The sequence below is a fragment of the Stenella coeruleoalba genome (genome assembly GCF_951394435.1).
Source record: "Stenella coeruleoalba genome assembly, chromosome: 5".
NCBI lineage: Eukaryota > Metazoa > Chordata > Mammalia > Artiodactyla > Delphinidae > Stenella > Stenella coeruleoalba.
This window is the reverse complement of record NC_137150.1, coordinates 32,300,433-32,444,611: the sequence shown is the minus strand read 5'-3', so window position 1 is coordinate 32,444,611 and position 144,179 is coordinate 32,300,433. Positions and strand designations below refer to the sequence as shown.

Genomic DNA, 144,179 nt, shown 5'->3' with positions numbered 1-144,179 from the left:
ATGGCATTTTACATTTGTCAAAACCCATAGAATACACACCAAGAGTGAACCCTAATGTAAACTATGGACTTTGGTGACAATGATGTGTCAATGTAGGTGCATCAGTTGTAGCAATCGTAGCAAACGCAGCACTCTGGTACCAGTTGCTGATAGTAGGGAGGCTGTGTGTAGGGGCCCTGGGGGAATATGGAAACTCTCTGTACTTTCCACTCAGATTTGCTGTGAACCTAAAACTGCTCTAAAATATAACTATCCATCTATCTTGGATTAAAAAGATCAAAGTTATATAACAAACTGTCTAAAAAGCAATGGAAAACTGAAAAATAAAGAAACTGAGAATTCATCTTACAAATGAGAAAAGCAAATAAACCAGAAAAAGTCAGATACTAGATTCTAGTTTAAAAAATAAAAGAAAGGAATCAAGAAAAGGGAATCTAAAAAGATAAAAACTGAAATTAATGACATAGAAACAACAACAAATATGTCAAAGGAAAAATAAACCTCAGAATAGTTTTTTTGAAAAGATGAATGAAATAGATAAACTCTCCACCCACTTGATCTTAATCCTTAGTCCAAAGGGAGAGAAAGGGCAAAAACAAACATGATTAAGAATGAGAAAGGAGACATAGTTACAAATGAGATTAAAAATAATTATAAAGAATACTACATGCAAGTCTTTTAACAACAAATTTGAAAACTTACAGAAAATGGCTGTTTCTCTGGAAACATAAATTTCCAAAATTAGCCCTATAGAAGAAGTAGAAAATATGAAAAGGCCAATTACCATACATGATGGGAAATGTGATAAAAGACTTACTACTGAAAAACACTCTAGTAGCAGATAGGTTGATGCCTGAGTTTTTTCTTACCTTTAAGGAAAACCAGGCCATAGAAAAAGTTGGAATGTTTCTAATTCATTTAATGAAGTAAGTTGTATTAGTCAGATTCTACTGCAATAATGCTGCATAACAATTTAAAAAAAATCTCAGTGGCTTCCAACACAGGCTAAGGTCTGTGGGTCAGCTATGGGTTGGCTGGGCTTGGTTAGGCTTGGCTTCAGGCTACAGTCTGGGTTTAGTTCTGGTCCATACGTTTTCTGATTCTGGGATGAATGATTCCCAGGGAAACGTTTTTCTCAAGGAGGAGGATAGCATGGGAAGGAGGCAAGTCAAACCAGGGATGAATGTGGCATATGCTGTGTTTGCTCACATTTCACTTGTCAAAGCCACTCACATGGCTAACGGCAATGGGGTGACCATGTTTACTCCATCCTCACTGAAGCCTTGGCAAAGGTGGTGGGGGAGGTGGAAGGGGAGAACTGTGTACAAATAGTACTATTTACTTGCCAGTATAAGTTGAATACCAAACTTTACTATTTTATTTTATTTTATTTTGGCCACGCAGCATGCCATGTGGTATCTTAGTTCCAAGACGAGGGATCTAACCCACAGTCCCTGCAGTGGAAGTGCGGTGTCTTAACCACTGGACCTCCAGGGAAGTCCCCCAAACTCTACTTTTTAATATAAATGCAAAAGCTCTAAATAAAATATTAGCAAATAATAGAAATATCTCTACATTGACCTGAGTGGTGGGTATGTAATTATTTGAGCTATTCACTTAGGATTTGTGCTCTTTTTTTTTTTTTTTTTTTTTGCAGTACGCGGGCCTCTCACTGCTGTGGCCTCTGCCGTTGCAGAGCACAGGCTCCGGACACGCAGGCCCAGCGGCCATGGCCCACGGGCCCAGCCGCTCCGCGGCATGTGGGATCTTCCCGGACAGGAGCACGAACCCGTGTCCCCTGCATCGGCAGGCGGACTCTCAACCACTGCGCCACCAGGGAAGCCCTGTGCTCTTTTTTGTAAGTGTGATATTCTTCAATAAAAAACCTGAGTGTATACTAGAAAATTAGACACAAGACCAGGCAACCGACAGACCTATGAGCAAAGAATAAATGGTTTGTTATTGAAGGTCATTGAATTTTTTAAACAGCTTCCTAAAAGGTAAAGCTTCATGAGGTCAGAGATTTTGTGTTTTGTTTGTTGCCGTGGATCTAAACAATGCCCTTGACATGGTAAGCTATCCATAAGTATTTGCTACGGATAATGAAATAAAGTAACAAATAGATTCCACCAAAATATCAAAAGAATAATGTATTTTGACCAAGTAGATTTTTTTTCTAGGAATAAATATCAGGAATTCCATTCAACATAATTTATTATATCAGCAGGTTAAAGGGGAAAAATTGTAGGCTCATATTAATAGATACTGCAAAGGTCTGGTAAAATTCAACAACCATTCTAAAAAATTTTCATAATAAACTTGAAATAGAAAGAAACTGCTTAAATATTTCAACAGACTATTCACCAAAATCCAATAGGAAATGCTATTCTAAGTAGTGAAACACTGAGATAATTTCAATTAAAATGAGAAACTTAGCAGGGGTGCCTACTATCATCATTGCTATCCAACATTGCTTTGGAGATTCTAACAAATGCAATAATACAAGAATATGAAATAATTGCTATAAACAATTAGAAAAGGAGAATTAAAACTATCTTTTTTTCTTTCTGTTTATGTTATAGTTCACCCAGAAAATCCAAAGACTAGGAAAAAACCTGCTGGAATTAATAGGATAATTTGGAAAGTGTTTTAGTAGGTGATATATATGTCAGAATAGCCTTTCTTTATTTTGGCAATAAAAACATAGATATAAAAGTAGAAAAAAAATTTCAGTACAAGGGTGGCAAAAGATATATGGTGCCTAGAATAAATTTAGCATGACAAGCACAAGGTCTATTTATAGGAAAATCTGAAATCTTATTTAAAGACACTCTTAGTTGAGAAGGCAATATTATAAACTATCAATTCTTCCAAAATTAATATATAAATTAAAAACTTTAAATTTCCATAGTAATTTTTGAATTGGATAAAATTATTGTAATGATTATGAAGAATAGTATAATGCCTGAGAATTGGCCAAAAGGTTAATATCTATAATATGATAACAGCTCTTACAAATTGATAAGTAAAAGATGACCTAATTTTTTTAAACAAGAGCAAAGGTTATGAAAAGGAAGTTTAGAATGTCCAAGAAGCAAAAAGAACATACTCAAAATACCAGCCATCAAGGGACTGCAAATTAAACTAAAAATGAAATAATACTTTTCGTTTATTTGACAAGAAAAATTTTAAAGGTACAGCATTGATTGCTGGAGGAGATTCAGGAAAGAGGTACTATCATACAGCCCTGGTGGAAATGTGAGTTTTGGGGAATACAACATCTACTAAAATAAAAATATAGCTCCTCTTTGACCAGCAACCTCACTCCTGAGGGTCTTCTCCTTAGTTATTAAACCATGGATGTATAAAGACACATATACAAAGATGTTTATAGCAGCGTTGTTTACGAAGGGCAAGAATCAGAATCAGTGTGAATGTTCATCAGTGGGCGAATGGTTGAAAGAATTGGGACACATCCATGACATAGAATATACATGGTACATACAGCTTCTAAAAGAATGGATTAGGTCTATAGCAGTGGACTTGGAGGAATTTCCAAGAGGTAGTTTTTTTTTTTTTTTTTTTTGCGGTACGCGGGCCTCTCACTGTTGTGGCCTCTCGCGTTGCAGAGCACAGGCTCAGGACGTGCAGGCTCAGCGGCCATGGTTCACGGGCCCAGCCGCTCCGTGGCATGTGGGATCTTCCCGGACTGGGGCACGAACCCGTGTCCCCTGCATCGGCAGGAGGACTCTCAACCACTGCGCCACCAGGGAAGCCCCTAAGAGGTAGTTTTAAATAAGTAAAGCAAAATGCAGGACAGCATATACAACATGATTATATTTTTGTGGAGCAAACAGTGCCAAAGTCCTTTAATGGATGAAATAAATAAAAAAAAAGAAAACTAGCATGATTTTTCAAATAAAAAAGTAAAACGGGAAAGAAAGAAAAAGGCTTTTGTCCCTGCTAATAGTCAGATGTGTTTATCTACACCTAGTTTATTTCTGCTGAGTATCTGGATAGATAACAAAGCAGTGTAAGTCAGAGTTGTCATTTGCAGGGTATATGCTTGAATTGATCATCTTTAATTCAATTTGCTAATGCCTTAGATTTTCCTTGGTCCATTCTAATATTTAGAAAGGTTAATCCCAACAGGTTTACTTAAAGCACACTCCCTAGCCCAACCCCTGCTTTCCTCCCTACAATGTAAAATGCAAAGCCCTTTTTAATGGAAAAAAAAAACCTGAAAAGGAGTCTATATTTTCACCATAAGTAGAAAACTAGATACAGTTAAAATAAGTAGAAGGTAGCATAAAAAATTAAAATAGTAAAATCAAAATGAAGTTATATAACTCCAGCTGCTACTGCCAGCAGATGGCTTGGACCCAAGACTCAAGCTCAACCTGTAATAAAGGAAGATTAAAGTCATTAGAGAGGTGTTAAAGGCCCACCAGCACCAAACTGAGACTTTCTATGTTCCGGTATTAAAGAACCGAAAGATAACTGCAAAGAATTCTTTCAGTGCCTGCTTAAGTCTCATCTGATGCTCTGGTCTTGTGCCACCTAAATTCCCTCGTGTCACAGCTCCAGCACTTGGGCAAATGCTGATTTAGTCTAATCTTCATTTCTCCAGCTGGAAAATCAACCCCAGGAAAGATGGGTGTCTCATGCAAGGTCAAACACCTGGACGGTAGCATGTCCTTCTGCCTACCAGGCTGGCTCTTCCTGAAGAAGCAAAAAAAGAGATGCATTCAGTTCTATTCTTTGCTGGTTGTGGAAAATAACTCCTTACTCCTTTCCTTTCAGTCATTTAGAAAAATAATCTTATTGCCAATGAAAATAAAAACAGACGTTCAAAGGATAGCATGGAATATGTAAAGGTTCTCAGAGGAGAAAAATGTTCATCAAGAAACCATTTAAAGTGCTTTGTCTTGTTTCTCAGGGCGGAGGAGGGATTTAAGAATAGAACTCAGGGAAGCAAGGGTTCCAAACGGAAGAGAGCAGGCAGGGTAATTACAATGTGATAGGTAATTACCAGCGGCTGGGTAATTACAATGTGATAGGTAATTACGGCTTTCCAGGAAGTGCCTAAATTACAGGGCAAGTGTCAGGTCCATGCTGCTTCCTCCTGAGAAGAATAATACAGGCCAGAAAAATCAGGTCTGGCTGGTAGGCATTTGAAACCTGGGCACATCTGGTCCAAGGCAAGACAGTTTTGTGTCAGGGGCTCACTACTGCCCTCTCCCTTCCTTCCGCCCCTTGTCTGGGGGGTTGAAGGGGCACTGTCACTTACACCCTGCTCCCTTCCCTGACCAATCTCCATAGTAGGGTGGTGCCCTTCACCAGTCTTCTCCCGGCCTTCTCCTTAGCTCCAAGAGAGATGAAATGGTGAGAAAGCCAACACTATGAGGTCATGGAGAACAGGCGGCCATGAAATAGCAGATTCTCGTTCCCCGCTCCTCTGTACAATGGCAACCTTTCATTCTCTTGGAAAAGTCCACCACGGGCCCTGGTGAAGAAATGGTCTTCCCCAGGACTTCTGTTTACCCAGCTCTTGCCTGGGAGGCCAGCCCTGGCTGACACAAATGCCATCCTTTTAAGCCATACTGACCTTAAATTGGCAGGGTGGAAAAATAAGAGTTTGTGTGAGGGGATCCCACAGGGAAGGTCCATGGAATTTTCCTGCAGCCATTTTGACTGCAACTGCAGCAGCTGTTAAACACACGTTGTTTTGATGAGGGGCTGTTTTGACTCAGCCTAAAACCCAACCATTAATCTTTAGGCTTAAAAAAAATAGGCCAAGTACACAGACGTCCCTATCCAGCTCTTGAGCCTCACTCCTTGGGTGGGGTGAGTCAGGAATGGAGTAAGAGTTATAAGAGTCTGTTTTACACATTGATTAATGATTTTAAGAAAGTGTTTTACACTTGTACATAACCTATCAAAGTGTCAAGAAAGTAGCATCAGAATGGCCACATCAAAACACCTTGCTTCTCATCCAGCCTCACTCTTGCCCTTCCACAGGGCACCCCCTTTCTCATAGAGCCTCCTCTGTTGGTTTGTGTCCCCGCCCCAGCATAAACTCCTCAGGGGCAGGCACCACTTCTTCTGAATAGCAAACAGTAACAGCTGCTTAGTGCATGCTTATTTGACTAACAGAATAAAATATACTTACATTCAGCTAGGACTTTACCCACGTCTCCAGAAGAAAAGATAATAAGTGAAGATCTCTAGACCAGTGGTTTGTTCAAACTCTTTGATCACTATCTAAAACAAAAAAAAAGTTAAGCATTCTATACTACAACCCAGTATAGTATAACCTCTCTCTCTCTCACACACACTCACACTTGATACAAAAGTTTGGTAAAATAAAACTTACATTTACTATGTGCAGTGCACGTTGCTATTTTCTATTCTATGCTATTTTGTTCTCCTTGATTTCATTTTCAAAAATGCTTGAACATTCTGCATTCAGTTGATTTACCCAATGGATGTTGACCCACGATATGAAAACACCACACTTGACTTTTGCTGGACCCATTCCTGACAATGCTCAGCAGGGCATCCGCCTTGTGGGTCATTGCTCAGGGCTCACTCACCTCCCTGAAGGTACCTAAGCAGGAGCTGCACTGTGTGCTTCTGAACTTGGGCCCATGATGGGTCCCATCCTCACTGGCCAGGTAGCTGGCACTCAGTTGACTCTATGGGATAGGTGGATAGGCTGAGTGTTTTGTGTCAATGTAGAGCTCAGGCCTGGTATGCCAGTATGCCTGGTATGCCAGTCAGGGTGCAGTTGGGAAAAGGGAAACCACACTGGTATTTCAACAGAGGAGAATTAATATAGGGAATTGCTAACACAGCTGTTGAAGGGCTGACAAAACAAAAAGGCATCATGAGGTAACTCAGAGGTAAAGGCAAGCAGTCAAGTGGTTCCTAATCTGGCTGATGTGCTGCACATCCATAGATTTGCCTGGTAAAGGGACAATGAGATTTAGACAAGTGGATTTAGACAGTTTATTTCTCACAGCACAACAGGTCTCATGAGCTTCCTGTTTGCATCCATTTCCCTTGCCCTGTATTCCACATTCTGCCCAGTGCAGTGGAGTGATAAAGAGAGAGTGACAGAAAAAGAGGAAGGGGAGAGCTCCCTGCAGGGACATAGAGAGGGCCTGAGAGAGGGCAGGAGGCCACGCTCGGCCACCCAGGGCCCCGTCTGTGGCCTCTTCCTTCCTGCTACAATCCCTACCTGCCCTCACCTCAGGGCTCATCCTTGCCCTCTCTGTGCTCCCACTTCTCAGTCCCTGATTTATTTTTAAACCACTCTATTGAGGTATGATTGACATGGAAAAGGCTGTACATATTTCATGTATATACCTCAATGAGTGGTAAGTATACACCCATGAAACCATCACCACCAACAGGCAATAGACATATCCATCACCTCCCAAAATTTCCTCCTGACACCTTTATTATTATTGCTATTGTTATTATTATTGTTACTGTTATGTGTGTGGTGAGAACACTTAGCATATACTGCATTGTATACTTACAAAATTCTAAGTATACAATGCAGTATTGTTAGCTATGGGCACTATGCTGTCTAGTAGATCTCCAGAACTTATTTATCTTGCATACTTGAAACTTTATACCCTTTGACCATCACCTCCCCATTACTCCCTCCCCCACAACCCCTGGCAACTACCATTTTACTCTCTGCTTCTATAAATTTGACTATTTAGATCCTACCTATAAGTGAGATCATATAGTATTTATCTTTCTGTATTCAGCTTATTTCACTTAACTTGATGACTTCAAGGTCCATTTTATTAGTCAGGGTTCTCCAGAGAAACAGAACCAACAGGAAATATATAGATACATATAAGAGGACATTTATTATGGGAATTGGCTCATGTAGTTATGGAGGCTGAGAAGTCCCACAATTTGTCATCTGCAAGGTAGAGAACTAGGAAAGCCGGTGGCGTAATTCAGTCCAAGTCTGAAAGACTGAGAACCCAGGGGCCACTGGTGTAAGTTCTAGAGTCCAAAGGCCCAAGAACCAGGAGCTTTGATGTGCGAGGGCAGGAAAAGCTGAATGATGTCTCAGCTTAAGAAGAGAGCATATTAGCCCTTCCTTCACCTTTTTGTTCCAATTGGACCTTCAATGGATTGGATGCCCACATTGCTGAGGGTGGATCTCTTTACTCAGTCTACTCAATCAAATGCTGATTCCTTCTGGAAACACCCTCACAGATACATCCAGAAATAATGTTTTACTAGATATCTGGACATCCCTTAGCCTAGTCAAGTTGACACATAAAATTAACCATCACATCCACCTATGTTGTTGTGAATGGCAGGGTTCCCTTAATTTTTAAGGCTAAATAATATTCCATTGTATGGATATACCACATTTTCTCTATCCATTCATCTGTCAGTTGATATTTAGGTTGTTTCCATATCTTGCCTATGGGGAATCTCAGCGTACCCACCATGATGTTCCCAGGACCTGGACTTTGGCCACTACCTGTGGACAATGGAGGAAGAGAGAATTTGGTACCCAAGACTCTGGATAAGGTCCAAGGGTCACAAAGGGGACATTGTTTAGCACCTCAGAGCTAGAAGCGATTTTAATCACCACCTAATTGAAGACTTCATTTCACAGAGAAGAAGGCTGGGCTCAGGGGCTCAGGGACACCCACAGGTCTTCAGGTTCCTCTGGCATGGTCTTGCCCACCATTGCAGAGATCTCCCACCCAATCTGGGCTGGCCAGGCCTCTAGTACCACGCCCTGTCTAGAGCAATTTTACCACTGGATGTCATCTGTCTTTGTTTCTTTCAGTGTGTCCTTGTACTGTGTTCTCTCTCCTTGAGGAAAAGGATGGGAACAAGTCCTGGGTTCAAATCTGGACTCTGACAGTTACTTGCTGAGCACCTTTGCGCATCATTTCACTTCTCTGAGACCAAATCTCCTCTCTCTGAGAATGAGGATCTATTTTTTTAAAGGTGTGGTACAGACTAGATGAAATAATGTTTACGCATAAGGCAGCTATGGCATCATGGAAAGAAATCAGAAAAATTGGGTTCAGTTTCCTGACTTGCTAGTTGTCCGAACTTGGGCAAAGTTGTAGCTTCCCTGACCTGAGCATACTGATCTGAAAAATGGGGATAACAATCCCTCTCAAAAATGGTTGTTATGATGATGATTTTATTCATCCATTCATTGAACAAATATTTATTAAACTATAAACTACTATGTGCCAGGCTCCATTCTAGATGTTAGGAAAGCAGCAGTGAATAAGACCTACAGAATCTGTCATCATGGAATTTATATTCTATTGGGAGAGACAATTAATAAGCAAATGAATAGATGCACATACAATCTAATATTCTGAAGTGAAAAGGACTATGAAAGATGAGAGAGAGAGAGAGGCAGAGAAAGAGGGAAAAGAGAGAGAGAGAGAGAGGGAGAGAGAGAGAAAGAAGAGAGATTGATTGTAGGAAGGCACTTGGTAAATTACAGAGCACTAAATAATTGCCTGGCATTTAGTAGGTGCTCAACAAATGCTAATTTCCTTCTTGTCTACATTTCTTATTTCCACTTTCCTCAGGCAATTCCATGCCCACTGTTATTCTCAGGATGCCCATAACGCGACTTTGAGCATCCTCACCATTTCCATCCACCATCCACCCAGTATGTTCCTTCCCACACCCCATCTCTTGCAGCCCCTGGGCCAGGCACTGGGCGTTCAGCGATAGCACGGCATCAATGACAGTAGGAAGTTTTGTGCAAAGCAGTGGAAAGGCAAGGAAACAGAGGCACATAATATAGCCGGGAGCATTCCCCTTGGTGCTGTGCAGCTGCTTATGCACTGGGGCCTTGCCCTTTTAGGACTGGGAGCTCATCCTGGCCAGAACTTTCAATTTAGTAATGAAGAGATTTTTCTGAAAATATCACACTGATTATCAAGGATCAAGCCTCTCTCTCCCAAACTTATTCGTATTAATGAAGTTTAACATCGTTGATTTATCTTATTCACCAAAGAGTATAAAAAGCAATTCCAAAATATAGAGCAAAAACAAGGAAAACAAATTTTTAATGAAAAAAGGCAAGGAAAGGAAATTTAAGAAGTCCATCATACTTTTTTTCCATTTGTAAATACATACCCTGTCCCCTTGTACTCTCTCCCTTAGTTATGAATGACTCCAGGTGTGAGGTGCTTGCCTATTCTGCTCAGAGTTCAAGGTCAGGAATACCCTTGATTAGTTCTGTTTGGGGTGTCAGAGGGACAGCTTACCTCTATTCGGGAGAGAAAGAGTCTAAAACAACCTTCCTTCCATTGCAAAGCCTCCCTTTTGCTCTTTTCTTTCTTCTAGGGCCCCCATCTCAAGCTCCCTCTCTGGAGCAGGCACCTACAATTCATCTCTGAGCGAGGCTGGATGCTGGTCCTGGGGGGCACTCAGGGGTGAGGACACAGAGGCCCCCTCAGAGAGAGAAGTTACTTTCAGTTCCAACTCAACCTTTCACCATCCAGGCCTGTTTCCCCACGTGTAAAACGAGCGGGCAGGCATAGATCAGTTATCCACGTACCGCCCACCCTGGTGGGACACACAGCCCTTTCCTGCCAGGTGCCTGCAGGCAGGTTTCTGGGAAGAGCCCGCTGTGGGTTTCTGGAGGCCTTTCCTAGTCAGAGCACAGGGCTGTGAGGCTCTGGGCACCCTCTATGACGTATGGCCTGTGGTCACATCCCGCCTCCGTGGAGCTGCTCCAGCTGCAGTGGGGCCTGATGCTCTTCAGGCTGGTGGTTAAGGGGGCAGGACCCAGCCAGGTGCACAGCAGCAGCCATGGGCAATCGGGGCTTCGCTGCCTGCAGCCCCAGACAGCCTGCCTCATCCTGCCCCTCCTCACACCCTCCCCCAACCCCCTCCATCTTTTCAGAGATTCCCTGGGGCAAGAGCAACTCAAGCTGAAGCTCGGAATATACTGTGGAGGGGCAGGTCGGCCTTGCCTGGCGGGGACCCCTGTCAGAGTCACCAGCAGGGACATTGCCCAGCTTCTAGAAGTGCAAGAGGGGCAGTACCATCAGAGCAGCCGAGTTAGTTTGATTCCAGAAGGAGGTGACAAATGAACCACCCTTGGTGAAGGGAAGGATGGACGGTGTACAAAGCCCCCGGTTACTGAGACCGTGGTGGCAAAGCTCAGTGAGAGGGAGATGGTGACCTCAGCCTCTGTGAGGTCGGCCAGGAGCCCAGCTGGTACAGCTGCAGGAGCCAGCAGGAGGTCTGGCTTGAGTGTAGACTGAGGCATCCCGGGACGGCGGAGTCCAGGGTAGTCACCCCTGTGAGTGATGAGCGCATTGAGGGAGGTCAACGTCACGAACGTGTCTGGAAGGTGAGTCAGGGACCCACAGAACAGAGGTCTCGGCAATCCTGGGAACGGCTTCCTCTACTGCTTTTTTCTTATGTGTTTTCTCCCCTGAGTGACCTCAAAGGAATGAGAGCCTCACAAATGACATTTCTACAGCAAAATTAGCCAGTGTGCATCAGCGCTCCAAAGGTTGGAAACTGTGGGGATTCGGAGGCTGATAACTCTTCTCTTCTTCCCTCCCTCCCTCCCTCCCTCCTTACTTCCATCATGTCTATATGCATCTTTCAAATATTTACTAAACAACTACTGAGTGCAGGCAGTGTGGCTGGGGACGGAGAGATGAGCGAGACATGGATGGTCCCTGCTCCCACACGCCCTGTGGTCTACTGCAGGAGAAGGACACTAAACAACCACAAATAATCAAGTGCAATTTGAACCTAGTCCTGGGGGCTCTGAATGCCTCTAAGTGGACTTGGCAGGACCTGGGGGGCCAAGGAGGGCTTCCTCAAGGGCAGTACACTTAGGATGAGACAGGCAGGGCGGAAAGTTCACAGGGAAGAGTGTTCCAAGCAGAGGAGACAGAGGAAGCGCAGGCTTTGAGAAACAGTGTGGTCAGTGTGGCCTGAGAGAGGGGAGTGACGGGGAGGGACAGGAGTCAGGCCAGGCAGGGCCTGTGGGGGCTGCACTGAGGATGCTGGGATTTATCTTAAGAACAATTCTCAGGCAGGGGAGGGTGGAGGACAGGGTCTCCGGTGGCGCTGCAGTTGTGAATCCTGCTGGTTAGGTGTTCTGATCCCCCATCATCAGTCACACCTGTGTAAGGGTGCAAGCCCACAGCCAGGGAGAGAGAGGCTCCGGACCAGATGTTCTGCCCCAGGAGGCTGGCTTCCAGGTGTCATGCTGCCCAGACCCACAGTGGCTGACTGGGCAGATGCTTCAGTCCCCCTTACTGTAAAATGAGTTGAGTAAGACTTGGATCAGCATGTCGAATTTCTAAGGGGAAACGATTGCAGTGGCTGGAGGGGAGCACTGTGCTCTTCTAATGGACAATCTAGGCCTAGATAGCGGCTGCTGATTGCCCCGCTCCAAGCCAGCAAACCCTGGGGTCATGGACCATAGCAGTCTCTTCATCGTGAGGTGGTACCTTACTCTAGGAATTGGAGAAATCCCAAGGAAGAACCAAGTAGTTCACAGATACTTTGATATAGTAGAAGGAGTCCAGGCTTTGGAGCCAGAAAGACTTGGACTTGCATTCTGGATCTGCCACTAGATGTGTGGCCTTGAGCAGTTCACTTAACCTCTCTGAGCCGCATGTCCTCATCTGTGACTCAGGAACAGTTGCAACAAGCTACGCTTATCCAGCTGTTTCAAGGATTACAGATGGTGTTTGTAAGTAGTGGAGGCAGGGAAATGTTCACACCATCTGAGAGAGGTGGCTTTTCACCTGTGTTCTGAGAAAGGAGAAACTTCCTCTGCCATTAGGGCCCTGTGACAGTCCTTTATCCATCAACCATCACTGCCAGGAAGTCCTGCCCTACGTCTCTCTGCGCGGCAGCTGGAGCCCATCTTCCTTGATCTGTCCCAAGTCGAGACTGGCAGCGTCTGGGCACCATCACCAGTGAGAGGTGCCTGGACCCCTGGCCACTTACAGGACTCCTCCCCTAGTTCCCACCTCAGAGCTTACAGATGCAGGGAACACTGGTCCCGCTGAAATAGCAGGAAGGCTGCCTGGATTAAACCCAACGCAGGCACAGACACCCCCTCCCCATCACTGTCTTTGAGCCACACACCAACACCTATCACTGCAGCACTAAACCTTCCCAGGACCAAAGCAGGAGAGGCCCACCCTGAAGTGAGCAGGGGGCCAGGATGAGGATACAGGGTTCTGGGGCTGCAAACACACACATACATACACATACAAGGACACACATGGGAACACATAATTATGTAACACACACAAGGAGAGACGTGTCAGGGGACCCAAAACCTAGAGACCCCCGGACACTTCAGTCCATTAAAATGTTATTTAACTTTTCCAGGCCTCAGGTCTCCTGTCTGTGAACAGGGAGGATAATAAGAGGGTAATGTGGTTAAGGTTACACAGAAGGTACGTGGAACACTGCAGAGCCCAGAGTGGACGCTCAGTTTTCATTAGCTGTGATTCATTACAGTTGGAAACCTTCATAGGACACAGGCAGACATGGGAACACCAGTACACCAGGCCCTCAGGATCAGATCACAGGCACACATACCCCAGGTCTGACCACAGATGCGGGTGCAGGGGCCCATCTGAGAGAAGCCTGCTGGTGGCCAGTGTGGTAGGGCCCACATGGTTTGGCCTTGGCCCAATTAGGCCTGGTCTGTTTCAGCCAGACTGCAGAAAAAGAAAAAAGAATGAAAAAAGAAATTGCCTGGTAAATTCTAATGAGCAGAATTTTGAGGAGTGTGGAGGGAGACCAGGGAGAGAAGGAGGGTGTGAGGAGAGTAGCGGGGCTGGGCCTGAGAGTCAGAGCTTCTCTCCAGAGTTCAGATAGTCTGGTTTTAGCTGTCTAATGGCTGGGCCTGTAGAGTTGCCCCCTCCCCAGCCCCTGCCTCTTCAGTGGAAGGTGTATTGCTAGCAGCACCTGACATAACAGGTGTTTGGAGATGACACAAGAAAGGGGATTGTGTCCCCATCTGAGTTACTGCAGCACTGGCCACACTTAGAGGCAATGCCTAAGAGATGATGGATTCAGTGGGAGCAGGAAATTAGAGTCTGCTGACCAGGACAAAGGGAAGGGGCCTGAGGCCACTCGAAGACGGGGATTGGAGCCATTTGTATGGCTGGACGGCCATCTGGGTGGCCAACTTCTGAATTATAAACAGAGCTGAAATATGAGCACATCTGTCCAGCTCTCGCTAAAACAATATCCCCACCTGCTCAGGGAGGCTGGAGGGAGGGTGTGGGAATTGTGTGGGTTTCGTAAGAGGAAGCTCTGTGAAAGGTGAGTGTGGAACCGAAAAGACGCTACATTGCGGTTGACCTGAAAGCAGTGCGTGTTAGATGGTGAGGGGCTCCTCCAGGAACTTTCTCTCCATTCACTAAGAGATTTCCCCTGCTCCCACACTGCGTAGATTTAAGATGAGTCTGTGAGTGGCCCTCGGATAATTAGTCCCTATCGTCTTTCTTTCAAAGATGAAGCCTCCCCCCACCCCACCCCCCCGCCCCCCCACCCCCACCCCCTCCCCCTCCCACCCCCCCACCCCCCCACCCCCACCAAATCTGTGATTAACACACACCGGCTCTGGATGTCACCGGGGATTAAAGGAGGGGGTGAGGTGCTTTTGAAGAAAAGGTGGCCATCTGGAAAGTTCAGGTGCAAGGGCTGGGCTGGAAGGTGGCAGATGGTTTGGTTTTCTGAAGACAAATTAGGGAACACGGAAGATGACAGACAGGCAGGTGTTGTGAAAGGGTTTTGCCCAGGTGAAACAAAGATTTTTTTCTATTTAAATTTGGGATGAGCACAAAGATTTCATCACTATTTATTAACTGCCTTTCAAACTTTGCCCACAAACACAGGAGGAATCTCTTTATGGCAAATTAATTTGGGAAATAACTCAAGCAATAAAAAGAAGAGAAAGGAGAAGACAGGCAGGCCTAGCATCCCTTACCTGCAATTCCAACAGGTCAAGACAGCTCTGAAAACTGCAAGTTGTAAAAAAACTCATTTGGCAGCACGACCTGACCTGAACTGACCTGCAGCTCTTTGTCATCTTTATCCCACATAGTGCAGAAATACTGATGCATTTGACTATTGAGTCCTGCCCCAGGCCCCACTGGGGTTTTACATAATCCAAGTAATATGCACTATAGTAACTTTCCAAAATCCCAAAAGTTCTGGATTCTGAAACACATTTGGCCCCTGGGGTTTGTGGACGGGCCCCGCCCACCTTCAGGGACAGCTGAGAATGAATGCTGGGTGGGCTGCCTGGTGGTGGGTCTCAGTGTGGGATGCTCAGGTGAAAGAGAGTGGAAGAGGCTCCAAGGAAAGGCTGCAGCTCTTTGTATGGGTACATTTGGGGAGGGGTGGGGTACACTTGGGGAGGGGATGGAGGTACCCTTGGGGAGAGGGGATCAGGGGTACACTTGGGTTAGGAGGACCAGGGATATGGTACGTGCCCAGGCTGGTTCTACTGACTCCAGGTTGTGAAATAAAGAGAAAGAAGAAGCCCTTAGGAAGCCACCCTCCCGGATGAAATGATAATTCACTTTGACATAGTGCTAACGATTAAAATATTTTTCATGGCAGTTTTCTTTTTAACAGACTCGTTTGGTTAAGTCCACCTGCCAAGCCACTCCCACTCCTTTTACAACACATTTCAGAAGTCTGGGGTGTGATTTTGCTGTCCCCTGACTTGCCTTTTTGTCTCCATCAGGTGGGTCCCTGTTCTTGGCCCCTCAGTGTCCCTTCCTTGGCAGTGAGGAGGAAGGCGGAGGTGGGAGGGATCGGGGCCAGGGGATCATAAATAGATTTCGCCTTCCCCGTTCTTCTCACTGAGGCCTCCTGAGCTTCCCCAAACAGCTGCAGCATCTGCAGCCGTGGCCACAGGAGTGTTGGTATCACCCAGGACACAGCATCAGGTAAGAGGGGTCCTGCTGGCTGGGAGCTCCAGAGCAGCTGATGAGAAAGGCTCAACAAGTTAACAAATAAACACCCAGAGAGCTCTCATAATAAAGGAGGAAACTTACCAATTTCTTGGACAATTTTTAAAACCTAGAGCGTAATTCAAGAAGAAATATCCTGTGTGGTGTTTCTGCAGAGAACCTTGAGTGACCTGCATCTGTAACAGTGGTTTTGCCATTGACGCAAATGTAAATTTTTAATGATTTTTTTGTTGATGTGACCAACAATGGAAGACTTCAAAAGAGGCTCCAGACCAGTGATTCTTTGGGGGCCACCTCGAGCATTTAGCACAAGCACTCCTGTTACAAAGGATGTGGTGCAGGCTGTGCTAGGTCCCCTGCACAGGGTGCAGGAAGAGATGCTCTCGGGCAGAGCTTATTAGGCAGGAGAGGCTAAGGCTCTTGGTGGGAACCCAGAGTCCTCTTCACAAATTAAAGGACTTTCAAAAGATGGAGAAATCAGGGAACCAAGACCAAGGGGAGGAGTCTCTATAGTCACCTTCTGTCTGACTCCGTCGAAAGAATGCATCCCAAATGACGGAATGGGCTGTAGGGGGAAGCAAGGAGCTTCTCATCACTGGAGGTGTTGAAGCAGAGGCTGGCAACTCATTGACAGATGAGTTGCAGAGGGGATTCATGTATCAGGTGGGAGATTAAAATTGACAAGTTATTCTAGCAGGAAAGACAGTGGAGAGAGGGTTTCTGAATCCATGGGTGGAGGGGATTAGAGTTTACAGTTGTCTTTGGAGCCACTGATCTGCTGCTCCCCAAATCTCACATCATGAATTGCTGAAGCCGGTGGGCAGGTATCGTGTCCTTTAAGCTGTTGGGGAGGAGAGGTTGAGGACCTCTGGACTGATGCTCTCGCCTGAGGTGCTTGGAGAAAGAAATACCTGGGTAGCTAATGGACAATACTGAGTAAGAGCTTCCTAGGAGTATTTCAGCCCAGGAAGGGAAGCTGAGCTCACGTTTGACAAAAAGCAGACTTCCCAGGGGTTGGCTTCTTCCCCAGGTAAGCAGGACCCCGAAACCCCACTGCATTCCCTGGCCTGGCTAGGGGCTGCTTCTGGTCTGTAGGCGATTGAACATAAAAGACTGTGGTGTCGGCAAGTATTTAAAACCAGGAGAAATGTGGATCTATCTAATTTATGTCTCTCTCCCACTGCCTATCCCCAGGCCAAGCACTATCCAATAGAATTCTCCGCCATGTGAAAATATCCTCTGATCCAATATGACAGCCACTAGCCGCAGGTGGCTTCTGAGCACTTGCAATGTGGCTAGTGACAACGAGGAACTGAAATTTTTAGTTTCATTTAATTTTCATTGATGCAATTTAAATAGCCACATGCCGCTTAAGTCTACTCTATCAGATGGCACAGGACTAGACTCTTTTGTTCGTGGGTTCTGCATCCATGGATTCAACTAAGCTCAGATCGAAAATATTCAGAAAAAAAAATTCCAGAAAGTTTCAAAAAGCAAAACTTGAATTTACAACTATTTACATAGCATTAACATTGTATTAGGCATTAAGATGATTTAAAGTATACGGGAGGATGCGCATAGGTTACAAGCAAATAGTATGCCATTTTATATAAGGGACTTGAGCAGCCTTGGATTTTGGTATCCCAGGGGTCCTGGAAAAAAATCTCCCATGGATATTGAGGGACAACTGTATTTATTCTTTGAGAGCAGACATTGCTTTTTAAAAAATCTTTGTGGGACTTTCCTGGTGGTCCAGTGGTTAAGACTCCGGGCTTCTACTGCAGGGGCTGCGGGTTTGATCCCTGGTAGGGGAACTAAGATCCCGCATGCTGTGCAGCACGGCCAAAAATAAAAAAAAAAAAAACTTTTTGTCTCCAACTCCTTGGATAATGCCAGTAAGTAGATATGCGATAAACAGATAATAAATGAAAATGAGGACTTTCTGGGAGGTTCCTGGAGAGAGCATGGCTGAAATCTGAAGGCTAAAGGATTGCTTTTAATAGATTAATGTAGAAAGCAAGTCACTGGAGATTGTTGGCTGGTTTGTCTGCAGTTTTGTTCCCAGTGGTTTTGGTAATTTCTACCATTTGCATTTTGACAAATGTACACAAACATGTCACCACCACCAAAATCAAATATAGAGCATTTCACCCCTACTAAAAGTCCCCTTGTACCCAGGGTCGGTTTCATGGGTGTGCGACCTGTGCCCTCACACGGGGTCGGGGAGTCAGGCTCAGAAGGGCCCCTCGCTTGGTTTAATGCTCTGCTGTCCCTGCCTTGAAATTCTTAACGTCTGAACAGGGTGCCCCACATTCTCATTTTACACTGGGCCCCACAGATTATGTAGCCAGTACTGTTAGTACCTCTTCACAGCTTATCCCCTCCGACAACCCCAGTCTCAAGCAACCACTGATCTGCTTTTGTCAATATAGGTCAAATTTGTCTTTTTTTGGAATTTTGCTACTGAACCAAACTTGGGTTCGCTCGCCTGGTTTGCAGCAAAGGCAATGTACTGACTGACACCAGGTTGCGATGAAGGAAAATACAGGGTTTATTGTAGGGCCAGGTAAGGAGAATGGGCAGCTCATGTTCAAAAGACCAGAACTCCCCAATGGCTTTTAAGGAAAGGTTTTTAAAGACAGCGTGAGGGAGAGTGTCACAGGGTGCACAATCAGCTTGTATGTAATTTTCTGATTGGTGGGTGGTGAGGTAACAGGGAAGGTCACAGGGGTCAGCATTATCAGTCTTCAGGCTCCAGCCCGTCTGGGGACACATGGTCACCATGCAGTTAACTTCTTCCACCTGGTGGGGTTTTAGTATCTGCAGAACAGCTCAAGGATATGGCTCAGGATATTATCTAGCCCTTGAGGAAGAACTAAATGTCCTCGATTTTGTTCTATGGCTAACCTATTTTTATTTTGTCTCACTTGACTCTTTTTCTGTGTCTCTGCATTTTCTCACTTCTCTAATTAAATTTGCTCTTTGGAACTCAGGGAAGGCCTAGGAGGCTAAAGCTTTTACATAAACAAGAGGCATGGGACATGCAGGTGTGTACCTGGGAAGGCCCCATGGTCCCACTCAGTTTCAGTTTCATATAAATGGACTCATAAATATGCACTTCTTTGTGTCTGGTTTCTTTTACTCAAAACAATGCTCTTGAGATTCATCCTGTTTATGTGATTATCAGTAGTTTGTTCCCTTTTTATTGTTGACTAGTGTCCATTGTGTGGATATGCCACAATGAGTCTATCCATTCATTTGTCGATGAACATTTAGGTTGTTTACAGTATTTATATATTATGAATAAAGCCTTTGTGTGGACATAGGTTTTCATTTCTCCTGGGCAAAAACCTGGGGATGGGGTTGCTGACTTGTAGTTTAAGTGTATGGCTAACTTTTCAGAAACTGCTAAACTGTCAAATCGCCAAAGTGTTTGTAGCATTTAGTATGCTCACCAGCAATGTGTGAGAGTTCCAGTTGCTCCACATTTTCGCCAGTTCTCTGTATGTCCATCTTTTAAATTTTAGCCATTCTAATGGATGGGTCATATCTCTTATTGTGATTTTACTTTGTATCTGCTTGGTAATTAATCATGTTGAGCATCATTTCACATGCTTTTGATTATTTGTGTATCTCCTTTTGTGGTTCCTGTCCAAATCTTTTGTCCATATTTGTTTGTTTGTTTTCTGATTATTGAGTTCTTTATATATTTTAGATATACATTCTTTGTCAAATGTGTGTGCATTTATCAGATATATTTTCTGCCATTTTGTGGATTGCCTTGTCTTTTCTTAATAGTGTCTTTTAAAAGTAGAAGTATTTAGGACTTGCGTGGTGGTCCAGTGGTTAAGACTGCACTTCCACTTCAGGGGACACAGTTTCAATCCCTGGTCAGGGAAGCCCCATGCCCTGTGGTACAGCCAAAAGAAAGAAGTAGTTTTAACTTTGAGGAAGTCCTTTCTATTTAATAATCTTATCTTTAATGATTTGTGCTTTTTGGTATCCTAAGAAATTTTGCCTACCCTAAGATTACAAAAATCTGCTCTTAAGTTTTCTTTTAGAAGTTTTATAGTTTATTCTTTATCTTTAGGTCTATGATGCCTTTTGAGTACATTTTTGTGTATGGTATGAGATAAGAGAAAAGATTCTTGTCCTTCTTTTTTTTTAAACATACTACATCCAGTTGTTCTGGCACCACTTTTCCAAAAATTTCTCTTCCGACATTAAATTACCTTTGCACTTGTGTCAAAAAACAATGGCCACATATGTGAGGGTCCATTTCTGGATTCTCTGTTTCGTCCCATTGATTGATATGTGTATCCTTATGCTAATGCCACATTATCTTCTTTTTTTTAGCATCTTTATTGGAGTATAATTGCTTTACAATGGTGTGTTAGTTTCTGCTTTATAACAAAGTGAATCAGCTATACATATACATATATCCCCATATCTCCTCTCTTTTGCATCTCCCTCCCACCCTCCCTATTCCACCCCTCTAGGTGGTCACAAAACACTGAGCCACTCTCCCTGTGCTATGCTGTTGCTTCCCACTAGCTCTCTACCTTACATTTGGTAGTATATATAAGTCCATACCACTCTCTCACTTCGTCCCAGCTTACCCTTCCCCCTCCCTGTGTCCTCAAGTCCATTCTCTACGTCTGTGTCTTTAAAGGATTTTTTTTCTTTTTTTTTTTTTCGTTATGCGGGCCTCTCACAGTTGTGGCCTCTCCCATTGCGGAGCACAGGCTCCGGACGCGCAGGCTCAGCGGCCCAGCCGCTCCACGGCATGCGGGATCCTCCCGGACCGGGGCACAAACCCGTGTCCCCTGCATCGGCAGGCGGACTCTCAACCACTGCGCCACCAGGGAAGCCCCACGTCTGTGTCTTTATTCCTGTCCTGCCCCTAGGTTCAGCACCATTTTTTTTTTTTTAGATTCCATATATATATCTGTTAGCATACGGTGTTTGTTTTTCTCTTTCTGACTTATTTCACTCTGTATGACAGACTCTAGGTCCATCCACCTCACTACAAATAACTCAATTTCATTTCTTTTTATGGCTGAGTAATATTCCATTGTATGTATGTGCCACATCTTCTTTATCCATTCATCTGTCGATGGACACTTAGGTTGCTTCCATGTCCTGGCTATTGTAAATACAGCTGCAATGAACATTGTGGTACATGACTCTTTTTGAATTATGGTTTTCTCAGGGTATACGCCCAGTGGTGGGATTGCTGGGTCGTATGGTAGTTCTATTTTTAGTTTTTTAAGGAACCTCCATACTGTTCACCATAGTAGCTGTATCAATTTACATTCTCACCAACAGTACAAGAGGGTTCCCTTTTCTCCACACCCTCTCCAGCATTTATTGTTTGTAGATTTTTGATGATGGCCATTCTGACTGGTGTGAGGTGATACCTCACTGTAGTTTTAATTTGCATTTCTCTAATGATTAGTAATGTTGAGCATTCTTTCATGTGTTTGTTGGCAATCTGTATATCTTCTTTGGAGAAATGTCTATTTAAGTCTTCTGCCCATTTTTGGATTGGGTTGTTTGTTTATTTGATATTGAGCTGCATGAGCTGCTTGTAACTTTTGGAGATTAATCTTTTGTCAGTTGCTTCATTTGCAAATATTTTCTCCCATTCTGAGGGTTGTCTATTCGTCTTGTTTATGGTTTCCTTTGCTGTGCAAAAGCTTTTAAATTTCATTAGGTCCCATTTGTTTATTTTTGATTTTATTTCCATTTCTCTAGGAGTGGGTCGAAAAGGATCTTGCTGTGATTTATGTCATAGAGTGTTCTGCCTATGCTTTCCTCTAAGAGTTTTATAGTGTCTGGCCTTACATTTAGGTCTTTAATCCATTTTGAGTTTATTTTTGTGTATGGTGTTAGGTTGTGTTCTAATTTCATTCTTTTACAGGTAGCTGTCCAGTTTTCCCAGCACCACTTATTGAAGAGGTTGTCTTTTCTCCATTGTATATTCTTTTTTTAAAAAAATTAATTAATTTATTTATTTATTTTTGGCTGTTTTGGATCTTTGTTGTTGTGTGAGGGCTCTCTCTAGTTGCGGCAAGAAGGAGCCACTCTTTAGTCGTGGTGCGCAGGCTTCTCATTGGGTGGCTTCTCCTGTTGCGGAGCTCAGGCTTAGGCATGAGGGCCTCAGCAGTTGCAACTCGTGGGCTCCAGAGCACAGGCTCAGCAGCTGTGGCGCACAGGATTAGCTGCTCGCAGCATGCGGGATCCTCCCAGACCAGGGCTCGAACCCATGTCTCCTGCATTGGCAGGCAGATTCCCAACCACTGTGCCACCAGGGAAGCCCTCCATTTTATATTCTTGACTCCTTTATCAAAAACAAGGTGACCATATGAGCGTGGGTTTATCTCTGGGCTTTCTATCCTCTTCCATTGATCTATATTTCTGTTTTTGTGCCAGTACCATACTGCCTTTTTACTGTAGCTTTGTAGTATAGTCTGAAGCCAGGGAACCTGATTCCTCCAGCTCCATTTTTCTTTCTCAAGATTGCTTTGGCTATTCAGCGTCTTTTGTGTTTCCATACAACTTGTGAAATTTTTTGTTCTAGTTCTGTGAAAAATGCCATTGGTAGTTTTATAGTGATTGCATTGAATCTGTAGATTGCTTTGGGTAGTATAGTCATTTTCACAATACTGATTCTTCCAATCCAAGAACATGGTATATCTCTCCATCTGTTGGTATCATCTTTAATTTCTTTCATCAGTGCCTTATAGTTTTCTGTATACAGGTCTTTTGTCTCCTTAGGTAGGTTTATTCCTAGGTATTTTATTCTTTTTGTTGCAGTGGTAAATGGGAGTGTTTCCTTAATTTCTCTTTCAGATTTTTCACCATTAGTGTATAGGAATGCAAGAGATTTCTGTGCATTAATTTTGTATCCTGCTACTTTACCAAGTTCATTGATTAGCTCTAGTAGTTTTCTGGTAGCATCTTTAGGATTCTCTATGTATGTAGTATCATGTCATCTGCAAACCATGACAGCTTTATTTCTTCTTTTCTGACTAGGATTCCTTTTATTTCTTTTTCTTCTCTGATTGCTGTGGCTAAAACTTCCAAAACTATGTTGAATAAGAGTGGTGAGAGGGGGCAACCTTGTCTTGTTCCTGATCTTAGTGGAAATGGTTTCAGTTTTCACCACTGAGAACGATGTTAGCTGGGGGTTTGTCATATATGGTCTTTATTATGTTGAGGTAAGTTCCCTCTATGCCTACTTTCTGGAGGGTGTTTTTCATAAATGGGTGTTGAATTTTGTCAAAAGCTTTTTCTGCGTCTATTGAGATGATCATATGGTTTTTCTTCTTCAATTTGTTAATATGGTTTATCACATTGATTGATTTGCATATATTGAAGAATGCTTGCATTCCTGGGATAAACTCCACCTGATCATGGTGTATGATCCTTTTAATGTGCTGCTGGATTCTGTTTGCTGGTATTTTGTTGAGGATGTTTGCATCTATGTTCGTCAGTGATATTGGCCTGTAGTCTTCTTTCTTTGTGACATCTTTGGTCTGGTTTTGGTATCAGGGTGATGGTGCCCTCTTAGAATGAGTTTGGGAGTTTTCTTCCCTCTGCTATATTTTGGAAGAGTTTGAGAAGGATAGGTGTTAGCTCTTCTCTAAATGTTTGATAGAATTCGCCTGTAAGGCCAACTGGTCCTGGCCTTTTGCTTGTTGGAAGATTTTTAATCACAGTTTCAATTTCAGTACTTGTGATTGGTCTGTTTATATTTTCTATTTCTTCCTGATTCAGTCTTAGAAGGTTGTGCTTTTCTAAGAATTTGTCCATTTCTTCTAGGTTGTCCATTTTATTGGCATATTGTTGCTTGTAGTAATCTCTCATGATCCTTTGTATTTCTGCAGTGTCAGTTGTTACATCTCCTTTTTCATTTCTAATTCTATTGATTTGAGTCTTCTCCCTTGTTTTCTTGATGAGTCTGGTTAATGTTTTATCAATTTTGTTTATCTTCTCAAATCACCAGCTTTTAGTTTTATTGATCTTTGCTATTGTTTCCTTCATTTCTTATTCATTTATTTCAGATCTTATCTTTATGATTTCTTTCCTTTTGCTACCTTTGGTTTTTTTTTGTTCTTCTTTCTCTAATTGCTTTAGGTGTAAGGTTAGGTTGTTTATTTGAGGTGTTTCTTTTTTCTAGAGGTAGGATTGTATTGCCATAAACTTCCCTCTTAGAACTGCTTTTGCTGCATCCCATAGGTTTTGGGTCATCGTGTTTTCATTGTCATTTGTTTCTAGGTATTTTTTTATTTCCTCTTTGATTTCTGCAGTGATCTCTTGATTATTAAGTAGTGTATTGTTTAGCCTCCATGTGTTTGTATTTTTTACAGATTTTTTCATGCAATTGATGTCTAGTCTCATAACGTTGTAGTAGAAAAAGATACTTGATACGATTTCAATTTTCTTAAATTTACTGAGGCTTGATTTGTGACCTAAGATATGATCCATCCTGGAGAATATTCCATGAGAACCTGAGAAGAAAGTATATTCTGTTTTTTTGGATGGAATGTCCTATAAACATCAATTTAGTCCATCTTGTTTAATGTGTCATTTAAAGCTTGTGTTTCCTTATTTATTTTCATCTTGGATGATCTGTCCATTGGTGAAAGTGGGAAGTTAATGTCCTCTACTATTTTTGTGTTATGTTGATTTCCCCTTTTATGTCTGTTAGCGTTTGCCTTATGTATTGAGGTGCTCCTCTGTTGGGAGCATAAATATTTACAATTGTTATATCTTCTTCTTGGATTGATCCCTTGATCATTATGTAGTGTCCTTCCTTGTCTCTTGTAATAGTGTTTATTTTAAAGTCTATTTTGTCTGATATGAGAATTGCTACTCCAGCTTTCTTTTGGTTTCCATTTGCATGGAATATCTTTTTCCGTCCCCTCACTTTCAGTCTGTATGTGTCTATAGGTCTGAAGTGGATCTCTTGTAGACAGCATATATACGGGTCTTGTTTTTGTATCCATCCAGCCAGTCTATGTCTTTTGGTGGGAGCATTTAATCCATTTACATTTAAGGTAATTATTGATATGTATTTTCCTATTACCATTTTCTTAATTGTTTTGGGTTTGTTATTGCACGTCTTTGCCTTCTCTTGTGTTTCTTGCCTAGTGAAGTTCCTTTAGCATTTGTTGTAAGCTGGTTCAGTGGTGCTGAATTCTCTCAGCTTTTGCTTGTCTGTAAAGGTTTTAATTTCTCTAACGAATGTGCATGAGATCCTCACTGGGTAGAGTAATCTTGGTTGTAGGTTTTTCCATTTCATCACTTTAAATATGTCCTGCCACTCCCTTCTGGCTTGCAGAGTTTCTGCTGAAAGATCAACTTTTAAGCTTATGGCGATTCTCTTGTATGTTATTTGTTGTTTTTCCCTTGCTGATTTTAATATTTTTTCTTTGTATTTAATTTTTGATATTTTGATTAATATGTGTCTTGGCATGTTCCTCCTTGGATTTATCCTGTATAGGACTCTCTGAGCTTCCTGGACTTGATTAACTATTTCCTTTCCCATATTAGGGAAGTTTTCAACTATAATCTCTTCAAATATTTTCTCAGTCCCTTCCTTTTTCTATTCTTCTGTGACCCATATAATTCAAATGTTGGTGCATTTAATGTTGTCCCAGAAGTCTCTGAGACTGTTCTCAATTCTTTTCATTCTTTTTTCTTTATTCTGCTCTGCAGTAGTTATTTCCACTATTTTATCTTCCAGGTCACCTATCCATTCTTCTGCCTCAGTTATTCTGCTATTGATTCCTTCTAGGGAATTTTTATTTTCATTTATTGTGTTGTTCATGATGGTTTGTTTGCTCTTTAGTTCTTCTAGGTCCTTGTTAAATGTTTCTTGCATTTTCTCCATTCTATTTCCAAGATTTGGATCATCTTTACTATCATTTACTCTGAATTCTTTTTCAGGTAGACTGCTTATTTCCTCTTCATTTGTTTGGTTTGGTGGGTTTTTACTTTGCTTCTTCATCTGCTGTGTATTCCTCTGCCTTCTCATTTTGCTTAGCTTACTGTGTTTGGGGTCTCCTTTCTGCAGGCTGCAGGTTTCGTAGTTCCCATTGTTTTTGGTGTGTGCCCCCAGTGGGTAAGATTGGTTCAGTGGGCTGTATAAACTTCCTGGTGTAGGGGACTAGTGTCTGTGTTCTGGTGGATGAGGCTGGATCTTGTCTTTCTGGTGGGCAGGACTGCATCCAGTGGTGTATTTTGGGGTGTCTGTGACCTTATTATGATTTTAGGCAGCCTCTCTGCTAATGGGTGGGGTTGTGTTCCTGTCTTGCTAGTTGTTTGGCATAGGGTGTCAAGCACTGTAGCTTGCTGGTCATTGAGTGGAGCTGGGTCTTAGCGTTGAGATTGAGATCTCTTGGAGAGCTTTTGCCATTTGATATTACATGGAGCCAGGAGGTCTCTGATGGACAAATGTCCTGAACTCGTCTCTCCCACCTCCGAGGCACAGGCCTGACACCTGGATGGAGCACCAAGACACTGTCAGCCACACAGTCAGAAGAAAAGGGAGAAAATAAATAAATAAAATAAAATAAAATAAAAAATAATTATTAAAAATTTTAAAATTAGAAAGTAATAAAAAAAAGAAAGAAGAGAGCAACCAAATCAAAAAACAAATCCACCAATGATAACAAGTACTAAAAACTATACTAAAAAGAAAAACAACAAAACGGACAGACAGAACCCTAGAACAAATGGTAAAAGCAAAGCTATACAGACAAAATCACACAAAGAAGCATACACATACATACTCTCAAAAAGAGAAAAGGACATACACACTCTCAAAAGGAGAAAAAGGAAAAATATATATTTAAAAAAAAAAAGAAGGAAGAGATTAACCAAATCAATAAACAAATCTACCAATGATAATAAACTCTAAATACTAAACTAAGATAAACATAAAACCAGAAACAAATTCGATGCAGAAAGCAAACCCCAAGTCTACAGTTGTTCCGAAAGTCCACCACCTCAATTTTGGGATGATTTGTTGTCTATTCAGGTATTCCACAGATGCAGGGTACATCAAGTTGATTGTGGAGATTTAATCCGTTGCTCCTGAGGCTGCTGGGAGGAATTTCCCTTTCTCTTCTTTGTTCTCACAGCTCCTGGGGTTCAGCTTTGGATTTGGCCCTGCCTCTGCGTGTAGGTTGCCTGAGGGCATCTGTTCCCCGCCTAGACAGGATGGGGTTAAATTAGCAGCTGATTAGGGGGCTCTGGCTCACTCAGGCCGGGAGGAGGGCGGGGTACAGAATGCGTGGCAGGCCTGTGGAGGCAGAGGCATGACGTTACAACAGCCTGAGGCTCTCTGTCATTCTCCCGGGGAAGTTGTCTCTGGATCACAGGAACCTGGCAGTGGCGGGCTGCACAGGCTCCCAGGAGGGGAGGTGTGCATAGTGACCTGTGCTTTCACACAGGCTTCTTGGTGGCTGCAGCAGCAGCGTTAGCGTTTCACTCCTGTCTCTGGTGTCCGTGCTGATAGCTGCGGCTCGCACCCGCCTCTTGAACTCCTTTAGGTGGTGCTCTGAATCCCCTCTCCTCATGCACCCAAGGTTCGTGGAGAGTTTCTTGCCTTTTGGGAAGTGTGAGGTCTTCTGCAAGCATTCAGTAGGTGTCTTGTAGAAGTTGTTCCACATGTAGATGTATTTCTGATGTATTTGTGGAGAGGAAGGTGATCTCCACGTCTTACTTCTCCACCATCTTGAAGGTCCCCTGCCACATTGTCTTGATAGTTATAGTACTTAGTAAGTCTTGAAATCAGGTAGGTAAGAACTCCAAATTTGTTGTTTATAAAAATATTCTTAACTATTCTAGATCCTTTGTACTCCTTTATAAATTTTAGATTCAACTCATAAACATCACATTGAATCTATAGATCAATTTGGGGGGATTTGATTTCTTAATGATATTGAGTCTTCCAATTCATGTACTCTGTCTCCATTTATTTAGTTCATCTTTAACTTCCTTTAGTGATGTTTTGTAGTTTTGAGTACATGTCTGCACATTTTTTGTTAAATTTATTCTTAAATATATCATGTTTTTTCAATGGTATTGTAAATGGAATTATAAAATTTCTGTTAGAATTGTTCATTGCTACTATATAGAAATACTTCTGTTTGATTTTTGTATATTGACTTTGTATTCTGAGATCTAGAACTTATTACTTCTAGTAGCATTTTGTAGCCTCATTAAATTTTCTATGTATACAATTGTGTTATCTGAAAATACAATTTTACTTTTTAAAGGTTTATTAATTTGTATTGTGGTAAAATATATATAACATAAGATTTATCATTTTAACCATTTTAAAATGTAAAGTTCTGTGACATTAAGTACATTCACAATGTTGTGCAACAATTACCACCATCCATCTCCAGAACTTTTTCATCTTCTTCAGCTGAAACTCTGTACACAGTAAACAGTGTAGTTTTACTTCTTACTTTCCAATCTGAATGCCCTTTATTTCCTGTGCTTGTCTCTTACACCGACTAAGACCTCCTGTACAGTGTTGGATAGAAATGATGATAGCAAACATTCTTTCCTTCTCCCTGATCTCAGGGAAAAAGCATTCCATCTTTTACTATTAGGTATGAAGTTAGCTGTAGGGTTTTCATTGATTCTGTTTATAGGTTGAGGAAATTCTCCTCTGTTTCTGATTGGTTGAGACTTTTTACCATGAATACATGTGGAATTACGTCAAATGTCTTTTCTTTATTTTTTCTTGAGACAATCATGTTGTTTTTCTCTTTTATTCTGTCAATATGGTGGATTATGTTGATTGATTTTCAAATGTTGTCAACTTTGCATTCCTGGGATAAACCCTACTTGTTCATAATACTTTACCCCTTTTAAATATTGCTAAACTTTCTGTGCTAATATCTTGTTAGATATTTTTGTGTTTGTATTCATGAGGGATATTGGTCTATAGTTTTCTTTTCTTGTAACATCTTTGCTTGATTTTAGTAACAAGGTAATGTTGCCCTCATAAACCAAGTTGGGAAATGTTCCTTCCTCTCTTTTATAAAGAATTTATGTAGTACTAGTGTTAATTCTTTCTGAAATGTTCAAAAGAATCCATCAGTGATACCATCTAGGACTGCAGTTTTCCTTATGGAAAGAAATTTATTTATAAATTCAATTTCTTTAGTAAGCATATGATTATCCAGACTTTTTATTTCTCCTTTTCCAGTTTTGTTATTGTATTTTTCAAATGATTTGTTCATTTAAGTTGTCAAATTTATTGGCATAGAGTTGTTCCTAATATTCTCTTGCATCGTTTTAATGTCTATAGCATCTGTAATGATGTGCCCTCTTTCATTCCTGATATTAGCAATTTGTGTCTTCTCTGTTTTCTTCTTGTCAATCTACCTAACAGTTTATCAATTTTACTAATCTTTTTAAAAAAAACTAGAGGTTAAAAATTGATGTTCTTATCATTTGTCCATTTTCATTGATTTTCACTCTCTCTACTTTGGGTTTAATTTGATCTTCATTTTTTAGCTTCTTAAAGTGGAAGCTTATATACTTGATTTTAGACCTTTTCAAATATAAACATATAAAGCTATTAATTTTTATCCAAGTACTGCTCTAGCTACATTGTTCTAATTTTGATATGTTGTGTATTCATTTTCATCCACTTCAAAATATTTTCATGATTTCTTCTTTGGCCCATAGGTTATTAGGAAGCTTGTTTTTTAATTTCCAAATATTTGGGGAATTTTTCCCCTAGATATATTTGTTACCAATTTCTAATTTAATTCTGAGTGGGCAGAGAACATATACTTCAATATTTTTATATTTATTGAGACTTTTTTTATGGTCCAGAATATGGTCTATACTGGTGAATGTTCCATGTGTACTTAAAAAGAATGTATGTTCTGCTGTTTTTGGTGGAGTGTTCCATAAATGTTATGAAATCAAGTTGGCTAATTACTGTTCAAATCTCCTATATACTAACCAGTTTTTCTGTCTACTTGTTCTATAAATTAATAGAGAAATGTTGAAATATCTAACTGTAATTATGGATAAAGTCTATTTCTCTTTTCAGTTCTGTTAGTTTTTGCTTCGTGTGGTGTGAAGTTTTACTTTTGGGTACATAAATGTCTAGGATTGTTATGTCCTCTTGGGGAATTGACACTTTTATCATTATGAAATGTCCATCTTTACCTTTGATAATATTCTTTGAGCTAAAGCCTACTTAATTAATATTAATATAGCATTGTTAGCTTTCTTATAGTTAGTATTTGCATTTTATATCCTTTTCTACAAAAGATATTTTTACCTTTAACTTTTATGAGTCTTTATGATTAAAGTAGGATTCTTATAGACAGCATATAGTTGGGGCTGTTTTCTTTTTTTTTAATCCAGTTGGTATTTCACTTCATCTCTACTTTTAGTTTTTAGCTATATGTCTTGTTTTATTTTTTAATGGTTGCAATAAGATTTACAATGTATATCTTTAACTTACCACAGTCTACATTTAAATAATATTATATCACTTCAGGTGTAATATAGAAATTTACAACAATATATTTAAGCCCCTAATCCTTTGTCCTATTGTTATCATACATATTACTTCTGTTATAAGTCCTACAATATATTGTTATTATTTTTTTCTTTGAACAGCGTTATCTCCTAAATAAATTTTTAAATGAGGAAAAGATATTTTATATTTACCCACTTATTTACTATTTCTGACACTTTTCATTCCTTTGTGTAGGTACAAGATTCCATCAGAGTCATTTTTCTCCAGCCTGAAAAAGTTCTATTTATATTTATAAAAATTTTATATTTATAAAAAATATTATTTTGTAAAGTAGGTCTGTTGACAAAGAATTCTCTCAACTTTTGTTTGTCTGAAAATATCTTTATTTCACTTTTAGTTTTGAAGCATATTTGCATTTCTTATAGAATTCTGGATTGATTTGTGTTTTTTCTTTCAGCATTTAAAAAATGCCATTTCATTGTCTTCTGGCTTGCATTTTTTCTGACGATAAATTTATGGGAACTATCATTTTGTTTTATTTATGTTGTATGTCTTTTTTTTTTTCTCTGTCTGCCTTTAAGATTTTCTCCTTATCTTTAGTTTTAGCAATATGCCTTCATGTTGTTTTATTTGTGTACGTCCTTCTTGGAGGTTAGTAGAGCTAATTAGATCTGTGATTCAAAGAAAAATTTACCAAATTTGGAAATACTTCAGACATCATTTCTATATGTACACATGTTCAACCATTTGACTTGTTTTCATGGTTCACAGGTTCTATTAATTTTTTCAGCTTTTTTGTTTTCCTCTCCGTGTGTCAGTTTGAGAATGTCTATTGTTCCATCTTCAAATTCACTTGCATTTTCTTCTGCAGTATTTTATCTGATGGTAATTCCATTCACTAAACTTTTCATTTCAGATATTGTATTTTTTATCCCCAGAATTTTTATTTGTTCTTTCTTAACCCTTCTATTTCTTCCCTCATTATGTCTATTTATGTTAACATATATATAATAGCTGTTTTAATATAATTGTTTGCTTATTCCAAAATCTCTGTCATTTCTAGGTATGTTTCTGTTGCTGATTTTTTTCCTAGTTATGGGTCACATTTTCCTGCATCTTTGTATGTCTAGTAAATTTTTGTTGGGTGTTAGGCATTGTCACAGTAGCCTTTTTGAGTGGATTTTTTTGTTGTTGTTTTTTTGTTTTTCTCTTTAAAGAATATTGAATTTTGTTTCAGCATACACTGAATCAATTAAATTTCTTGAAGGTTTGCTTTTAAGTTTGTTAAGGCAGGTCTAGAGTAGCCTTTACTTTAGGTCTATTTTAGCTCTACTATTAAGATGTAACCCTCTAGGGTCTCTACTAAGTGCCCTTGGTGTCCAGTGACTCTTCCTTGGCTGGATCTATACTATCTCATATCCCTGAGTAAGCTCTGGGATTGTTTAGCACAGATTCCCAGTACTTCTTTGCATAGCCTCTTGGAGTTTCACCCTAAGCATTCACAGCTTGGTTTTCAGCAATAATCTCAAGGAGACCACTATGTAGATCCAGGGGAACTCCTTCTTCCCATAGTTCTTTCCTCTCTAGTACTCAGCTCCGTAAATTCCAGCCATTTCTGCCTCTCTGAACTCTGATCTCTGTCTGCTTAACTTGACAAGACTGTAATGCTATTCTGCACCACTGTCTGGAAAAGTGGCTCCTGACAGAAAGCCAGGGCAATTGTAGGGCTCACTGTGTTTCCTAACTCTCCTCGACCAGTGTCCTGCACTGCCTGTTGTCCTGTACTTGGAAACAGCAGTTTCATACATTTTGTCCAATTTTATCATTTTTTTAATAGTAGGAGGACAAACCTGGTACCAGTTACTCAACTATGCCTAGAAAGGAAAGATGGATTTTTTAGAAGATCACATTCATAGCAGTGGTGATTCTAAACGTTTTTTATAGAGCCACATACCAAGGGACTTTGGGAACTGGAAAGGACTTTGGAGAATCTGAGGTATGGAGATTTGACAATTGTAGCAGAGGCCCAGGATGCCAGGAAAAGGATCTCAGCAGAAAATCTGACAGTTTAATCTAGAACAATTGTAATTCCTGGTGTGCAGGCTGAGAACAGGATAGGAAAAGGATTTGAGTATTTTCTATCTAAACATTATTTGCTTCTTCTTGAAGTAGAGAACCCAATATAAGATGGACCAGGGACTTTTCTTCTAAAAACTGCGTCTCAACCCCGGGTACATATTAGAATAATCAAGGGAGTTTTTACAAATCCTGATGCTCAGAAGTATTGAAAAAAAAATGTCAGTCTCTGGGTGGGTCCAGGCATCTGTATTTTTTCAAAGCTATTTAGGTAATTCCATTGTGTTGCCAATGTTGAGGTAACTGACCTAAGAAGCTCCACAGTCAGCATGAGGGCTGTAGTTCTTTCTCCTTGGGGAGCTGTATCAAATGCTCTCTCTGTATCAGATGTGTATCTCACCTACTTAATACCCTCTTCCTTTACTTTCCTGAGCATCTTCTCACCTTGCTGTTGTTCTGCTCAGAAGGAAGCACAGGTGATGAGACAGTGGGGAAGGCCAGGCAGGATGCCTTGCAGTGGGAAGGAGGAGTGTGGATCCGGGAACGGTGAGGGAAGTGGGGGAAGAAAGCAGAGGATGCAGAGACAGAGGGGGTCCCCACTGCCCCTTCTCCTTCTCCTGCTCTCACACTTTCTTCTTATGCTCCAGGCCCATATGAGTTTGGAGCTGGGCAGCGGTTGGCGACTGCCCAAGAACTTCTGCCCACAGTTCCTGGCCACAATTCTCCTTTCAGGGTGGTGAAAGGGCCCTGGAAGTCCCTTCCTATTTACCGAAGAAGTGTGGGCTTGTTTCTTGGGAATAGAATCCACAGCCTTTCTGTGATGAGAAGCACCCCGGGTCAGAGCTCCTGCCCCACAGCTGACTCCAGAGTGATCTGGCCCAGTTGCTTCCCCTCCGTGTCCCTCCGTTTCCCCACCTGTAAAATTAGGGGACCACGCTGCATGGCTTTCCTGGTCTTCCATCTCTGACAGTTTGGACACATGAAGGAGGCCTTGTGTTCCACTGGGAAGGCTCCAGAACTAGACTCCAGAACTTCTCCGGAGATGTGTGGTGTCTGGTGGGTGTTGTCTCTGATCTCCCCTCCTGAGTGTGCCTAGCTCTGAGAAACAGGTTGGAAATGGAAATCTTCGGCAGCTGAGAAGCTGTCAGGTGGATCATTTGATGTGTAACAAAGAATACAGTGGAACTGGATTGTAGCATGGCCTTTTCTTTCTTTTTCTTTAAAACTGAGAAAAATGACTACTTTGAAAGGGTCATGCTGGGGACAGACTAAATGTCTATTTTTATTTTTTTATTATTATTTTAAAAAATATTTATTTATTTACTTTATTTATTTGACTGCGCCGGGTCTTAGTTGTGGCACGCAAGATCTTCAGTCTTCGTTGTGGCATGTGGGATCTTTAGTTGCGGCATGTGGGATCTAGTTCCCTGACAGGGGATCGAACCCGAGCCCCTGGCATTGGGAGCGTGAAGTCTTAGCCTCTGGACCACCAGGGAAGTCCCTAACTGTCTATTTTTAAAGGAACCATGCAGTACTACCACATGGTCTGGGGAGGGAGAGACCTGCTCTCTCAGGGCTGAGCGAGTGCCATGGAGTTACCTGGGGATTAGGTGGGGTGAGGGTGGAGAGCCATATGGCAGGTGCCACAAGAGGTCCTCGGAGGACGTCTGGGAGCTGGGAGAAGCCAGCCAGCCAGACAAGGGACTCGGCAGAAGGAGCCAGGCACTGTCTGAGAAGATGCGTGGAGCAGCAGTGGAGGAGGGATTTCCGTTCATGGGTGAGGGGCCAAAGGGAGAGTTAGGTCTCTAGGCCGGGCCCTGCAGCAAGGCTCTGGTGGGGCTCAGCCCAGCCACCCACAGAGACATGCCTTCACGTGGACCTTAGGCAGAGGGGCAGAAGTGCTGGGGCAGAGGATGAGTGAGGAGGCTATCTGGAAGCATGTCTCCAGAGCCCACCAGGGAGCAGATTTCAGAGAGCCCGGATTCCCTGACTGGGAGGACGAGGGCTGAGGTAGAACAAGAAGTGGTCCTTCCTTTACAAGCTGGGGTGTGAGGGATGCTCCTTACAGCAGTACACAGAGATACCACACAGAACAGGGCAAAGAGCTAATTACGAGAGCAGACTGTGTAAGACCCAGTGCCTTTGGGTGTGTTTACAGAACTGCTGCTGTGATTATCACCATTGCTAACGATCCATCATGGGAATATTTTCATGAACTGTGGCCCAATTTTATGGATCCTTTTGTTGACTTTTTCTGGGTAACAGGGATACCACGGTCCAGGCCTGATCCTCAGATTTGAGGGGCCCCGGCCAAGAGTGCAAAGGGAGGCGTATGTACTGAAACATTTCAGATTCAGCTGACAACCAAATTGAATAGCAATGGGAATGATGTAATAAAATTGCAGAAGTTTCCTTAGCCTCATATATACACAACTGCCGTGAATGCAGCACTAATTGAGAACATCTAGAAGCACACACTAGAACAGGAAGAGAACAGGAAAGTAGATGCTCAGTACGACTGGGAAATTATATCCCGTTATGTAAGAATCTATTGCATTCATACTTTCTGAGAGGAAGGATCAGGCAGGTTAATTTGTCTTTCTTGATCTGAGCACCCCATGTCCACCTAAGCACACTGCACTTCTCAGAGGCTGCCCCTTCACAGCAATCAATAGTCACTTTGTTTTGAGGATTTGGGACAAAAGCTCTGGGGATAGGTTTTCCCAGGCTCTCAGTGGTGCTCATCACGAGGGTGGACGCTTGGATTTTGTGTTTGTAACATGTGGGGTGCTCAAAAGTATGGGGCCCCTCTCGCTGGGTTAGCATTGCTTTATTTCATTTTATTTTCTCTTTGGACCTTAGCTACAGAGATGTCAGTTCAGTGTACTCCTCATCTCACGATACAATATAATCCTTGGTGTGTCCAGGGGCCTCTTAACATTGGATGTAATATTCAGGATGAGTTTTTCAAAGAACTATTAAATTAGACTAAATGTACTGCTAAGATGTTCTATTCTATTTTGAGAAATATGACTTAAACTTAGTTTAAGATAGATTCAGCTTAATTCTTGAATTTTTTATCAAAACAATTTTCAGGTGTTTTCTTTGATACCAGTTACTAAGCTCCTGAGGATAAGAAGGATTGACACCCCTGGGTGTAGACGGGTGTTTATAGAGGCGGGTGTCTACATTTGCCCCAAGGAGAATATAGGGAACCAAGGAAGAGTAACTAAACTTGCGGGCTGGGCTGCCTGCCTGTGAGGGTCATGTCATCACTGGCCTGTCCACATGACGACTCCTGGCGGTCAGCCACTTCCGGTCACCCTGGTCAGCACTGGCTGGACTTTCCACCACTGATTCCCCCCCCCCCCCAGTTGTCATTCAGCCATCACACCTGGCACCTCTTGAGCCTTGGCAAAGTTTCTGGTGTCTCCTCAAACCCCAGGAGCCCGCCTGTGCCCTCTGTGCCCACTGCCCCCATCTCATCCCTACTGTCTTCCCCAGAGGCCAAAGGCTCTGCTTACGGAAAGCCTCCCTTGGTGTCCATCATGGCAGTGGAGACTGGAACCGCAAGTGAGGCCACCAGCATGGCTGACCCTGTGGGCAGCCACTGGAGTGAGCCACACAGCTCTCCCTTCAAGAGGGAACCTGTCCAGAGGAGCTAATAGGCTCCGGCTGCACCACCCCCAGGATCCGTTGCTGTGTTACAGCCGAGGCCACACTCTTCTGGGCAGCAACAGGCAATGACCACGTACATGACTGTCTCTGTCCAGTGCAGGGCTCCTCTCATGGGCAATCCTTGTTCCGGAGCTCCCAGGGGGGGCTGGCTGAGATTTTCTGGGGCTTGTACTGCTCTGAGGCTCTTGCTGCTTATTTCTCCTTCCTTCCTTCTGTCTTTCATGGGGTCAGAACGGCACTGTGGTCTGAAGGCTCTCCCTGCCTCCCCGCCTTCTTCTCAGTCATCTCCAGGAAATCCCTTGCCCTCCTAACTCCATCTTGGTGTCTGCTTCCTGGAGAACATGAACTGATTTAACATCTGAGGAAGTCTGTGTGAGAAATACCACATGTGGCTTTTCAGCTGTCAGCAGAGAGGGCAAAAACGGTTTGAGGGCGGGGCGAGTCAGCAGTGGCCTGCCCAGAGCCACTTGCCTGTGAGAGCATGGCTTGAGCAGGAAGTGAAATGGGGAAAGTTTTGCGCCTCTGGTTTCTGTGCCTCCCGAGATCTCCCCTTTTCTGGGCGGAGTGTAGGGACCCTGGGATCCAGGGCTGCTGCTCACCTTCTGCCTCTGGCTATTATTGGCCCCCATCCCACTCCCAACTCCTTGCAGGGTTTTTTAACAGGTGGAGTGTAAAAGGGAAGAAACTGGCCTCATGACCCTCTTTTCATTTGGCCAACTTACCTACATATAACGTCATATCTGTATTAATTCCTGGTGCAAATATCTCTTAAATGTCCATCTTCACCTCTACAATGTCATCTCCATGTGCAAAGGGGCCCTGTCTGTACTGTTCAGAGCCGATTCCTTGGAACCAAAAATGGTATCTGAAACATAACAGCAACTCAGTAATGTTGGCTGATGAATAAATGAGTGAGTGAATGCAGGATGGACCATATTCTTATACTTCCAGCAGCTATAAAAGTGAGTGGAGAAATAAAAGCCTTCCCAATAGTTCAGTATTCTAGCCAAAAAATACACCCCTCCCGTGGCTACCTTTCTAATGGGCATGATCCCTGTGCTGGGTCTGGTTACCCTCTCTCGCCATCACTGAGCAATCCTTCCCTCCTGAATATCTGTCCCTGCCCTAGAGATGCCATTCCTGTATTTAAGATGTTGTTTAAAAAAAATTCCTTGTAGGAAGCCTCTTCCCCCACCCTCTGTACCCAGACTTCCCTGAGAAGCTAAAGCCAGCTCCACATTGGCCAGCGTGTTTAGAGTGCCTGGAGATTACTCCTAACTCAGGAAAGCCTGTGAGATGACATTCCAAAGAGTACTCCTCCCATCTTCTTTCATTTAAATAATTACTGGTCTCTTCCTCTCCAGGTCCTGAAAGAAGTTTCCCATGGGGCAAAGTCCTTGGAAGGTGATCCAAGCCTGGTTTTGTTGATGTGCATGCATACTTTACAAACCATCCTCTATCAATCATCTCAGGCACTGGGCATGCAAGCAAGCAATTATTTGTATATACAAAGAGGAAAAACGATCGTCACACTTGAGAGTTGAATTGAGCTCGAGGCTCTGGGCTTTCACAGTGGAGGAGGGAGGTCTCTGTCTATGCTTCTCTTCACAGAGGACCAGAGGAGAGCTAATGGGTTGAAAAGGCAGTAAGCATACCATGGGCTGTGTGTTGCTGAGCCGTGGATCCTTTAACAAATAAGGTCAGTTTGTTCTTGCAGAGTACGTTAGATGTGCTCACAGAGAGAGCTGGGCTCTGGATAAAGTCTTGTGTTCCCTTCCTCCTTGGTCACCTCAGGACACTAAACCAATTAAAGGGCAAGTTGCCATACCAGGGATGAGTCCTTTCAACACAAGAGTCTTTATAGCTGAGTCTCAGTCACTCACTTGCTCTGTTTTCCAGAAAACATTATGTTACATAGGAGGAAATTTCTCCAAGAGCAAGGTGGGAAAGAGTAGTTTCAATCAATCATTTATTCATTCAACAAACGTTCATGACATGTGTACCACGTGCTAGGAATTGTTCTAAGAGCTGAGGATGTGGTAGTGAACAAAGCAGACAGTGTTCCTGCTCTCACAGAGCTTATGCTTTCATGGAGAGGAAAGACTAAAACAGGCAGAAAATAAATGTGCAAGACAATTTCCAATAGTAATGAGTTCTTCGGAGACAATAAAATGGGAATGGGAGCTCTTCAGGCACATGTTGAGGACAAAGTTGCTAATTTGCGTTGGTGGTCAGGAAAGAACTCACCGAGGAGGTGCCATTTGAGTTAATACCTGAACAACCCCAAGAAGCCAGCTATACAAAGACTTAGAAGTTGGGCTTTCTGGGTAAATGGAAGAGCGAGGGCCAAGGCTGTAAGATGGGAATGAGCCAGATGTATGTGAGGAATCAAAAGAAAGTCCAAGTGATTCAAGTGCAATGAGCTTGGGGGAGAAGAGGTCAGAGATGTAGAGCATGTGGTGAAAACTGCCAACCTGCCACACTAAGGAAAACATTAACTGTTCTATGCCCATCTCGATCTCTAGACCCCTAACACTAGGTGCCAGTGGGGCAGGGAGCTGACTTTGGTCACTTCCATAGTCACACATATATGCAGGTGTATGTAGAATCCTTTGTTCCCACCAGGCTTCTGGCTGGTCTCTTCCATATTTTACTCTCATCTTGGCCAAGTCAACAGAAGTGACTTTGCAGACAAGCATTCCAAACCAACTACAGAATTCCCATTTAAAGAATTGGTGTTCTACGAGAGGGAAGTGGTTAGCCCTCTATGCTTTCCAGTGAGGCCTCTGACTTCCACGTTAACTCTCTTATTATGCAGCATCAGGCTGTAGACCAAAGCTGATTCAGAGAGTTGATGCCAAAGCTTCTCAATGATCAAGCCAGGACCTTGCAGAGTTTTGCAGTACCTTCATTCATTTTCCCTAGTGATTGTATCTTCTCCGACTTTCTGTTGACTGCTAGGGTCAGAAGAGTCATTTGAGATTCATGTTTCCCACCCAGTGAAGGGATCTCAGTGCCAACAGCCTTGTCAGGAAGCCATCCATCCTTGACTGGATTGTTCCTCTGATAAGGAGGTCACCTCCATCTGAAGAAGTTGGTTCCTTTGTTGCACAACTTTAATTATTAGAAAACTCATCTACCTGCTGAATGGACACTAACACCCATCGACATAGTATTTGAAGACTTATTGTGTAGTATTAGAATCTTCTCTTCTCCGGATTACATCACCAGTTCCTCAGCTGCTCTCCTTGGTGAAATTTCCAGATCCTTCCAAGCACTCAGATGCACTTGTATCAGTTAGGATACAAGTTTGTTACCCTTTTGGTAACAAATGACTGAAAATCCAAATCAAATAGATTTAAGCCCCAAAGAGAAATTATTGGCTCAACTAACTGAAAAGTCCAGGAAATGCTCCAGGACTGCCATGGTCCAGGGGTTGGTTTCTCCCTGTCTAGCTGACAGGTTCAGCCTTCCTTTGTGTTTGGTTCATTCTAGCACCCCATGTGATGGCCTTCTGAGCTCCAGGCTCCAGAGTTTACAAGTGATGCTCTGACTGGCTGGTCCTGATCACAGTCCGGCAGGTAGAGAAGGGGTAGGAATCCACGGCACTAGGAACAGGTGCACTGACCATGGAGGAGAGGCGGTTCCCCAGAAGAGAAGTGATGTACAGCTACCTGGTAAAAAGAGTGAATAGATGCTTTGGGGGCAAAACAATAGCACTCCAACTAAACCATAGATTTAAAAGTAACCAGAAGGGGTTATGGTGATATATATATGCATATGGCTGATTCACTCTGGTGTACAACAGAAACTAACACAGCATTGTGAAGCAATTATACTCCAATAAAGATCTATTAAAAAAAAAAGTAACAAATATGTTCCACTTCATCTGCTTGGGGTACAATTGAGGTCATATCTCTCTTTGCAGTATTCCAATTAAACATCTTGTGCCCCCAATCTCAACTCATGTTTTCTCTCTTCCTGGAGTCTACCCTGCCAGGGTAAACTGAGAAGCGTCCAAGTTGTTAACTTGTGTTTGTTGCATCCTGCCTCACGGTGGAGAAGAACTCAGACCTATCCCAGAAGCCAGAAATCAGGCATCACAGCCGATGCCTCTGATGTCCCTGGAGACCTCTGCTGCCGTTGGGGCCCTCATCACAGAAGGATGTCACACCACTGGTCACAGGTGAAAATCAGTGGCCAGTTGGGACTGAGTCTCCTATTTGGGTGCAGCCTCTGGCAGAGGCGGAGGGTCTGCAGGTGGGGATGGAGGCTGACTTCCCTTTCCTCCCCCTTCCCACACCCTCATGCTGAGGCTCATACTTTGGTGTCCTCAACAAAGTATGGCCTGAACTCTAAGCATGTACATAAACAATTCTTTAATGGTTGAGGGCTTTTGAGGATGGAGAATTACTACTCCTGCACTTTGTTTAATGGTTCATTCATCAATCTTCCAAATTTATCAAATGATTAACATTCCATTAATTTTAAATGTTCCATATTTCTCTACATATTCACACAGCACTTACACAATTATAAGTCAAAACTCATTGACTTACAAATTAAATTTTCCCAGTCATTTTTTCCCACTGATGGAAAATTATTTAATTTTCTAAACATTTATCATATTCTAAAATTACAAATTCATTATATTAGCCTTTCTTAAATACTTTAAGAAATAATAACACTCCAAATATCAGTCATCATAAAACTGATTATTAGATTTCTATTAAAATCATTTACAAAAGTGCTAGTACCTAGATTTAATTATTATTATTTGTTCTTATCCTAATTCTTACTTTTATTCTAATATCTCATTGAAGTTCTCTTCCTAGGGTTTACAATGGTTTTAAAGGTTTTATTTTAAAATAGAAACCATCTATGTTTCTAACTTTCTCATTGTAAATAGACTGCTTGTACCAAAGGACACTTCTAGCAAATTCAGCTTCAATTTACTTCAATTTACAAAGTCCAATTTACTTCACAATGTTAATATAGCTTACATCTGGGGAGTGGCAGTGGGAGGAAAAAGGAGGAACTTTAAATTTTACTGTATATACTTGTGTATCGTTGGAATTTTTAATCAAGCATTTGCAATTTGTAATAATAAATGCAATTCTAAACACTCTGAATAATAAAAACTAAACAACCCATGGTAAACACTGTTAATACTTTTTGTGGTTTCTTCTAGTCTTTTATTTCTCTGAGGCATCTGTTCCATTTTGCACAATTAGAATCATAATCCATATTTGATTTTTTTCGTCCTACTTTTAATTTTAACTTAGCATCATGTCAGAAACACTTTCTCACCTTAGATATTCTTGGGAAACAAAGGGATTGTAACAGCTGCATGATACTCTATCATGAGGACACACCATAATTCACTGAGTCATACTCCTATTGTTGGCAAAAAATTGCTTCAAACCTGGGACGTACAGGAAAGAGCATCCCATTTTTCTTATTTTCCAGATGAGAACACTGCATTCCCCGAAGCTAGTAACTTGTCCAAGCACAGCCAGCTGGCCAGAGGCTCTGCTGGGACCTGGCACTCCTAGGCCCAGTCCTCTTCCCTGGCTGTCACCACACGCTGCCTCCTAGGCCTCTGCAAGGCACTTTCTGGAACCTAACTGTAGGGCACTGCCTACATTCTTTCTAAATTACATTTTCTCATTTGGGGCCCGTTATTCCTGCCTGTCAAGCTCATTTTTTATCTTCTGTCATATAACCATTAGGTAATGAGGGACACCATAGCCAACATTGGAAATTATGGCTTTTCCCTCTATCAAGATGTGCTTCCTGAATCATCTCTGTGCCAACGAAGGGGGACTATTGTCATCACTTTTATCAGATAATTCCAATAGTCACCAGCAATTATGGGGAAGGGTGCTAATGAGCTTACCTCTGTCCATGTTTCTCAGGGATCTCCTGGGTTCTCACCTTCTGTGATCAACACACCAGCAGATGCTTGAGCTCTGCCTAAGGGCCCATGCTCACAAGGTGAAAGAGGAGTAATAATTGGGCGGGAAAAGAGGGGAGGAGGGAACTAACATCCGTGGCCAACTCCTTGTCCAGCTCTGGGTACCGGGGTGTGGATGCCACCAGCATCACAGGAGGGGGACCGTGGAGGACGGGACTGGTGTGCCTGGGGGGAAGCAGGTGGACCAGGGTAGCTCCCTTTTACTCAGTCTCATTTTGAGACTGTATTATTCAGCTCTACATGGAGGAACTCAGCATGGTACAGGAGACTACTCTAGGAGGGCTGAGCCTTATTCTGCTTCTTCCTTCACATGGTATGAAACACATTTATTCCAAGCTTTACAAACGAGTCTTTGACATCAGTGTCTGTCATCACTAGAACCACTTTTTGAGTCACCTAATGTTGTATTTTTCCAGGATTCCATGTTCCCTCCCACCTAATTTCTTGGAGATACAGCCCCGTTAAAAATCTGTCTTTGGAAATGTAGTGGCTTGGGCTTATCCGGAATTAATATTTTTTGTGTGTATTGCTTTTCAGAAAATGCTTAATTCATGTGAATGTGATCGGCAGGCACCACAGAATGTGATGGTTTCTATTTATGGTTGATGTTAATCCCTTGACCTTATGGTAGTTTAAATTTCTGGTACAGATTCCTTTTCCACGATGTTATAGCTCCTTCCTAGACTGCTGTAATTGTGTCGTTTATCAATGTGAAAAATGGACTTTGAAATGTAATAGTCCAGAGCTAATATGGGGAGCAGCAAGGGAATTTAGTATGCTTAGAGAAGAGCTGTTTCCATGGAAACTAATTCCTTTGAGCAAGGTCCCTGGGTCCCCTGGCTGCAGGGTGATTTGTGTGTCCAGGTGATACGACCTGGATTCTAGGCTTAGCTCTGACATGAATCACCAAGTGAGGTAGGCAAGTCCCTTAACCTCTCTGGGACTTAATGTGCTTATCTGTGACTTGAAGAAGGCAGACAAGTTCAGTGTTTACTAGACTTTGGAGTATTAGGGACTGGTAATATATCTTTTAAAAGTTTTTATTTTGGAATCATTTTAGATTCATAGAGAATTTGCAATGATAATACAGAGAGTTCCCACACCTTTCACCCAGCTTCCCCTAATGTTAACGCATTACTAACCACAGCATATTTAAGAAATTAACACAGGTACAATATTATGGACTAATCTACAGACTTTATTTGGATTTTCCTAGTTTTCTCACTAATATATTTTTCTCGCCCAGGATCTGATCCAGAATTCCACTTTGCATTTGGTTTTCATGTCTCCTTAGTCTCCTCTGATCTGAGACCATTTCTCAGTCTTTGTTTATCACACCTCGTCAGTTTTAATGAGTACCGGCCAGCTATATTGTAGGACGTCCCAACCAGTAATGCTTTTAGAAAGCAAAACAAAATTGGAGGACCAGTTTAGGGCTGGAAAAGTTAGACAAGAGAGGTGTATGAGTGAGGTCTCTATGTTGCAAGTGACAGAAAACCAACCTTGAACTGTCCTGTCAAACAAGGAATTTATTGACTCAGGTAGCTAAAAGGCCAAAAGGCATACGTGGCTTCAGAATGGCATTCGTATCCAGTTCTGCTCTGTCTCTTTGCTTGATTCTTCTCTTCTCTGAACAGTCAGATCATTCTCAGATATGCACTCACCGCATAGTTACAAGACAGCTGCCAGCAGCCCACATGGCTATATCCATCCAGTGTATGCATGTGTGTTACTCACCTCTGTTCCACTTTCCCAGCTAGGCTCTCATTGGCTCTGATTCTGCCATCAGCCCATCCTCGAACCAGAGGGAAAAGATAAATGGTTTTCTGCTTCAGATGTGAGGATGTGTTGCCCAGAGTTGTGGCCACCATCTTGTGACCAGAGCAGAGCAAGCTGACAGCTGAGGAGGACACAAGAACCTTAACAATGGACAGGAACCTGGGTTCTGGATGATGTCATTTGGCTGTGGAATTAACCAACCTTGGATCTGGGTTGGTTATATGCTATAATAAATCCCCTTGATTTAGCTTCTGTTAGTTGAGTCTCATCTTACTTCCAGCCAAAAGCATCCTAAATAACACACAGATATTGCAGGTTTCCTTGTTGGATATAGGATATTACCTTGATACAGGCTTGTCTGTGGACATGCATTTGACAGCACAATACAAACCTGAGTTCAATATATTCTGGTTCATAGTTTTTTTTTTTTTTTTTATCAGAGTTATGTTGAAAAATCCAGCTTCACATAGGCATTTTGGCAAAAACAGAAGTGATGCTCTTCAATTTTACATAACATAGAACATCTAAGTAATAGCTCTAATGTTTCTGGTGGTTTGTCCCCATGAAGGCTGGAAGCAAGCCACTGGTGACAGGCCAGGGAGGGGACAGGAAAGGGTCTGCAGGGTGTTCCTCACTCAGAACACGCCCAATACTTAGGCTTCCTCTCATCCAATGGGTACAATCTGGAGTCGGTCAGAAAGGGACACCTTGCCTGGAGAACACTTTCTCATGACAAATAATTGGGCACCCTGGGCTGGGATGATCTCGTCTAAGGCCCTTTCAAATCAGTCAGGCTAGTACTGCGTGCTGTAATGGTGTGGAGGCCACCATGCCAACAGCAGTGGGGACCTTTCAGTGTAATTATCAGTGAGATAATGAAAAGCTGAGTGATAAAGGTTTTTTTTTAATACGATTTTTATAAAAGGATAAAAAGTTTTTTATAAAAGGATAAAAAGTGATTCTTAAAATCCTATTTAAACCCCCTTTTTATAATCACTGGGATTAAAAAACAACAGTAACAGTGTAATTATCACTGAGAAAACAAACACCAGCCCATGATTTCCCATTAAGGAGTCATCATTTCAAGAGCTAAAGGAATGACAATTTGGAAATGCATTGGCTTCTCCCATCTTTATGTCCTATACACTCACTTTTGTAATGATGTATATAAATAGTTTTTGCTTGCCCTCTAAGCTTTTAAAAATTAAAACAGTTTCTACTCCTTCCCTCCATCCCACACACACTTTCTCACGAGCAGACACATACTTATGTGAATACACTCAGACCTCTTGTGGATCCACATATTTTGGGCATGTACATGAAACCATTTATGGGGGTTTAATCCATGAATCATAAACAGAAGATTCTCATTAAGAACGGGCAGTGGCTTCTTTAAGCTTGCATAGTACTTACGGTATTATGTACTCTCAACACTTTATGGGAGTCTCAGAGATTCACAGCAGACTCTGCATTGTAATATTAACTCAGATACGGTATTAAGCCCAAGAGGCAATAATCTGATACAGTAGCAGCCCTTTATTCAGGGCCTGGCATAGAGTACGTTGTTAAAAATATTTGCTGAGAAAATGAATGATATTCCCCCTCCCCGCCATTTTTCACAACTAAATAAGGGAAATAGGGGTGTCAGGATAGAAAGTTATAAGGCAGAGCTTTAGGGAAAAACCAGTGACTTCAGGATAAATAGCAACTATTCCTGGATTACTCACTGAAACAATTTTTAAGTTTCTATATAAATTTCAACATGGCTGTGGACAGTTGGGCAGATTCGTCACTTTCCTGTGAATGAAATTTCATCTTTAGTGTAAAACTGGCTCTGTTTCTTGAGCCCATGTTTTGGGGGTAGCTGCTGCTCTCTGCAGCCCACACAAAGCCATCAGGGCCTGGCTCTCAAACTGAGGCTAACACTTTCCTTCTTGGTCTCAAATTAGTTTCACTGAAACCCTATCTTTATGTGGGTCAGGGCTTCCTTTTTCCTTAAAAACTTTTTTTTCCCATTTTGAAAACAAACAAAAAAACACTCTCCTATTTCCAGAAATTCCTTGCAATTCTTTATTTCCTGTTGGCTTCTTCAGGGGCATTTTTTGCTAATGAAGTTTCAAGATGATTTCTTGAAACTGTTATAAAGTTATGTAACTTTGCTCATTTAAAACTATCTTCTTTGCTAAATTCTTAACTGTTGAGTCTCTCTCTCTTTTCAGAACAGAGACTCATTCTTAACTATTGATGGTCACGACGGTGAAACTAGGGAGGATTTTACACCATATTGATCTCAGTTGCGAAGAATATGAAGTTAAGCATTTTTTCCCCTTTTCTGCAACTGTCCTCTGCTCTGTAACAGTTGTATTACCTACTATTTTAACCCTGCTGATTCATACTATTTCACCAAAACCCACTTTTGGACTCCAGGGTCAACCATGGGCTTGTTTCTGGGGTCCTGGGACATGCTGTCCAGAAGACAACCTCGTACCAGGAAGCAGGACATGGGGCCCAGCCCCCGATTCTGCCTTGGTTTCCCTGTCTGCAAAGCACAGAGCCCGCAGTGAGTGTCTTTACGGTTCCTTCAGTCTCAGGCGTGCTTCTGTCTAGGTATTCTGCCAGGCATTCTCTTTCTAAAGGTCTCAGAGAAGAAAATTCTAGAGTCCATGGGTTCTTTTTTTAATTTTATTTTTAATTGAAGTATAGTTGATTTACAATGTTTCAGGTGTACAGCAAAGTGATACTTATGTGTATATATATATATATATATATATATATATATATATATATGTATATTCTTTTTCAGATTCTTTCCATTGTAGGTTATTACAAGATATTGAATATAGTTCCCTGTGCTATACAGTAGGACCTTGTTGTTTATCTATATCATGGGTTCTTTAATTTTTTCTGCCTGTTAGCTCTAAAAATTTCTTCCTTCCATCATATAGATCTTTTCCCATTCAGTCAAGATTCACATCTTCAGCCACAGGGATAGCTGGCATTTGTGTGCCGATGGACGTAGAACAGTTGACTTTTCTTCATAAATGTTGACTACCGTAATTATTCATTTGTTTCAGAATAACGATTACAGGTGGGATGGCCTGGTACAAGGAGGATGGGCTGGGTTGGGAAGGCCGCCCTCCGACCTTGGCTCTCTGAATTTCCTGACCCCCTGTGTAAAGTGGGGACCTGGCCACCCTGGCCGCAGTGCTGTTGTGAGGCTGAATTGAGACGATGCGGAGGGGGCCGTCCTCAGGCTCTGCGATTTTGGGGCCCCCGTCTCCCGCTGAGGCAAGGATCGGCTGTGCACCGCCACCCCTCAGGAGCGGCTTTAGACCCGGTGCAATGCTTGGTGGAATGCGGGGGGCTATAAATAATAAAAGGAATAAGGTGAAGACAGAGACTCCGAGAGAATCTGGCTCCCTGTGATTCCGTTGGGGTGCCGGGCAGGGAGCGTTTATTCGGAGCACCGCTGCTCCCTCCTGTGCTTCCCCCGCAACCCCGGGTAAAAAACAAACAGAAAAACTTTCCCGAACTTTCCCATTCCTCCGTGGCCTGGCTGCGAACGCTGAAATTCCAACCCGTGTTTGTTGTCACCCGCGGGCCCGTTTCCATGGTTACCCAGATTCCAGGCGCTGGACCAGGGCCCACCACAACGCATCCCCCAAAGTCTCCTTGACAGAGGAGAACCAGAGCGAAGAAGGGCCCTCTCCTTCTCCCCGCAGCCCTGCCTCACCCCCCGGTCATGTGTGATGTGCGTGTTATAGGTGGTTCTGTTCAGCATCAGTTTTGGGGGGTAAGCACGATATAACAATTTCCTTCACTTCTCGTTTCCTCTTTGAAGCTGAGGAATTACTTTCTTATACCAAACATTACACCCTTGGCAAACACTCCAGATGGTTCTCATTAAAATTCCAATTCCTTTTTTTGCAATTCCTTTTCCCCCCATTCTTCTCACACTGCTATCTCAAAAATAAACACCAGGTGGAAGACTGATGAAGGGTCCTGTGGCCATGAAGGAGCCCCCAGGTCCTCTTCTTACCAATGGCCACCTCTACCCTTCATGGGGCTGGCTGGCATAAATACACACCTGGGGTGGGGCATATTTCATGTTAAAGGTGCCCTTGGCTTTGGTCTCTGTAGGAAGAGGGGCAGAGAGACAGCTAGGTCCCTGCTCCCCACTAGGCCCTGGCCCAGACTCTGCCTGCAGAGGGACTGGGGAGGGGGCTGCTGACCACCCCAATTAGTGTACACTGAGACCTCTGCAGCCTACTCAAGACACAGGAGTGAGACACACTTGCTTTAAGAAGCCAGAGGGAAGGATTGCCAATGCTTTTTGGCCATAATTGCAGCCGAGCAAGCCACAGGATTTGCTCACACATCTGGAAAAATTTGCTTGCGCAGGAAAAGTGTGTATGTGTCCAAGGATGTGTATTTGATGTGTTTTTATTTCCAACTTTATGAGAAAAATTTTAAAATAGTTGAAAAAATAATACAATGAATGCCCATATCCCTCCACCTAGATCCAACAAGTATTACATTTTGTCATATTTGCTTTCTCTCTCTCTCTCTCTCTCTCTCTCTCACTGCGTCTTTCTAGATAGATGGAGAGATGATAGATCAATCTCTATGTCAAATGTCTAGGTATTTGGAAGTTGGAATCTTACCCCTGTAGCGTTTTAAAATATTTTATGTATTATAATTATGTAATATACGAGTACATTCTTATTGTAAAATATTCATATGTTCAAATAATACAGAAGATTAGAGAGTAGAAGCAAAAGCCCTGTGCTGGTCCCTCCTCACCCTTCAGGGTAGTTTGGTTTGTGTCCTTCTTGACCTTTGTCTGATTTTTGCAGACATATGCATGTTTAAATAGAAACATATACTTTTGTTATATGTGTTTTTTTTTTTTTTTTTTTTTTTTGCGGTACACGGGCCTCTCACTGTTGTGGCCTCTCCCGTTGCGGAGCACAGGCTCCGGATGCACAGGCTCAGCGGCCATGGCTCACGGGCCAAGCCGCTCCACGGCATGTGGGACCTTCCTGGACCGGGGCACGAACCCATGTCCCCTGAATCGGCAGGCGGACTCTCAACCACTGCGCCACCAGGGAAGCCCAGCACTTTCTTTATGACATTGTAATAATCGTTTATGATGCTTCTCTCACCAACTGGTATTTCTCAATGTGTTCACCATCAATATTTTAGAATAATTCTTTACTGCAGTATATTTAACAGCTCTGGCCAAAATACCACTAAATACAGCAGTAGCCTTTGACACCTCCCTTCCCCACCACCCCAGTCACTGTAACACCAAAATTTCTCACATGTTTCCAAACATACCAGCTCTGCCTCTTAGTTGGAAGGAAGTGAGAGAGGGAAGAAAAAACTGGGATAGAATCAGGAATGACAGGATATCATCACTAAGGGACTTTCCCAATTCCCCTTTTCATCTCTAGATGTCCAAAACCAGCGTGTCTTTCTAAGGCTATCTTTCCTGCAAAGCTTTTCTAAATTCCCTCAGCTCTAGACCTATTCCTCTTCTGCCTTCCTTCTTTCATGGCATTATCTTTATATCTCCATCCATCCATCCATCCATCCCTGTGTCTATCTATCCAGAAAGTATTTACTGAGCACTTATAGTACACCAAGCACACTGACCACTTTCTTCTTAGATTATGACTCTTTGCCTAAGTGTCTTACCTGATCTGTTGTAATCTCAGGTAAAATTCCACATCTGATCTACTTCTGCATCTCCCAGAGTGCTTCACACAGAGCTGGTGCTCCTGCTGAACGTCAGTAGAATGAGTTACTGAATGCTGACACAAGTTTTAACGTATGTTCCAAATCTTTATTCAAAGGCAGTGGAAATACTTTTTTTAAAAGCAATGCCATTCTGATTTTCACAATATCTACATTATAATTTTCAAAAGTTACCCATAACCCCAACACTATCCTTTTCCAGAAGAAGATAGAGTAAGATGTGACAATTTCCTTCTTGGCCAGTCTAATCTTGTTCCAAGAGGCAACCACTGCCAATAATTTGCTGTCTTTCCTTCCAGACTTATAAAAACATGTTTATGTACATTCACATACAGATATACCTACATGTACATTTATTATGTTTAAATTAGCACATATGTTAAGAGCTCTATGAAACATAATTTTAGAATAAATTGTGAATTTATGAAGTAAATAAAGATGTCTAATGTAAGTGTATACAGTTCTTTATAACTACAAAACAGTTTTCAATTTATTGTACTCATGTTATTCGCTAACCCTGTGATGTAGGCTCAGAGAGGTTGACAGGCAGGCTCCTGGTCACACAGCTGGTAAGTAATAGAGCTAGAACTTGAACCCAGGTGTTTTGCCTTCTAATTCCTTGCTGGTTCTATTATATAAAATAATCCCCGAGGATTTGGGGGGAATAATTATCTACATAATAAAATGGATTATTCTTTGCTTTACTTCTGAGTATCAGTGTAGAATTATTTTGGAAACGCTTATTTTATTATATTGAAAACAAATAAAAGCTAATGTCTGTCAAGTGCTTCCCACGTGCCAGAAACTGTTCTAAGCACTTTACTTGCATTGTCTCATTTAGTCCTCCAATAAGCCATCACGTAAGCAATATTGTCAACCCAATTTCCAACATGGAAACTCAGGTTCAGAAAGGTAAATAACTTATTTGAGGATGGGCACCAGATGTGCTACGCTGGCTTTTTTTTTTTTTTTTTTCTACGCTGGGTTTGCAACCTAGGTCTTTCTGCCTCCAAAGTCTGTACTTTTAGCCACTATACTTCGCAGCAGCCTATATATGCTTTACTTATATGTAATTTCATATAAGTAACTATTATGTAAAATAAAACAAGATGTAAATGTGATGTGAGTTCTACTTTAAAGGAATTTGCAACATGAAAGAAGAAAGATAAGTCTAATGTATAGAGGAAGATATTTAGATAAATGCTTGAATAAGAGAAAGGGAGAAAAATAGCAAGAAAGAGAAATAGGAACATACGCAGAGAAAGACTGATTCTTTGATTGATTTTAGAGAAAGACTGAAACCTGATGAAAGAGGCAGGAAGCAGTCAATGGGAGGAGGGGGGACCAGAGCCACAGCCCTTCCACTCCTGTCTTGAGTCCAGTCCATCAGGAACCCTCCAGTCCGGCCTGGGGCTCATTTTTCTTGTACTCCTGAAGCCTCTGCTGCCTGTACTCTCTGGCTAAGAGCTTGGATTTGTCAGCACTGAATCTCTTAGAAGGCAGTCCTGGCTGAACAGCAGCTGTAAGTGGGGCAGAAGGAGTATCTCCCAACATCTGCATAGCCCTGGGAGTTGAGAGCCTGAGCTGGGAGGAAAGTGGCTGGGAAGGCGAAAGCCAGGAAGATGGGCCTGAAGAGAAGGGCCTCACCAGGTAGGCTTGTTCCCATCTGTCTGGGCTGAGCTGGGGTAGGCTGTGAAGGTCTTATTGGATGACAGATGTAAGGGTGTCCCCACTGGCAAAGAGCAGGGAAGCTGTCACCTCACTCTTCCTCAAGAAGACCTCACAGTTAGACTGCCTGCCAGTTAGAGTGAGTACCAATCTGTGAGCACGGTGGTGGGGGCAGCGGGTAGTGCTTGAGACTGAGCTGCATGGGCAGAGGTGTCAGGAGAATGGAGGCAGGACCATGGCAAGGGCGGAGGAAAACCTCTTTGGCCTTGGGTGGTGGCGCGACGATAAAGGGGAGCTGAGTCACTAGGAGAGGCATGGAATCACTGGGATGGGTTTATGCATCAACCTCCCTCACTTCCTTTCCAGTCATTTGGCTGTTTTCACATTCTCCACCCTTTGCCAACTCCTCACCTCCCCCATCAAATCTGGTTTGTGTGTGCTGTGTGTGTATGTGTCTTTGGGTGTATTCATGCACAGTTGGCTCTAGGTAAGAATATTAGCTAAAGACAGAGGAAATTGTGACTGATGACTTTGACCTATAAAAGCAGCTTTTTCATATGGCTCAACACAGAAGGGTAAACTAAATAAAAACCTAGGTAGAACGCGTCATGAAGGAATGTGTTGACGGTGTTTCCCAGCTCTGTAGCTGTGCTTCTCCTCTTACTTGGTCAGAGGCTATATTGTGAGCCAGCTGCATTGCCGTACCCAGGGCGACAGAGTACACATCCATATAGTAGTCGGCTGAGCTCCAGATGAAACTTGGGCAAGAACACGCCTGGGATTGGGTGATCATCTCTCTTCAGGTTCTCTCAGCCATCCACAAAAATCTGTCTTGCTGCACTTCTAGCATTTCTATACATACCCCTCACCCCAGGGTCAGCTATCAGGCAGCAAGAATGACAGAGGAGCTCAGGAAACAATTTCAGCAACTGCACTTGTAGGATTTGCTGAGGAGCCAGAATACATTTCAGGACTCCGCAGCAAGCCTGGAGGTCTGCACCAGCTTTTCTCTTCCTTTTCCCGGACCTGCCTGCTTTTCTGTCACCCCAAAGGCCGATACTCATGGTGTCTTGAATTCTCACTAACAAGGTGGAACCCCTACAGATGATTGCCAAGGACCAGCTACAGAATTTACAGAGCCCAGTACAAAATGAAAATGTGGGCCACTTGTTCAAAACTGATTACTGGTTTCAACAGAGCCACAGCAGGGCCTTCTGCGTGCAGGGCCTGTATGTCTGCACAGGTTGTGTGCTCACGAAGCCAGTCCTGGTTGGCTCAGGTGCAGAGGCCAAGGCCAGGAAGGCCACAGACGTGAAGTCCTCTCAAGAGATGGCGCAGCTGCTTTTCCCTGCCAGCCCCTAACCTCCCCCAGTACTTCCCGGAGGAGCCCATGGATGAGGTGCAGCGTGGCAATGGACTGGGGGATGAATTTAACCGTGGCAGGGCCACATCAAGGAGGAAGATTTGGGAAACAAACAGTCTTTCTAGAGTCTAATAGATCATTCCAGGATGGTACCTAACATCTCCAAATAACTTAACACAAAGAGCTGGGAAACGGCATAGTAAAGAGTCCCCAGGCCGGACTATGTCTATAAGCTGGGGTCACAGGTGGGCAAACCCCCTGATTCTGGCTACCTTTTTCTGTAACCCAAATTCTGAACTCCCCACACCTTCCATGTGCCCTCTTGGCCCCCCACAGAGCGGGAGTGAGAAGCCCACTAGGTGAGCTGTCCAGTCCATGTGTGGCCAGCCAAAATTCCGGGGACTCACACAAATCCTTACCCAGCACACTGGGAATCCAGATACGCAGAATTGCTCCCAAGCAAAACACCACATTTATTCAGGACCTTGAGTTAGAGTTTACTTAAAGTTCCGCCAGCAATTCTGACTTTCTTAAAGGAATTGAGCGCCTCCTGCTGGGTACTAAGTAGCATTGACATCAAACTGTCAAAGCACCAAAATCTGAAAACACATCTTAGGGATTTGACCTTGTACACAAACCAGTGACAACAACATGACTCATGGTGGTAAAATTATGAGTTATATGAATTATATATAGGTTTGGTAACAGGTTGAATTTTTAAATGTTTCATGACTCCTAGGTTCCTAGCAAAAATTTTTCAGTTTTTTTATCTCAATTGTAAAAGAAGGTAAACATTTGCAAGTTCTAAATGATCCAATAGGATTTTCTTCCCATTTCAGAATGCAGTGGTCACAGAAGGTTTTTCAGGGGACATCACGTGGTCCAGGAAGAGGACACAGATTTTAGGATCAGACAGCCTAGGATGGAACCCATTTACTATTTGAGTGACTTTAACTTGGAATGAATTATTCAATTTTAAGCTGCCATCACTTGATCAATGAGGACAATAATATCCACCTTAAAAAGTGGACATGAGGGCTGGAGGTCACGTGTCTAAAACACAAAGAAGCACTCAGTTAACTGTATTATTGTTACTATATTATTAAGAAGTGGGTTTAAGTTGGACTTCAAAGGATGGGCAGCTCCTGGACCAGATTCTCCATTGCTAGAGGACAGAGGCTGCACCCAGAGTCGTGTGTCTGGCTCAGAGAATTTCCCCCTTGGTCACAGGTTAGCACTCACACTGGGCACCCGAGTCTCTTTTGAACCACACAACCACCATCCGGGGTGCTGGCTTCCTGACACACACCTCTCACCTGGCACTTGTGGGCAATGACCTCTAAGGTACTCCAAGTCCCTCTACTGCCACCCCCATATTGCTGGTTCAAGCCATCATCAGCCCTCACTTGAGCCAAGGCAAACTCTTCCGTCTTTCCACTTCTGTTCTTACCTGCTCAAACTCAGAGTGACTTAGGTTAAAAAAAAAAGGTTAAAAAAACCAAAACCTGATTAGGCCACTCCTCTACCTCCTCCTGCCTCCCCATCCACCTTGTTCGGGATGCCAGCTCCACCTCTGAGCTTTATGCAATTTGCTCTTGGCCATCAATCCTCACCCCCTAATTCTTACCCTGGCTACTCCTACCCATCTGTCAGGTGTTGGCCCACAAACTCAAAGAGGGTACAGGAAATATCATGTTTTCTTATTTTCTTCAGAGCAAATTAAATCTTTTCGGCTCCATTCTGCTGTGCTGCAGCAGAAATTAGATCTGTGGTCCCTGAGGCATCCTTTCCTCTTTCAGGGTCTCACAAGCATTTAGGATTTTCATAAATGAGCTTGAAAATGGGCGAGGACCTCTACTCTCCAGTCCATCTGCGTCCCTGATGCTATCCTCACCATCAACTCTGAGGGGCCCTTGAAGGAGGTGGTTCCAGTGCTAGGGTGTCTTTGCTCAAGCTGGGAGACTCAGGTTGACTTCAGGTTTCCTTTGGGGCACCCCCAAACCACAAGCTTCTGAAGTTCACCATCTCCCTGGGTACCACCAGCCACTGGGGCGCAGACTTCCACTACTCCTAAGAGGCTCCTCCTCTCCCTCCCTCCTCTGCTCCCCAAAAGGGGGTAGGGTTGGTTTTGAGCACATGCTCTCTGCTGTGAACTGGAAGCACTAAGGACCTGGCCACTTCCTTGGACAATGGAAAAAATTCAAATACAAAATATTTGAAATTATGTGCTATAAAAGCTACTTATCACAAAGTTTTGCTGTGATTATCTAATCTAAATCAGGTCCCCAGTCATACTCCCTATACCCTGCAATAGTCACTGCTGGGGCCCAGATCCCCTTTGCCCCGTCTGTCTGTGCACCCATTCCCTGACTGTGTTGGCTGCCAGGAGATACACTGTTCCCTGGAGAGCCCTGGACCCTGGCAATGCCTGGTTATGCCCTCCCTGGGGGACGGAGGGAGGGCAGAGCCAATGGCTGACCACTGCATACTCAACACGAAGGCCTAGGATCTTGCTTCAAGGTGGGAAGTCTCTTGGTAACATCGTGCTCTGTAGCTCCTGTGGGATCAGGCCGAGGCCAGACTCCAGCTGAAGCCACATCTTTGCTCAGGTTCTTCCCCTGCCCTACCCTGCTTCCCTCACAGATTTCTCCTGAGCGCACAATCTCAATAAATTCCTTGCACAAGAAACTGCTTCAGATTTTGCTTCTAGGAACCTAAGGGACATCTTCTATTTTTTCTTCCTAGCATGTGTCACAATTTAAAATCAAAGATTTGTATGCCTATTGGTTTAATGCTTGTTTCCCTCACTAAATGAAGGCAGAAGCCATACTTATTCTGTTCACTGCCACATTCTCAGCACCAAGTGAGGTGCCTCCCATAGAGGAGAGCAACACACATGCTTTGAACTCGAAAGTTACAGGAACCAAGGCGCAGGAACCAACTGGAAAGCTACAGGGACACAGCCTCTGACCCTCCCTCTGCAGACACTTTCCTCCTTGGGTATTCTGGCACATAAGGTTGAAAAGGCACCCTACAACGGCAGCCTAGCATCTCTTGTGCCCATGATCCTCAAGCCAGTCCTAGATGGGCAGATTCCAAAGCTGCAGTTGACAATTTGGCCAAGAATTTGTCACCTAGTTCCTCACATGAGCTATGGCTGTCACCACATCACAGGTCACAAACTTGGCGTGGGGGCAGTTCTCAGATAAGGGTCACAAGCCAAGCAGATAAACCAACAGCTGCCTGTCTTACAAGCCTCATTCTGATTCAGCTGAAATCCAGACAGCTTTCATATTTCACTGTTCTACCAATACCCCTGGGAAAGGCTGGGTCCACAAGCATGGATGGATTCATATGAACATCTCCTAATGTCCAGATGTCAGTGTTTTAGGTATTATACACCACAAATAAAGTTGTAGTAAAGCCCTCATTTAACTAGAACATGGAAGAACTGTGGAATTTTAGGTACTTTAATTTTTTGAAAAGCTTTGTTCTCTTTCGGTATAAAATGTTTTTTCTGAACATCGTAATTCTCTTTTCTACTGGGTTGTCTGTCTTCAGTTATTGAGGGACTGCAGACTTGGGGTCTTTATTCTGAGATAAATGACTTCTAGGCAAGTCACTGATCCACAGGGAGATCAGCCTGCGTGTGTCTGGATGTCAGGTGAGTTGTTACAACCATGTTTCTTATCGAAACCCTAAAATCGGTTCATTTGTTTTGTGGTACACTTCCTACTCCTAAAAGGTACGTAAATAAAATGACTCAGTTAAAAAAACGATGAGAAGAGAGATTTCAATTATTCAGTGTTTCCAGTTTTTCAATGAGGGATACAGATGTAAAAGCCAGGGCCTCTTCCCACAGAATTTACAATCTGGGGAGAGAATAAAAGAGATCCCACATAAAACAGGCAAAGAATTCTAGGAGATAATGTCCATCAATGCGTTTTCCAAAATACAAGATATTTCACAAATGTGTAACCAAATATTGATTCCATGGTGCTTCAGTTATATCTGAAAGGGCTTTGAGAAAATAAGAAATCCTGTTACTGGATAAAACTAATGGTCTATCTCGCCTTTCCAGCGGCACCAAAGGAAGCTGTAGGGAGAGCAGGGGTTAACCGTCAAGATAGCTTTTAATTTGTAAATTTATCCAAAGTTTGAAAATATCATGGGGAATCTTAGGAATCCCAGTAGTCAGTGAATGGGCCATCTATTCGTCCATTACATCTACAGACTCCACACACACCCACTCAGATGATTCTCAGAATGGGGGTACATGAGAAGTTAATTCTCATGTCTGGCTTCGTTGTTCTTCACCTTTCCCTCTCATATCTTCAATCACCTGTGTCACAGGACATATATAAGTAGTTGGGAAGTGTTAAGCTCTGACAGTAAAGCAAAATCAGAGTTAAAGGCAAATGTTTAATCAATCATGCTCAAATACGAGCTAGTCAATGAAGAACTTTAGGTTCAAAGGGCCAGATATTCTGCAATCCCAAGAAATCGCCATCAGCTTCCGGTTCGGGTTGAGTATTTCCACATTGCATTTTGTGGCCACAAAATTAGTTGTACATTTTTGAGCATTGATCTAACACTAAAAGACTCAAATTAGGAGGCTGAAAGAAAACATTTTGTATCTGTGTATCTAAAAAAAATCTGTGGATGAACAAGGAGCCAGGCGTCAGTTTCCAATGGGGGGAACGTTCTCATGGAGGTACTGTAAGGCCAAGTCAGTCCACTTCATTTCTTGTTCTTTAACAGATTCTGTGGTGCCGCCATTGTCCTGTTCAGGTTCAGGAAGCTCATTCTGAAAAGGTACAATGGACATTCAGGACGATGTCACACTCTCTGTTTACAAACCCCTTAAAACTCAAAAGCACTTAGAATTAAAAACTGTGAGTTCCTAGAAACAGGCAGCATAGAAGCGTATCCTATGGAAAGAGCTAGAAAATAAAAAATGTGAGGAAACATCACAAGTCTCGCTCAAACGTGCCCCATCCGTCTTCAGCCGGGAGTGATGGCATTATGACTCTGGTACTTGTGTGGCAGGCAGCGTGGCAGAAGGCTCAGGACACAGGCTTCTGGGAGCCACTGGGATCCAAGGCTATGACTCCACCATTTGTTGGGTTACTCAGGCAAGGTATTCAGACCCTTGCAGCCTTTGCTTCCTCTCAGGCAACGAGAGAAAAAAAGTAGTCACCATCTCACAGGACTGCTGTGAGGGCTAAATGAGGAAATGCAGGTCAGGTGCCCAGCACTGCATGGGGTATCCAGTGCAAGGACTGTCATCCTTACTAGCGGCTAGGAACACTGAAAAGAGCCAGTACTAAATCTTTTTTTGGGAAGGCTGCTTTATAGAATACCACACTTGCTGGCATGTTCCTTAAGCACAAGAAAGGTATTCAACAACGATCCTGTATCCAATGTGCCTATATTATAATGGAGGTAGGAGCACTGAAAATGTAACACAATAGATGAGGCTTCCCCCTAGTGGTGGAGCAGGGCAACATAAAACAACATAGCCTACCCGCACTTTCTTAAAATGGTAAGCCATGGGCCACACTTAGTGTAGAATCTGGGGAATTTTTTTATATATTTCGAGCTTTACTGAGATTTAATTTACATATAACATTGTGTAAGTTTAAAATGTACAATGTGATGATTTGATACACATATATATTGTGAAATGATTACTGCAATAAGGTTAACACATCCATCACCTTGCACAGTTCACCATTTTTTGGCGTGTGGTGAGAAGTTTTTGATAGTTTCCTTGTATTTTAAATTTAAATTTATTACTACTGGAACTCTGTTTCGTACTAGAATTCACTGATACCAATATATTTCTTTTCAGTTATCTGAATTTAGACTTTTTTTGCTGTACGTGGGCCTCTCACTGTTGTGGCCTCTCACTGTTGTGGCCTCTCCCGTTGCAGAGCACAGGCTCCGGACGTGCAGGCTCAGCGGCCATGGCTCACGGGCCCAGCTGCTCCGCGGCATGTGGGATCCTCCTGGACCGGGGCACGAACCCGCTTCCCCTGCATCGGCAGGCGGACTCTCAACCACTGCGCCACCATGGAAGCCTGACTTTTTTTTAAGTGTAGCAAACTGTTATTCAATATCTAGACTTATGATTTCCCACTGGACTCCAATGTGAAGTATATGAATATAATAACTTTTTTCCTTCAAAGTGATGTTCAATATGAATAAAATGATTTAATTACAATATGTACAAGCATGTTTGAATCACATCTTGCTCTACAAATACTCAGATTCAAACATACTTGTACAAATTGAAAGGAACTACCATTTTCTCTAAAGCAATATCGCAAAGAGAAAGTTTTGTTTCAGTAACTACTTACAGTTGACAAAGCATAAACAAGTCCTTGGTTAATCAATTATTTAATTCAGATATTATTTAGTTTCATCTTGTTCTAAAATAACACGTTTTTCATTTGGTCACTATTGTCTCTTGCAATGAATGCCAACATATAAAATTGCATATATGCCTGGAAAACAAACACAAAGTATCATAAAGTATCGTGAACATAACAATCATCTATTGTGGGGTACTGCAAAAATGGCCACAATTCTTTGTAGCCACTCCTATGAAAAGGCACTGTCTATTTCCCCAATCTTGCATTGGGGCTGATCATGTGACTTCTTGGCCTAGGCTCCATGAAGCCTTGCAGTTTCCTCTCATGCTGCTCTTAGAACCCTAAAATGATTGTGAAGTCTGGGCTAATCTGCAGGATCATGAGACTGTGGCGTAGTCAGCTCATCATCCCAGCCTCCAGCCAGCCTGCTGGCCGACTGCAAAACACCACCAAGTCCAGCAGAGATCAACCGAGCTGGCAAAGATCACAAGACTCTCTCAGGTGAATGACAAAATCATGACATAAATAACGGCTGTTTTAAGCCACTATGTTTTGGGGTTATTTGTTAGGCAGCAACAGAAGCTAACGACACAAACATTGCCTTAGAATCACACGTCCTGGGAAAAAACACAGATTAGCAACAGGGCCAGGCTACAACTTGGAAGTCAGCATGGAAATCTTCCTCTCCCTCAACCCCTTCCACACAAATGGTCCCCAAATCCTACTATTAGTATGTCCAGAATTCAGCAATTCCCCTCCACTTTCTTGCTTTTGTTTAGGTCCTCCTCCCTTGTCTAGACACTGCATTAGCTTTCTAATTGGTCTCTTTGCCCTGTCACTGGCCCCTTTCTCCTTGACACACGTTCTCTAACAATGCTGCTAAACTGATTTTCTAATATATTTGAGCATGGCAGATCTCTACTTTGAAGATCACTCACTCCTGGATATCCTCAGGATGAGGGCTAAGCATGGCATCAAATGCTCCTCTCAAAATTGGGTCCAAGACCAACTTTTCTCCCTACCTTTTATGAGAAGTATATCCTCCATCCACACTGAATTGCCTCACCAGCTCGAAAGCAGTTTAAAACTCTGAGCCTTTGCACATCTGTCCCCTCTGCTGGTTGGCCCCTGTCTACCCTCACTAAACCTCTTTTCCTCCCTACGACCAGCTTAAATGTGATTTATCTCTCTGAAGTCCTTCCTGATGCCCACCAGGCAATCAGCCACTTCTTACACTACATAGCTGTTCACAACCCTCACTTAGAACACTTACTATTACAATTATTTATTGATACATGTTGCCTCTCTAGACTCCGAGGGGCAGAAACTGTACTTATGTTTACCAAGTCTTAAGGCACATAGTAGGCTTCAAGAATTGCTTGCGGAATGAAAGAACCACCACCGGACAGGATCGGGAGCCTCACAGACTTCGGTGTGAAGTCCAACTTATTGGCTACCAACCTTTGGGCAAGTTCCCCTCTTTGATTCTGTTTCCTTCCTATACAGTGGGCAGAACACAACCACCCTTGAAGGGTGTCTTAAGGATACAGATAATGTATGTCAGATTTCAACCTTGGTCTATGACACAAAACAGGTATTCAATAAGTGGAACTATAATTCTCATTATGCTCTTTTGATTATTTTTCTAAACTTGAACTAAGCTGTTACTTGTTATTTGCTATGTTTATTATTCACTGAACATTATTACCTCTTATTCTTAGATGAAAATGTAAATGGCAGCAGCACATGGTCTGCCTGCAAGCTCTATTTTATTAATGGCTCTTTGCAATTGGCAGGCTCTAAAGAAAAACAGTCTCTGTTCTCCTTGCTAGTCCTCTGTGACATAAATAGGATTTTTAATAAATATTTATTCAAGCAAAATGTTTAGGTCACTTATTACGTTAGGTTTAACAAACTCATTGCAGGAGAATTTTCCAGAGGTCAGGAAAGAAAAGAGTGTGATGGTCTAAATGCAAAAGAAGAAAAGCCAGTTCTCTTCCAAATACTTTCCAGGGAACCTAGAATAGGTATGTGTTCCAAAAATGTGAGTTTCTAAAAATGTCAACTGACAAACCACAGGTAGGGAAGAAATAAAGTGCACATGCCACTGCTTCTTATTCCTCCTCATTGTGTGCATTAAACTTTCATCATCCGGTTTACTAGCTTTGGTGTGGTAGACAGAACATGGCTCAGAAGACCTGGGTTCTAGCTCTGGAATGACCCCCTAACTGAGCTGGTCACGTCAGCCCTCTGAACCACATTTCTCTTCAAAGTCAAGCTAAATGTTCTCCAGAAGCTTCTAGAGTTAGAGGACTCCACAGCTTTGATTTCTTTGCCTTACTAGTTTATTTGTCTTGATATCCTACCCCTACTAGGGTCTACCAGATCATACCTTTAACCTATCACCCTCAGCACAAATTACAGCCTACCAGTGGTATTGCAACATCCTCATAAGGCAGCTTGTCTTCTCGCCAAGCATCGTCAATCAAATCCAAGATCCTTCCATCTCTCTGTACCTCACTGTCCATTCTCCTGCAGCTTTGATCTTGCCAGATCTGTAAGCCAAAAAGATTATTTCTTAAACATGAAGACTGAGGAGATGATGTAATCTAGCAGTAGGGTTCTCCAGGCTTTTTAGCCTGGATGTGAATTGTGGCATGATATCACCCTGGGAAAGACTCATCTCATCTGGGTCAGGTTGCAGTTTATTTATAAGACCATAGTCCCTCCCAGCTGATTTTCCCGGTCACACACAAATTCCACCTTTCTGTAAAGTTTTCTCAGATCAATCCAGCTTCAGCACACATTCTGCCCTTGACCGGTTCCTTCTTGTCCTTATGATCCACTAAACAAGTTAGGTCGGCTTTATGACTGATTGCTCAGGCATTACTGTTTCCAATTGCTGTGTGTAAAATTTGTATCAATGACTCAGCATAGCCTTCCCCAATCTGGCCTCAATCTTTTCCCACCTGTCTCTCTTCCAAACACCTCTAACCCTGTCATACTTTCCAACCTTTGCACTTAAAGGTCTTTTTGCCCCATCACTAACACCTACTCTTCCTTCCAAACTCAAAGTTGGGCGTCAGCTCATCGGGGTCAATATCCCATTTCCAGAATTAGGCGCTAAGGTGCCTTCGCTCTTCAGGAGCTGGAAGGGTGGATAGCATAAGGTGTGCAATGACCAGGACACGGCCACCATCCCAAGCACTTTGCCACACTTGCCAGTACAAGCCATTACCACTTTCCTGAACAAAATTTTTTTTTACACGTGTGACTATTCCAATGCTTGGAATGCACGATCTTGTTCCTTTTTTCCCTAGCTAACCCTCAGTCAGTCTAAAAACTTAGCTCCCAGGTCGCCTCCTGCAGGAACTTTCTCTAAGCGCCAAGGAGAACGCGGTCCCCGCCCCTCCGCGGGCCCCATAGTTCCCTGGGCGCAGTGAATGATCCCCATCGGGAGCTTGTTACATTGCCCGTCACAGGGTCTTCCCAGACAGGCGGTGCGTACGTTCCCCGGGGCAGGGCAGTTTTATCCATCTCTGTTTTAGAGCTCTGCAAACGTGTAGTTACAGTAGCAAAGCTAGAACTCCTTTTCCCGCGCTAAAAATGACCCTCGCAGGCCACCGCCATCCGTACAGGTGTGGGAGGCGGCCCCACAGCCGCGGCTTCCGGCCCGAGGCAGGATATACCAAATGCGGCAGCGGGGGAGGCCCAGGACCGCCGCGCAAGTCCCTTTCCACCTCTCCCGAAGTGCGGTGAGGGGAGTGGTTATGAGGATGAGGTTAAGAGAACGGCCTCGGCCAAGAGGAGCAGCATAAGTCCGAACGCACCCCCGCTTCTCCAAGACCTAGGCTAGGGGCGCGGGAAACCCTTACCAGCACCCGGCCCAGCGCAGCGCCCGCCTCCAGCGGACCACACCCTCAGTGTCACGTGACCGGCACGGTCTTCTCTCCAATCCCCAGATATGGGTGAGCCCATTTGCAGGCGCGGAGGGGGAGTCAGGGAGGATGTTGCTTCAATTAAAAGTGAGGGGGCAGTGGGCGGAACGAACGTGCAGACGACTGTGGCTGGACGTTAGGTTGGCGGTGACGCGCGTGCGCGCCCCCGGCGGGAGGTAACGGCGGGAAGCTTCGGGGGCGCGCTCGCGGCATCCCCGTAACAGCATGTGGGAACGTCGGACGAGTGAGGCGTGGCAGTGTCCACAGGCAGCTCTGGCTGCGGTGGGGCCGCGGCCAGTGTGGTCGTATGGCCTGGGGCCAGCTTCCTCAGCGGCCCGCTGGCCTCCAGGCTCGCCCCCGCCGGCCCGGGTCCGCCCCGGCGCCCCACCCCTCGGCCTCGCAGCGGACGCTCTGTGGACCCGCGAAGACAGATATGGCCTCCCCCAGCGCACTGTTCGGGCCAGCCACCTGGTCAGCCCTTCCCCGGAGGCCGGGCCGGCGGGAGGGCTGCGGGTTGGGCGAGCTGCTCATCTTCCCCGAGCGGAGTCGGCCGCGGGCCAGTCTTCCACTTCAGGGGAGGGACCCCCGGCCCAGCCCTCCCGCCTGGGCCGCCTCATCTGGTTAGCTTCCTAACATTGTTGAGACTTAGGTCTTTGATGGCAGGTGATAGCGGTTCATTTATGGGTAGGAAGTTTAGCAAGTTGTAAAAAGTGAGTTGATTTAAAAACCTTAATGTTAGTACATTAGGTACTGAAATGTGGCAGAAATCATGAAGGACTGAAGTTGGGGAACCCTGAACTTTTGGATTGCTCCATTCAAATCAGGGATGGGAAATAGATAATGAAGTAAGGGAATAAAAGGAACGGGTTCTTAGAATACTTTAATCATGAAGGTATTTGAAGGCAGTAAATCTCGGCTTATAATGTGTTGTTTTGTTTTTTTAATGACTTACTACATCAGGGTAAAGATGAGCTTGCTCTCAGCCACTAGTCATCGTTTACAGTTAACAGCACTCTTACTTGCAGAGTAGTATTCCTTGAGCCTTACAGACGATTCCTAAGCCAGTCTTAAATTTTTTTTTCTTCCTTTAATAAAAGTATTGTAGGATCTGTGCCCTGTACTTATACAGTTCCCCACATGCTTGCATTTAATTTTATTTTCTAGATACGAAGAGGAAATCATAAGGATCGTTAACTACATGTTACCTTCAAATATTTTTATTTATATTGATCATAGCTGTAGCTTAATGATATAACAAAGGGTATGTATTTTCTTATTTGGAATGCAGTATCATCTTTAGATTGATTTTTATCCTGAGCTTCTTGCCTTTTGACTATATCATTACCAGTGATCAGTATGGTAAGAATGACTGAAATTAAAGTGGGTTAGATATTTATAAACATTCAGTTACACTGCTCTTTAAAATGTATTCAGGTTTTAACAATTATTTGTAGTTATTGTATATGTTAATTGTACTGATGCCACTTGTCTCCCATTAAAAGGTAGAACACCTTTGCTTGTTCCTTCCTGTTCTCACTTATGTAGTAGTGGTGGCAGATGGTGACAGTGTCAGTGGTCCACTTTATCAGAGCTTCCTACTTTTAAACATATGTCAACTTGATTTGAAATTCAGCTAAAGCCAACATTGACCTGGGCTTCAGGAATTGAATTTTCGGTTTTTATGTTACTTTGGGTTTTCTTTCTTCAAGAACTAAGTTTGTGTTTTCAGTTTTACAAAACCACAGTATTGTCATCACATCTATGAAAATTAATAAAAATCCCATAATGTCAATATTCAGTCTGGGTTCAGGTTTCCCCACCTGTCCCATACATGTATTTTTATAAGTAGCTTGTTTGGATCAAAATCTCATAGAGATCCACGTGTTGCATTGAGTTGATAACACCTTTTCAGTCTTTTTTAATATAGCAGTTTCACTGCATCTCTTTTTTCCCTTAACATTTTAGATTTAGTTGATTGCATCCACATGGTATCCTTTAACTTGTACATCTATTCCCTTTATTCCCTCTAAACTGGTAGTAAGGTCTAGAAATGCACTGTCCAATATAGTAGCTATCAGCCATTGGTGGCTATTTAAATGAATTAAAATGAAATAAAGCTAAAAATTTCAGTTCCCTAGCTGCATTGGCAACATTTCAAGGGCCCAGTAGTTTGGTGTATATGTAAAATATTTCCATAATTGCATAAAGTTCTGTTGAACAGCACTGGTCTAGAAGATTGATCAGATTCAACCTTGACTTTTTTTGTGGGGGTGAGGGCAGGGCAAAATTTCATCGGTGGTGCAAAACACTCCAGAGAGGCACATGATGTCTTGAGTTTTCTCTCTGTGATTTTAAAATTGAGCATCTTAGTGGGTTCAGGTGTTGTCAGCCCAGTCCATCCATCATGAAATTCTCCATGAGCCTTTCACTTAATGGTGAGATCCTTTCATGGATTTAGGTTGCCTGTATCCACTATTGCATCGGCGGTTGCAATATGGTGATTTTCTGATTCTGTCATTCCTCAGCATTTATTAGCTGGAAATTTTTTATGAATAAGAACTTTTTACTTCACCAGCTATTTGACTACCCCACCAGCTATTTGAAATAGTTTGTATAGGAAAGGCAAGAAAAATGCTTAATTCTTTCCCTCTATTTTCAGAGCACAGTAATGAGTTGGTGGCCTGGCAACCTCAAAGGTAACCATGAGGGTTTTGCCATTTTTTTTTTTATCATCATGAAATTATAGACTTAAATATATTTAAACTGTTTCAACCTACTGCAGTCTTTTTTTTGGGGGGGTACTCAAGTTGTCCTTTTGTTGGCGAGTGGCAGCCTATTTAAGTTGGCTTCTGTCCACTTTGATATGACCAGTAATCTTTGAGAGTTTCCTTATTTTCTGGTAAAACATGTTCCTGGCTCATTTAAACATTTCTGGCCACCAAGAAGCCCTGGTTCCTTTCAGTGGGAGATGGTGTTTAGAGACCAGTCTGGGTGCTGAAGGTACTCTTGCTACTAGACTGGTCACTGGTTTTAGGATTTACAGTGGCCAAAGTTAGGAAATACGTACATTTTTTAAAAAGAGAAATATCCAGAATTCACAGTGATATTTCCAATTTAATTTCATAGTTTTTTTTAAACACTTGATTTTATATTTGTATCTTTTTCTCTTTTGCCTATTAACATACTTTTTCTGTATTATATATAATGTTTTCAAATTAATGATACCAATTTTGCTATTAATAATATGATTCCTGAGTGATGTTTAGGGTTTCTCTATAGTACGTTTTTGTCCTTAGTATATATCCCAGTTGGAATATGTACAGTAAAATTGTTGCATTTTAAAACCAATGAAACAATTTGTTATATGGTAAGGGTGCCAACTTGATATCTAATTGATAGTTGATTTATTTCATTTTGTTTCCAATATTTTTTTTTTTTTTTTTTTTTTGCGGTACGCGGGCCTCTCACTGTTGTGGCCTCTCCCGTTGTGGAGCACAGGCTCCGGACGCGCAGGCTCAGCGGCCATGGCTCATGGGCCCAGCCGCTTCGCGGCATGTGGGATCTTCCCGGAACGGGGCACGAACCTGTGTCCCCTGCATTGGCAGGCGGACTCTCAACCACTGCGCCACCAGGCAAGCCCCTCCCACCTTTTATTTAAAAAACAGAGATCTCCTTAACTAAGTCTTACACCATCATTTTAATTTCTGAAATGGCTATTTTCCCCTATGTGGACTATTTTCACTGTTGTGCTACTGCCACCTGGTGGCCATGGTGGTGACATCATAGTTAAGTTTGTATATTTTTTCCTGTGTCCAGACTTTTCAATTTGGTTTGATTTTGTTTATGCCAAGAACACATTATTAAATAAAAACAAGATATGCTGATGTATTTTAAGATCTGGAATACTGTAAAATATATAAAGTTTGCACATTGGCTGGAACTTAGGAGTCACATTGCCTAGGTTTGAATCTTAGGACTGTGGTTTGTAGTTTACCATAATCAAGTTATTTAACCTTCTGAGCCTCAGTTTCCTCAAAGTAATAGTAGTTTTGTTTTAAAATTGTTATGAAGATTGAATCTGACAATATAGACAGGCAGAACAGTTGAGCATTCAATGACTTTTAGCTTCTATTATAAATATTCCTAATTACTAAATATCATCCAGAAAATATATTAATGTATTGTATGTTACTAAATCTGTTTCTAATATATATTACTAAATGTATTTTTTAAGAATAACATGACCTAAAGGAGTATAATTTTACTAATGATGGTTTTGAATAACTGTAGTAGCTCTGTCCTTAGGAAGAGCACTTTCCAACGTATTTAATAAATATCCATGTAGAGTTGTCAGGAGCATGCATGGTGCAGAATATATGTAATTGGCTATTAGAATCCCATTAAAAAGCTGGAAGAAACCTTGGAGATTATATAGATCATGCTTCTTACTTTATAGAGGCAAAAACTGAAGTCCAAGGACACAAAGCTACTTAGTTGCAGAGCAGGACTCTATCCGGGTTTCCATATACATGGTACTGTGTGAACTGTGTACTGCCTCTCAGTTCCCTAGAGTGGATCAAAACACAGAATCTGCGTCCTCTTGTAATTGACTGTATCATTGTTTGAAAGAAAGTGGAATAGACCATGAAAACATTTTTCTTTAGGTTTTTATTTTGTCTAATGTTGGTGTAATACAAAGGATAAACCAGCTGGAAAGAAATCCTCTCTGCCATATGTGTGCGTGAACAGTTATTTAGTACTCCTGTTAGTAACTTTAGAAATAGATGCAAATAACGTGTAGTGGTTGTATTTTCCAGTCTTCTCATTCTCCTGTGTCTCTGTTTTATCTCCCTTCCCTTGTTTCTCTGCTAGACTCTTCTCTGTAGTTCTCCAGCTATGACCAGTTTGCATAGGGGGATAGGTGAAAAGGGAGGGGAATTGAGATACATTCAGCCAAAAGCATTCAGCACAGGCCAGGCTGAAATGCTACTCTAAGCCCTGGAGCTGCAGGTGTGAAAAAAACTGGTTTTCTACCCTTGACGGTTGAATAGTAGGGGGAAAAGGTGTGCAAAAGGACATTTCCAGGGTGGTGTAACTCCTATGAAAGAACCTGTTAAGGACTGGGAGCAATGAAGTGCAAAGGAGGGAGGGCCCACGAAGCTGCCTCTTAGGTGAGGGAAGGTGTTCTAGGAGCTTCATGGGCCTGTCATCTAGCCGGTGAGTAGGATCTCCCATGATGGGCCAAGAAGTTGAAGCGCAGGGCATTTAACCTTTTTACAATATCTCTTTAAAAGAAGCTACACGTTTCCTCTGACCTCTCAATTTGTTAGTGTCAGTGTTCCTCTGTTGCTAGCACCCCATCTCCACCCAGGCCCACTCTTACATGAGGAAGTAGGGACGTGACAGTGAGGTATTTGATTTCAATCGTGCAGGGGGAGTGTCAGTGGCAATTCAGATCATTTTAAATTGTTTTGTTTTAGTGTGAAATGTATTTGGTTCTAGTATTTCTTGAAGAGATATTCCTTGACTGCTTCTACAGTCATCTTAAGAAGTGCTGCATTTTCTCATTGTTATTTGTATGCTTTCATTCACATTCTTAAGTTTGTAAGTTGGAATGTTAGAACATAAAAAATGAATTTTCTCCTGACAGAGTTCTTTGCTTTCCCAGTTGCCAAAACAAAGGGGATTTGGCGATGGAGGCTTTGTTGGAAGGAATACAAAATCGGGGACATGATGGGTAAGTTTACTTTGACCTTAAGCTTCTCACTGAGTTTAAAAAGCATGTCTGAGTTATGCCTCTGACCATTTTGTGCTTTGGGTACAGAAGCAGAAGTGTGACCAAAATCTAAACTGATCCATGTCGTGTTTGTGGACAGTCTCTCTCCTTGGGGTGTTTCCCTCATCTCAGCAGTGTGAAGCTGGATGCTTACTATCATCCCAGTTAAATTTTCTGCTTTTAAAAAGCAAAAGGCTATAGAGGTTTTGTGACACTAAGAACAAATGCTTTTTTTTTAAAAAGTATTTAAACCTTAGGAGTTATCTCTCTGTGGCCATTCCTGGAAATCTCTGAATCCAGTACATCTGTGTCCACTTCTGTTTCTACCTTTGTAACATTTTGCATCTCCAGAAACATTGAAGGACATCAGTAAGTTTACAACAATAAGATAGGATGTGGTAAGTTTCTAATAATAAGTTGGGAAGAAATAGTTGGAATAAATTTGGCTCAAGGATGGAGGTTCTTAAAACAGCTCTTAAAATTGTATTGTCATTTTCCCAATAGCCTACTTGTTTCCAAAGCTTTTTATTTTGTTTGACTAGCTGAGAATGTGACATATGCTTGCCTGGATTCTTCCTGAAAGCTTCCCTAAAATGTTACAGAAGAGCTAGTTGTTGGTTGTGGAAGTCTCACTCACAAACTAGGCTTCAAACATAAACCTTGCGTTTGACCAGTTGACTTAGGCTTTAGGTCGGCTACTGTAGGAAGACAAACTTCCGTGGAATAAGTGATCATCTTAAGTGAGCATTAAAAGGAAAAGCTCAGAGATCCTGTTCTCTGCTTCTGATTATTTGTTGATACTGTTCCACTTCAGGTAGCTTTACATCTGCTATATTTTTACATGTGAAAGATGAAAAGCCACTTGGAGATATGTTCTATGTTCTTAAGGGTCTGTCCTTATTTATAGGGGATTTTTGACATCCTGTGAAGCAGAACTACAGGAGCTCATGAAACAGATTGACATAATGGTAGCTCATAAAAAATCTGCGTGGGAAGGACAGACACATGTTCTAGAAACTTGCTTGGACAGCCGTGAACGGGAACTTAAGGCTCTCAGGAGTCAGGTGGGTATGAAACACAAAGAAGTAAAGCAGATGATTTGCTACTCTTTTTGATATTTTCACCTTACCTTTTATAATAAATATGTTTCTTAAATATTTGTTGAAGAAAGCATTTAAAAAATTTTGAATTCAATTTATTTAAAACAAAACACAGTTCACCCATTTCTCCCATCCCCTGATCCAAGCCTTGTCTCTTGGAGCCACCAATCTGTTCTCTATATCTATGAGCTTATTTTTTGTTTGTTTCTGTAGATTCTACATGTAAGGGAGATCATACAATATTTGTCTTTCTTTGTCTGAATTATTTCAGTTAGCATAATGCCTTCAAGGTCTATCCATGCTGTGGCATATGGCAACTTTTTTTATGGCTGAATAATATTCTTTATATATGTGTATGTGTACCGCAGTTTCTTTTTTTTTTTAAATAAATTTATTTATTTATTTATTTTATTTTTGGCTGTGTTGGGTCTTTGTTTCTGTGTGAGGGCTTTCTCTAGTTGCGGCAAGCGGGAGCCACTCTTCATCACGGTGCGCGGGCCTCTCACTGTCGCGGCCTCTCTTGTTGCGGAGCACAGGCTCCAGATTCGCAGGCTCAGTAGTTGTGGCTCACGGGCCCAGTTGCTCCATGGCATGTGGGATCTTCCCAGACCAGGGCTCAAACCCGTGTTCCCTGCACTGGCAGGCAGACGCTCAACCACTGCGCCACCAGGGAAGCCCCCCACAGTTTCTTTATCCATTCATTCATCAATAGATACTTAGGTTGTTTCTAAGTATCTTTGTTATTGTAAATGAAGCTGCAGTGAACAGGGGGGTGCATATATCTTTTTGAATTAATTTTTTTTTGTTTTCTTCAGATAAATACCCAGAGTGGAATTACTGGATCATATGGTAGTTCTATTTTTAATTTTTTGAGGCATCTCCATACTATTTTCCATAATGGTTGCACCAACTTAACATTCTCAACCAAGTGTACAAGGGTTCCCTTTTGTTCACACCCTTGCCAACACTTGTTATTTGTTGTCTTTTTGGTACTAGCCATTCTGCAAGGTGTGAGTTGATATCTCTGTGGTTTTGATATGCATTTCCCTGATGATTAGTGATGTTGACCATCTTTTTCATGTACCTGTTGGTCATCTGTATGTCTTCTTTGGAAAAATGTCTGTTTGGATCTTCTGTCCATTTTTTCAGTGGATAGTTTTTTTTTTTGCTATTGAATTGTAAAAGTTCTTTGTATATTTTGGATATCAGCCCCTTGTCAGATACATGATGTGCAGTTATTTTCTCCCATTCAGTAAGTTGCCTTTTCATGTTGTTGATGATTTACTTTGCTGTGTAGAAGCTTTTTAGCTTGATGTAGTCCCACTTATGTAGTTTTGCTTTTGCTGCTTTTACTTTTTTTGCTTTTGCTTTTGGTGCAGACTCAAAACATCATCCCTAAGACCTATATCAAGGAGCTTACTGCCTATGTTTTCTTCTAGGAGTTTTATGGTTTCAGGTCTTATGTTCAAGTCTTTAATCCATTTTGAGTTAATTTTTGTGAATGGTGTAAGATAGTGGTCCAGCTTCATTCACTTGCATGTGGCTGTCCAGTTTTCCCAACATCATTTATTGAAGAAACTGTCCTTTCCCCATCGTATATTCTTAAATTAATTGACCATATATGTGTGGGTTTATTTCTGTGATCTCTATTCTCTGTTCTGTTCTATCGATCTAAGTCTCTGTTTTTATGCCAATACAGTACCATTTGTATGTAATAATAGCCTTATAATATACTTTGAAGTTAGGGAGTGTGGTGCCTCCAGCTTTGTTCTTTCTCAAGATTGCTTTGGCTATTCAGTTCCATGCAAGTTTTAGGATTTTTTGTTTTATTTGTATGAGAAATGCCATTGGAATTTTGATAGGGATTGCGCTGAATCTGTAGATTGCTTTGGATAGTATGGCAGTTTTAACAATATTGATTCTCTCAGTCCATGAGCATAGAATATCTTTCCACTTATTTGTGTCTTTTTCAGTTTCTTTCATTAATGTCTCGTAGTTTTCAGTTTACAGATCTTTCACCTCCTTGGTTAAATTTATTCCTAGGTATTTTATTCTTTTTGATGCAGTTGTATATGGGATTGTTTTCTTAATTTCTCTTTTTGATAGTTAGTTATTATTTTTAAAAAATAGATTTTTGTGTATTCATATCGTATCCAGTAACTTTATTGAATTCATTTATTAATTCTGTTAGTTTGTGATAGAGTCTTTAGGGTTTCCTAGCTATTTTCATGTGATCTGCAAACAGTGAGTTTTACTTCTGCCTTTTCAATTTGGATGCCTTTTATTTCTATTTCTTGCCTAACTATTCTGGCTGGTATTTCCAATACTATGTTGAATAAAAGTGGTAAGAGTGGACATCCTTGTCCTGTTCCTGACCTTAGAGGAAGAGCTTTGAGCTTTTCAACATTGAGTATGATTTAGCTGTAGGCTTGTCATATATGACCTTAACTATGTTGAGGTATGTTTCCTCTATACCTGCTTTTTTGAGAGATTTGAGATTTTATTATAAATGGATTTAAATTTTGTCATATGCTTTTTATGCATCTGTTGAGATGATCATATGATTTTTGTCTTCATTTTGTTAATGAGGTGTATCACACTGACTGATTTACAGATATTGGACCATCCCTGTATCCTTAGAATAAATTTCACTTCATGATTGTATATGATCCTTTCAATGTGTTGCTGAATTCAGTTTGATAATATTTTGTTGAGAATTTTTGCATCTATGTTCATCGGGGATATTAGCCTGTAAAAAGAAATTTTTTTTGTTTGGTGGCACTCTTGTCTGGTTTTGGTATCAGGCTAATACTGGCCTCATAAAATGTGTTTTGAAAAGATTCCCCCTCTTATATTTTTTGGAAGAATTTGAAAAAGCTTGATATTAATTCTTTTTTGAATGTTTGGTGGAATTCACCAGTGAAGCCATTTGGTCCTGGACTTTTGTTTGTTGAGAGTTTTTGTTTAATGAATTGATCTGCTTGCTGGTAAGTGGTCTGTTCAGATTTTCTATTTCGTCATGATTCAGTCTTAGTAGCTTATATGTTTGTCAGAGTTTATCCACTTCTTCTAGTTTGTCCAATTTGTTGGCATGTAATTTTTCATAGTAGTCTGTATGATCCTTTGTATTTCTGTGGTGTCGCTTGTAATATCTCCTCTTTCATTTCTGACTTACTTGAGTCTTTTCTCTTTATTTTCTTGGTGAGTCTAGCTGAGGTTTTGTCAATTTTATTTCTCTTTTCACAGAACTAACTCTTAGTTTCATTGATCTTTTCTGTTGTCTTTTTAGTCTCTATTTCATTTATTTCTGCCCTAATTTACTAACTTTGGGCTTTTTTTGTTCTTTTTCTAGTTCCTTAAGGTGTAGTTAGGTTGTTTGTCTGAGGCTTTTCTTGTTTCTAGAGGTAGGTGTTTATCACTATGCACTTCCCTCATAGAACTGTTTTTGCTGCATTCTGTAAATTTTGGCATGTTACCTTTCCATTTTGTTTTTCTCAAGGTATTTTTTTATTTCTCTTGATTTCTTCTTTGCCCTTTGGTTATTCAGTAGCATGTTGTTTAATCTCCACATATTTGTGTATTTCCCATTTTTCTTCGTGTAATTTCTCATTTCATGCCATTGTGGTTGGAAAAGATGCTTGATATGATTGCAGTCTTCTTAAATTTATTAAGACTTGATCTGTGGCCTAACATGATCTATCTTGGAAGATGTTCCATATACACTTGAGAAGAATATGTATTCTGTTGCTTTTGGATAGAATAGTCTATAAATATGTGTTAAGTCCATCTGGTTTAACATGTTGTTTAAGGCTGATGTCTCCTTATTGATTTTCTGTCTGGATGATCATTGATGTAAGTGGGATATTAAAGTTCCCTACTGTTATTGTATTGCTGTCTATGTCTCCTTTTAGGTCTGTTAATAATTGTGCTACATGTTTAGGTGCTCCTATGTTGGCTGCATAAAGATTTACAAATGTTATATCCTCTCATTGGATTAACCCCTTTATCATTATGTAATGTCTTCTTTGTCTCTTATTAAAACATTTGTATTAAAGTCTTTTTTTTGTGTGTGTGATATAAGTATAGCTACTCCATCTTTCTTTTCCGTTTCCATTTGCGTGGAATTTCTTTTACCATCCCTTCACTTTCAGTCTGTGTTTTTATATCGAAATTGTATCTATTACAGGCAGCATATATAGGTGTGTCTTGCTTTTTATTCCTTCAGCCACTCTATGTCTTTTTGTTGGAGAATTTAGTCCATTTACGTTTAAAGTTATTATTGATGGGTATGTGCTTATTGCCATTTTGTTAATTGTTTTCTAGCAGTTTTTGCAGTTTCTCTCTGTTCCTTTTTTCTTCTCTTGCTCTCTTCCTTTGTGGTTTGATGACTTTCTTTAGTGGTATGTTTATGGTCCTTTCTTTTTCTCTTTTGTGTATTTATTCTAGGTTTTTGCTTTGTGGTTGACGTGAGTCTTACACTTAACAACTTATATCTATAACAGTCTGTTTTAAGTTGATAGCATCTTAAGTTTGATCCCATTCTAAAGCTCAACACTTACTCTCATGTTTTATGTTTTTGATGTCACATTTTATGTATTTTTACCTTGTGTATCTTTTAGCTAATTATTGTAATCATAGTTCTGTCTTTTAACCTTTATACTAGCTTTATTAGTGATTAATCCACTACCTTCACTATATATTTATTTTTCCGGTGAGATTTATCCTTTCATATGTGTTCTTGTTACTAATTAGCATCCTTTCTTTCAGCTTAAAGAAGTTCCTTTAAAGTTTGTTGTCAGGCCAGTTTAGTTTAGTGGTGGTGAACTCCTTTAACTTTTGCTTCTCTGGAAAACTTGTTATCTCTTCTTCAATTCTGAATGAAAACTTTGCTCGGTAGAGTATTCTTGGTTGGAAGTTTTCTTCTTTCAGCACTTTGAATGTATCGTGCTTTCTGGCCTGCAAAGTTTGTGCTGAAAAATCTGCTGATAGTTTTATGAGGGTTCCCTTGTATAGAACTAGTTGTTTTTCTTCTGCTTCTTTTAAGATTCTCTCCTTGTCTTTAACTTTTGACATTTTAATTATAATGTGTCTTGGTGTGGGTCTCTTTGGTAGCATCTTTTCTGGGACTCTCAGGGCTTCCTGGATCTGGACGTCTGTTTCCTTCCCCAAGTTAGGGAAGTTTTCAGCCATTATATTTTCAAATAAGTTTTCTGCCCCTTTCTCTCTTCTTCTGGGAGCCTTATGAAGTAAATGTTAGTCTGTTTGATGTTGTTCCATAAATTCCTTTTTTCATTCTTTTTTCTTTCTGCTGCTCTGGTTGGGTAAGTTCCACTGCCTTGTCCTTGAGTTGACTGATATTTTCTTCTGCTTCATCTAGTCTGCTGTTGAACCCCTCTAGTGTATTTTTTTCAGTTCAGTTAATACATTCTTTGGCTCTGTGACTTCTATTTGGTACTTTCTTATATGTTTTCATCTCTTTGTTGAAGTTCTCACTGTGTTCATCCATTCTTCTCCCCATCTTTATGACCATTACTTTGAACTCTTTATCAGGTAAATTACTGATCTCCATTTCGTTAAGATTTTTTCTGAGGTTTATCTTGTTCTTTCATTTGGAACATATTCCTCTGTTTCTTCAGTGTGCTTGACTCTCTGTTGGTTTCTGTACAGTAGATTAAACAACCACTTCTTCCAGTCTTGATTGAGTGGCCTTGTGTAGGAGATGAACCTTGTTATTCAACCCTGCCTCAGCTCCTGGTTGTCTCTCAAACCTCTATGCTTGTCCAGGTAGCCTGTTATATTTTTAGTAGCTCCCAGTAGTTGAGGATGTGCCAAAACCTGTCACTGTCCCAGAGTGGAGGATCTCAGCACCTAGATTCAGGTTGACTGGAATCTGGACCCTCAGGCAGCAGCTTTTAAAGTATGCAAATATATACAGTTCTGAGGGGCTGTGAGGGTAGGCCACATTGGTCCTCAGAGCCAGGTGATCTGGAGGTGTCCACTATGTGGGGTCCAGATGAACTATTTTCTGGGTGATACTGATGGGTTGGAGCAAGGCAGAGGGAGAGTGCCTAGATGGCGTCCACAGCCTGTGTTTCTTGATAGCAACTCCATAGGCCACTGAATGTGAGCCAAACCTGAAGCCTGCTCCTCAGGCCAAAGGTCCAAGACAAGTAAAGATAAAGAGGACTCTTTCACAGAAACCCTAGGGAGTGTGCCTCATTCTGCTTTCTGTGCAGTGCCTTGGGGTTGGTAGCCTGCCAAGAACTATCCCTCTGATTGCCATAGTCTTGTGGGATCCAGGAATGCAAATCCCTCCAGTCACCTAGAGCTAGGTAATTGAGGGGAGTCCCCTGGGCACCAGCCACGTGTGTAGCTACCCTCCAGGAGACACTGGTGCACTAGAGGCAGCAGAGTGTGAGAGCAAAGGTAGCACCTGCCCTCCAAGGTCTCTGGAAAGGATTACAGTCAACCCCAAGATGCATGCCTAATCAGAAGCTTGCCCCTCAGTTAGCAGTCAGGATGATCAGTTAATAGTCTCCCTTCGCAGAAAGATTGAGCTCCTGGGTCTGTTGCCTTTGCTGTGCCCTTGGGGTTGTAACTGTTTAAGAACTCTTTCTCCTTGGGCTACAGCCCTGTAGGACCTATGAGTATAAGCCCCACTGACCACCAGAGCCAGTTGATGTAGAGGTGTTCCCTAGCATCAGTCACAAAAATCCAGGCACCAGACAGGGGCATGAGCTCCTTTCTGGGTGACACCAATTATTACAGTTCCTTGGGACCCAGAACACAAGCTCCCCTGGCCTCCAGAGCCAGGTAACCAAGAATCATATCCTGGGTAGCAGCTGTAAAAGTCAGGACACCTGATGTGTGTAAAAGCTCCCTGCTGAGAGATACTGGTGCTCTGGAGCACAGCAAAGGCAGTGCCTGCCAGTCTTTGTTCCCAGAGCGTTCCAGCAGGCTTCTAGATATGTGTGTTGAACTAGATTCCTGCCCCTCTGATGGAGGTTTTAATATAAGCAGGTGAGCCTTATTCACTTTAAGTCTAGGTATGATTGGCTGTCTCTGAGCTGGACTCTGGGGTGGGTGAGTCCAAGCACATGAGCCCTCTAAGAGGTGTTTCTCATCACTATCATTTTGTGGGTCTTGGGACACAAGACCCATTGGTTTTCAAAAATTAGATGTTTTGGGGGCTTATCTGTCAAGTGCATGTCTTAAAAGCTGGGGTGCCCAATGTGGGGTCTGAATCCTTTGCTCCTCAGGGAGTTTTGAGTTCCCTTCTGGTTGTTGGTTGCTAAATCAGGGGTGAGGTTTATGGTGAGATTGTGTCCCCATCTCCCCTACAGGCTTTTGTATGGTTTTCTTCTCTTTTACCCAATGTGTAGTCGTCACGCAGCCAGCCTTTAGGTTCTTTTTTCGAGAAGAAATTGTTCCATATTTAGCTGTAGATCCAGTGAGTCTGTCGGAGGAGGTGAGTTCAGTATCTTCCTACACTGCCGTCTTGAACTGGTGATACTGTCTTTTTCATAATGCAAAGAAAGCATTTGTGTGTCAAATTTGTGTGTCAGAAAGCATTTGTGTGTCAAATTCTGATGGTTTCTTTCAGAAGAAGAATTCATTGGTGAAAATGCATGAGTGTTAATATTTATTTCAAGGATCATGTTACCTTGGTCACATGTAATACATACAATAACTTCTTTAAGAAAATGTGAAGGGTGTCACATGATCTTTGTAAAAACCTTCATTCTATTACATGCCTATGTTAATAATCACCGAGTTTAGCAAACATTGTTTTTGGCCTCATTGTATGACTAGTGTAAAAAGTTAAGCCCCAAATTCAATAATTGGCTTCTTTTGGTTAGGTTTAAAATAAAATTCAGAAAACTCTTCTTAAAAAATTTATATTTGTGGGCTTCCCTGGTGGCACAGTGGTTGAGAGTCCGCCTGCTGATGCAGGGGACACGGGTTTGTGCCCTGGTCCGGGAGGATACCACATGCCGCAGAGCGGCTGGGCCCGTGGGCCGTGGCCGCTGGGCCTGCGCGTCCGGAGCCTGTGCTCCGCAACGGGAGAGGTGAGAGGCCCGCATACCGCAAAAAAAAAAAAAAAATTTATATTTGCACTTGTTAACAATTAGGGAAAAAGAAAGAAAAGGGGAAAATAAATATTATTTGCGATCTCATCACCCAATGTTATTGGTGATTTGGGGGAAAAGTTTAATAACATTTGCTAATTGATTTCTCTTTTTTTTTTTTTTTTTTTTTGTGGTATGCGGGCCTCTCACTGTTGTGGCCTCTCCTGTTGCGGAGCACAGGCTCCGGATGCGTGGGCTCAGCGGCCATGGCTTATGGGCCCAGCCGCTCTGCGAGATGTGGGATCTTCCCGGACCGGGGCACGAACCCGTGTCCCCTGCATTGGCAGGTGGCTCTCAACCACTGCGCCACCAGGGAAGCCCTGATGATTTCTCTTAATTTAGCTGGTACAGTGAAAAGAACATTGAATATTGGAAGGGAAGCAGAAAGCATATATAAGTGCAAGAATTGCCCCTAAATTTCTGGCATCAATGTTGATCTCAGAAGGATTGGAAGAGTTGTAGGGAAACACTGGTCCCAAGCCCCACTTGGATGGGCTTTCCTACCAGTAGGATCACCAGTGCTGTCATTCAGCTTCTTCAGGGGTGCTTCTGTGAGTGGTAGATTTTGTTGATGATACTTACTTATCAAGAATATTTTAGAAATGTTTCATGTCACAAGGAAAGAGTTAGGCTTCATAAAGTGTTTTTTTCCTTGTCAAGAGAATCTCTCAATTGGCCATGTGCACATTGGGTCAAAGCAGTACAGTTGACCCTTGAACAATGTGGGGGTTGGGGGCATCAACCCCTAATGCACTCGAAAATCCACATATAACTTTACAGTCAATCTTCCTTATCTGAGATTCCACATCCATGAATTCATGTAGTACTATAGTATTTATTGGAAAAAAATCCATATATAAGTGGACTCATGTAGTTCAACCATGTTGTTCAAGGGTCAACCATACATAGTAACATTGGCCGTGTTAGATTTAGATTCAGTGTTCTGAGAATGCCACTTGCTAAACTGGAATTTATTTTAAAATTTGGGTAGACTTTTGAGAATGTATTTTAAAATTACACCTCATGGGACTTCCCTGGTGGCGCAGTGGTTAAGAATATGCCTGCCAATGCAGGGGACATGGATTTGAGCCCTGGTCCGGGAAGATCCCACATGCCGCGGAGCAACTAAGCCCGTGCGCCACAACTGCTGTAGCCCGCGTGCCTAGAGCCCGTGCTCCGCAACAAGAGAAGCCACCACAATGAGAAGCCTACACACCACAAGAAGGTTAGCCCCCGCTCACTGCAACTAGAGAAAGCCCACGTGCAGCAGTGAAGACCCAATGCAGCCAAAAATAAATAAATAAATTTTTAAAAATTAAAAAAAGTAAAATTAGACCTCATGAAAAGATATAGAAGGTGGGTAAAAAAGTGCATGGAATGATAATCATATTTGATTTTTTAAAAATCGTAATTTAGGTAGGGTCAGTGCTCCTTGGTAAGTTACTTTAGTTACTACTTCTTTATTTCTCCTGGGGCAAAACAAAAGTAGTTCTGTTTAGAAAGTTAAGGTGATAGTGCTTTCCTAGTTAAAAAACACTGTACAGTTGACCCTTGAACAACCTGTGAACTAGGGGCACTGATCCCCGATGCAGTTGAAAATCTACATATAACTTTACAGTTGGCCCTTGTATCTGTATCTGTTCTGAATCTGCAGATTCAACCAACTTTGGGTGGTGTAGTACAGTAGTACATATTTATCGAAAAAATCCATGTATAAGTGGACCTGCACAGTTCAAACCGTCAACTGTGTATGTGGATATCTAAGTTGTTTACTTTGTTAGAAACCCATTAAAGAAATTCCTGTGTGTGTGATCATGAGAATATTCATGCCGAGGCTGTTGAAACTTATTCCTGCAGCTTAGTTTTGATGTCAAGGGCATTACTGCACTACATGCAGTAATAAAACTACTCATTTTATTGCACTTCACTCTATAATGCTTTGCCGATATTGTATTTTTTTACAAATTGAAGTTTTGTGGCAACCTTGTGTTGAACAAGTCTGTTGGCACCTTTTTTCTAATAGCATTTGCTCACTTCATGTCTCTGAGTCACATTTTGGTGATTCTTGCAGTATTTCAAATCCTCTACCAACATATAGATTATGACCCACTGAAGGCTCTGATGATGGTTAGCATTTTTTTCTTTAGCAATAAAGTGTTTTTAAATTAAGATATATACATTGTTTTTTAGACATAATACTCTCGCACACTTAGTTGACTACAGTACAGTGTAAACATAACATTTATATGCACTGCGAAACCAAAAAAATTCATGTGACTCATTTTATCACAGTATTTGCTTTATTGTGATCTGGAAGGAACCTGCAGTATCTCTGAAGTATGCCTGTACTTAATACCTTAAAGAGGAATTAGGAATTAAAGAGATTGAGTAGATAGATTCCTTGGTAAAGATTTGAAGATTACAGGTTTGGCCTGGGGACATAAAAGATGTTTAGAAATGTAGCTGTCAATGATTTGCTGCTTCATTGATTGGGTTGCTGGAAGTTGATTAAATTTCTAGAGGTAAATACTAATTATAGGAATCTGTTCCATAGAGTTTGTCTGTGAAATTGTAATTTCACTGTTATTGGTAATAATATGTTTATAATCTACTTTGAAAAGTACATGATAGAAGAACTAGAATATAGAGCTTTAAGTTTTTGTCAGTTTTATTTGTTTGAAAGTTTCAGTCCTAGAAGCAGTTAATCCTATGGTATAAACCAGTGCTACTGAAATGACAGGTCCATGGTGAGATGAAAGGATTGCACCAGAATGTAAAGTAGTACATTGCATCCTTCACTTCACGGAAAGTTTTGCTGTATAAAAATGTCAGTTGCACTAAACTGTGTTTTGTAACATAGTTGATTACATTCTGCTTCAAGGTTCTTATCTCACACTGGATTGCTGTTGTGACCAGCTCCAGCCCATCTGCAGATCATACTTGGAGGAGTACTAGTATAAACAACTTGCTTCATAAGTGAATGATCTGTTTTCTGATTACATTGTTGGGATTGGATTGGTTTTAATGGACGTTTCTGCTGCTGTTACCTTCTAATGCCCTATAGAGCAGGTAGAGCTAATGAAACAAGTAAGGAATTTGGAGTCCTGGCTGTGCCTTTTCTCAGCTGAATGGCCTTGGACAAATAATTTAACCTCTCTGAGCCCATTTCATCATGTGTAAAATTAGGATATAATCCCTGTGTTCCCATGTTGTTGTGAAGATTGAGTTACTGTTTTAAGAAACCACTTTGAAAACTCTAAATTGTAGTTAAAACGATATCATCCATACTGACAGTTTTCAAACCTCTCTTCCATTTCTCTAATGCCATCTCTTGCTCTCAGCAATTAAGCTCTTTCTTCCTCCTCTTTTTCTTTAAGAAATTTAGATATTGTTGCGTGCCCACTAAGAACCAGACTCTGGTAAATAAATGAAATTAAACAATCTTTTCTTCACATTTTATATTTATGCTTGCCTTACATAGTAAATGAAAAGAAAAATGGTTCTACAAAGCTCGTAAGAAAAAACAGTGATCATCTGCCCTAGTCCTCTGAACCTAGGATTCTTGCTTCTCTGAGGCAGTCATTTCAGTGTCTTTTACTCTTTTTTTTGTTATTCTCTTCATATTTCTATATAACATTTTATGGCAATCTTCTTAATTTTCAGTTTTAACTATTTATCTAATAACTTGCTGCTATGAAAATTGAGGGCTTTGCTCTCATATACAATTTCCATCCCCTCATCCTGCCAGAATTGTATATCTTAATTTTTCGTTAGGTCAGTATTTAGTGTTTATATCATTAAGATGGTAATTATTATTTACAACTGAGTCAGATAGCATAATAATAATCAAGCTTATTTCTTGTGCAATGTTTTTGTTTTCTGGGGAATTAGTAACTGTCTCATTTTTATTTGCTTTTTTAAAAAGTACCTTCTCAATGATAGGAAGAATTGATAATGCCAGTATCTAGATTTGCCATGGATCTCTTTCTTTTATTGCTTCTACTTTTTTTTCACTTTTGTTGTCTTATCTCCTTGTATGTGTAGGGTTACTTTCTGAGTGGGTTATCAAGCACTGTATTTGTAAAATTATTTGAAGAAATAGTTTAAGGCACAGAATAGTGTTTTTTTTTTTTTTTCCTTTGGAGAAAGTTTAGGTTGTTTTTTCCAAGTTCCTGGAATCCCTAGCACTTTGGAGATGCCTGGGGACAGACGTTAGCACTCTCTTAAGATCATCTTAAACTGATTTCAGAGATTCAGATGTCTGCAGTTGATTGGCAATTTCAAGAAGTCCTGTTCTACATCTGGCCCATTCTTACTCCTAGGGTACAGCCTTTCAGGGTCCCAACTCAAAGCAAGGATGGGTTCAGAGCTGTCTTGGGCACAAAATCTTTTATTCTCTTAGCCCCTTGAAGTTATCAAAACTCCCATTCGGCCTCTTATCCTTTCAGCTGCCTTCTCTAGTTTCAGTTAATACTTGCCCCAAACTCTGGGCTCACCTCCCTCCACCTCTAGCCTAGCCCAGATGCTGACCTGGTAATTCTTCCCTATCATGTTAGCGCTTGACTTCAGGCACAGTTTTTAAGAAATCTTACTTATATAGTTGTCCTCAGTGTATGGACTGGCCCAGAATACCTAGCCTGCCATTACCAAATGTTAAAGTCTGAAAGATTCACATTTAACTAAAAACATCCTGAGTGAAATTTACTACTAAATTCTACAGCCAATCAAACTTTCAACCAGATGTGAAAAGAGAATAAAGGTATTTTCAGACATGTAAAATCTCAAAAGAATGTTCTACCAAAATGAGAAGTAAACTTACAAAGAAGATGACAGAGAATTTTTTAAAAAAGCAAAAAGCAGAAAAGCACAGAAGGCCTCCAGAATAATGGTGAAGGGAGTTCCCAAGATGACAGCTATACAGGTAGCCTAGAGTAACTTACCAATATTTGAGAATGGCAAGCTCCAGGAAGGATGTTTTCACAGGAAGAAAGAAAGTAAAAGAAAGAAAAGGAAAGGAAATTGCAATAGCTATGTTTACTGTGTTCAAGGAGATAAAAGATAAGATTGAGCATTTCTTATCTTTTGAAAAAATTGGAAACTATTAAAAGATGAGTGGAAATCATAATGTTGAAAAATAGAATAAACGAAATTAAGGCCTTTAAGATTAAGAGATAATTGGTGAACTGGAAGATATGACAGAAGAAAATGTTTGGAATAAAGCACAGACAGAATGATAGAAAATATAGAAGAGAGGATAAGAGAAAAGAGGATACAGTGAGAAGGTCAAATATGAGTGTTTTGGGGATCCCTGAAGGAGAAAACAAAGTGAGAATGGGCTAAAGCAATATTTGAAGATAAATTGACCGAGATTTTGCCAAAAGTGAGGAAGGCCGTGTACTTAAGAAATCTGAGAACCTCAAGCAAGATAAACAGAAAAAATTATATACCTAGGTTGAAAACTAAAGACAAAGAGGACATCTGAAAAGTTATCAAAGAAAACAAAATAAAACAAAACCAGATATTTACCAAGAAAAAAAGATGATCTACAAACGGCTTCTAACAGCTGACTTGTCAGCTAAAACAGTGAAAGCCAGAAGACAATAGAATCATGTCCACAAAGAAATGACTTTCTTCCCTGCCAAACCAGAAATAAATTCTATACCCAGAATAAAGATGAAATCAAGACATTTTCAGATCAACAAAGATTGAGAGAATTTGTCACTAGGAGACCTGCACCAAGGAAATACTAAAAGAATGTTCTTCAGGCAGAAGGAAAGTGACCCCAGATGGAAGCTCAAGAGATAAAGGAAGAAACGAAAGGTGACAGTAAATATGTGGGTAAATCTAAACAAATATTTACTGTATATAACAACAAGAGCCTTCAGTTGAACATATATGTGGAATTATGATGGCATTTCAGTCAAGTTGGGGGGGCGGTAAATGGAATTAAAGTATTTCTGTAGTCCTTGGGTTGCCTGGGAATTGGTAAAACTAATGTTAATGTTAGCTAATGTTAATCTAATTAACGTTAGTTAAATCTAGTGTTAATTAGTTAAGTTTTAGTCTTGAGAGAACCATTAAAAGTATATAGTAATATGTTAATAGAGTATATGTCTTCTAAGCTAACAGAAGGAGAAAAATGAAGTAAGAAGTTATCAGCCCCAAAGAAGGCAAGAAAGGAGAGAAAAAGGAACATAGGAACGTAGAGCTTATTAAGTACAAATAGCACTTAGTAAGACAATAGATATAAATCGAAAGAGGTCCCGTAAATGTAAATGTACTAAATGGCTTAATTAAAAGATAAAAATTGTCCAACTGGGTAAAGATAATTGAACTCAATTATTTGATGTTTATAAAGATACAGCAAAGTTGAAAGTAAAATGTAAAAAATATATACCATACAAACACTTTGAATAGAGAGATGGTGTAGCTAAACTGTACTTGAAGCAGAAGCAGTGAACGTTACCAAAGGTGAAGAGAAATACTTCATAATGATAAAATATGAAACCTCCGTATACGTAACTGTAGCAGATATTCTTATTGGCCTGTATCACATCCTCCTTGCCCCCTCATTTCACCTGGATATTACATACAGCTCACTGTGTACTGCCAGCATCTCACTACACTGTGCTTCTCTCTCTGGAAACTTAAAAGCTGCTCAGGTGAAACCTGGGATTGTGGGGGCAGTTAACACTCCTGGGGCAAGCCTCAAGCAGTGGAGGGACTGGAATCGGTGGATAAACTCTCCAACTTCCCATCCCTTAGAGGGACAATTCTGAAACACATTCTGTTTGCTTCCTTGGTGAGTTCCCTGTGGGAGCGGTTCCAGCACTTACTGCAGAAATCAGCTCAGTAACACACTTTATTGGCTTTCCTTCCTTCCTGGATCTCTCTCTTCATTTCCTTACTGTGTTTCCTGGGATCACCTCCATTACCTAACTGCCCTAAAATCTACACTTTTGGGAGAACTCAAACTAAGACCAAAAAAAATCTGAATTTATAAGTTTCTAATTTTAAATTTCTCTCTGTTTCTCTTATCTGTATGCAAAGAGTGGCAGAACTACAAGTAGGAATAGATGAAGCCACAATTGTAGTTGGGGATTTTAACCCAATTTTCTTAGTAACTGATGGAACAAGAGACAGATATCAGTAAGGATGTAGATTTGAGCACCATGATCAACAAACTTGACCTAATTTATATATACAGAACATTGCACAAGAGAACTGTGGTGTACGGTTTTTTCTAGCACAAGCAACTCTTTCCAAAACTGACCATATGATAAATCTTGACACAACTCAGAGTCTTGAAATAATGGAGTATGTTCTTTGAACATAGTGGAAACAAGTTACAAAAAGATACCTAAATACTAAAAACCCTTTGACATACTTTTGTAAATGTTTTTCTCAGTTTATTGATTTTTAATTTTAATGGAATTTTTTCAAATATAGAAGTTCCATATTTTGCAGAGTCAAATCTGTCATTCTCAAATGACTCATTAGTTTTAAGCTCAGTTTCTCCCTATCCAGGAATTCAGTAAATACTCATTTAAATAAAAAAAAAATTAAGTAGTTTTTTCTATTTTATTGGCTATACTTAATCATTCCTCTGGTTTGAGTTTCTCCCTATCCAGGAATTTCTCCCTATCCAGGAATTCAGTAAATACTCATTTAAATAAAAAAAAAATTAAGTAGTTTTTTCTATTTTATTGGCTATACTTAATCATTCCTCTGGTTTGAACTTCAGAATCACTTTTTCGTTCCAAAAAAGAATTCTACTAGAATTTTTAATTGCAATTGCATTAACTCCTTGTTCTTATAAGAATTTTATTTTTGCATTTTTTAATTCAGGTATAATTGAGATATAACATTATATTAGTTTAGTTATACAATGTAATGATTCGATATTTGTATATATTGTGAAATGATGACCACAGTAAGTCTAGTAACATCTGTCACCATACATAGTCACAAAATTTTTTTTTCTTGTGATGAGAACTTTTAAGATCTACAGTTTTTTTATTTTTAAATTACCATTCTGTATTGTGATTGAGATTACTACTTACTGTTCCCAGTTCTTCCTTTCCCTTCTAGCTATTAGTAGATGAAATGCTAACTGGTTATTGAGAGATGTAGAGAAATGCTGATGGATAGTGATGGAAGTGAGGGCTGGGCATGAGCTAGCTGTGGCTGGCATCAAACCACTGAAAAATGGGTTAGGATAACATGCTCACTCTGGCTGGTGAAACTGGTTTTCTTTGAAGTGGGGTAAATGGTAAAGCAGGTACAAGTCTCCTGCTATCTTTCTGTCTGATGTTACTATTCTGTACTTTGATTTATAGAATTTATTCTTGAAGTCTTATAGATTTTTGTTCCATATTTTTAGATTCCAAGGTTCTTGTAACTTTATCTCTCTTAATTTTTTGTGAGGTTTTTTTTGATAAAGAGGAAGTTTCTCTCTAAACCTAGCAATTCTAGAAGAATTGCTCGTTTTCCATTTTTTGGCATTGTTATGGATTATTAAATAATTAGATATTTGACTTCCTGAGAAATTGTACAGTTGAGAATGTGTATTCACAGATAAGTACAAAGGTTATTTCCTATTTTTGTGTTTCAGGGTTATTGTTTCAATGCTAATAGTGAAAAATGCTACCACCTCTCTGCTTTTAGGTTGGAATGTTGCGTCAGCAGGTTGAAGAACATGAAAAAGTCAAGCAAGAGTTGGCCATAGAGTATAAGCTGGAGTTAAAGAACCTACATGAAGAAGTAAGATTTTAATTCTGTTATGTGTTGTATAATTCTGTCTCTTCAACCCATGAGAATTTTGTTAACGAGCCAGTTTCTACTTCATAGAGTGGATGTATATATACTAAGGGAGGTGCAGGGGAGGAAATCCATTTCTCTGTTCTTAAACCCAGGTAAAGAATCTTGCCTATTTATATGTTTGATACTACCTACAACAGCGATTCTAAAATGTGTTTGTTGGTTGAGGACCTGAAAGAAATAGAGCTATTTTTGTATAATACCATGAAATACTGATATCAAAAGCTTATATTAAATGTTTTAATTTTTAAGTTGAATCAGTTACTAGATTTTAAATAATGGAGGATCCAAAGGTTTCAGAAGCATTTTGGGATAGATAAGAAAAGTAAGAAAATTCTATCAGTTAACTCAATTTTATTCTTCAGATTGGGAAAAAACTGCTTTTATTTTCATTTAATTCCACAGTACTCCTCTCTTGCTTACTTACTCAGTGTTCCTCAGGAGAATGGTTCAAGAACCACAGGCCTAGAGAAGAGAGACAGGGTTTTTATTTGCTGCTTTTATTGTGGGGGTGGGTTTAGGGGCTCCTAAGTGCAAGGCGATTGTACATTGTAAGAAAAATTAACTTCTGTTTATAAAATATTTTCCTTTTATTTTTCTTTGACTCAATATATTTCTTTTCTGGTGTTTATTTTTTATATGTAGTTTTGAGTTGTTATTTTATCTGACATGCTGTCTATTTTCAGGGATACTAGTTGGCTCTATGCGTGCTTTCATAATGCCAATTTGTTGTATCAGCACTGTTTACACATTCTTAAATTTTAAGTCTAGAAATAACTGTGTCTACAGTTAGGCAGACTGAAGAGAAGCTATGAAAAGCTACAGAGAAAACATGTAAGAGACTTCAGAGGAAATGCCAGAAATCACAGGGAAGATCGGTCTGAAATTGAGAGATTAACTGGAAAAATAGAGGTATGTTCATAGTACTGATTTGCTCATAGTGATTGTCAGCCTTCATGTAGGAAAATGCTGTTTCTAATAGTGCTATTTCCTGAAACCAATTTTCTCTCATCTCCAGGACTACTACTGAGCTGTTTCAAAGGTGGGAGGGTGATCCACTGTGCATCCTGTCACCAGGATGGTTACTAGCTATCAGTAACTCTCAACAGGGCAGTACCCTCCTTTGAGGGCATTGGAAATGTATGGAGACATTGTTTCGGTTGTCAGAATGGCTGGGAGTGAAACTGGTGTGTAGGGCACAGGGACCAGGGACACTAAACATGGCTGGGACTTTTCCACGCAGGAAGGAGTATTGAACCCAAAATGCCAATATTGAGGAACATTGACTACCAGTTACTAGCTGTCCTCCATGGGCAGTGTCCTTGTCTTATTTATCACCTAACAGAGTAGGGGCTTAGTAAGTGTTGAAGGTACTAAGTGTTGAAGCTTTTTTGTACAGAGTACTCTGCATATCAGATTGTTTATCGTCAGTTCCCATTTAGATATGGTAAGTCACTTACCTCCCCCTTTGCTGACTTTGTTTTTATTAAGACTGAATAACTCCATTATTATTGTATATATTGATTCCCTAGAGGAGTTAAGGGAGTGGTGGGTTAAAACCACCAAGAGTAGATGAAAGAGCAGCACGAGGCTGTCACTTTTTTCCCCTTGGATCCCCTCTGTCTATGCTCTTGGTTCTCAACGGTACCTAAGAGTCACCCAGGGCCCTCTTTAGGCTCTCAGAGATTTTGATCCAGTTGTATGGCATGCGAGCTAGGACTCTGCATTTTATCTAGCTTCCCTAGCCAATGCTAATTTGAGAAACATTGTTCAACATCTTTGTGTGATTACTTACAATTTTTCTACTCAGTGACGTGTCACCCCCAAATGCCAGTATATTATTACTACCTAGAATTTTAATTTCTGCATTTAATATTTTTTTATATCTCAATATTTTTATACATTTGAAGAGCTTAGAATCAGATACTGCTTTCCCTCCAGCCCTCTTCAGTGAAATCTGGGTCTTTTTTGAAAAACCCCTCATGTTCTTGTTCCCCATTACCACTTCCTGACCATTGTCTTTTCTTTGTACCTCAGAAACTCCATCTTTTAACATCTTTATTAGAGTATAATTGCTTTACAATGGTGTGTTAGTTTCTGCTTTGTAAGAAAGTGAATCAGTTATACATATACATATGTCCCCATATCTCTTGCCTCTTGCGTCTCCCTCCCTCCCACCCTCCGTATCCCACCCCTCTAGGTGGTCACAAAGCACCAAGCTGATCTCCCTGTGCTATGCGGCTGCTTCCCACTAGCTATTTTACGTTTGTTAGTGTATATATGTGCATGCCACTCTCTCACTTTGTCCCAGCTTACCCTCCCCCTCCCCGTATCCTCAAGTTCATTCTCTAGTAGGTCTGCACCTTTATTCCTGTCTGGCCCCTAGGTTCTTCTGACCGTTTTTTTTTTTTAGATTCCATATATATGTGTTAGCATACGGTATTTGTTTTTCCCTTTCTGACTTACTTCACTCTGTATGACGGTTTCTAGGTCCATCCACCTCACTACAAATAACTCAGTTTCATTCCTTTTTATAGCTGAGTAATATTCCATTGTATATATGTGCCACATCTTCTTTATCCATTCATCTGTCGATGCACACTTAGGTTGTTTCCATGTCCTGGCTATTGTAAATAGAGCTGCAATGAACATTGTTGTACGTGACTCTTTTTGAATTATGGTTTTCTCAGGGTATGTGCCCAGTAGTGGGATTGCTGTGTCGTATAGTAGTTCTATTTTTAGTTTTTTAAGGAACCTCCATACTGTTCTCCATAGTGGCTGTATCAATTTACATTCCCACCAACAAGAAAATCCATCTTTGATTTTCATGTCATCAGCATATACCACCAACCAGTGTACATACGCCAAAGTTAGTCATCTTCTGATCCCTGGTTACTCCCCTGTTCAAAGACTTCAGCTCCCAGTTCACTGTCATTCTCTCCAACCTTGCTCTTATCATAATTCTTGAGGATTTCAGTATCCACAGAGTTGATGCTTATAATACTGTGGTCTTTGAGTTCCTTGGTGTTCTTTCCTCCACGGATATTTTGATCTCCTATCTGTCTCTTCTCCCTTTTGCCATTGTCCTTCCTTAGGTGTTATCATTACCAATACTTGCAACCCTCCTAGAATCACATTTTTAAGCATCACATTCTCCAACTACCATCCCTGTCTTTTCAGCTCTCTCCCTCTGGCTCCTGATGCTCGATACTCACCTGACCCCCCATCCCTTAAAGTGCTTGGATCCTGCCACTTGTCACTGCTCTGTCTCTACCTTGTGTCCTCAGTTACAAGTCCTTACCCAGCTTCCATCCCATGGTTACACTCCTTATATTCCCCTTCAATTCTGTGCTCTCTCTTACTTCATCGCCTTTGCTTGGCAAAACTGTAACTCTCATTAAATCCAGCATTCTCCCCACTTTCTACCTGTCGTGTGGCAGACCATGGCTGGAGAAAAATATAATCGTGCTGACTGGCCTCATTTTAAATTCATGGTCACTCACCTCAAATGGGTCCTCATGCTGCCCAGAATCATATTATATTTCCCCTCACTCTCCTACTTTCCATAATGACTGTTTCATACGTTCTCTTTTCTTGAATTTTCAACACTTTTCCCCACATCCTCACTTTTGGATGATGATCTTTCTTTCTATTTCATTGAGAAAATAGAAAATAATTTTCACAAACTTCCAGCCTTGTGTCTATCTGCCTATTTGCAACTGCACCCGTATACTCTGCCTTCCTGCTGGAGGGACTGTCCATGCTCTCCCTATTCCCTATCCATGACATCACTCTAGAAATGCTCCTCTCTTCTGCATCATCAGGTTTTTCCTCCCTACTGGATATTTTCCACCAACATGCAAACTTAGCCCCTCTTAAATATCCTTTCTTGACCTCTCTCTTCATACTCTGGATACTGCCCCATTTTTCTCCTTCATTTTATAACTAAACTACTTTATGTACCTATACTTGTCTCCAGTTCCTTTCCTTCCATTTTTCTTACACCCACTCAGTAAGGCTTTTGCCCCCTCTCTCTGCAGAAGCTATTTGCATGGAGGTCACCAGTGACTTCCCCATTACTCAAGCCTGTGGCCAGCCCTCATCTTCCCCATCCTGTCTGCAGCACTGGACCCAGCTGGTCTCCGTCCTCCTTACACCTCTTTCTGGATTTGGCTTGGAGAACGATTGCACTTTCCTGGGTTTTCTCCTAACTTGTTTGCCACTCTTTCTCAGTCTCTTTTGTTCCCCAACCTTTTAGCATTGGAACACCTCACGATTGTGTCATTGTACTCTTCTTTTTTCTGTCTAGGCCCACTCCCTTGGTGATATCATTCAGTCTCATAGTTTTAAGCATTGTGTATATGTTGATAATTCCCACATTTGTATATCTAGTCCTGACCTCTCCTTTTTGCTACAGAATAATTTCCAACCTCCTGTTTCACATCTCCAATGTCTAAAGCTGTCTCAAACTTGACATGTCCAAAATAAAGGTCCTGATTTTTTTCTCTCCTATCTTCCAGCACCATTTCTGTTTCAGTTAATGGCAACTCCATTCCTCAGATTGCTCAAGCCTAAAAACCTTGGAGTCACCCTTGATTTCTCTTTTCCCAGCACAATAGCCAGAATGATTCTGTTTTAATGTAAGTCAAATCATGTCCTCTCCTGTACATAAACCTTCCAGTAGCTTCTCTTAAAAGACAAAGTTATCATAATGACCTATGTAGTTTCACCACCTGTTAACTCTGACCTTTCTCTTCCTTTTTTTCCTTTTACTCACTCATTCCAGCCACACCAACCTCCTTGCTCATCCTTGAACATACCAGGATGCTTCCACTTCAAGGCCTTGTACTTGCTGTTCCCTCTTCCCAGAATAGTATAACTTCATCCCTGTCTCCCTTGGTGTTTACTTAAATGTTACTCAATGTGGCCACTCCTTTTTAAAATTGCAGCCCCCAACTCTGAGCACTTCATGCTCTGTTTTCCCCAAAACAGGTATAGTTGGCTTTCTGTATCTGTGGGTTCCGCATCCATGGATTCAACCAACCATGGATCTAAAATATTCTGGGGAAAAAAAATTCCAGAAAGTTCCAGAAAGCAAACCTTGAATCTGTCATGCACAAGCAACTATTTTCACAGCATTTACATTGTATTTACAACTATTTACATAGCATTTACATTGTATTAGGTATTATAAGTAATCTAGAAATGATTTCAAGTATATGGGAGGATGTGCATTGGTTATATGCAAATAATACACCATTTTATATAAGGGACGTGAGCATCTGTGGATTTTAGAATCTGCAGAGGCCTGGAACTAGTCCCCCACAGATACTGAGGGGTGACTGTATTACTATCTAAGGTACTGTACAATGAATGTGTTGCCTATCTCCCTCCAATTGAGTGGGGCTAGAATTTTTGTTTTGTTAAATAGTGTATCCCCAGCACCTAGAACAGTACCTGGCATGTATATGGTAGAAATAATGAATAAGTGAGTATCAGCTGGTGAACAGTAATTACCCTAAGCTAGCATGAGACTTCTGGAGTTGAGGCTCCTGGAGGACAGTGATGGAAAGACTGAGTTTCCTTTCTCTTTGGTTTGCCTCATTTTCATAAATACTGGGCTCATTTTCTTGATTGTGCAACTTGAAGTTACTATTGATCCATCATTGATTTTGAACTGTTTGGCTTTGGGTTACAGATAGCTGTTAAAATTTAATACAGATATTTCTTGTTATTCATGTCTTTGCAGTTCTGTTGAGATAATAAAAATTTGGATATCAAAGGATACTGTGTTAACTGAATCTATTTGGTTCCTGAGTTTTAGACACTGATAAGAATTGGGCTACCCAGGGATTTATCTGAAAATTTAATTGAATCTGTTCAGTTCCTGGGTTTGGATATCAAGAATTTGGGCAGTGAGGGGTATCTGTAATCATATTTTGAAATTTTCATTATCTTAGCATCAGTTTTCTGAAAAATCACTAAAAAAATTATTAGCAACCCTTAGGTGGCAGCAGATCTTTGAAAATCATGAATCCAGTATTTAGCATCTGTGTTTCATACTCTTCACCATTAGGGTGTTAAATTTAGAAAGACAGATCTCCAGAGGCACAGTATGTAAGGAATTTAGTATTACTCTATAGTTCTATCAGTTAAGTGAGTAATGGGGCTCCTGCTGTGGAGAAAGGTGCATGTGTACCCAGGGACCTGGGGAACAATTAAAGTAAAAGTGAATCTGGAAAGTAGTGACAGCAAGGGGAAGCACTTAGAAGTTAAGTACCTTAATTGCTTCTTCAGGAATTTCGTCAGAAATCACTGGACTGGGAGAAGCAGCGCTTGATTTATCAGCAACAGGTATCTTCTCTGGAGGCTCAAAGGAAGGCTCTGGCTGAACAATCAGAGATAATTCAGGTAAGTTTAAGACATTTTGGGATAATGAGAGGCAGAGAGGTTTTGATTAAATTTGAGCAGGCTTAATGCTGTGCGCATGTGCTCACCATGTCCACCCACATCCCCACGCCCTCTTGCTCCCTTGCTTGCTGCTTTTCTCAGCAGTTCCTAACTCCTCACTCGTGCTCTTTCTTGCTCTCTCACTCTGTCACTGTCTTGCATTCTCATGATCACTCCACACTCACATTTGTTTCACTCTCCTAATCTTGGTCTCTCCCTCTCTCCTTTTCTCTTTCTACCTCTGCTCTCTCTGTCTCCTTTTCCATTTCTTTCTGGCTCTGGCTTACTTATTCTGGCTGTTTCTGGCTCTTGCCTTGGTTCCACTTCTGTCTGTGTCTTGTTCCATCTCTGATAGTTCGGAGTGCCTTGGCTGAGGTCCCTCAGCCAGGGAGCTTCGGCCAGTCCACCTGTTTGGACACAAATATTGAAAGATTCACACTAACTAAAAGCAGTATCTTTGTGGCAACAGAAACACTTCTTAGAACACTACTAGAAACTGTTTTTTAATGAAAAAGTAATGGCTTAAACAAAACAAAAAATTAGCTACCCAATTTAGGAACTTTCTTCTTAGAACGTATTCAGTTTGTTTGCTTTTTCAATTAAAAACCAAGATCAAAAGGGAAATGAAAATAGAGGGTAGTGAATATTTGTGACCATCTTCTGTGTGCTAGACACTGTCTCAGTGCTTCTGCTAAATGTAGTTATCTAGAATATATAGTTATATGTTATCTGTTTAATACCATGATAATTTGTCAAGGTTGGTAGTTATCTCAGTTTTGTAGAAGAGAGAATTACTGGAGAAGTTAAGAGAGCTAGAGAGAAGCTCTAAAAAAAATTTTTTTAAGAAACAATCTGTATTATTTGCTGCTCTAAGTCTCAGTAATATATTGGCTTTTAATCATCCCCCCTGAAATATCAGCAGGCTAGTAAACTACCACAAATGGCTCTGCTGTTAGTGAGTCTACTCAGAATGGCAAGAGGGGCCGATAGCAATCTCAAGGAACAAAATTATTTACTAGGCTGCAGCAAGCTATGCAGCCAGAGTGGGCCAGTAAAATCCTGGATGTCTAGACCAGCGTTTTTTGGCCTGAATGCTAAAGCACTGTATAAACATAAATAGCTGTAAGATATTGTAGGCCTCAGATTGGCAAAATAGAAAATTGAGTCCTGGTTTTTAAGTTCTCAATTATTCATCTATGTAGTATGCTTATTGTTGATTGTAGATCCTTTTTTCAAATTACTATTGTGATTACTCAGCATAATTAAAGCTTCATTGTTAGTAAAAATGAGATTTTTATTTACCATAATTTAGCTGGGGCTAGAGTAAGATGCCTTTAAAAAGCCAACGTTTGTTTTCCCTACTTAAAGGTATTTGAATTATTCTTCTGATAGTTTTCTTTAAACTAAAACTGCTCTGATTAAGTAAAAAATGTTACTTATATTTCTTTCTCCCTTGTGGTCCTCATTTAAAATCTTTTTAAAAAATGAATTTCTGTATACTCATTACCCAGCAATAATAGTTATCATTTTGCCAATCTTTTAAAAAATTGTGGTAAAAAGCATTAAAACTTACCATCTTAACCATTTTAAAGAGTACAGTAGTGTTAACTATATGCCTCTTGTTGTGTAACAAATCTCTAGAACTTTTTCAGCTTGCAAGACTAAGACTCTTCGAGCAACAACTCATTTTGCCAATTTTGTTTCATCCTTCCCTACTTTTTACTTTTGGCTGGAATATTATAGAGCAAATCACAGACATTGTCTTATTTCCCAACAGGTAGGACTTAAAAAAAATAGACATACCAGAGTCACATTAACAGACGAAATAACTTCTTAAATAATTTAATATCTAGTCTGTTCAAATTTCCTGAGTTGTGTGAAATAATGTCTTGGCCTCCAGTTAAGGTTGAAACATTGCATTTTGTTGATATGTGAATCACCATTGAACAATAAAGGTAGAAAGTCTTGCAGATTGGATAAATGGATATCAACATCCACACTTCCCCTCAATTTAAAAAAAAATTTGATGTAAAGTTTTTTCTTCTGTATTTTTTAACATCTAAAAGTGGAGTTCAGGGAATTCCCTGGCGGTCCTGTGTTTAGGACTGAGTGATTTCACTGCTCTGGGCCCAGGTTCAATCCCTGGTCGGGGAACTAAGATCCCTCAAGCCACATAACCAAAAAAAAAAAAAAATGGAGTTCAGAATAACTTCTCACTCTTTGAGTCATATATTTGCTTGATTTTTTTCTTTTAGTCAGCTATTAAAATGACATAATACATGTTCATTTTAGAAAAATGAGAAAATGTAGATGAAATGAGAATTAAATAAAATTACTCATAATTCTATCCTTTAGAGATTTACCATGGTTAACATTTGCATGTAAGTTTCTTCTGACTTTTTCTGTGCTTGTATGCTGTGTACATTGCATTCATGTACATTTGGTAGGAAAAACACTGTATGTGTGTGTATGGGAAGAGAGGAATAGTTGCAAACTTAAAAAATTACTAAGAATGGCAAAATGTTGATAATTGTTGAAGCTAGGTGATGAATATATAGGGGTTCATCATCTTACTCTTTCCATATTGTATACGTTTGAAATTTTCCATAAAACATAATGTGAAAATGTAAATTATATGCTTACAATGTGACAGGCAGTATGCTAATAAGCACTTTATAATGCAATATTTTATTTAATTTTCACAAGTTAAAAATTTTCCTTTTTAAATACATGTCAACAAATGTGAGTCATAATGATTGTATAGAAGTTCAATCTACCATTAAATGTCTTCATTTATATAACCAATCTTTTGTTGTGGAACATACAGTTTTTTTATTTTTTCACTCTTATAAGTAGTGCATGGGTGAACATCCTTATTTAAATATTTAGGAGTATATGTCCATTTATTTTCTTAGGAAATGACCCTAGAAGTGAGATTGCTGCATCAGAGTAGTCATACATTCTTAAAGATTTTGATATATATTGTCAAAGTACTCTTCAAAGGTGCATTGATACACACTTTCACCAGCAGTGTTTGGGAATGTCCATTTCCTCACACTTTCTCAATATTGTCCATTTCCTCCCACTCTCAGTATTGGGCACTATTATTTATTTTATTATTTTTTAAAATTTCTCCTACTTTTAGGCTTGTCTTTGTCAATCTGATAGGTGGAAAAAATGGTATCTGATTATTTGTTTTAATTTGTATTTCTTTAATTATGAATGAGATTGAGCATTTTTTTTCATCTACTTATGGCTATTTCCATTCTTTTGTAAATTATTTATGTTCTTTGCTCTTTTTTCTGGTTATTTTATTTATCAAAATCTGTTGTAATTTTAATCAGTAGAGATAATATTTTAAACTTTGTTAATTAGGAGAATACTTTCTATAAACTCAGTATATTTTTTCTTTCAGAACAATAAAATAAAAATGTCTAAATGTACAAAGCACTAATCACTCTGACATATTGTGTGGAAGAATGTATAGCAGTTCAAGTCACAATACACTGATTTTCAAAAACCACTATATTTTCTTCTATTTCAACCAAGCATTAGAGCCTGAGACCCAGAAGAGGTCATAATGAAACCTTATCCAACCAAATCAGAACTAAAAAAAAAAAAATTTTAAACCAGTAATGCACTTGTGTAGCCTCTTAGCACAGTTACCAAATGCTGCTTACATATATTCAACATCTAGCTTACTGGCATGAATTTTTATAAAAATGAGAAAATTTTGCAGATATATTATTAGAAGGTACACAGATTGCATTACATTAAACACAAAGGCAGTGTGGTCCTTGTAGGAGAAATCAAGTCAGTACCCCCTGGTAGAAATGTTCTATAAAAATGTGTCACATTGAAGCCTCAGTGTTTTCAGCCAATTATCTGTCCCTGATGTATTTCCTTGGAGTATATGATCTGTCAGGACTTCAGGTTTCTTAATCCAAAATATCTGACTGAATTTAGGTACATCTGGAAAGCAGCTGAAAGGGTTTCTCCAATAGTCTGACATCACAGAAAGTGGGTTGAGAAATCCTTCTCTTTACCTGAAGACGTACTTGTTCTACTTCAGGCGTCAACAGCTCACAGAAGAAAAGAAAAAAGAAACAATCAAAACTTCCCCTCCCACACAATCCCACACAAGCTAAACAAAAACTACCCTCTCCCCCCATAAAACCCCAGCACCAAAGTGTCAATCATTCCTGGGAAATAGAACATACCCCTTGGATTCTCTGATTTATTAACTGTTCAAACTTGAAGGACAGAAATGACCTTATGTCCTTGTGGGGAGGAAGGAAGACATGTTAATAATGACTGTAGAGCCATTGAGAAAGTGCATTATCTATTACACAATCAACTTAGAGCCCTGTCCTCCAACAGAGGTGGCCACAACTTCATTTAAATTCTTTGCTCATTTTTTTAAGGATATTTATATTTTACTATTTTGAAAGAGCTCTTCCTACATTAAATATATTAACCCTTTGCTGTTTCATTGCAATTGTGTGTGTTTTCCCAGTTTACCTTAATTCTGCTTAGTAATTTTTATGGAAATACAATTGTTTTATAAACAATTGTTTAGAATGGCTTCATTCTATTAGTTTTTTAAGGTTTTTATCTTGGTTGTCATACTATAAATCCTTACTAAGCCAAGATTTCTTCTAATGCTTTATAATTTCTTCTTAATATATTTGATCTGAAAATTATTTTGGTATAAGGAATTTGGTAGGAATCTATATTTGTCTTTTTCCAAATGGTTATCCACATAATTTGTTGACTGTTACATTTTGAGAACTTTACAGAATGATTCTAAAATTCATATGGAAGGATAAATGAATGGTACTAGGCAACATTTTTAAAAAGAAGGGTAAAGGTGATGTTTCTTTTATCAAATATTAAAATGTATTAAATTTAAAAGTACAGTTGTTAAACAACATGACAATTATTAGATGCAAAGACAGAATGATGGTTATTATAAGCATAGGAAAATATCAGTATAGTCACTAAAACATAAGGTCTTTTCTGTTTAGAGGTCAAAGAATCACTTGCTCCTTTCCCTCCTGCTCAAATAATATAAGAGTGAAAAGGAAACATTCAGGGAAATCTTAGAGAACATAAGAACATTTGAAAAAAAAAATTAAAAGTATTAAGCCAACACAGAGTGTAAAATACTTAGCTTATTCATAGTATGTGAGAAAAGTAAAGGCTGCATTGTATATGTTTTCCTTTTGAAATATTTAGATGAGCTATGTGATATTGTTCAAGTTAGTTTTAGATCCTCTGTTCAATTATATATGTATATTTGTAGGTTTGAATATATGTTATATTTTTAAAAGCACCATTTTCCTTATGAGGAAAAGATGATCCTAACTCAAACGTTAATCTGTTGTCTTGGTAGATTTATCACAGAGTTAATTGAATTGGCTCAGACCCACTGTTTAAAAGTTTATGGTGACAGAGACACAACAGTGATAAGAAGGTCTTACTGGGAGCTGTACTGTTAATGGGCTGGCTCTTCAAGCTGCTACTTAGTGGAAATACTGCAGAGCTGTGGCCTGCACTGACACATTTGGAGTTGACTCTGATGGGAAGCTTCGTAAAAATTGATGCCTGCAGTGGCCATAACTTCATGTTGAGATCCTTTGGAAAATAAAAAACCCTGTTGCTTTGTATCATATTCTTCTCAGTAATCTCACTATATGGAAAAGTTATTTTCTTGAAGTCCCAGGATTACATACCACAAAGCCAGGGGAGGATTTGTGTTCAACCCCCAATCCCCAGCCCTTCCAAACTATTTTCACACTTTCGCTGCCCACCCTCGGTTTTTGTTTTTATCTCCTTGACATAAATTGCTTTCTTAATTATTTCTTTACTTTTAACCACCTCTGTTGTGATTTATGTTGTTGAAATAATTCTACCCCACTCCACTAGAATAGTTAGGATGCTATATATTATATTAATAAGAGGAAACTCTGGTTTCTGGTGCAAAAAATTAGTGGCAGTGGTTAGTGGGGAAAAAAAGGTTTAAAAATATATTAGCCTTAAGATACCTCTAACACCAGATATTTAAGAGAAATAATCATTATTTTATAACGTTTATATTTTTATTTCTGACTCTCTTCATATTGGAAAGAGGTAGTCTTGAGATACTGTAGTGTAGCTTTGTCCAATAGAAATATGAGCCACCTATGTATAAAATTTTCTAGCAGTCACATTAAAAAAGTAAAAAGAAACAAAATTAATATATTCTGTTTATCTGAGTTTGTCAAAAATATTATTACATTCACGTTTTTAAAAAATTGAGTCTTTGAAATTCAGTGTGTACTTCACGCTTTGAGTACATCTCAATTTGGACTAGCCATGATGCAGGTGCTCAGTGGCTACGTGTGGCTAGTGACTGCTGTATTTGCCTAGTGTATTCATTCTAGTTAATGAAAATTTAGAATTTGTTCTTGCAATAATTATGTAATTTTCACTATGCTTAAAAATGGTGTATTTGTATGTGATTGAAATATTGAATAATTAAAGATAGGCTATGCCTGCCCACAGCAGTCATGGCCAGGCTTTACAGTCAGCTGGCTTGGGGACCAATCCCACCTACCAGTATGCCTGCAGTAATTGTGGTCCAATGTAACAGGAGGGCACACCCACACAGGGGATACCCCCGGAGCACTTGGCTGAGGATGTAGCTGATATACCTCATACATAGAAACAAACATAGAGTTAGGCAAACACAGAGGAGACAAAGGAATATCTTCCAAATGAAAGCTAAGACCAAACCTCAGGGAAAGAAAACTATATGAAGCAGAGATAAGCAATTTACCAGATAAAGAGTTCAAAGTAATAGTCATAAAGAGTCTCCAAACTTGGGACAAGAGTGGATTAACTCAGTAAGAGCTCAAAGTGATAGAAAATATAAAGATCCAGTCAGAACTGAAGAATACAATAACTGAAATGAAGAATGCACTAGAGGGGATCAAAAGCAGATTAGAGAATGTAAAAGAATGGATCAGCAATCTGGAAGACAGGGTAGTAGAAATTATCCAATCAAAACAGCAAAAAGAACAAAGGATTTTAAAAAATGAGGATAGTTTAAGGGATCCCTGAGATAACATCAAGCATACTATCATTGGCATTATAGGGGTCCTGGAAGGAGAAGAGAGAGAGAAAGGGTCAGAAAGCCTATTTGAAGAAATAATGACTGAAAACTTCCGTAACCTGGTGAAGGAAACAGGCATGAAAGTCCAGGAAGCCCAGGAGTTTCAAACAAGATGAATCCAAAGAGGCTCACATAAAGACACAATATAATTAGATGTTAAAAGTTAAAAATAAAGAGAATCTTAAAAGCATCGACACGTGTGTGCACACACACAGGAGCTAGTTACATAAAAAGGAATCCCCCACAGGTTGTCAGCTGATTTTTAAGCAGAAACTTTACAGGCCAGAAGGGACTGGCATGATATATTCAAAGTGCTGAAAGAAAAAAACTTAACAACCAAGAGTACTCTTAACTGGCAAGGTTAGAGCTTCGAAGGCTCAGAGGAGAGTACAGCAGCTGGCTTGTGGCAGGCAGAACAGAGAGAGAGCAACACAGACAATCCTGGCCACCTCACTACTCCCCAGCTGGAGACATGTATCTGATGGTGCACATGGGGGCTGGGTGCTGAAACTCGGGCTTCAGAGGACAGACCTGGGGAGAGGACTGGGGTAGGCTGCATGGAGATAGCCTGAAGGGGCTGGAGTGTTGGCCAGGCCACAACTGGGAGTGTATGCAGGACAGAGCCCAGGTCCACTTTAGAAGCTCCATGGTTAACATGCATGCAAAGGGATATGTGGGACCCCATGATGGGAGCCTCATTTTCAGCGTGCTTGCAGTGGGTATGGCTCTGCTTCTATGAGCTCTGGGACTGTGCAGTTGCGGGAGGGTTGCCCACACATGGAAGCCCACACACAGAAGCGGGGCTGGAATTTGAGCAGATCCCCAGGGGCCACATGACTTTGGAAGCAGGGCTGAAATCTGAGCCATGTCTGGCAGCTTTGCAACTTAAGTGGATTTACGCTGAGGTGCCTTTGTAAGCTCATTGTTATCAGGACATCAGAGCAGATTACTGGTGCTCCTGTGGTTGGGGTGGGTCTGGAGTTAGCAGCTGTGGGCTTTGTGGGCAGGCACTTGTGGAGCCAGGGCCAGGGTCTGCACTGATACTGTAGCTCCCATGGTGGGTCCAGGTGCACAAGTACTTGTGACTATGGTGGGTCCCAGTGCCTGATATAATTAGATCTGTGCCAGTGGATCTGTGCTGGTGACTTTGTGAGCACAGTGCCTGAGGACACCTGGTCCTACATTCCCACAGCTGAGGTGGGCCTGAAGGCAGTGTCAACAACAGTGTACTTTGTGAGCATGCACAATGAGTGATGGACAACACCACAGAGCATACTTCCTGATGGACAGCTCCTGTGGAGGAATGCTCAGTGACTCCTCTCCCAGTGGAAGTTCTCCAGTCCCACCTACCCCACACTGAAGCTCACAAATAGATCTGGGGGCTTCTACTCCAACAACTGGGGAGAGACCCTGTTCCTGACAGGGCTTTGACAACCACAGAGCAAAGAGGAGGTGGCCCCGCTCAACATCCAGTGCAGACTCTGGTCACTACAACACCAATCACACCCTGTATCAAGGGGATAACAGCCAGCACACCCTGAGGAAAGACATGGCAGGCACCCATACTAAAAAAAAGCCCTTGCACCAAAAACATTAGACTCACGCAGGCCACACAGGGATGCTCTCATAAAAACAGCCCTTCAAGACCACAGTAGATAACTGTTTCTCCTAAATTTATAGAGTCAGAGAAATATAAGGATAATGGAGAAGCAGAGGAACCACTCCCAATTAAAAGAACAAGGGAAATCCCCTGAAAGAATAAACAATGAAACAGATCTCTCCAATCTACCAGACCCCAAAGTTCAAAAAGGAGGTAATGAAAATACGGAAGGAATTAAGAAAGGCTATCAATAGAAATGTAAATCACTGTAACAAGGTACTAGAAACTATAAAGAGGAGCCAATTAAAATTAGAAAACTCATTTGCCAAGATGAGAGCTGAACTAAAGGCAATAAATAGCAAACTAAATAATGCAGAAAAATGAATAAGTGATCTGAAAGATAGAATAATGGAAATCACCCAATCAGAACAGCAGACAGAAAGACAAAGAAAAATGAAAACAATGTATGAGACCGATGGGGTAATATAAAGCATCCCGACAAGTGCATAATACAGATCCCAGAAGGAGAAGAAAGAAAAAGGGATCGAAAGTTTATTTGAAAAAATTATGGCTGAAAACTTTCCAAATAGAAAAGAAGCAAGAATCTATAGGGAAGAGAAAATCATAATTGGAAAGCAAATCACTTAAATAAGCCAGTACATAGATTAAAAATTTTTAGTGTGTGTGAAAGTGATGATAACTACAATGAACAGCAGAAGGATAAACATGAAGATATAAGAGAGGACATCAGAATCATAAGGTGTCAGGGAGGGGAGTAAGAAAATGTAGATTTTTTTTTTTCAAGAATGTGTTTAAGCCTATATGACTATCAGTCTAAAGCAAGTATATATAGTAGTGGGTTAACATACTTGAAAAACGGGTAACAACAAATAAAAAGCATACAGTAGACTCATAAAAACCAAACAGAAGAGAACTCAAGTATAATACAAAAGAAAACCATCAAATCACAAAAGGAAAAACAGAGAGGAACAAAGAAGAAATACAAAATCAACTGGAAAATAAGTTTTAAGATGGCAGTAAATACATATCAATCAATAATTACTTTAAATGTTAGTGAACTAAATATTCCAGTCAAAAGACCGAGTGTCAGACTGGATAATAAAACAAGAGCCTACAGTATGCTGCCTACAAAAGACCCACTTTAGGGTGAAGGACGCACATAGGTTGAAAGTGAGAGGATGGAAGAAGATATTTCATGCAAACAGAATGACAAGAAAGCAGAGGTAACAATACTCAGACAAAATTTAAAGGTCATAAGGTACTATATAATGGTAAAAAAATACAAGAAGAAGTTATTACACTCGTTAACATGTATGCACCCAATATAGGAGCACCTAAATACATAAATACTAACAGACATAAAGGGAGAAATTGACAGGAATGTAATAATAGTAGGAGACTTTAACACCCCACTTATATCAATGGACAAGTCTTCCAGACAGAAAATCAATACGGCAACAGAGATCCTAATTGACACAATAGAACAGTTAGACTTAATTGACATTTTCAGGACATTTCATCCAGAAAAAAAAAAAAAGACTTAAAATACAAACTTTTCAACTGCACATGTAACATTCTCTAGGATAGACCACATACTAGGATGCAAAACAAGCCTCAGCAAATTTAAGAGAATAGAAGTTATTTCAAGCATCTTTTCTGATCACAATGGCATGAAACTAGAAATCAACCACAGAAAGAAACGAGAAAAAGAAAAAACGATTATGTGGAGACTAAACAACATGCTACTAAAAAAACACTGGGTCAGTGATGAAATCAAAGAGGAAATTGAAAAATACTTTGAGACAAATGAAAATGAAAACACAAACATGTGAAATCCTTGGGATGCAGCAAAAGCAGTTCTTAGAGGGAAGTTCATAGTGATACAGGCCTTCCTCAAAAAATGAGAAAAATCTCAAACAACCTAACCTACCACCTAATAGAATTAGAAAAAGAAGAACAAACAAAACCTAAAGTCAAAAGGAAGGAAATAATAAGATTAGAGAGGAAATAAATAAAATAGAGATTAAAAAAAACAATAGAAAAATAATAAAACCAAGAGCTGGTTTTCTGAAAGGGTAAACAAAATCAATAGACCTCTTGCTAGGCTCACCAAGAAGAAAAGAGAGAGGACCCAAATAAATAATATAATGTAAGAAATGAAGGAGGAGAAATAACCAATACTGCAGAAATACCAAATAAAACCCCATAAGGTAATACTGTGAACAATTATATGCTAACATATTAGACCACCTAGAAGAAATGGACAAGTTTCTAGAAACATACAGCCCACCAAAACTGAATCAAGAAGAAATAGATAATTTGAAAACCCCGATCACTAGAAGTGAAATAGAATCTGTAATAAGCAAAAAAACAAAAACAAAAGCACCCTGCAAACAAAAGTCCAGGACTGGATGCCTTCAATGGGGAATCTACCAGACAAAGAAGAACTTATATCGATTTTTCTCAAACTAATCCAAAATAGAGGAGGCAACACTCCCAAAGTCATTCTGTGAAGCCATTATTACCCCAATACCAAAACCAAAGACAGTACCAAAAAGAAAATTACAGGCCAATATCTTTGATGAATATAGATGCAGATATCCTCAATAAAGTATTAGCAAGCCGAATCCACCAACACATAAAAAAGGTGATACACCACAGTCGTGTTGGATTCATCCCAGGGTCACAAGGATGGTTCAGCTATGCAAATGAATCAATGTGATACACCACATCAACAAAAGAAGACAAAAACCACAGGATCATCTCAATAGGTGCAGAAAAAGCATTTGATAAAATTCAATACCCATTCATGATAAGGACTCTTACCAAAGTGGGTATAGAAGGAACATATTTCTATATAATAAAAGCTATTTATGACAAACCCACAGCCAATATAATACTCAATGGTGAAAAGCTGAAAGCCTTCCTGCCAAAATCTGGAACAAGATAAGGATGCCCACTGTCACCACTTCTATTCAACATAGTACTGGAAGTCATAGTCAAAGCAGTCAGACAAGAAAAAGAAATAAAAGGTATTCAAATTGGGAGGGAAGAGGTAAAATTGTCATTATATGCAGATGACACAATACTATATATAGAAAGCCCTAAAGACTCCACACAAAAACTACTAGAACTGATAAACAAATTCAGCAAGGTAGCAGGGTACAAGATTAACATACAGAAACTTGCTACGTTTCTTTACACTAATAATGAAATATCAGAAAGGGAAAGTAAAAAAAAAAAAAAAATCCCTTTAAAAGTTGTATCCAAAAAAATAAAATACTTACAGATAAACCTGACCAAAGAAATGAACGACTTATTTTCTGAGAACTATAAAACTTTGATAAAGGAAATTGAAGGTGATCCAAAAAATGGGAAGGTATCCCATGCTCTTGGATTGGAAGAATTAATATTGTTAAAATGGCCATACTACCCAAAGCAGTCTACAGATTTAATGCTATCTCTATCAAATTACCCATGACATTTTTCACAGAACTAGAACAAATAGTCCTAAAATATATGTGGAACCATAAAAGACCCAGAATTGCCAAAGCAATGTTGAGGGAAAAGAAAAAAGCTGGAGCCATAACCCTCCCAGACTTCAGGCAACACTACAAAGCTACAGTAATCAAAACAGTGTGGGGCTTCCCTGGTGGCGCAGTTGGTTTAGAGTCCGCCTGCTGATGCAGGGGATGTGGGTTCGTGCCCCGGTCCAGGAGGGTCCCACGTGCTGCAGAGCGGCTGGGACCGTGAGCCATGGCCGCTGAGCCTGCGCGTCCGGAGCGCTCCGCAACGGGAGAGGCCACAGCAGTGAGAGGCCCGCGTACCGCCAAAAAACAAACAAAAAAAAGTGTGGTATTGGCACAAAAAAGGACATATGGATCAATGGAACAGAATAGAGAACCCAGAAATAAACCTCACACACCCACAGTCAGTTAATCTTTGTTAAAGGAGGCAAGAATATACAGTGGAGAAAAGACAGTCTCTTCAGCAGCTGGTGTTGGGAAAGTTGGGCAGCTGCAGGTAAATCAATGAAGTTAGAATACCCCCTCACACTATACACAAAAGTAAACTCACAGTGGCTTAAAGATTTAAATATAAGAAAATGACGCCATAAAATGCCTAGAACAGAACATAGGCAAAACATTATCTGACATAAATCGTAGCAGTGTTTGCTTAGGTCAGCCTCCCAAGGCAGTAGATAAAATAAAAAATAATCAAATGGGACCTAATCAAACTCAGAAGCTTTTGCACAGCTAAGGAAACGATAAACAAAACGAAAAGACAACCTATAGATGGGGAGAAAATATTTGCAAACAATGTAATCAGCAAGGCCTTAGTTTTAAAAATATAGAAACAGCTCATAAAACTCAGTAACAAAAAGGCAACATAATCCAAAAATGGACAGATGACATAAATAGACATTTCTCTAGAGGCCAATAAGCACATGAAAAGATGCTCAACACCGCTAATTATTAGAGAAATGCAAATAAAAACTACAGTGAGGTATTACCTCACACTGGTCAGAATGGCCATCATTAAAAGGTCTACAAATAATAAATGCTGGAGAGGATGTGGAGAAAAAGGGACCTTCCTACACTGTTGGCAGGAATGTAAATTGGTGCAGCCACTATGGAAAGCAGTATGGAGGTTTCCTTAAATACTAAAAATAGAGTTACCATATGACCCAGCTATTCCACTCCTGGGCATATATCAGGAGATAACTCTAATTCAAAAAGACACATACGCCAAATGTTCATAGCAGCACTGTTTACAACAGCCAAAACATGGAAGCAACCTAAGTGTCCATTGGCAGATGAACGGCTAAAGAAGATATGGTATATATATACAATGGAATGATATAATGCCATTTGCAGCAGCATGCCATTTGCAGCAACATGGATGGACCTAGAGATTAGCATACTAAGTGAAGTCAGACAGAAGAAGACAAATATCACATGGTATCACTTATATGTGGAATCTAAAATATGATACAAGTGAACTTATTTACAAAACAGAAACATACTCACAGACATAGAAAACAAACTTATGGTCACCAAATGGGAAAGCAGGGGTGAGGGGAGGGATAAATTAGGGTTTTGGGATTGGTATCTGGAAGCTACTGTGTATAAAATAAACAGCAAGGACCTACTGTACATCACAGTGAACTCTATTCAATATTGTGTAATAAATTATAATGGAAAAGAATATGAGAAACTATATATATACATACATATCTTATATATATATGTATAACCGAATCACTTTGCTGTACACCAGAAGCTAAGAAAACATTGTAAATTAACTATCTTCATTAAAAAAAATTGAAAAAGTAATAAAATAATAAAATTAGGTAAGTGATACACAAAATAAATGTAAAATATGCCATCAAAAACAAAATAGGGAGTAAAAATTTAGTGCTTTTAAATGCACTCAAATTTAAGCAACCATTAAGTTAAAATAGGTAAGTTGTTAACATATGAACCTCGTGATAACCACAAACCAAAAACCTGTAACAGATACACAAAAAATAAAGACAGAGGAATCCAAACATAGCACTAAAGAAAGTCATCAAATTCCAAGGGAAGAGACCATGAGAAGAAGAAAGGAATGGAGAAGAAGTACAAAACAACCAGGAATTAACAAAGTGGCAATTAGTCCATACCTATCAATAGTTACTTTAAATGTAAACGGACTAAGTGTTCCAAAAAACAGAGGGTGGCTGAATGGATAAAAAAGGAAGAGATTCACCTACAAGATCTCTCTTCAAATCTAAAGTCTTGCACAGACTGAAAGTGAAGGGATGTAAAAATATATTCCACGCAAATGGAAACAAAAAGAAAACTGGAGCAGCAATACTAATATCATACAAAATAGACTTTTTAAAATAGGTTTATTTATTCATTAATGAAAAATTTAATGTTTATTAGGCATAATAGAGGTGGATTTAACTCAATCCCATTAAAAAATTTGCATGTACATTTTATTAATTTATTTTATTAGTCATCAGTTTTATGCACATCAGTGTATACATGTCAATCCCAGTAGCCCAATTCATCACACCCTCACCTCCTCCACCCCCGCGCCTTTCCGCCTTTCGTGACCATACGTTTGTTCTCTGCATCTGTGTCTCAATTTCTGCCCTGCAAACCAGTTCATCTGTACCATTTTTCTAGGTTCCACATATATGTGTAAATATACGATATTTGTTTTTCTCTTTCTGACTTACTTCACTCTGTATGAGTCTCTAGATCCATCCACGTCTCAACAAGTGACCCAATTTCGTTCCTTTTTATGGCTGAGTAATATTCCATTGTATATATGGACCACATCTTTATCGATTGATCTGTCGATGGGCGTTTAGGTTGCTACCATGACCTGGCTATTGTAAATACTGCTGCAGTGAACATTGAGGTGCATGTGTCTTTTGGAATTATGGTTTTCTCTGGGTATATGCCCAGTAGTGGGATTGCTGGATCATATGGTAATTCTACTTTTAGTTTTTTAAGGAACCTCCATACTGTTCTCCATAGTGGCTGTATCAATTTACATTCCCACCAACAGTGCAAGAGGGTTCCCCTTTCTCCACACCCTGTCCAGCATTTGTTGTTTCTAGATTTTCTGATGATGCCCATTCTAACTGGTGTGAGGTGATACCTCATTGTAGTTTGATTTGCATTTCTCTAATAGTTAGTGATGTGGGGCAGCTTTTCATGTGCTTCTTGGCAATCTGTATGTCTTCTTTGGAGAAATGTCTATTTAGGTCTTCTGTCTATTTTTGGATTGGGTTGTTTGTTTTTTTGTTATTGAGTTGCATGAGCTGTTTATATATTTTGGAGATTAATCCTTTGTCCGATGATTCGTTTGCAAATATTACGCCCATTCTGAGGGTTGTTTTTTCATCTTGTTTATGGTTTCCTTTCCTGTGCAAAAGCTTTTAAGTTTCATTAGGTCCCATTTGTTTATTTTTGTTTTTATTTCCATTACTCTAGGAGGTGGATCAAAAAAGATCTTGCTGTGATTTATATCAAAGAGTGTTCTTCCTATGTTTTCGTCTAAGAGATTTATAGTGTCCGGTCTTACATTTAGGTCTCTAATCCATTTTGAGTTTATTTTTGTGTATGGTGTTAAGGAGTTTTCTAATTTCATTCTTTTACATGTAGCTGTCCAGTTTTCACAGCACCACTTATTGAAGAGACTGTCTTTTCTCCATTGTATATCCTTGCCTCCATTGTCATAGATTAGTTGACCATAGGTGCATGGGTTTATCTCTGAGCTTTCTATCTTGTTCCATTGATCTATGTTTCTGTTTTTGTGCCAGTACCATATTGTCTTGATTACTGTAACTTTCTAGTATAGTCTGAAGTCAGAGAGTCTGATTCCTCCAGCTCCATTTCTTTTCCCTCAAGACTGCTTTGGCTATTCGGGGTCTTTTGTGACTCCATACAAATTTTAAGATATTTTGTTCTAGTTCCGTAAAATATGCCGTTGATAATTTGATAGGGATTGCATTGAATCTGTAGATTACTTTGGGTAGTATAGTAATTTTCACAATATTGATTCTTCCAATCCAAGAACATGGTATATCTCTCCATCTGTTGGTATCATCTTTAATTTCTTTCATCAGTGTCTTATAGTTTTCTGCATACAGGTCTTTTATCTCCCTAGGTAGGTTTATTCCTAGGTATTTTATTCTTTTTGTTGCAGTGGTAAATGGAGTGTTTCCTTAATTTCTTGTTCAGATTTTTCATCATTAGTGTATAGGAATGCAAGAGATTTCTGTGCATTAATTTTGTGTCCTGCAACTTTACCAAATTCATTGATTAGTTCTAGTAGTTTTCTGGTGGCATCTTTAGGGTTCTCTATGTATAGTATCATGTCATCTGCAAACAGTGACAGTTTTACTTTTCTTTTCCAATTCGTATTCCTTGTATTTCTTTTTCTTCTCTTATTGCTGTGGCTAGGACTTCCAAAACTATGTTGAATAATAGTGGTGAGAGTGGACATCCTTGTCTCATTCCTGATCTCAGAGGAAATGCTTTCAGTTTTTCACCATTGAGAATGATGTTTGCTGTGGGTTTGTAGTATATGGCCTTTATTATGTTGAGGTAGGTTCCCTCTGTGCCCACTTTCTGGAGAGTTTTTATCATAAATGGGTGTTGAATTTTCTCAGAAGTTTTTTCTGCATCTATTGAGATGATCATATGGTTTTTATTCTTCAGTTTGTTAATGTGGTGTATCACATTGATTGATTTGCATTTATTGAAGAATCCTTGCATCCCTGGGATAAGTCCCACTTGATCATGGTGTATGATCCTTTTAATGTGTTGTTGGATTCTGTTTGCTAGTATTTTGTTGAGGATTTTTGCATCTATATTCATCAGTGATATTGCTCTGTAATTTTCTTGTTTTGTAGTATCTTTGGTTTTGGTATCAGGGTGATGGTGGCCTCATAGAATGAGTTTGGGAGTTTTCCTTCCTCCACAATTTTTTCGAAGAGTTTGAGAAGGATGGGTGTTAGCTCTTCTCTAAATGTTTGATAGAATTCACCTGTGAAGCCGTCTGGTCCTGGACTTTTGTTTGTTGGAAGATTTTTAATCACAGTTTCAATTTCAATACTTGTGATTCGTCTGTTCATATTTTATATTTCTTCCTGGTTCAGTCTTGGAAGGCTATAACTTTCTAAGAATTTGTGCATTTCTTCCAGGTTGTCCATTTTATTGGCATAGAGTTTCTTATAGTAGTCTCTTAGGATGCTTTGTGTTTCTGTGGTATCTGTTGTAGCTTCTCCTTTTTCATTTCTAATTTTAATGATTTGAGTCCTCTCCCTCTTTTTCTTGATGAGTCTGGCTAATGGTTTATCAATTTCAGAATAGACTTTAAAACAAAGACTGTAACAAGAGACAAAGAAGGTCATTACATAATGATTAAGGAACCAATTCATCAAGAGGACGTAATACCTGTAAATATGCACCAAACATAGGAGCACCTAAATACATAAAGCAGACATAAAGGGAGATATTGACAGTAATGCAGTAATAGTAGGGGGCTGTAACACCTCATTTACATGAATACATATGTCATCCATACAGAAAATCAATGACACAACATTGGCCTTAAATGATACATTAGACCAGAGGGACTTAATAAATATATAAAGAATATTTCACCCCAGAACAGCAGAATGCAGATTCTTTTTAAGTCCATATGGAACATTCTCCAGAGTAGATCACATGTTAGGTCACAAAACAAGTCTCAATAACTTTAAGAAATTTGAAGTTGTATCAAGCATCATTTTAATACCACAATGGTATGAAACTAGAAATCAAGCACAAGAAGAAAAGTGGAAAAAACCACAAACGTGGTGGCTAAAGAACATGCTAGTTGACAACCAGTAGATCAATGAAGAAATGAAAGAGGAAATTTAAAAAATACTTTGAGAGAAATGAAAATGTAAACACAACATTCCAAAATCTGTGGGACACAGGAAAAGCAGTTCTAAAAGGAAAATTCATTGTGATACAGGCCTACCTCATGAGACAAGGAAAATCTCAAATAAACAGTGTAACCTTGCACCTATAGTACTAGAAAGAAGAACAAATATAGCCCAAAATTAGTAGAAAGGAGGGAATGATAAAGATCAGAGCAGAAATAAATGAAGTAGACACTAAAAGGACAATAGAAAAGATTAATGATACTAAGAGAAGGTTCTGTGAGAAGATAACCAATTTGATAAACCTTTAGCCAGATTTATCAAGAAAAGAAGAAAGGGCCCAAATAAATAAAATGAGAAACAAAAGAGGTTACAACAGACACCACAGAAATACAAAGGATCATAAGAGACTGCTATGAACAACTTTATGCCAACAGTTTGGAAAACCTAGGAGAAATGGATACATTCCTAGAAGATTTCAATTTTCTAAGGGTGAATCAGGAAGAAATAGGAATTCTGAACAGACTAATCACTAGTAATGAAACTGAATCAGTAATCAAAAAACTTCGAAAAAAAAAAAAAAGAAGTCCAGGACCACAGCTTCACAAGTGAATTCTACCAAACATTTAAAGAAGAGTTAATACCTGTCCTTCTCAAACTGTTCCCAAAAAATTGAAGAGAAAGTCTTCCTACACTTCCAAACTCATTCTGCAAGGCCAGCATTACACTGATACAAAACCAGATGGAGATGCAACAAACAGAAAATTATAGGCCAATATCCCTGATAAACATACATGCAAAGGTCCTCAACAAAATATTATTAATCCGAATTCAATAATACAATAAAAGGATCATATACTATGATTAAGTGGAACTTATTCCAGGGATAAAAGGATGGGTCAATTTCTGCAAATCAATTAGCATTATACACCACATTTAAAAATGATAAAAGATCATATGTTCACCTCAGTAGATGAAGGAAAATCATTTGACAACATTCAACATTCATTTATGATAAGAACTCTCAAGAAAGCAGGTGTAGAGGGAACATACCTCAATATAATAAAGGCCATATTTGACAAACCCACAGCTAGCGTAATACTCAACTGTGAAAAGCTGAAAGCTTTTCTTCTAAGATCAGGAACAAGACAAGGATGCCCATTCTCACTACTTTTATTCAGCATGATACTAGAAGTCCTAGGCATTGCAGTCAGACAAGGAAAAGAGATGAAAGGCATCCAAATTGGAAAGGAAGAAGTAACTGTCACTATTTGCAGATGGTATGTTATTATATATAGAAAACTAAAGCCTCCACCAAAAAACACTATTAAAGCGAATTAATTCAGGGCTTCCCTGGTGGCGTAGTGGTTGAGAGTCCGCCTGCCGATGCAGGAGACATGGGTTTGTGCCCCGGTCCGGAAAGATCCCACATGCCGCGGAGTGGCTGGGCCTGTGAGCCATGGCCGCTGAGCCTGCACGTCTGGAGCCTGTGCTCCGCAACGGGAGAGGCCACAACAGTGAGAGGCCCACGTACCACAAAAAAAACAAACAAACAAAAAAAAAACTAATTAATTCAGTAAAGTTGGAGGCTACAAAATCAATATACAGAAATCTGTTGCTTTTTTATATACTAATGATGAACTATCAGAAAGATAAATTAAGACTTCAGTCCCATTTACAAGTGCATCAAAAAGTATAAAATACCTAGGAGTAAGTTTAACCAAAAAGGTGAAACACGTATACTTTGAAAACTATTAAGATGTTTATGAGAGAAATTGAAGATGAAGATGACACAAATAAATGGAAAGATGTACGATACTCATGGATTAGAAGAATAAATATTGTTAGAATGGCCATACTACCTAAAGCAATCTACACATTCAGTGCAGTCCCTATCAAAATTCCAATGACATTTTTCACAGAACTGGAACAGATAAATCTAAAGTTTGTATAGAACCACACACACACAAAACCAAACCCCAAATAGTTAAAGCAATCTTAAGAAAGAAGAGTAAAGCTGGAGGTGTCATATTCCCTGATTTCAAACTATACTATAAGTCTATAGTAATCAAAACTATGTGGGGCTTCCCTGGTGGTGCAGTGGTTGATAGTCCGCCTGCCGATGCAGGGGACACGGGTTCGTGCCCCGGTCTGGGAGGATCCCACATGCCGTGGAGCAGCTGGGCCCGTGAGCCATGGCCACTGAGCCTGCGTGTCCGGAGCCTGTGCTCCGCAACGGGAGAGGCTACAATAGTGAGAGGCCCGTGTACCGCAAAAAACAAAAACAAAAACAAAAACTATATGGTACTGGCACAAAAACAGACACATAGATCAATGCACCAGAATAGAGAGTCCAGAAATAAACCCACGCTTATATGGTCAATTAATTTATGACAAGGGAGCCAAGAATATACAATGGGGAAAAGACAGTCTCTTCAGTAAATGGTGTTGGGAAAACTATACATCTATAGGCAAAAGAACGAAACTGGATCACTTTCTTATACCCTGTACAAAAATAAACTCAAAATGGATTAAAGGCTTAAATGTGAGACCTGAAAGCATAAAACTCCTAGAAGAAAACATAGACAATATGTTCTTTGACATCGTTCTTAGCAGTAGTCTTTTGGATCTGTGTCCTCAGGCAAGGAAAACAACAGCAAAGATAAACAAGTGGGACTATATCAAACTAAAATGTCTTTGAAGAGCAAAGGAAACTATCAACAAAATGAAAAGGTAGACTACTGAATGGGAGAACATATTTGCAAATGATTTATTTGATAAGAAGTTAATATCCAAAATATACAAAGAACTTAAACAGCTCAACATCAAAAAACAACTTGAGTAAAAAATTGGCAGAGGACCTGAATAGACATTTTTCCAGAGAAGACATACAGATGGCCAACAGACATGAGAAAAGATGCTCAGCATCACTAATCATCAAGGAAATGCAAATTAAAACCACACTGAGATACCACCTCACACCTGTCAGACTGGCTATTATCAAAAAGGTAACAAATAACAAGTGTTGGTGAGGATGTGGAGAAAAGGGAACCCTCAAGCACTGTTGGTGGGAATGTAAATTGGTGCAGCCACTACGGAGAGCAGCATGGAGATTCCTCAAAAATTAAAAATAGAACTACCATATGACCTAGCAATTACACTTCTGGGCATTCCCCCCCCCGCCAAAAATCAAAAAGATATATGCACCCCTCTATTCATTGCAGCATTATTCACAGTAGCCAAGATATAGAAGCAACTTAAGTGCCCAGTGATAGATGAATGGATAAACAAGATGTGGTATATGTATACAGTGGAATATTAGTCATGAAAAAGAATGAAATTTTTACCATTTGCAACAACATGGATGAACCTAGAGAGTACTACTCTAAGTGAAATAAGACAAAGACAAATTCCATATGACCTCACTTACATGTGGAATCTAAAAGACGAAACAAACAACAAAACAGAGACAGACTCATAGATACAGAGAACAACTGTAGTTGCCATGGGTTTGGGATTGGGGAGTTGGGCAAAATAGGCTAAGGGAATTAAGAGGTACAGACTTCCAGTTATAAAATAATTAAGTCATGGGGATGAAATGTGCAGCATAGGGAATATAGTCTATAATATTGTAATAACTTTGTATAGTGATATATGGCTACTAGGCTTATCATGGAGATCAATATGTAATGTATATGTGTAGAATCACTATGTTGTAAGCCTGAAACTAACATAATATTGTATGTCAACTATACTTCAGTTTAAAAACATAAAGAAAAAAATAAACCTATGTTATGTTCTTCTAGAACAAAAAATTTCACAATTTGCATGGAAACACTAAAGACCCCGAATAGCCAAAGCAATCTTGAGAAAGAAAAACATAGCTGGAGGAAACAGGCTCCCGGACTTCAGACTATACTACAAAGCTACAGTAATCAAGACAGTATGGTACTGGCACAAAAACAGAAATATAGATCAATGGAACAGGATAGAAAGCCCAGAGATAAACCCACTCACGTGTGGTCACCTTATCTTTGATAAAGGAAGCAAGAATATACAATGGAGAAAAGACAGCCTCTTCAATAAGTGGTGCTGGGAAAACTGGACAGCTACATGTAAAAGAATGAAATTAGAACATTCCCTAACACCATACACAAAAATAAACTCAAAATGGATTAGAGACCTAAATGTAAGGCCAGACACTATAAAACTCTTAGAGGAAAACATAGGCAGAACACTCTGTGACATAAATCACAGCAAGATCCTTTTTGACCCACCTCCTAGAGAAAGGGAAATAAAACCAAAAATAAACAAATGGGACCAAATGAAACTTAAAAGCTTTTGCACAGCAAAGGAAACCATAAACAAGACGAAAAGGCTACCCTCAAAATGGGAGAAAATATTTGCAAACGAAGCAACTGACAAAGGATTAATCTCCAAAATATACAAGCAGCTCATGCAGCTCAATAACAAAAAAACAAACAACCCAATCCAAAAATGGGCAGAAGACCTAAATAGACATTTCTCCAAAGAAGATATACAGATTGCCCACAAACACATGAAAGGATGCTCAACATCACTAATCATTAGAGAAGTGCAAATCCAAACCACGAGGTATCATGTCACACCGGTCAGAATGGCCATCATCAAAAAGTCTACAAACAATAAATGCTGGAGAGGGTGTGGAGAAAAGGGAACCCTCTTGCACTGTTGGTGGGAATGTAAATTGATACAGCCACTATGGAGAACAGTATGGAGTTTCCTTAAAAAACTAAAAATAGAACTACTGTATGACCCAGCAATCCCACTACTGGGCATATACCCTGAAAAAACCATAATTCAAAAAGAGTCATGTACCACAATGTTCATTGCAGCACTATTTACAGTAGCCAGGACATGGAAGCATCCCCAGTGTCCATCGACAGATGAATGGATAAAGAAGATGTGGCACATATACACAATGCAATATTACTCAGCCATAAAAAGAAACAAAATTGAGTTATTTGTAGTGAGGTGGTTGGACCTAGAATCTGTCACACAGACTGAAGTAAGTCAGAAAGAGAAATGCTAACACATATATATGGAATCTAAAAAAAAAAAAAAAAGGTTCTGAAGAACATAGGGGCAGATCAGAATTAAAGACACAGACATAGAGAATGGACTTGACATGGGGAGGGGGAATGGTAAGCTGTGACGCAGTGAGAGAGTGGCATTGACATCTATACACTACCAAATGTAAAATAGATAGCTAATGGGAAGCAGCCGCATAGCACAGGGAGATCAGCTAGGTGCTTTGAGACCACTTAGAGGGTGGGATAGGGAGGTTGGGAAGGAGATGCAAGAGGGAGGGTATATGTGGATATAGCAGATTCACTTTATTATACAGCAGAAACTAACACACCGTTGTAAAGCAATTATACTCCAATAAAGATGTTTAAAAAAAAAAAGAAAGCTATGTTCTTGATGCTGCAAAACTAGTTGTTTAGTTTTTAAGTATCAAATCTTGGCCAGCTGGTTAAACTATAGCTTAAACTATAACGTCAATACCAGTTTACTTTAAGGTCACAGATCTGAACTGAATAATGTTAAATAGCTGTTAACAGTGTTAAAAAGACAATGCTAGTGTTTTGCAGTTATGTATTGTTTTTCATCCGGAGCGTCCAGTTGAACAGTGGTTTTCTAGCTATGTTCTGTCAAGCCCCAGGGCTGCTGTGCAGTTTAAAGTAGGGTTGGGGAGGTTCAGCATGTTGGGCTCTTTCTTATCATCCTCATCCAATGTCTTCAGTTATATATTCTGTACAGAATTCTATGTAAGATTTCCCCTTGTTGGGGGTGGGTAGTTTATATTGTATTTTAAAAGTTTGGAGACAGTTGCATCCTGGCAGTTATTCTTGTGCATTTAAACCTATTTGATGTTCTTTTTTCACACTGTTGCAGGAATCTGATAAAATTTTTTTGAATCTTTGTGCTGGAATCTTGGATCTGTAATTTATATAAACACTATTTATCTGCCTCTTTGCCTTTCTCCTCCCACCCTTTTTCTGGCTTATGGGCATTGTTGAGCGTCTACTTTATGCGCCCACAATATAGGATTTTGGCCCTGTACTATTCACAATAAAATCCTTAAATCCACAGCAGATAGATTTCCCAGAGACATTTCCACTTAAATTTCTAAAAATAAAATTGTGTGCTTTACCTTTTTTTTTGCGGTACGCGGGCCTCTCACTGTTGTGGCCTCTCCCGTTGCGGAGCACAGGCTCCGGACGCGCAGGCTCAGCGGCCATGGCTCACGGGCCCAGCCGCTCTGCGGCATGTGGGATCCTCCCGGACCGGGGCACGAACCCGTGTCCCCTGCATCGACAGGCGGACTCTCAACCAGTGTGCCACCAGGGGAGCCCTGCTTTACCTTTTAAAAATATTTAGAATAAGGGAAGTTTTACTTACACAAATGATTTATGCCTATCTTCAGCGTGAAGATGAAGTACTTTTCAGGATGCTGGATTAAAATTTCTGAAAACTAGAAAGTTGGGAGCTAAAAAACAGTATAGCTGGGATACATAGCCTAAAAAATCATCCAAGTTCTAGGAGCTATGTACTGCAGGTCCATGAGACAGTTGCTAAAATGGTCTTATTGGTATGTAACTCAGTAGATAAAGCATAGAAGGAAACTTTGAGATTCACTATATTTAGTTGAGTCTTTTAGCTCAGGGAGTGTCCAAAAGTTGATGACGGAACAAATCCTTCCTCCCCTCCACACACCTTTTTCCTGAAGGAACAAAATTCTACAATTCTCTTCTCCCCACTCCTTTCCTCACACAGGTAAACATTTTTGTGGTCAATTTGAATCATTGGAATGTGTGTGATTTTCATGAAAAGGATGTTAAAACACAATAATTAACTACATGAAACATGTTTGGCGGTGGGGAGAGAGGAAAATTTGACCTGGAAATTTAAGTGATTTAGTGACTTTTAAAAAATTTTAATTTCTGCACTTCTGTAAGAAATAAAATAAGGCACTATAGTTCCTTTTTCCTATGTTTTAAATAAGAGATAAATCCAGTTTTCCTATATGATGAGTCATGGATATAGTTAAACTTCTGTACAAGTAGGTAGAATAATGCAGCTGTCTTTTCAGTAGGTAGGCAGCGTCTCTTCTCCATCCATCCATAAACATATCCATCATTATAATATCATACAGATTATTTTCACTGCCATAAATTTCCTCTGTGCTCTGCCTATTCATCACTCCCCTGCCTACCCTCCCCATAATCACTGATCTTTTTATTTTCTCTATTGTTTTCCCTTTTCCAGAATGTTGTATAGTTGGAATCATACAGTATGTAGCCTTTTCAGACTGGTTTCTTTCACTTAGTAATATGCGTTTAAGACTCCTTCATGTGTTTTCATGGCTTGATAGCTTATTTCTTTTTAGCATTGAATAATATTCCATTGTCTGGTTATAGCATAGTTTACTTATCCCCACACGTACTTGGTTGCTTTCAAGTTTTGGCAATTATGAATAAAACTGCTTTAAACATCCATATTCAGGTTTTTGTGTGGACATACATTTTCAAACTTCTTTGGGTAAATGCAAAGAAACACAATTGCTGGATTATATGGTAAGAATATGTTTTGTAAGAAAACATCAGACCGTCTTCCAAAATGGCTGTAACATTTTGCATTCTCACCAGCAATGAATGAGAGTTCCTGTTGTTCCTTATCCTCGCCAGAATTTACTATTATCAGTGTTCCAGATTTTGGCCATTCTAATAGATATGTAATTGTTGTTTTAATTTACGTTTCCTTGGTGACATATGATATAGATCATCTTTTCATATATAATATTTGTTTGCCATCTGTATTCAAGTCTTTGGCCTATTTTTTAATGGAGTTGTTTGTTTTCTTGTTGAATTTTAAGAGTTCTTTTTATATGTTATATAACAGTCCTTTTATCAGGTGTGTCTTTTGCAAATATTTTCTCCCAGACCTGGCTTTTCTTCTCAATCTCTTGACATTGTCTTTCACAGAGTAAAAGTTTTCAATTTTAATGAATTTCAGCTTATCAGTTATTTCTTTCAGGGATTGTGTCTTTGGTGTTGTGTCTATAAAGATACTGATCTCGGAGAGATAGCGGTGAGCGGTCCTGAAGAGAGATCTTAGTTTCCTGGCCAGGAATTGAACCTAGGTAGTCTGGATGAAAACCAGGAATCCTAGCTGCTAGACCACCAGGGACTAGAGGCTAGAAGCATTGTGCCCTGGCTGTAACCCCCATTGAAGGCAAGAATGTTTCAAGGAGGCAAAAACTGTAAAAACAGGTACAAAGTTTATTATTAGAGAAACAGCATATCATGTGGGAGAGCACACAGAGAAGCAGTTTATTTAAGACAGAAGCAAGGCAGAAATACACACCAGGAGAGGAGTGCGGTCATCCTGAATGAGGAGTGCAGTAAGTCAGAAGTTAGGCATAAATACACACCCAGAGAGAAAGAGTATGTGCGTCCTGTCTAATGAGGAGGAGTGCAGTAAAGAGTTGATTTAAATCCTTTATGTAGGACAGTTCTTCCAGGTCTTTGTTTACCTTTGGCCAGTTATCTTGTTTCTTTTTTCACACCTGACTGGTCCTAGGACCCTCCCCAAGATGCGTGCGCAACTTTTTGCAAAGATGGATCCCACTGCAGAGGCCTGTGGGGATATGTCCACACTTATTATGGGGTGGTGCCCCCTCTCTTTTGGACCCCCAAGGAGCCTTCCTGCACATATGCAGACAGGGAAGTTTTCCTTGACCTCAGGACTGGTCATCTTTTTACTTCAGCAGAGCTCAGCTTTTGCCACTAGCTTTGTCCTTGGAGTGGCTGGGTGAGAACAAAGCTTCAATTTTACTTCACTTGCAGACACCAGCTGTCCAGCCCAGGGGTCCATCTGTCTCCTACCTCAGTAGGTCCTCTATCTCCTACTGTCCCCAAAGTCATCTATGTTGTCTCCTATGCTGTCTTCTAAGTGTTTTATAGTTTTCATTTTACATTTATGTCTATGATCCATTTTAGTTAATTTTTGTGGAGAGTGTAAGGCCTTTGTCTGGATTCATTTTTTTGCATGTGGATGTCCAGTTATTCCAGCACCATTTGTTGAAGAGACTATCTTTGCTCCATTGTATCACCTTTGCTCTTTTATCAAAGATCAGTTGACTATATTTATAAAGGTCTATTTCTGGGCTCTGTATTCTGTTACAGTAATCTATTTGTCTGTTCTTTTGCCAGTACTACACTGTCTTGATTACTGTAGCTTTATAGTAAATCTTGAAGTTAGGTAACATCAGTCATCCAACTTTGTTCTTCTCTTTTGATATTGTATTGGCTATTCTTAGTCTTTGCCTCTGCATGTAAACTGTAATTTGTTGATATCCATAAAATAACTTGATGTTTTGATTGGGATTGTGTTGAATTCATAGATAATATTGGGAAGAACTGACATCTTGACAGGATTGATTCTTTCCATGAACATGGAATATCTCATTTATTTAGTTTTTTAAATTTCATTCATCAGAGTTTTGTAGTTTTGCTCATATAGAGCTTGTACATATTTTGTTAGATTTATACTTAAGTGATTTATTTAGGTGTTACTATAAATAGTATTGTGGGGGTTTTTTTTTTTTTTTTTTGGCAGTATGCGGGCCTATCACTGTTGTGACCTCTCCGTTGCGGAGCACAGTCTCTGGACGCGCAGGCTCAGTGGCCATGGCTCATGGGCCCAGCCGCTCTGCGGCATGCGGGATCTTCCCAGACTGGGGCACGAACCCGCGTCCCCTGCATCGGCAGGTGGACTCTCAACCACTGCGCCACCAGGGAAGCCCATAGTATTGTGTTTTTAATTTAAATTCCACATGTTTATTGTTGACATATAGGAAAGTGATTGACTTTTATATATTAACCTTATATCCTGCAACCTTGCTATAATTGCTTACTAACTCCAGGAGATTTTTTTTTTTTTTGGTTGATTCTTTCAGATTTTCTACATAGATGATCATGTTATCTGTGGACAAAGACAGTTTTATGACTTCTTTTCTGATCTGTATACCTTTTATTTCCTTTTCTTGCCTTATTGCATTGACAAGGATATCCAGTGTGACACTGAAAAGGAGTGGTGTGAGGAGACATCCTTGCCTTGTACCTGATCTTAGTGGGAAAGTATCAAGTTTCCCCCCTTTAAGTATAATGTTAGCTGTAAGGTTTCTGTAGATCGTCTTTACCAAATTGAGAAAGTTCCCCTCTATTCCTAGTTTTTATCATGGAAATTTTTTTTATCATGAATGGATTATATATTTTTAATGAGCTAATGCTATATGTATTTATGGAAGTAAAACTCAGTTTCATTTTAGTTTTCCTTATTCATTGATTATTCTTTTACCTTTTCACTTTTACCAGTTGTTAATTTGTGTGTTTCTAGGCTCAGCTTGCCAATCGGAAACAAAAATTAGAGTCTGTGGAGCTGTCCAGCCAATCGGAAATTCAGCACCTGAGCAGTAAGCTGGAGCGGGCCAATGACACCATCTGTGCCAATGAGTTGGAAATAGAGCGCCTCACCATGAGGGTCAATGACTTGGTTGGAACCAATATGACTATTATGCAAGACCAGCAGCAAAAAGAAGAAAAATTGAGGGAATCTGAAAAACTGTTAGAGGTATGTTTTTAAATTGTAATATACTGTAACTGAGGAAATGTGTGTTTTAAGAGAGACTAATGAACCTGGAACTAGGTTCCAAAATCTATGGTTTCTTCCCTACTCTGTAGCCAATATATATTGATTTAATAACAGGATCAGATATTAATAACAGGCCTTATTAATATGGTGCCTGTTAGATAACTTACAGTTTGATTCCCTGGCTACGTTTTCTCATGAAATAGAAAAATTTAATAACATCTGACTTTTTTTCTGAGTATTTTTGCAGGTTCTGCAAGAAGAAAAGAGAGAATTGAAGGCAGCTCTTCAGACTCAAGAAAATTTCATGTGTGAGACAAGAATACAAAAGGAGAAGCTACAAGCAAAATTAAAGGCAACTGACACTCAACACACAGTAGAGACCATAAGGTATATTTAATCTTAAATATTATTAATCTTAGCCACGGGGTGGTTTAGCATTAAGCACCATTTTTAATATTGCATAGTCATAATTTTGTGTTTGATCATATTATGGGTTTTCTTATTCAGTGTTAATTTCTGAGTTAAATTTTTATATCTTTAGAAAGTATTGTATGATTAGTTTTTCTGCCTACAGTTTGAGTTCCCTAACCAAGAGACTCTGATGTTTAGAAAGTGAGGAACCCTTTTGTCAATCCATACCCTTGCCAAAACTGCAAACGTGAAAGGAATTACAGTCTACGTCTCCTGGGAGGCCTCCCTTCCTTGGTAGAACAGGTCATGTTTAGTAGCTGCTTATCATCAATAAGCCAGCTATTGAGATAGCCCTTTAAAAAATTCCTAAAGTTAATTCTGCTTCTATGTATGAATTGTTGCTCTGAAGTTTATAATTTAAGTCTGGTGCACATTTCTGTTTTTGTCTATAACTTTTCAGTTTCTTTGACTCAAGGTATCAAGTGTCAACAAGGTGAATTTTGCCATTTTGTCTTTTTCCCTTGAAAAACAGGCCAAATCCCAGTTGAGAAAGGAGTAGACTGTTGCTGACTTTTTTAGAAGCATCATCTCTGCCTCTTTACTCGCCCAGTTTTTTGTTTTGTTTTGTTTTTTCGTAAATCAGGAAACAAACTGAAGAGTTCTGAAGAGTTTCATTACCAAAAAGAGTTGGGAAATATGAACTGGCTGTGTGTTGCTTTTGTTTGCAAAGATACAAGGCGTTTAACAGTCCTTCTGTGTCTTCCCATAGGTCACTGGAGGAGTCTCAGGCAGAAAGGAGGTATGCCTCTCAAGGGCAGGGAGACTTAGAGAATGTGCTCTCCCGACTGGATTTTACCCACACTAGTGAAGAACTTCTGCAGGCAGAAGTGACTCGTCTGGAAGTCAGGTACGTAATTACATACATTTCAGAAACACTCAAATTGTTAGAAACTATTTTCAATCATCATATTGATAAAGTAAGCTAATATAACAAGTGAAAAAATTTTTTCCTCTCTATCATTCACAAATGGCCTAACTTCTTATTTCATTGAGATTAAAGGAGAACTGTAAATCTCAGTTAAAGGAGAACTTCCTAATATTCTTACCACCAAACCTACCAGTCAGCCTGCAATCTGTCTGTGTCCTTAATCTGTTAGAGTGAATGAATCAGTGGATGATGTCTGTGCTCCGAAGACTCCACTTACATACTGATTCTACAGCTTCTCCTTTTCTCTTTTACATCATCAAGTTTTTAATCTCTGCTAAATCATTTCCACTAGTATAAAATATGTTTTAATATTCCTCATCTTGGGAAAAAAATGAAAATCCTCCTTTAATTCTATACCCCTGTCAAGTTCTTTCTGTATTTGTCTGCTGTCCTTTAAAACCAAATTCTTCAAAAGAGGTGTCTCTATTGACTGACTGTACATCTTCACATTTCTCCTGTGCAGAAGGCCTTCAGTTAGGCAGCCTTTCCCCTCTACCAGCCACATCACTGGAGCTGCTCTTGGGAAGATCTCCCTGGACACATGGTGCTCCTTCCTTCTGTGCTGAAATGCTGTTGATATTTCCTAGTGTGTTGATTGAATCCTGACTTACGCTATACCATGCCCAGCTCACTTGTATCACCATACTGTGAATTTTTTTATCATCCCGCTGAACTTGCTGATTGGGAAGAGTTTGATATTTTGTTTAAATGTAAATCATGGTCATTTGTAAAGTAGTATTTTCTGCTGTGTAGAAGATAAAAATAAAATAAACTGTTAGCCTTTAGGCAAACAGATAACCAAAAAATTGCTGTTTTACCCTTTTAAGTACAGTAATAAGTTTTTTGTCCTATCTTTAAGTAATATATCTTTTATTTCTGTTTTTGCAAACCACTAAATATTTTCTTTACATATTAAATATACATGCATACACACACAGAGTTTTTGCTTTATTTCTTTCTCACCTTGGAATACTTAAGATATTCTTAGTTGTCATTACTGAGGTATATTTGCATACTTTAGATTGAATAAAGTAAAAGCTTAGTATTCTTATTGACATTAGAACTAATATTTACATTTTTTATCCTGATTTTCCATTGATAGACTTTTTAGTGATCTTTTACATGTTTTGCTGTGCTCTCAGCAGGCCCTGAAGGCTTGCCTCTTGTTTCTGACACACTGCCTCTTGCATTGTGACCTGGTACACTTTAGTCTCTTTAGGCCTCGATTTTCCCATCTGTAGATAGGACAAGATTATCTGATTTTCTTCTCGCTCTACCTCAATGTTTGACACACTGTAGTCACATTCTAAGTACCAAATAAATAAGCATTCTAGGATTTTTAGAAATAGGTAAAGTTGGAATAAATGGATACAAATACCAGTGTTCAGTAGTAAAACAAAGACTTTCAAAATTATTTTTCTGTATCAAAAGGCAAGTAGAAAAATGAACCCTTTTAGACAGCTTATTTGTGTTGTTCAGTTTGAACAGAATATTCCCTGAAACAGGAACTGTAGGAATTTAAGTGATTGTTTCTGTGTTGTTGTATTGTAGAGATGGTATTTTTGAACGATAGCTTATCTGGTAAGTTGGCTGTGTGGGTGAAACAACCTAGATAGTTATTAAGCCTGTATTGAACAGTCTGGAACCAAATGATGCAGGGCATAAGGGTATGGTGGGCAAGGTTAGAGGGAGGTAAGAAGTAAAAGACATTATTTTAATCATAGAATTTGTGGTTCGAGAAACATAATATGCACATTAAAGGACCTAAGAGCAATTTAAAGTGAAAATTCTAGAAAATGTCTACATTCAAGCTCTAACAATTGAAAATAGACTGTTTTTAAGGTAATTAAGGAATGAGGGTCAGTGTGGCTCTATCCAGGTAAATGTTGATCTGACTCTTGAAAGGGTGTTGACTATCCATTGCCTGGTAGGAGGGGAAGGTGCTGTGTGGTCAAGGGGATGGTGTGTGAAGAGACAAGAAGTCAGGCTTAGCAAATGGCACATGGCAGACAGTAAAGCCTAGCAATTTAGCGGCAAAAAGACTTTATTAGTAGATATGAGCTGTGAGATAAGAGAGGTATGGTGCCCCTGAGGTTCTTGTATCTGATGAGTGATTGATTCTTAAGTAAGGGTGACAAGTTGGAAACTCTTTGAAGAAGATTCTTTTGGCAGCTGTGTGTAGGATGGGATTGTAATTAAGTTGGTGAAGACTGAGATTATGATGCAGCTCCTATACAACTAGAGAGAAAAAAACTACCTAAGTTGCTATAATCTTGAGAATTTTGTAACCAGTAATATTCTAAGCAGAGAGAAAGAATATAGGTAAACACAGAACTCAAAAGTATCTCCAGAAGTGTGAATTGGATTTAGCTGCCTCCAGTGATAAGGAAATCAGAAATGAGTTTTATTTTGGGGTGGGAGGTGATGTTTAAGGGTATTTCTTGGACATCAAGAAGGTAAGGTTAGATAACTCAATTTGTGGGTTTCAGGGTTTTGTTTTATTTTAAATATGTGACCTTAATTTTGTCATACAGCTTGGAATCTGTGAGTACGACATGTAAACAGCTGAGCCAAGAGCTAATGGAAAAATATGAAGAACTAAAGAAGATGGAAGTGCATAACAATGAGTACAGGGCAGAGATTAAGAAGGTAAAGGTCCGCATGCCTGGGATCGCAAAGCCCTTTGTGTTTATGGACTGAGCTGTGGGTTGAGAGGTTACAGGAATTATTTTTAATGAGAGAAAAATGTAACCCAGAGGCCATTTGATGCTCACGAGTAGAGAGTACCTGGAAGGTGCTTAGGAGAGTGTCTTTCTGTGTCATCCCCAGGGATGCCGTGTAAGTATTTTCAAGAGAGTTGAAGCCTGCCCCTTTGAACTCTACAACGTTATTTTAAATGTGCCTTGATGAAAAGTTTTCTAGAAGCTACGCACCTTCTTGCTTGCACAAGCACATGAACATATTATATGAGCTGGCATTTAATATTTTCTTACTGACCAAAGGTGGTGATGGATGTGTATTCTCTTCTGTGCTGTGGGTAGTTATATCCTCATTGGCATTTGAAGTGTGCAGAGTTTGTCTCTATGTTAGTGGGCCCTGGCTGTCCTGTTTGTTGACTCATATTTTTTATTACTTCTTTGAGATTACTTCTAGCCCCTTTCTTCCTCTTGCCTTTCTGTTGTCTTCTGTGGACCAGGAAACTATATAAGCAAAATTTTTAGATTTGCAATTAGAAAAAGAATGAAGGTGACAGGTGCTGTCCTCTAAACAATGTGGCTTCGACTTTGATACTGGTTCTCAGCATTTGAGTAAGGCATCTCTCCCTGTTTTGAAATCTAATAGGTAATTGTGGGTATAACCACCTGACCTTCAGTACAGATATGCAGCTTGGTAAATTGCTAATTTTCTGCAGATTTAATCAGGGAAAAATTCATGTCTTGAGGTAAGGTAAAAATTGCTTTATTATTATATTTTTCTATCTAACATGTCTTCTCTTAATTTTTAATGCCTTCTATTTCTTTGTAGTTGAAAGAACAGATTTTGCAGGCTGAACAGAGTTACAGTTCTGTACTAGAGGGAATGAAGATGGAGATCTCTCAGCTAACTCGAGAGTTACATCAGCGAGATATCACTATTGCTTCCACCAAAAGTTCTTCCTCTGACATGGAGAAGCAACTCAAAGCAGAGATGCAAAAGGCAGAAGAAAAAGCAGTAGAGCACAAGGTGAAACTAGAACAAAAATTCTCTTTATTTGAACTTTGTTTTTTAAATTTATTTATTTTTGGCTGCATTGTGTCTTTGTTGCTGTGTGCAGGCTTTCTCTAGTTGTGGTGAGCGGGGGCTACTCTTCATTGCAGTGCGCGGGCTTCTCATTGCAGTGGCTTCTCTTGTTGCAGAGCACAGGCTCTAGGCGTGTGGGCTTCAGTAGTTGTGGCACACGGGCTCAGTAGTTGTGGCTTGCGGGCTCTAGAGCTCAGGCTGAGTAGTTGTGGCGCATGGGCTTAGTTGCTCTGCGGCATGTTAGATCTTCCCGGACCAGGGCTCGAACCCATGTCCCCTGCATTGGCAGGTGGATTCCCAACAACTGTGCCACCAGGGAAGCCCCTGAAGTTTGTTTTTGAAGATTCAATTTATTAAAGGTATATTCCATAGTAGTTAATTTAGTAAATTTTTATTAGCCCTCTTCTTCAGGCTAAGGGTAGGCTGGTTAACAAGCAGTCTAGTGGAGATTGGTGGGAGGTGAGAGTAGATGAGACAAGTGAAGAGACCCTCTCTGTGGCGTGTAGGGTGTGTATTAAGGCTGTGCCACGTTCGCTGTGACAGACCAGAGTTCAGACAGGGCGAGTGGTCAGGGATGAGACTGGAAAGCAGTGACCTGCTCCTGAAGGGCCTGCCCACCCTGTGCAGGAGTAAAAGGTCTCTGTGGTTGTCGTGTGGAGAATAAGTGAGGAGGCAAAGAGACTCGGATGCTGTCACAGCAGCGAGACTGTGGCCCGAGCACTGCGCCAGGGAGGCAGAGGGAAATGGATGCATTCTGGAGAAAATCGACTGGGCTTTGTATTTGATTGGACCAGGAGAATGAGTTAGACAGAGTTAGGAGAAGATGTCCCTCAGGATTCTGGCTTGGGCAACTGAATAGGAAGTGATGCTCTTTAGTGAAATACAGAAAAGATAGGGAGCAGGTTTGAGGAGGATAATGAGTTTGTATAAAGGGTACATAAAATGGGCAAGCTGGGACACTGGTTTGAGATAAAGGCTGGACTTCCATATGGAAATATCTAGTAGTCAATTCCACAGAAGGCCTGGAGTTCAAGATTAAAATCAAGGTAAGACATTTAGTTGTGGAAATCTTTGCATGAAGTTGGCATTTGAAACCCTGAGAGACTTTGCTATTATAGCGAGAAGGCATAGAGTATGAAGAGGAGAGACTTGCACCAAACTTAGGTATCTACTCATTTAGGGTAAAAAGGTGTTGGAATGGAGCTAAAAAGAAAAGTAGCAATAAGGAAGGAAATCAGGTAGTTTTCACAAAGGAAGTAGGAAGGCAGGGAAGGAAGGAATCTTTTCAAGTAGGAATGGCTAAGCAGAAAAGCTAAGGAGAATGAGGACTGAAAATAAGTTTTACTGCCTTGTGAAAGGAGTGCAGTCCACAGGATGCTGGAGGTGGAGGCCAGTAAGAGGAGTGCTGGGGGTTACCAGTGCCTGATTCATCTTCTTAGAATAGTATTCTAATTGCATGCATATGAATTCATGTTGAAACACCTTTTCAACAACCTTTCAGAAAGTATTTGTATATATGAATGAAGAATGTGACCTCGCCTAATGAAAATTACATGTGGAAAAATTTTATAAGATGCGCTTGATTTATTTGTTACATTTATTTGTTTTTTGCTTTTCCCTTCTCAGGAGATTTTGGCTCAGTTGGAGTCACTCAAGTTAGAAAATCATCGTCTTTCTGAAATGGTGATGAAATTGGAATTGGGTTTACATGAGGTACATAAATAGAAACTTAAGTTTTTCTACTATCCAAGCCTTTAAAGAAATCACTTTGTAAATACTGATATTGTAAAGAGAAAGTTAAGATCAAACTATGAAACAATCCTTCTGCAAAAACTTTCTCAAATGAAAAGAAGTCAAGACAGTGATGGGAGTGAGCAAAATATGACTCTCCACTCCAGCAATTGGAAGATTTAAAAAAATATTATGTATGTGATAAAATACATAATGTGTTCTTAATAGGGAGAATGTATGTAAAGGGCTTAGCATAGTGTCTGGCATTTAGTAAATATACAATAAATGTTTGATGCTGTTATTATTATTACTGAAATTATTGTGTTCACAATATCTTTTCATTATAAAGTATATGATCTTTTAAATAGTTTGGTTTTAGTTATATTTCTACAAGATATAGTTCATTTCATCAAATAGTCTAGAATCTTTTATGTTCAGAGTATTTTACTAGACAACGTAATGGACACAAAGATGAATTAAGGTAAGATTCTTGCCTTTACAAGGTTGAGGGTAATCTAGTAGGGAGGATAAGAAATGTAAACAAACTGCTGTGAAATCAGAGAACATGATCAGCTACAGTGAGTTATAAACTGTGTGGATGCTCCTTGAACTATTTTGTTATAAAATCTATGTAATTTTCAAAATGACCCATCTGATCTGACCCATCTTTTCTTGATGTAGGTCAAATGCCCAGAGATTGTAGAAATTATTTTTTTCTGTATTTCCAGAGAGTGTGTGCCTCCAAAGATTCATGGTGACACAATGCCCCTGTTTGCTCCTAAGTAGTTTTAGTTCCACACTCATGGATTATGGAGGCTGTGGTGGCAGAACATGCAAAAAACTACATGAATACGTTATTTCAGCTAAAAGAAAATACGGGGGACCATTTTTATAATATTTTGAGAGGGTGAGACTCTCTTAGCGTCACAAAACCATAAAGAATTTTACAACATAAGGAATTTTACAACATAAAAATATAAAATTTCTGGATGACAAAAGACCCCATTAAAAAAGACTAATAGACTAGAGGAAAACAATCTATTAACAGATAAAAGGTTAATATAAAATATTAATATATAAGGATTTCCTGTAAAGATAATAAAAAGATTGGAATCCAGTAGAAAAATGGGTAAAGGACATAAATAGATAATTCATAGAAGTAATGCAAAAATCCAGTAATGAAGAAAAGCAGTTACACCCCTCTAATAATCAAAACAAAAGAAATAAATATTCTTTTGTTTATTGGCTTGACAGTGATTTTTTAAATCCAGTATAGCCAGTGTTGGCAGGAATATAGAGGAACAGGCTCTTCAGTGCTCTGTTAATGAGAAAGTGAATTGACATAGCTATTCTAGAGGGCAATTTAGCAATATCCATTAAACTGTATGTAAATACATGTAGCCTATAAAGTCCTGAGTCATGTGCTTTTCTGATTTTGATCATCATTGTTTTCCAGAAAGGTCGTATCAGTTTGCATTCCCAAAGAACCCATCCTGTAGGAGCAAAGGCATAAAAATGGTCATTTCAGTGTTGTTTGCAATATCCAAAATTTTGAAAAAAACTAAATGTTAATCTATAGAGGGATGGTTAATCATGACTTTCTATACTAGGAAATATTATGCCATCATTTAAGGTGGCAGATGAATGTGCACATCTAATCTCGCTCCCTCCCCAAATCCCTCTAAAACTATAATGAAAGGATTTTTTTTTTTTTTTTAAAGCACAAACCTACAAGGATTGAAAAAGTGGGAGAGGAGACAACAGCTAAACATTTTGTAAGGGGGAAGATGGAAGGAAGGAAGGAAGGAAGGGAGGGAGGGAGGGAAGAAGGGAAGAAGAGAAGGAGGGAGGAAAATGACTTTATATGCCCTGATTTAACCCAGTACTAAGCTAGTGGTGGAGAAAACCTAGAACCAATCTGATTTGCACCACAGAATCTTCAGAAGGCTCAGGATTTGGCAATAGCTGATTGACAGAATCTTATCTTATGCAGTGATTACCTATTCATATTTAATAGTTGGGAACTCTCAGGGGTGCGTAAGCCAGACTATGACCAGAGAATCTGTTCAGCTTAATTTCTCCTGAAACCTCTATCTAACAGTGGTGATAATGTCCTTTCTTTACACAGCAAGGTGTGTGCTTGCTATGCACTTTTTATATTACCTTCCACATTCATTTATCTGTAATTGTTGATAGTAAAATAATAAATTTGAGAAAAAATTAAAAGATGCCTGCCTGGCAAAAGCAAACATTATCTTCTTTTAAAAAGTATATTTAAATGACATCAGAAATCAGACTCTGGCGGGGGAGAATCCTGTTAGCAGTTTATACTTCCTCTGGTTTTGAAGTTACACACAGTGTAAACATGGTGTACGTATTAAGAACAATTATTAGAAAGTGCCGTTTTGCATTTTACCTTGGAGGAAGGTGATATTACTTTTACAAATGAATATTTTAGCTAAATAACTTTTAATAAAAGTATCTAATATCTTAATAGTAAAAGCAATAGCTCTGATAAAGTATTTACCACAGTAAAAATAAAAATTGACAGTAGTTTATAGTTTAACTCCTATGTCCTGCAAATTTTTTTTTGAGATTTTAGCATTTTGTAACTTACTGTCACTGCTAGAACAGATAGTTAAATGGTTTTATTTTAAGATTTATTTTTTTGCTAGGTACATTCTGTTTGTCAAACCACTGTTTACCAGCTTATTTTCGGAAAGTTCTTTATAGAAAAGACCAAGCTAAACATCGAATTAAATTCCAAAGAAGATAACCATAATTTTTCAGAATGCTAATGAAAATATTTTGTCATTAGAAGAAAATGGTCCAGACCTCTGTCTTTTTAGGTACTGTATTACCAGGAAACACCTAGAATTGAAGAACAATAAATAATCACAGAATTCAGACCAGATCAGAGTAGTCATACCTACCTTATCCTTGAATACTGCCTTATCATGTCCAAATTTATTTCACATACCAGAATAGGTGCCAACATTACGTAAAACTCTTTAAGACCAGAGAGTTGTTTATTTAAAAGTTGTCCCTGCCAGCCAGAATTCCTTTTCAGAGCCTTATGTCCAAATTTCTTTCTTTGAAATAGGTCTTTTGATTTTCTTCCACAGGTGTTCTGGGGCTATTCAACCTTCTCTTTCCTTTTTTTTTTTTTTTAATCAGTAGCTTTGTTTTTAAGTTAAAGCGTAGTTGTATAATTGTATAGTATAGTTACAATATTATATTAAAGTGTACAACATGATTCAGTATTTTTATAGATTACAGCCCATTTAGAGTTATTGTAAAATAATGGCTTTATTCCCTGTGCTGTACAATATATCCTTGTGGCTTATTTATTTATACATATACATGCATTTGTACCTCTTAAACCCCTACCCCTATCTGGTCCCCCCCCTCCCCTCTCCCCATTGGTAAACCACTAGTTCTGTTTCTGTTTTGTAATATTCATTTGTTGGTTTTATTTTTTAGATTCCACATCTAAGTGATAACATACAGTATCTGGATTTCTCTTTCTGACTTATTTCACTGAGCTCAACGTTCTCTTTCTTGAGGAAGAATCCATGGCTGCTATTTTCTTTCTTTTTCCCTGTTTTTGATTCTCATCGTAGCTTTCTTCCATCCTAGTTCCAGCTTTCCTCCAGTTCCTTGGATATTCCTTGGCACATCAGGGAAGCCCATTGTGCTCCTCGTTTTCTGCCCCTATTCACTGTAAGAAACAGAACGTTGTTTCTCTTTTAGGGGACCAAAACCAAATCTTCACTTTTTCCTGAGTAAAGCCATAGATTAACTAGTCATAGCTGAAAGTAATTTTCCAACAGCAGTATCACAGATTACAAGTTATTCTTGTATAAAGTAAGTGACTCTAGTATTCTTTTTTATTAGGCAAAAGAGGTTTCACTAGCAGACCTCCAGGAGAATTATACTGAGGCATTAAATAAATTAGTGTCTGAAAATCAACAACTACAGAAAGATTTGATGGATACCAAAGCTCAGCTGGAGATTTCTACTCAGATTTGCAAAAAAAACCAGGACAGGATCTTTAAACCAACACACAGCAGAGTACCTGAGTTCAAGAACATGGAGTTCAAGTAAAATTTCTTCATAGTTTATTTAAAATATATATCTTTATAATATAATTCTCATTTCTTTGAGGATAATTTCCAATTTACAGAAATTAAACCTTCGTCAAAGGACTCTGTTTAATCCTGAAGTACACCGTGCACAAGTAAAGCTGTTAGGTTAAGAGGTGCAGGGGTTCTAAGCACTTTCATCGAGGCTTCTGGATGTAGGTGTAAATGGCAGCCTATTCCACTGAGCCTCCTCATGCCGCCTCCTACCTCTCCAGCCCCACTTGCCCCATAAGAAGTAGAAGTTGGCTTTTTGTAAAAAGCTTCTTTTGTATTTTTGGTCAACTAATGATAGACTGTTACCTAAGAAGTCAGCATTCAGTGGAAAACCACCTGGCTTCAGCTCCTACGGTACGGTTTACACGTTTTCCTACCGGGAGCCTTTGCTGACACCCTCACCCCCACTCCCACCTCTTCCCCAGATGAAGGTAAGGGCCTTCTCTCTGCACAGTGCTTCCCTCTATCCTAAGCACCAACCACACGGGGTCACCCTGGCAGCTTGCTTATCTTCCTTGCTGTATTGTAAGTGTGTGGGGGGCGGGGGCCTGGCGGTGGGGATCGGGGATTGGGGCCGGAGTGAAGGAAGGACCATCTGGTCGGAGCCAGCTGCTCATTTGGTAAATTACAGCCTTCTTAGCCTGGTCCTGTGAGTTTAAGTGAACTTCAACAACAAGTATGTTTTAAAAGAGGAAAGTTGCTACAATGTTTATCTGTTTGATTTTCTCATCTGCTATCCAGGCCAGCCAGTGGCCAGCGCAAGCATGATGGGATGGAGGCTGAGCACTACAAAGCAGGTCTTCATTCTACGCAAGGACAAGCGTTGGATAGCGTAGAGGCTGTGTCCTGGGGCCTCACCCCGCCGAGTCATCAGATCAGCCCTTGCTGCTCCACCATCTCTCTGCCTTCTAACTTTCTGTGCAAAACTCACTCTTTGCCTTCAGTGCTAGATACAAATGAAACCAATTTTTCTGACACTGTTTCTGAAAGTATAAATGACCAAGAAGACTTTATATATTCGGTATGGAGACTTGCTGAGCTTACTAGTGTATTAAGTTTATTTAGTTTGATTTTATTTTTTATTTTAAGGTGGAGCAGTATTCCCCCTCCCACCCCCCTTACTGGTTCTCTCTCTTAAGCAGCCTTTGTTATCCTCAATTATTTCTGTCTTAAGGTTTTGCTTGTGAAGACACTGTTGTCCACGACTACTTTTCAAAATGCATCTTAAGAAATATAACATAAGTTATAGGTATTCATTTCTTTTTAGCCTGAATGGGAAATTCCATTGCTGCCTTTTTCAGAGAGGGTCAATTTTGTGTTGGGATGATTGGTTCAAGGAATATCTCTGCCTGCCAAGATAGTCCTGGGGCATAGACAGTGGGGAAGGAGAAAAGGAACGGTTGGAAAGGGAAAGAGGTGGGTAGAGGCGGGGGAAGGAGTTGCATCTGACGTGTCTAGAACATGGACTGGGTGCCACACAGTGGTGGCCCTGGTGTCAGAGGCTGCCTTTCCATGTGGACTGGTCCCTTGTTCTCACAGCTGCTGTGAGGACTCCACTCCACCATCTTTTCTTTACCTTCTGTGCTGAAGCACTCGCCTCTGGCCATTCATTCCCATCAACCTCCCGTGGTCGTATACCTGAGAAAGTTCAGTATTTTTGACTTTTTAATGTGCCAACAAGTCCATGGGAAGGTTTTCTTTTAGTTGTCAAAATATATGTAATATATGTATTTCTGAAATCCAAAAAAGTCCTGACAACTAACTTTCTTCCTAAGTTTGTCAGCAAAACTTATTTGGCGCTGAAACCTCACCTGGCCTGAACTGAGTTGATGTGATAGTATGTATAGACTTTATTGATCCCATTTAGCATTTTACTTCAGAAATATCAATGTGTTTGATTATGGGAGTTACCTCTGACCCCTCATGTGTCTGTATTTGCGAATTCGTCTACTCACTAAACTGTAACCCCTGAGCAGTACTCATGAGCACTTCCACAGTCATTCGTGAACGTGTGCAGAGGTGCACAAAATTTGAGTCACTGGACTTGCATGTTTCCAGCTGAGGTCAGTCAAGGTGGCACTTTGCCCTCTTGTTTCAGCTCTTGTGCTGAGTTGAGATACCCAGAGGATGGAGCCCCTGGGGGACAGCACAGTGCAGTGCAAGAAGCTCAGATGCTGGCGTTGAACAGGGTTTGAACCCCGACTCTGGCACCCTTTAGTGGGGTGGCCTCGGGCAGGTCACTAAACACTCTCAACCATGTTTTCTCTTTTGTAAAATAAAGAAAATAGAATCTACTGGATGAGTTGTTTTTAGGAGTTAAGATTATAGTCCATGTGAAGTGTGTGTGTGTGTGTTTCCCATAAGAACAGTGTTTCAATATTCATTAATTCAGTGTTTGAGATGACTTTCATAGAAAATAACTACTGCAAATGAGGATTGACTGAACTTGGTACATGTGACCTTTCTAAAATCTAAATTCTGAAACCAGTGGTTTCAGATAAGGCACTGTGGACTCAAAATTTGGAAGAAGGAAAGTATTGATTTTAACTGATACCTAATTTATTATAGGTAGCTTTTCTATGCTTTAAAACAAAAGTAACATTCAGATTTTAAAAGTGTGTTTGAAATAATAGGCATTAAGTATTTCTCTTCTGGGGTATAGAAGGATATACAAATGCTTTCAGAGGAAAGCATTTTTTAAAACATCACCTTTTAATATTGCTAGTTAGAAAATATCATGAATAATGTGTCTTAGAAATATACTATTCAACTTATGTGTGTCAAAATGTGTTTCTCTTCTAGCGTCCCTTGCCTCTGTCTCCTCTTGGTTCAATAGCCACAAGATTTTTGGAAGAGGAGGAACTGAGGTCTCATCACATTCTAGAGCGCCTGGATGCGCATATTGAAGAACTAAAAAGAGAGAGTGAAAAGACAGTGAAACAATTCACAGCCCTAAAGTAGCCTCTTAAAAAATCACAAACTTGGAAATAAAAATAAACACCGAAGAGTTACTGTCATCGTGAAGTAGCGGCTCTTTGAAAGGCCGAACATACAGACACCATAAAGATGAGATGTACTAATAAAGCTGCCATGAGGAGTCTGAGAAACTGATATTAGCTCTAAGGTGTTTTCACTGCACTGGTTTGTTCGAAGGACTTTTTCCAGCAATAACCTGTAAATAAACCACTTTGCTAGACTTTTTCTCATGTTAATATTTATTATCGTAAAGTGATACTTTTTCATGCTGACTTAAATGTGAATAGCTGTAGACTAACTAAAGATTTTATGATTCGTGTTGAAAATAAAGTAACTATAGGAACTTCCTCTGAGAGCAGTAGCATTGTATGTAGTGGAAGCATGGATCTCGGACTCAGAGTGATCCAGGTTGGTGTACTGGTTTTGCTTCTCATTAGCCAGCTGGGCTGGTAATGTGTGAGGTTGGGCCGAAGTGTGTAAAGGGGCTGAAGGACTTTGACAGGAAGCCTTCTCTTGCTCAAAACACAGGGGGAGGAGCGAGGTGGGGGTGGAGCCTGGGGCTGGGTTAGTGTGGGTGCCTGGGGACACATGGTGGAAATCTTGGTATCTGCATTTCTGAGGAGAGGTTTAAAGGGGAGACGGAGCTCTCAAGGTGCAGGGGCATTTGAAGCCACGGAGAGCTGAGGAGGAGGAGGGCAAGGAGAGAGAAGAGCAGAGCTTAGAACTTGGCCGCCCTGAAGGACACCGGCACAAGAGCATCATGCGATTAGACCCAGCAGAGGAGCTGGAATGTGCGACTAGAGACCAGAAGGTGAGGTGTAGGGCTCTTGCCCCCAGGGATGGGGCTTCTGTGATCTGACCCTCTTGGTGGATCTTTCCCATCAGCATGGAAACATCCTGTTATTCTTTCTTTAAAGCAAAACAAAACCTTGGTTCCATATCCTCCCTATCTACTGCTGCATACATTTGCTCCCCTTCATGCAGACACCTCTGGTGAGAATTGTCTGCAGTGACTGTTCCCATCATCTTCCTAACCTTCTCCATCCCCACTTCCCTCCCTGAAACTGCTCTCCTGCTCTAGAGGTTGCCAGTGACCTCCTTAGTCCTGAGCATCATTTCACACACTTGGCCCCTCCCTCTTCCACTCCTGGCTTCTTTGACCTGACACTCCTGCCCACTGGCCACTCCATCTCATTCTACTCTTGTGGCTTTTCCTCTTCTAAAGCCCCCCCCCGCCCCCCCCCCCCCCACCCAGGACTTCCATGTGGGTTTTCTCACTCAACATGCTCTTCCCTAGACTGTTCCATTCAACTTCAAGCTTTTAGTACCATCTGTAGACCAGTGACCCCTGCATTCAGAACTGATCTTGACCTCTCCCCAGAGCTGCTGCCTTACATATTGAACTGCTTATGGAATAGCTTCACGTGAATGTCTGATAAGCATCTCAGGTTGAACGTTTCCAAGAGAGAACTCCCGATTCTCCCTCTTGCTTAGGTTCCGTGTCAGGACAGCGTCATGTGTGCCGATTGCTAGGAGTTATACTTAATTCCTTCCTACCCACACGTCTGTATCCAAGCCATCGGGAGGTCCTCTCCATGCTGCCGCCTATCTCAGGTCCAACCATTTCTCTCCTTCTCACGGCTGCCGACCAGTCACTCACCTAGGTTCTGGCAGTAGCCTCCTAATTGGTACGACGACTCCTACTCTTGACCCCACTAATTCATTCTCCACAGCGCCTCCGGAGATACCCTTTAGAAATGTAAGTTAAACACCGTCAAGCCCTCAAAGGCTCCTTACTGCTCTCAGTTTAAATCTGAATTGCTTGTCGTCGCCTACGAGGCCCTCAGTACCCGGTGCCCGCCTCTGTCACCCGCGGCATCATCGTCCTTCCCTCGTGCTCCAGCCGCGCTGGCCTCCTTTCTGCCTCTCGAGTGCTGCCAGCTGTAACCTGTGAGGGTTGCTGCACTTGCCGTTTACCTGGTGTCCCTTTCTCTCACCGTGCCTGCCATAGGCGCTTTCTCCAAAGCCTCCCTGACTGCTGTCTCCAAAACCCGCTTCTCCCAGCTCCTCTCGCTCCCTGCCCTGGGTTATTTCCTTCATAGCACTCGCCACTCTGCAGTCATTTTGTTACTTGATTTACGTTTTTATTGTCTATTCTGCCTTTAGAATTAAGCTCCTTGAGGGGAAGGACTTGGCAGTCTGGTGGGGCCCTCATCTCTCCACACAAGCCCAGCACTTGGAGGTGCTCAGTTCAAAGAGCAGTGAATAAATGTCCTTCCTCAGAGGCAACACATTTTCCCTGTGAGTCTTTGTGCGTGCCGTCCCTTCAGCCAGCCCCTCTTCCCACACGCTTCCACCCCCACACCCCCCATGCCCTTAGTACCTCAACTGGCAAGAATTTCGTACATCCCAGGAGGAGTTCCTTGTTTCTCACAGCGCCCTGTGTGTGCGTCTCTCAAAGCGCTGAGCACCCTGTGCTTCCTCTTACAATTTCTGTCTCTCCCGCTGAACGGAAAACTCCTCAAAAGCAGGGGCCATCCTCAGTCAGCAGGCTGCCTAACACATAATAGATACTAAGCAAACACGAGGTGGATGAAAATCACCACCATTCTAGCTTTCATTGTACTGACCTCTAAAATGGGGATAATACTTCATGGGGTTGAGAGGATTTACTGAAAAGGTATTTCTGGGAGGGCTTTGCAGACTCTGAAAATACTGTACCAGTGTGGACTGGTGTGAGGAGATTCTGAGTTTAAGACTGTCCCAAGCTTCCACTTAGAATATATAGGGTGCAACCCCTGCTTCTGGAATGCTCATAGTACTTGTTGACTAGGAGGAACAATGGCAGACTCTGTAGTCACTGGAAGCACTTAAGGAATCATGAGGTGCTATGTGTTTCCTTAAATTTATACTGTGTTGTTTAAAGTTGAAGTAGTTAATGATTGTCTGAATTTGTCAGAACATTTGATTGTAATTTCATCTCTCAACTTCATTCTTCAAAAAGATATGCCAGGGGCTTCCCTGGTGGCGCAGTGGTTGAGAGTCCGCCTGCCGATGCAGGGGACGCGGGTTCGTGTCCCGGTCCGGGAAGATCCCACATGCCGCGGAGTGGCTGGGCCTGTGAGCCATGGCCGCTGAGCCTGCGCGTCTGGAGCCTGTGCTCCGCAACGGGAGAGGCCGCAGCAGTGGGAGGCCGGCGTACCGCAAAAAAAAAAAAAAAAAAAGATATGCCAAATATTAAAATGTGTCAAAATTCAATTTGAGTTAGTTTCTTCATATACAATACATTTTACAAAACCTCTCGGTGATCAGGGTGCCCAAATTAGCTGAAAAGATAAGGGTGCTGCTGTCTACTTTTGGGTTTTCGGATGATGTTTTGTTGGGTGAGTTATTTTCCTTGGCCTGGGTTCTAGTGAAGTTGTGTTTGGATTTCTACACAGATTTTAGCTGAAGAAGATACAAATGAGTTCCCACTATGGGATGGACATGACCTTCCCATGGAGCCTCATTTGATTTCAACAAGTCTAGGAGGCAGTGAGTGTCATTGTCCCATGTGACAGGGAGGATTTAAGTGGCTTGCCCAGGGTCCCAAAGCCCCAGCTCTTTCTAGCAGCGCCTGGGGATAGAGAGTGTGGACTCTGCAGGCACACAACCCTGTTCCTAATCCTAGCTCTGCCACTTATTAGCCCTGTGACCTTGACGAAAATAATTAACGTCTCCATGACTTCATTTTCTCATCTGTAATGTGGGGGAAATAAAAATTGTACTTACCTCATAGGATTTGTGAAGATAAGTATTTGTAAAGCACTTAGAACAGTGCCTGGCCTAGTAAACATGGAAGTATCTTGTTGAATAGAAACAATACAATGCTATGTGTTTCTATTATGTCTGCTTAGCTGCAAAAATTTCTACCTTCCTTTTCATACACAGACATGTAACACCTGGTAAACTATAGGTGATGGTTGTCTGTTTGCAAAATATCCTTGAGTCCAGAACCTAAACGTTACATGTGAGAAAAATAACTACAAGAGAAGCTCTACCTGTCATTGAGAACGTACATTAAGCAAACAGCTGTCATGCATGGCGTTTCATGAAGTGCACAACATGAGGTGCAGAATGGCAAGGTTAGAAAAAGAAATGTGTTGACTTGTTCTAGAAACAGCTTGAAATAGTATACAAAAATGCTTTAAAAAGGAACTAACAGTGGGGTTGGGCCAAAGGACAGGTGAGGGCTATAAAAGCTGGTCCCAAACAAACAGCTAGTCCAGTCCAGTTGCCAGAGGCAGGCAGCAATGCTGCTCTGAGCTTCTTAAGGCCCAGAGTAGAGAAGAAAACATTATTACTTACTTAAGTACATAATTAAATTATTGTTTATTAACTAATTATTACAAAATCAAAACACCATGGGTTCAAGGGAAGCACTCTCTTTCTCAGTGTATGAGCCGTCGGAGCGGGACATAGCATTTTTGTAACTAATAAGAGGATCGGTACAGCTTCCTTACCGGGGGCTTCAGTGTGGACTGCTGGCGTAAGGCTGAAGTGCAATTCAGAAGAACCGGTTCTCAGAAGTCCCCAGCATGACGGTGTGAAGCTCTCATGGCCTGGCTTGATCAAAGGGGAACATTTAGAGGAATGATGGACGGCAATCTTCTACAAAAGCTATTTCTCCACAGTGCGATTTTAGTAACAACACGGTTCACTCTTTCTCTCTGTGGGAGCTTAGAATTTGGGAAACTTATGTTGCCCATTAAGGCCACATTCAAATGATTTGACAATCCAATCAGAAGTAGGTTTATATTCCTCTTATGAAAAGAAGGAACCTAGTCAAGGCAAAGCTTGAATGGTGGAAAGTCCAGGAATTCCCTGATACTAAATGCAGGGAGAAGATCCATAGTTCCCACCAGACGCTCAAAGATATCTGTGAGACAAAAATGGATTAAGAACCACAACTTTAGGGGCTGGAATTCTCCCAGAATGGTGTTCCATTTCCTGGGGAGAGATACAAAATTGGAGGAGCCCAACGAATTCCTATGGGGGCTGAGTTTTAAAGTGCAGTTGAATAGTCATGAAAAATTCAAGCTTTTCAATAATAAAAAGACAAATAACCCAATTTAAAAGAGGGGAAAAGATCTGAATGAACATTTCTCTAAACAAGTTATACAAATGGCTAATAAGCACATGAAAAGATGCTCTCAGGGAAATGCAACTCAAAACCCTTCACACCCACGTGTAATAAAAAAAGATGGAAAATAACAAATGTTGACAAGGATGTGGAGAAATTGGAATACTCATACATTGCCGATGAGAATGTAAAATGGTTGTTACTTTGGAAAACAATTTGGCAGTTCCTCAAAAAGTTAGATTTAGATTTACCATATTACCCAGCAATACCGAGCCTAGGTATATACCCAAGATCAGTGAAAACATATGTCCAAAGGGTTGCACACGAATGCTCATAGCGACATTATTCATAATAGCCCCCAAATGGAGAAAACATAAATGTTCACCAACTAGTGAATGGATAACAAAACATGGTATATCTATACAATGGAATATTGTTTGGGAATAAAAAGGAATGAAGTACTGATGCTACAATATGGATGAAACCTGAAAGCATTAAGCTAAGTGAAAGAAGCCAGTCACAAAAGAGCACATATGTGTGATTCCATTTATTTGAAAAGTCCATGATGTGCAGATCTGTAGAGACAGGAAGTAGTTGCTGATTGCCTTGGGCTGGGGGGTACGGCAGGATTGGGAGTGAAGACTAAAGGGTAAGGGTTACTTTGGGGGTTATGAAAAGGTTCAAAAATTTGATTGTGGTGATGGTTGCACATCTCTGAATATAGCACAACTGAAAACCATCGAACTGTACACTTCAAATGGATGACTTATATGGCATGTGAATTATATTTTAATGAAGCTCTTTCCGAAAAAAGCCTCTGATGCACAGCGACACCTAAAAAAAGTCAAGTTTATATTCAGAAAACATTACAGCACATACAGCACATGCTATTCTAAAATTTCATATTTTCCACTTTCACACTTGGGAGTAACAGTGGCACCCCTCTTTAGAGGGTGGTGATCAAGCTCTGTCTGAATAACTGCTTGTGTGGGGACAAGATTACACACTGAGACACCGTGGGTAAGGGCTTTGCCGGGATCCGGGTCACCGAGATCTCCTGCTCTCCCCGCAGTGGAGCGCAGGCTTCTGCTGCCGCTAGTGGGGCAGCTTCCAGGATGACTGAGGGCCCTGGCAGCAACGTCCGTGGTCACCAACCAGGCAGATCTTCTTGGCCAAGTATATTGTCTGGAGGGGCTACGGGAATGCTCGGCGCTCTCTCAGTGGTTAGAGGAGGGCTGTTTACAGAACATTTTAGATGGAGTTCCAGACCACTGCTGGGAAGTGTGGGAATACGAGACTGTGCCCTAAGACTGCTTGGCCAGTCCCCAGTGTCTTTACAAGCGTGACAGCAAAACAGAGGAAGAAAAGCCAGGTACACGCCATACACCCACTCATTTCTTCAGCTAGGGGATAGAAGATCAACCAGGACACTGGTCAACACCCCTTTGCCCAGTGCTGTTATGGACCCGCCACGCTCTGGGAGGCATCCGGTGTGGATAAGCTGGCTGCTAGCTCTGGGAGCTGTCCTGAGGCCCGAAGCACTGGCTTGGGGAAGCGGCATGGGCCTCTCGCTGGGCCATCTCTTGGATGTGTCTTGCCCCTAATGTGTAATATGGACTAAAACAACTCACCAGTCTGAATCTTTCTGCAACCTAGGACATGCATTTCAGATCCTCAGCCTAAAATTAAATGCCACAAACAAGGCAACAAGTGTTTTCTACCAGTTAGTCCCTTCAGCCATGGCTGAGCACAGCCCTTGCTCCCAGCAGGAGCATGTGCTACAATGTGCAGGTCCCCGTGTAACCCGACAGAGTGGTGGCTGAGGCAGGAGCCCTGTGGCTTCCCTAGTGATTCTCCTCTGGGCTGACAGGCGCCTCAGCCCAGTGTGGAACGCTGGCAGCAGCCTGTTCTTATTAATAAGAGTTGGACCGTGAGCAAAGGATGGGGAAGGTTCTAGACGGGTGATGTGTCCAACCTGCTACCTCCTGCGTGAGCTGCCGCTTGTGGACTATGAAGGCATCCCCTGATCTCTTTAATTTGCTTCAAAAGTTTTAACACTAACACATGGTTTAGCAACACCACTCAATTCCAATATATCCCCAGGTTAAGCCATTCCTTAAATCCACATTTCTCAAACTGTGTTCCAGACACCTGAAATTTTTCAAAATTTTAATAAGAGCTCCTTTGAAATGTACCAAAGCAGAATGGGAAAGGCTGCATGTCATCCCCGCAGAGCGGGGATGGAATTGGGAGAGCTGCCTCTCTTCCTCCCACTGGCCACGACCCCTGCATCCCTCTCCCTGATAGTCTCCCCTGTGTTTTCCAAATCACTGGGAGCTGGGGGCCTTAGGCACTTAGACGTTCTTAACATTTTGTGTGCCAGGGACTTCTTTGGCAGAGGGATGAAGCCTATGAACCCCTCAGAATACTGACTAAGTCCACAAAATGAAATATATAATGTTAAAAAGAAAACCAATTACATTGACATTCAGTTATCAAAACCTAAGAAAAAACAAATTTGTGATTAAAGTATGACATGCACCTCTTTATTAATTCATTAAATAATGAGACCCAGTGACAGGTCTATTGCCCACTATGTTTTGAAGCAATGATGCATGAAGATACTATTCTGAGGTGTCTGCAACAACTGTAGTGAGAGGTGAAAATACCTGTGATTTCTCTTGGAATAAAGC

The 144,179-nt window shown here is 40.4% G+C and overlaps 2 protein-coding genes across 6 annotated transcripts; one reads left to right on the top strand and one right to left on the bottom strand.

Moving 5' to 3' along the window:
* Positions 1 to 56,543: 56,543 nt before the first annotated feature.
* ANAPC13 (anaphase promoting complex subunit 13) lies at positions 56,544 to 63,197 on the bottom strand. The gene is made up of 3 exons (XM_079921831.1): positions 63,094 to 63,197; positions 61,648 to 61,773; positions 56,544 to 57,648 (listed from the first exon to the last, which is right to left on the bottom strand). The coding sequence occupies exons 2-3, from the start codon at positions 61,744 to 61,746 to the stop codon at positions 57,523 to 57,525; spliced, it is 225 nt and encodes a 74-aa protein (XP_079777957.1). The 5' UTR covers positions 61,747 to 61,773; positions 63,094 to 63,197; the 3' UTR covers positions 56,544 to 57,522.
* On the top strand, positions 63,176 to 136,712 carry CEP63 (centrosomal protein 63). 5 transcript variants are annotated; one of them, XM_079921828.1, is made up of 15 exons: positions 63,176 to 63,332; positions 68,825 to 68,893; positions 69,840 to 69,996; positions 86,829 to 86,924; positions 87,771 to 87,893; positions 93,279 to 93,392; positions 122,085 to 122,318; positions 122,587 to 122,726; positions 123,520 to 123,657; positions 126,273 to 126,387; positions 127,264 to 127,461; positions 129,145 to 129,231; positions 133,147 to 133,352; positions 134,130 to 134,409; positions 136,191 to 136,712. In XM_079921828.1, exons 1-15 carry the CDS (start codon positions 63,226 to 63,228, stop codon positions 136,347 to 136,349), a joined length of 2,223 nt encoding a protein of 740 aa, XP_079777954.1. In that variant the 5' UTR covers positions 63,176 to 63,225; the 3' UTR covers positions 136,350 to 136,712. The 5 variants fall into 5 exon arrangements, with proteins under 5 accessions (XP_079777954.1, XP_079777952.1, XP_079777956.1 ...); XM_079921826.1 differs by having other exon boundaries at positions 63,255 to 63,776; XM_079921827.1 differs by having other exon boundaries at positions 63,326 to 63,627.
* The last annotated feature ends 7,467 nt before the right edge of the window (positions 136,713 to 144,179 follow it).

Coding starts and splice junctions, on each gene's coding strand:
- ANAPC13 (XM_079921831.1), bottom strand. CDS start 61,746: ATGGACAGTGAGGTACAGAGAGATGGAAGGATCTTGGATTTGATTGAC. Junction 57,649..61,647: donor AGGATGTTGCAATACCACTG/GTAGGCTGTAAT, acceptor GTACCTTTTCAG/AATGAGCTTCCTGAACCTGA.
- CEP63 (XM_079921826.1), top strand. CDS start 63,382: ATGTGGGAACGTCGGACGAGTGAGGCGTGGCAGTGTCCACAGGCAGCT. Junction 122,319..122,586: donor AATCTGAAAAACTGTTAGAG/GTATGTTTTTAA, acceptor GTATTTTTGCAG/GTTCTGCAAGAAGAAAAGAG. Junction 126,388..127,263: donor ACAGGGCAGAGATTAAGAAG/GTAAAGGTCCGC, acceptor ATTTCTTTGTAG/TTGAAAGAACAGATTTTGCA.